Here is a 144,179-nt window from a genome sequence, read left to right as displayed (position 1 = left end):
CGATCCTCGGTTCGAGGACGAAGAGTTCGAATCTTTGGTGTACAGCAATGGACGTCAATCTATTTGGAACCCCATATTTTGGAAATCGTAGCCAATAGATTTCCCATGTCACATTTGCAGATTCTCTTGCTGTTCTGTAAATTAAATAAATATCGACTAATTCAATGAATTGTTCCATTGTGTCAAACGACTTCCCTGCAAGGATATTGGCCTTTAACTGAATTAAAACACTGTTTATTCTGGAACACATCGTCCTCCTCATGCCAAAACCACGACTGTGCATTTACTTATTTTTGAGAAAAAGAGTTTAAAGTTTAAAATGAATTCAGAAAATTTTTATTTTAATCAACTTCCTGTATTACAATTCCAGTAGATTAATAGGAAATGACTTTATTCTTAAAAATGTCGTTAGTATCTTTTAAATACATGAAGTGTTACCATCAGAGTACAGTACCCAGATTTGAACATAATATAGTTAAATATCTTCTAGTACGTAATTAATTACTTAGCAAATTAATTAATTAGTTAATTAATTTGTAACAATGGCACGGAAACCTGTGTACAGGGCAGCTAAGGCTGTAAGCCTTAATATTATGTGAAAGCCAGCCGTTGTGATATCACGTGTGTCGTGATTAGGCTTCGGCCTAGGGACACAGAGTAACCAGTATAAGTTTTAGAGTACACGGAGTATAAATGACGTCATGACCCGTGTGCAGTCACCCGACTGCAACAGCACAGATGGGTCCGTAATGTGCATTACCGTTGTGTGTATTGCTGCTTGGCTGCGGTACGTGTAACAGGCTTCGGCGTAGGGACACCTGATTGAAGGTTACAACTCAGTTAATACTTTAATGGTAGAAATTTATTGTCTACACTAGGAATGTACTGTATATACTGCATCTGTACAGGGTGAAATATATTTTGTGCCGTACTGTTTACATGTTGAGACACCAAGTAACGGCACTCTCCATCTCCCACTCCACTCTACCAACACAACACTATGTCCGTGCGTTCTGAACTTCATGCATTTCTGTACCAAGGACCGAAGCCTGGTCATAATGGTAAAGACCGATACAATACTATCCTAGCTTCGTGACATTATGTCTCGTGCAGGCTGAAAAATTTCACAAAAGTGAAACCTTCTCTCGTGAAGAACAGCATTAAGTCCAAACGAGGTAATCAGCCCACTCGAAATTCGAATCCACGCCTAACGCAGTGTTGTAGCACGAATCCCGCTCGCTACTCCTATACTACACTGTTATCGTCCACGGTGGTCTCTCAGTTAGTCGTTGAACCGAGGTTCTCGGCTTCAAGCGCGGTCGAATGTGCTTGATGTTACAGAGACTGTAAATTCCTTTACAAGACTTCCTCCGGGAGCAAATTAAAGCAGTTTATCCCGTTTCGTAGGCTTATGACACTTAAATCTTTATCCTCAAAGAGTAGAAGAAGGAAACACTGATTTAAAATCACCAGTAGATCAGACTCTGTAAAAGCGGTTAAAGCAACTGGTGAAGGGGAGGGAAACCATGGATAGATCAGAATCTGTAAACTGAGTTAAAACAACTATGGTCCGTTCCAGAATTCTGTAGCAAGACGAAGTAAAACCTCTGCGCAAATGGTATGTGGGAGGGCTAGGACCAATGGTCGCTCTGAGGGGAGGAGTTGGTTGAACGAAGCTAGCAATCGCATGCAGTGATTGGATCATTTCTATCTGAACTATACTCTACCTTCTACCACGAGCATCTTACCCCTTAGCGGCATCGAGCTGATGCTGCCCACATTGCACTCCGGCACAGATAGACTCCGCCCCCATATGCGTGAAATTACTCCACAGATCCCTGGGACGGACCATGGAAACCATAGGTGTAGCTCGCGCAAGGAATGATTACCGGAAAGCAATGGTGGCATTGCTGTCTGTTTTGACGTGTGTATGTAGGTACGCCGAGGGTACGATGGAAGTACTGTCTCTTCCAAGAAGATGAGCAATTGAGAACATCGCTGTGGAAATAAAGAACGTAGCAAGAGAGAAATTCGAAGATAATTAAAAGCGCAACATATGTTTACGAATGAAATAATAATACCGTGCGATACAAGACACGTATTCACATGCAATGGAACAAACTAAAGTCATAATGTAACTATCACAACGAAAGACTGATTCTATCGATGTCATTTCTCCTTCGACTGTACTCTTGAATATCATTCAAGCTATCTTGTGACCTCTCTTCCTTATGGCAGTGTTTCATTCGCATTCCTTCTGTCGGCATTCCCTGTTTACCAGACCTATATAATAGGCTCTGTAAGATGGTTAAAGCAACTGATCTATGGGAGGGAAACCCCAAAAGCAAATGACCTGGTCCTCCAGGTTGTAAATTGATCGTGAAGCTAACGACCTCATTTCGGAAAACAGTCTTGTTACGGAACCTATGAATAATAAAAGCCCAGTACGCAATTTCGATTAAGGATTAAAGTAACAGAAGTATAGGCCAACAGACTGAAGTGGTTTGGTCATGTAGATAGAATGCCTGACCAAAAAGTGGTAAAGAAGGTTTTCATTGAGAAACCAAAAGGACATAAGTTGACAGGCAGACATAGGAAGAGATGGTTGGATGACGAGAAGGAGCACCTAAGGAGGATAGAATCAAAAGATGGACATCTAGAGCAAAGGATAGAGTATAGTGGGCTAGAATTATTCCAGAGACTACGGCCCTAAAGGGGCTGCAACGCCGAGGTGTAAGAAATTTGTACTTGATAAAAGTATCGGGAAAACAATTGTCGGTCACACTTCTTTCTAATGTTGAATTTCGACGCGGAATAAACACAATAAACTCTATACCAGTAGTTGAAAGCGCCTTTAAACTACTACTACTACTACTACTACTACTACTACTACTACTACCACTACTACTACCACTACCACCACTACTACCACTACCACTACCACCACCACCATCATTATCATCACCACGAACACTACTACAACACGCCGACGAATTGGAAAATTGTTGCGTCTGGCATTCATCACCATATCCGTAGGTACATCGCGATGACATTACGATTTTATTGGTCTGTGCCTTCGATAGAAGCACGAATGTTGAGGAAACTGTGAAATATCATGGGGAAACTAGAATCATTTAAAAAATTTACCTAAAAACCTTTTCTATTGATCACAGATTCCACTTGTACTCACCGTGATTTCACCTCAGGAGGAAAGCGACGCCCTCGGCGTTACGCTAACAGTAGTCTAAAATACGAATTAAAAAAACTGTGCAACGTACAACCCAGAGGATTTAATACTCAGGATTTATACCAACAGTTCAGGTAGTCCCAGACCTCGCAAAGCGACAATGAGTACGTAGATGGGGCGGCTTCAGATTTTTAAAAGCTAACAACTTCCCACGAGATTGAGTTATCACTAGGAGGAAAGTTTGTATAATTCAAATAAAACCCTCCCAGTCACAATATTCATGTGCTGAAAGCTGGCAAATCCCAACATTTGGTAATGTTCGGTGTAGTATATTACTGTTGCTAATTAATGAAGTTGGATGTCAGCGTATGAATTCGTGGGACGCATTTCAATCTGCACTACTAGCAGGTCGGGCTATCCCTGTGGGAGCGTTGTCATGTCTCTCGATCCCATAGGACCAGACCCCTTCCCATCCCGTCACGCAGACTACAACAAGATCCATTGTGGAACGAACTGTAGTCATCAGAGATACTGCAAAACACGAGAAAGACAAGCTCCTGCGTTGGCTCCCGAGGTCCGACCCACAGGCAACAACACAAGCCATCGGAATTGTTAAAGTTGATCTCAAAATAGCATTACTAAAATGTTGATATTCGAAGACATATTCGTTTGTACGATCTATAATATGGATCATATCTAATAAAATGGGACAAACATATCAACCATCTTTGTAACAAATTACTTAGGATTGTAAATTATTTTGTTCAGTTGCGAAATTACTTACCAGTAGACGTACCATGCACATCTTATCTTCCCCGATTTCAATCTGTAACCCAATATACAATATTAGGATGGCTTAGTACTTTTAAAACCAATCTTATTCTACTATAATTATTAAAGAGAATAATAATTAATTAAAATATGCCTAAAACGCTATCGATTATTTTACCAAAAATTTTTTAAAGAATTTAAACTCTTGAAAATACAACATAGGCTACTTATTTCTGTGTAGTACTAAAACTTATAGATAAGAGACCCTTTTCACTAACATAACACAATGCCATACATCTTGACTATATTCACAATATTAAAGTTCGCAATCCTAATTGTACAATTTCTGTATACCATTTCACTGTGGCCTTGGTGGTAATGAAAGAGCAGATCATCATCATCATCATCATCATCATCATCCTTCACGAATTAGGCCTCTGTAGACCTGTTTCGGCCCCATCTAGCAGTCTTCTTAACGGTCTTCCTGGTCGACGATGTCCTCTAGGTTTATATTGCATCATAATTTTTGGGATTCTTGAATTTTCCATTCTTCTTACATGATCTAGCCAATTGAATTTGTATCTGGTGATTTTTTCTTCTACTGACTCTACTTCTAATTGTTCTAAAATTTCTTCATTCCTTTTTCGGTCTAAAAGAGTATATCCTGCTGTTCTCCTGAAAAATTTCATTTCCGTTGCTTTGATTCTGTTCATGTCTTTTTTCTTTAATGTCCAAATCTCGCTTCCGTATAGAAGGGTGGGTAATGCTAGTGTATTATATATTTTTATTCTTGTAGATTTTTGTACTAATTTAGCTTTTAATGTATTGTTTATTATTCCTAGAATTTGTGTAAATTTGGTAATTTTCTTGTTCACATCTTTTTCATTGTGATAAGATATTTCACAATCCAGATAATTGAAATTTTGCACTTGTTCGAGGCATTGGTTATTGTGTATTATCTTACTTCTCACTGGGTCTTGTCCTAAAAATGCCATTACTTTTGATTTTTGTGCTGAAATTTCCATCCCAAAATCTTTTAATATTTCATTTAATGTATACAATCCTCTTTGTAAATTATCCTCTGAATTGGAAATTATGACTTGATCATCGGCATAGAGTAAGGTATTTAATGTTAGAGCACTGGTTATTTTGATTCCTGATGTGTAGATTTGGTTCCATTTTAAAATAATTTCATTTATATAAATATTAAATAAAGTTGGTGATAGTGGACAACCTTGTCGAACTCCATTATTAACTAATTTTCTTTCGGATATACAGTTATTTATTTTGACACTTATTTTGCTGTCCGTGTAGATTTCTATTATATTTTGGAATAGCAAATTTGGAATATTTTTTTCTTGTAATATGTCGAATAAAAGGTCTCTTCGGACTTTATCAAAAGCTTTCACAAAATCAATAAAAGCTATATGGGTTTCTAAAGAGCAGATTTACCGCCAAAAAGGAACCAAAATTCAACAATTAGGCTAAGTAAACAAACGATTTCTTATTTTGGAATTAAATTTGTCATTAATAGCAAATTTTAAAGACGGACTGAAAAACCTCAATCAAGCATCTTGCGAGAGAAAAATTTGGAAAAAAATAATAGACGACAACTTATTAGTACCAGATGAAAAGAAGAGAGGCTGTTGCAAGCTTCCCGATGACTATTGGGTACGACTGTTTGGCTGCCCACTTCCATCTTCAGAGTGTCCTCTGTGTCATGAAAGTGGCTTCATCATGAACAAAGAACATTTAACCAAATTTGCAAAATTAAGTCATTGTGGTTTGAACTTAAATACTTTGTATTCGGAAGGAAGACAGCGAATGCCTATATGTCAAGTGCTTGAATATTAAAATAGTAATAATAATAATAATAATAATAATAATAATAATAATAATAATAATAATAATAATAATAATAATAATAATAATAATAATAATGGAAGATTGAATGAATCGTATTTTTGTCCTTTAAATATGCAGAAATGGATCAGAATAAATGTAACATTTAAATATTCTTTTTGAGAACGAAAAATTATATTTGTTCGGATAAAATTTCTGCACATTTAAAGGACAAAACTAAAATTCTTTCAATCATTTATTGTCATAATACAACACTCTCTTAAATTGACTGAGCATATCGTGAATTAAATCAATCCCTTTCCCAAATCACACTATGAAATATTTCATATAAAACAATTTTTATCCCGAAAAGGAAGCAAAACTAGCAAAATTGTATTAAAACGTTTTGTTTCAAATATCTCAAAGAGTAACCCCCTAAAATTAATGACATTATTTACGGTCCACTCTATATAAACAAACAAACAAGCAAGCACGCGCGTGCACGCGCACACACACACACACACACATACATACATACATACATACATACATACATACATACATAACATTACAATACATACATACATACATACATACATACATACATACATACATACATACATACATACATACATACATACATACATACATACATACATACATACATACATAAGTAAATAAATCAATAGATACAAATAAATAAATTCAAGAAGAAAGATCTTAAAATATATCCTTGTAACATTTTTCTTCAGAAATATCACTCCACAATATTCCAACGTCTGAAAATTCTACCTTCAAAATACTCCTCTCCCAAATACTGCTTTTCGAAAATACTCATCTTCACAATACTCCACCTCCGAAAACAATACTGACACACATGATTTACTTTTTTTAAACATGGAATTAATAAATTTAACAAACAAATTGTTGATATTAATGTTCATTTGACCCAAAAATACAAAAAAAAAGCAAACAAAAACAAAACTAACAAAAAAAAAAGAAAAAGAAAATCACTCACTGCAATGTTAAATTAGCAGTTTTAACCCAATATACTGCAGTCCATTTGTTTCATAACAAAAACGACTTTAAGAGAGATTCTCTATCCGATCTCAACTTTTGTCGGTATAATTTAGAGACACCCTATATTTTTATTGACTCGTATTGGTTATTTCACTTGTAATAAAACAATGGTTTTCACACTTCACTTGTTGGGAGTCGACTTAGAAACTTTTACCGTTTTAAATGTCTCGGCCCCATAGATGAAATGCAACGGCCTCGATAGATGAAAAATATCGCGTTTGTGTTAGGGTCATATTTAGAGACGGTAAATATAATTTTAAATAAACAATTACAATTGTAATAAATTCTGAGTAGATAATATCTGGTTGAAAAGGTTTCCATTTTCACATTTCTTTCAAATTATGGAAGGAAACTCTTATCTGAAAATTGACAACGCAGCAATGTTCAGTGAATTAGGGGCCCGCGTTCCTGTGCGTCTGGCGGATTCATCATGTCCAATTCAATCACCAGCTCATTGGTAATAAATAACCGTTGTTTGGAAACTTTTCAATACGCAGGTTTTGCATTAGCGCCGACACAAATGCCAGGCAGGCACATCAATGAAGAATTATCCACATGTTCGGTAATCAAAGTTGACAACGCATGTTGATCATTTTCATAGTTTTAAAATCCCATGTCGTTGTGCGTAGCGAGCCTTACAAAGCCTTCGGCACGTTGAATTCTGTGGAGCTACAGCGTCACGAAAATTTCTAAATTTATTCATGCTTCACTGGCAGAATATTTTAGGAAAGAATAATAGCAACAAAAACAGTTAATTTTAGATAAGCGCCAGCCGAAAACTTAATCACAGGGTAACGAGTGTGACTTGCAATACGAGATTCCGCTCGGTCGTGGGTGCAAATCCCGCTTGAACTTGATACACAGTGTTTGTCAGAGGATTTCCCTATCTGTAAGCCCAATAACAGTACGGAACTGTCCCCGAACACGAGCTTTGCTCTTTCGGGGTACTTTCATGTAGCGTTTTTTATGTATATGTTATTATTAAATAAATCTAAATAAATCTAATAAAATAATAATACAGTACCTAATTCTATGGCGAATTCTCTCCACCGCTGCGAACGTGCATATCCTGATTGTGATAAGTTATCTGGTTAAGGTTCTTTCCGAGGTTTTCCCTCAACCAACTGGACCGCATTCTACAGAAAAGAACCAAACCACAAATAGATGTAACATCTCAATAATTAAATAATTCCAAGTGTCCGTATTTTGATGAAAGATACGTGCTATAACATAATTTTGGTTAAACAATATGCACACAATTATATTGTTTGTGAATTTACTATTTACATTTTACTTGAAATTGGATTTTTCTTAGTTTAGGTATAAAAATGTGTTCTAAATCAACTTTTGTTCCTTTTTCGTTAACAGCTGCCAGTGTTCAAAATTTGAAATTTAGCGATAATAATAGACTAATAATACACAGTGAAAATTGTTTAGATCCCAGAAGTTGTAAATGTCCACCTTTGAAAGAAGCCACGTATGTCAAATATCTGGGTATCATTATTGATCAGAATTTAAAATGGCCTCATCACATTACTTATCTTTGTAGGAAGATTCGTAAAACAATTTATAAATTCGTTAATCTTCGATGCTACTTACCTATTAGAGTTCTACGAAATGTTTATTTGGCCATTATTCAGTCTATCATTCAATATGGTAACGTTATATGATCTTGTTGTTCATGTTATTATGGTATAATTGTTTGGGGTGGAAGTACAAAAATTAATATTAGTCCGTTAAATTTACTACAAAAACGAATAATTAAAATTTGTTTGAAGAAACGTTTCGATTATCCAACTAAATTAATTTATTCTGAATTTAATGTATTGAATATTGAACAAATTTATAAGTATACGCTGTTAAAATTTTGTCATAAAAATCGTAATAAGTTTGTATTACAGACACACAATTATGACACAAGACGAAATATTAATTCAACATTAGTAGAACCTAAATGTCTCACATCTGCTGGTCTAAACCATAGCATAAATTTTGGCCCTCGGTTGTACAATGCTTTAACTAAATTACACCCAGAACTTCTAACATGTAACCCACTAACATATAACAAGAAAATTAGAAACGTGTTAATATCTTCAATTTGATTAAATAAATTCATAGCCTATGTGTATGAATTAATCAACCTATATTATATTTGTATTCTGTAATTTTGAAATATATATTAGTCCTACTTTTCACGTGCGATATTATTTTTCTCTAGCGTTAATATTATATTATATAATTCCATTGCCACTGTAATTATATTTTAGTTCCTATTTTATTTTACTTATTTATTATTATTATTATTATTATTATTATTATTATTATTTATATATTTATTTATTTTAATATTATATCTGAACTGCGACCGAGCACGAGCGCTGCTCATACGGTCTCAAATTTTGTTAATACTACTGTATCTTCTTTTTATATTGCTTGTATTATTTTATTTCTATTTCTCTTGTTTGTTTTGTAATTATATTTCTTTATTCTGTATATTTAAATTTAAATAAATAAATAAAGTTGAAACAGAATTGCTGGGTAACTTTCGGCGTTGGATCTCGAACTCATTTCCCCATCACAATTACATTCCTCCACTTTCATAATCTCAGTTTCTTGTCCATATTTCGGACTTACTCCGCTGTATAGTCGGCTGCAGGCCGTCACAGAACTTGGACCCCGTGGCATGTGGTCATTAGTTGCTGGTGGTAGTGCTATGTACCGTGGGCTGTCCCCTGGTGCTCATAGTGTTCGTGGGATCTGGAGTTGAAAGACCACGGTGATGCCTACGCGGAAAGAAACAAAGGGATTCTGCAGGCTGTAAGGGAGTTGGAAGGCAGCGCGTGCGGCATACGTACAATGACTGTCCCTAGCCCGTGCCCGTCCTCTCAAGTGGGACTAATAGGATAGATAGCGAAGTGTCGGATTCATCTCGCCATATAACATTTTGAAATCACTAATTCTACCTATGTTAGACAACAGCTTAGTAGATAAAGTGTAGTTAAATAGCCGGTTAAAAGAAATAAATACTGCCATCACGTAATCCTGGTAATAGTAATACGAAATAGAAATAGAGTGTGCTTGTGTACTCCAATTCCAATTGATAATGACATAGCGCAATACGGTGTCTCGTGACTAGAACACAGTACAAATGAAAGTATAAAAATTGGAAATTTATCCTTTGAGAAAATGGAAAAATTCAATAACTTGGAGCAACAGTAACTAATATAAATGACACTCGAGAGTAAATTAAAAACAGAATAAATATGAGAACTGCCTTCTATTATTCAGTTTGAAAGCTTTTAGCATCTAGTCTGCTCTAAAAAATGCAAGTTAGAATTAATGAAAAGGTTGTGAAATGTGGACTCTCACGTTGAGAGGGGAACAGAGGTTAAGGGTATTAGAGAATATATTTTTTCTAGTAGGCTATTTTACGACGCTTTATCAACAGCTTAGGTTATTTAGCGTCTGAATGAGATGAAGGTGATAATGCCTGTGAAATGAACCCGGGGTCCAACACCGGAAGTTACCCAGGATTTGCTCATATTGGGTTGAGGGAAAACCCCGGAATAAACCTCAACCAGGTAAATTGCCCCGACCGGGAATCGAACCCGGGCCACCTGGTTTCGCGGCTAGACGTGCTAACTGTTACTATATAGGCATGGACTCTTAGAGAATAAGATGTTTAAGAAAATATGTGGGGCTAAGAGAGATGAAGTTACAGAAGAAAGTAGCTATGGTATGGATAATGATGATGATGGTGATGTGTGAATTAATGACAAAACGAGTGTGTTGATGAATGAACCCGAATTTCAACGCCGAAAGTTGCTCAGAAATCCTGCTTCAGTTCATTGAGGGAAAACACCCAATCAGATAACTTGTCCCAACCAGGATTTGAACCCTGGCCCGCTCGTTTCACGGTCAGACATACTAACTGTGGACAAAGGATACCTACTTCACTTAGTAAAGCCCAGAATAATATATATGAAAACAACAATTCTTGTGAACAAACTACAGGGGAATTATTGATCAATTAGACAGACATAAATGTGCAGGTCGACCTGATTGGCGAGTTGGTATAGCGCTGGCCTTCTATGCCCAAGGTTGCGGGTTCGATCCCGGACCAGGTCGATGGCATTTAAGTGTGCTTAAATGCGACAGGCTCATGTCAGTAGATTTACTGGCATGTAAAAGAACTCCTGCGGGACAAAATTCCGGCACATCCGGCGAAGCGTATATAACCTCTGCAGTTGCGAGCGTCGTTAAATAAAACATAACATTTAAACACTGAATGTGCAGTGCACTTCCACGTCATTTATATAATATTTACAAAGACGTAGAAGCCTATCAATAGCAGAAACGACTGAAAAATATTTTACATAGATTTGTATTTCAAATACATTTTATATTGGAGACAAAGTAGAGGAATAGTAGGTATATTAAAAAACAGCTTAAAAAATTCACAATACTATTACACTATCTTGTATATGAAGAAGGAAAAGTTCGTCCAAAAGGCTGGATTCGGGAAGAGTACTTAAATCGCTCATAGCATTTCCGCGTTGAATATCATGTAATTAGTGCAACGGCGATCACTAGTAATGGAAATAAAAATTTGGCCGATTTGAGATACCAAAACTTTAACGTCATGACTCCAAGGGCCGAAGGTCTCCACAGCAAAGGGGATAAAGATATAATTATCTAAAGGATGTGCATATTTACTGACTTTTTTCTTCAAGGCTAATTCAGCAGCAACAGACGCTGTGCTTCTGAAGGTATTCGGCAAGTGATATGGAGCTAGTGTGTCAACGCAAGTGGAGTCCCATATATTCAGGCATAGAATATGTAATTACAAGAATAAAAGATCTAATTATTAATAAGTATACATTAAAACTGTAAAAAATACACTTTTAACGACTGCCAAGGTATAAATTATGGTGAAATAATTAAACATATTACTGACTGATCAGCTACAGAAATGAGGGGAGTATACCACCAAAGTCAAATAATGTCAGATAATATACCATAAACTAAATTTGAAACGATGAAAGAGTAATGGAACGGAGAAAAATTCTCTCCGGCACCGGGATTTGAACCCGGGTTTTCAGCTCTACGTGCTGATGCTTTATCCACTAAGCCACACCGGATACCCATCCCGGTGTCGGACAGAATCGTCTCAGTTTAAGTTCCAACTCTTGGGTTCCCTCTAGTGGCCGCCCTCTGCACTACGTGGTAGATGTCTATGAACGTAGGACTGAAGTCCACACATGTGCTGAGGTGCACTCGTTATGAGTGACTAGTTGGCCGGGATCCGACGGAATAAGCGCCGTCTTAAATCACGATGTGTTTTACGCATATCATATATATTATTTTAATGTACCGAAGTACATATATTTCCATGCAGATATTCTGCGTTATCATAACGAGTGCACCTCAGCACATGTGTGGACTTCAGTCCTACGTTCATAGACATCTATCACGTAGTGCAGAGGGCGGCCACTAGAGGGAACCCAAGAGTTGGAACTTAAACTGAGACGATTCTGTCCGACACCGGGATGGGTATCCGGTGTGGCTTAGTGGATAAAGCATCAGCACGTAGAGCTGAAAACCCGGGTTCAAATCCCGGTGCCGGAGAGAATTTTTCTCCGTTCCATTACTCTTTCATCGTATGATGACGCAGAATATCTGCATGAAAATATAATATGTACTTCGGTACATTAAAATAATATAAATTTGAAACACAAAATGTCACATTTTTTAAATGGGAGGTACATTAACTCTGCGTTATTCATCCGTGGATTCCCATGTAGGGGTGACTCACCGAAGCTGTAGTTCGTAAATAGCTGTTCACAGTGGATACATTACGTGACAACGCGGATGCATTTCACGTGGGCATAACGTTATTGGCAGCCAATACCTTTGAACTAACATGTACAGTACAACTGATCAAAATAATTTTTGTTATGTGGTTTGCTGTCGGGAATGAGAGCATTCATACTGCAGTGTTTTTAAGCTGTGAATAATTAAATTCATTTTACAAATTCACAAGGATTATGTTAATAATATTGCATAGCGTCATCCGTACTAGAACAGCTGGCTGAAGACCATTCTTCCAGTGTGTAGAGGAAAATAAAAACCTCAACAAGACAGGCTAGAACAGACAACAAGTAGACCAATAAACGATATGAAAATAAAATTTACGATGTTAAAGTTGTTTTGTTTGTACAGTCGGAGTGATCGGGATTGCAGATGCGCGCCTGGTGGTGACATCAGGACGCCTCTAGCCACATCACGTCAAATCCGCAGTGTCACACGCGGTCCGAGGGCAGAGGTCCGAGGTGCCCCCTCCCGCACCTCTCTGATGATGTCGGTCGGATGTAGTAGGCAATGGGACGGGTAATTGTGCAGATAACCCGCTGCTCCTCCTTGGAGCAACAGGAAATCTGTTCTCAGAAACTGAAATCCAAAAGCTGGTCAATTCGGATTCAGTGAACATGTTATTCAGAGCTTAAAATGGCACAAAAATATCACAACTATCTTTCCTAACCACAGCGAAAACTTCGGTGAAGTCCGTCATGACGGTTTTATTCGTCGAGTCTGAGACCCAACGTTAGCGAGCTAGTCAATAATGAAATTTGTTGCAGTCGATTTTTATCTTGATACTCCCTTTCCTATTTCGATTGCAACAATACAATACATCTCCCTCCTATTTCATCTACAATCTGCAATAACGGTAATTAAAACAGGCTAATACGTATAACGCCTTGAATGTAGTAAGGATGTACGAGGCTGACACAGGTTTTAAGGACTTGAGACTTAGGTTAAGTCGTTATCTGCTTTTCTCTTTCAAAATTCCTTAAGTTTCTTCAACAAAACGGTGAAAACGGAGTGAGACAAACGGCCAACAGGCTTGGAGCTCACACAGGTTCTTCCTAACAGCTCCAAATTCTTTTTCAAGGACGCATAATCGAGTATAATTTAACTGTTTCTCCTCCCATATCCTCCTCTTTTATTCAATGATTTACGATCTTGTGATGGGACCTGGCTGCCGGAGCTAAGGCACCTGTCAACATCGGATTCATATGTCTCGTGAATCGTGAATTATTTGGTCAAAGCAATGAATTCCACGTTTTCCAGACAAAATAAATTTTAATATTAGATCATACTAATCATAATTACCAACATATGCGAGACGTCCAGGAGGAAAATATACCAATTCACAAATTATTGAATCATTTCCAATTGTTCTTCTAATAGTTGTAACTGTCCTATTCTAAATGAATCTCCTCAAGTTAAATATCTCGGAATAATAATCGACCAACATTTACGTTGGGATAAACATGTTCTTTTTCTGTGCAATAGATTAAGAAAAATTATTCACTATTTTGTCATCCTACGAAATTACTTGACTGTCCATACTTTACGACTGATTTATCTCGCATTAGTACAAGCTATATTACAATACGGGATTATAGAATTGGGTGGTGCTTATAGTACCTCCCTCATGCCAATAACTCTGCTACAGGAAAGAATAATAAAAATATACCTTAATAAACCTCTTGGTTATCCTTCAGAGCCGCTGTATTTAGAATTTAAAGTATTTGACTTCCATCAAATTTATAACAATGTACTGTATTACTGAATTTCGTACATAAAAACCGAAACATATTTAATTTATATTCACATAAATATAAAATCAAAAGATCAGACAACATATGCTTGACAGTTCCTAAGTGTACTACAACTGTAGCATAAAATCACAGGAGCAGCTTCGGTCCAAGATAATACATAAATTACCAAACATACAAATTGCTAATGCTCCTTATTTCAAAACATCTATTAAAAATTGCTGTTAACAGAGAAAATTTAAAGTTCAATTATTGTGATGTTTTTTTTCTTTTTCTTTTTTTTTTTCTTTTATTACTTTTTACTCTGTTATTCAATAAAATGTCTTAACATTAACTTATGTGGAATGCCCTCTGAGCGCGGGTATGTAACTTACTCTTTCTGGGGGTGCTAGGGAGTTCTTATATAAAAAAAAACAATATGTATCTTTATTCTGGCAACAAAAGTATTATTATTATATTATTTAGAAAAGACCTCGAAACATAAAGAGATGTGGTAAATAAACAACACATTGTTATTGTTAATACTATATCATTATTACTGTTATTGTTAATACTATTAAGTACATAGTACTGAGATTTTACCCTCCTCGGTGATAATTGGTATTAGTTGATGACACTGACTTTTAGGAACTGCACTTACGTGATCTTACCTACCTATCTACCTACATTCACATCAAACTAATGTACTGTACCTATAAAATAATCCGTGGCGCTACAGCCCGTGAAGGGCCTAGACCGACCAGCCGGCTGCTGGCCTCACGCCCACATGCCGAAGCAGAGGTGGACGATCATCCAACCAGAATAGAGGTATCGTGTGGTTAGCACGATGATCCCCCCAGCCGTTATAGCTGGTATTCGCAACCGGATTTCGCTACCTATCGTAGCTCCCCAAGTGCATCACGATGCTGGGACTGTACCTATACATTTATTATATTCAGGTACTACACCATTCTCTAGTCTAGATATTCTGCCTTCATGTTAGCGTACAGTAGACTCTCTTACATAGCGGACCTCCCTAGACGTGATCACCGTAGAGAAATCTGAAACAATCGACACTTTGACCCATGGAATGGAGATAAATCTTCCCTCATGCCGGAAATCGAACCACGGAACGCTTGCGTGGCAAGCATACGCGCTATCTATTGATCCACAGAAGCGGATTCACCAGTTAATTGTCCTATCTAATCTATGTACTTATCTATCAAATCCAATTAATCCAGATACCTGTTATTGTCGCTCATCTTATCTACTTAAATATTGACCCATCCATCCCCACAACAACTACATACCTATCTACTTATAAATCTAACCTACCGACCTATCTCATTAATCGACCTAATGTACCTACCTAAACTACCCGTCTAATCTACCATCTTATGCATTCGTATCTATCGTTCTTCTTCTTATCTATCGAACCTGCTTTCCTACCTACCTCTCCACCCAACTACGTAGCTGCCTGTAATAGTAATATGCGTTACAAGAGCGGTATGTTGAAGTTTTCATTTTCGAGGAAAAGTTTGAAAAAGCGAAACGTAGTTGAGCTTTTTCAATTTCCAAGAATTGAAAGAAAACATACCGCTCGTATATCGTACATTATTTTATGCGAAGATCGTTTATTACATACCTGAAAGAGGAATTTCTAATTAGTTGCAATGAAATCTCCATCTTGGTTTCTGTTCAATGACGGCAAATTTGCAAAACAAAAATATCTATCTTCAACATTGTTACTTCAAAATCTTTCCTGTGTTTACTATACTCCAGCAGGCCGTGATATACGTCTGTCTTTTTTTTTCCCAGTCTATAAATGCGAACTTAAAACAAACGGTAAGGTTATGTAATGATTTATTTTTCATTTTAATATTTTAACAATATTATTTATATAACATATTGCAGTAATAACGTGATGAGTCTTGAATTTTGTTGATTTTTTCACGGCTTCCTTAATGTTACTTGCATCACGAATGCAGTAACTTTAGTGGAGTTGTAGAGTTTACTTAATTTTTGCAAATATTTAAAAACAATAATTAACAGTGCAATTTAGGTGAAATTGCAGAGGTAAGTTTCCAGTTTATAATAATTACTAAATTGAACGTCTCTAAAAATAATATGTTAAAAGCCTAAAGCAGTAAAATCAATATGTCACTTAAGCGGTAAGAAGAGGGAAATTGTTACGTGTGTTCGGTTTTGAATACTGAATGTGGAATTTTGACTTACCGCGGATTGGTTTTGCGCGGAAACCATGCAAATACGCACGATCTCGCACGAAACAAACTACAGTATATAACCTAGGTTGTGCACTTTTAGAAAAAATTTGGCGTACAAATACTTTACAACTCCAAGAAGGGAGACAGTGCGCACGATCAGAGAACGTCAGATCTGGGTCACAAGAAAAGGATTATTGTGGTAATAAAATTAGTTTTGTTTCGTTGTATGTCTGATCATGCGCACTGCCTCCTTCCTGGGACTTGTATTTTAATAAAGTGTCTGTGTGACAAAACGTTTTCTAAGACTGTACATAACTGAAGAAGAATGATTTAAATTACGCACAATTCAGAACTACGTATAAATAAGACTTGAATATAAGACAACGACTAGGAATCAGTTTAGCAGAACATAGAGCGCTGGGAGCATTTAAGATTTCTTTTAACTTATCCAAATGTATTTTAATGAGTAGAAAATGACTAGCATTTCAATGTTTAATACAAATGCACTACCGTACATACGTTTACTATAAATTGCTTTTTTCAATCATTAAATTAGACTAAGACACCTTCATTATTTATATTTTATATTAGACATTTTTTATACAAACCTCTGCCAATTTCAGTTTTTGTTTTGCTGGGATTTGTCTCAACTACTTTTATAAATCCAACTTCGTCCTATAGCGCGTAGTTTTACTTTTGACTGTCACGCATTATTGCTAACACAGATACTAAGTGACCTGCAACTGTTTTAAAATCTTTGGAACATATCCCGTGAGAAGAGAAATAAGCTAGTATTTAAAGAAGAAGCATACGGGCTCTGTTTTTGCCTGGGCTGTGTGAGTTTCCTGTCTTATCGTGGGAGTTCCGTAACCTTGACATCACTGATGTAAAGAGACAGTTATCTTCACTGTCACATGGCTCATATGTTCCCTGTGCACCGCAACTGATATTTGGAATTGTGGAAAATTATTAAAATGTATTCAAAGTCAAGATAAATCATGTTCCGTTGAAATAAAAATACGTATCAAAGCAAATAAAAATACATACACTTCCAATTAGATTTAAAATAAATTACTATTTACAAAATCATATAGCGTACAAATTTAATCAATTATGTAAATTGATAATTGATTTATAGACAATTTTGGTCTTTATAACTGGCTTCATATGGGTGAATGACGAAAATTCAAGTAAACGCCATTATTAAAAAAATATATTACATATAATTAAAATATATTTTTGCCAGGACCTTTTACAGGATTACGTATAAACCAGAATTACTGTACATATAACTGGGTTACAGGTACATACAACCCAGACTCTACTGTATATTTTTATCTATGTTTATACGTGTAATTTCTTCTTTTTCTTCTTCTTCTTCAGACACTACAACTTCATTGAAGTTTTGGCCTTCTCAACGATCTCTTTCCATTTCTCTCTATCTTGGATAATTTTGGGCCAATTCTGAATGCGTAAGAATTTTATATCTTCCAGTACATCATCCCTCCACCTATTTTTTGGTATTCCCGTTCTACTTGTCGTTAGAAGTTGCCACTGATAGATTTTATTAACCAGTGTATCATTTTGCATTCTGTTTACATGTCCAAACCATTCTAGTCTTTGACCTTTGATAAAATTTATTATATTTTTATTTTTAATTGTCTTATTTAATTCCATATTGGTTTGGATCCTTCATGTACCATCTTTTTCTTTGGTTGGTCCCATTATCTACGCAAAATTTTCCTTTAAAAAAATCAAAAGCCTTTGTTTTATTGTTTCTTTCAACACCTAGGTTTCACATGCATAAGTTATGTCAAAATTTTCTTATAATTGTTTTATACAGTTTGAATTTTACTGACTTAGATATTAATTTACTTTTGACCAACATTTTGTTCGCAAAATATGATTTACTCCCTAGAGCAATTCTCTCATTTATTTCTTCTTCTATACTATTATTTGGGTTTATAATTGAACATAAATATTTAAACGAATTTACTCCTTCATAACTAATATTTTCTGTTGTTTGGTATTTTATTATTAGTAGGTATTATTTTCGTTTTGAAGTTTCAAACTGTGCATAGTTATAGCACGAATGGCCGTACGGGCTCGTGCGAAGTATCTTGTGTAGGTACATGAGTTTGTATAATTTATTATGCATCAATAAATGCACTTATCTAATATTTTCTATTTTAAGATCTTGTGCTACTCTATTTTTGTGTTATTGTTTAAATATTTAGTTTTAGCATTATTATCTATCAATCCATATTTGCTTGATTCTTCTTTCAATAATTTGTAAGTTTCAACTAATGCTGGCATTTACGTGTCATAATTATTTCTTCAAAGTTCAGTTTGCTTCACAAACTCTACAGACAAACTCTCAGCGAAATAAAGCAGTAAATAAGGGATGTCCATGCTAGAACAGGACAGGGCACACCCCCGATGTAGTTGTGAACGCAACCTGTACAGCGGAGCTCAACAGTTTCCTGGTGTTGCTGTACAAGCGCGGCGCATTGTACTGGTGGCCGGCCAGACCAAACCGACAGGGAGCCATAACACGCCGGAACTACAGGACCATCATTTAACGTCGCAAATCAGCGGCAATGTTAACGATGAGAGGCCCCCTGCGGCTGCCAGACACGATCGAAGCCGGCGTCCTGCCCGCCCGATCCATCAAAGTGAGCTGCAATATGGCCAACCTATTCAATCGCCTCCCCCCTCCTCATAAGTAGCGATAATGTGTAATGCAGTAAATTCTAAGGCATCTTCAATGTCACAAACAGTACTGCTGAACAATATACGTCAGTACCTATTATATCCAACTGCATGAACGACACATTTCCTTAAATTCTTAATACTACGACGTTGCATTAAATTCTAAGAAATCTTCATTATTAGATACAGTACTTGTAATCAATATAGGGTATGCCATTTAATCGATTATTATCATATAGAACGTTCTTGAAGGTCTGTAGTTATGTTAAAATAATGATTTAGCCTTGACCATAAACAGTTTATCTCATGTAATTTTATTTGCAGATGATACAAGTGTAATTATTTCAAGCAAATAATACGATCATTTTATAAACACTTCTAATACAGTGCTGAATCTAATGAATGAATGGTTCCATGCAAATAAACTAGTACGTAATGTTGATAAAACCAGTGCAGTCAAATTTAGTACACACAATAGTTCTCAGGTTTCCTACAGTATTCGATTAAATGGAACTCATCTCAAAGAATCTATAAGCACAAAGTTTCTTGGTTTAGAATTGGATAATCACTTGAACTGGAAAACGCATATAGAATGTATTACTCGTAAATTGAGCTCTGCCTGTTATGCATTAAGATCCTTATCTACTATTGGTGATATAAACTTACTTAAAAGTCATACTTTGCATATTTTCACTCTGTAATGAAATATGGATTAATATTCTGAGATAACTCGTCTGAAGCTAAACACGTTTTTGTTTTACAAAAGAAAGCTTTAAGAATAATGGCCGGTGTGCATAAAAGGACATCATGTAAAAATATTTTCCGAAACTCAGAAATCTTGACTTTACCTTGTGAATACATTCTTTCCCTAATGATGCCTGTATATTAAGAACCAAGATAAATTCAGTACTAATCAAGACATTCATCATTTTAATACAAGACATAAATCAGATCTTCATCTACCATCTGTTGGTCTAAGCTGCTTTAAAAAAGGAGTTCGCTATTCATGTATAACAGTCTTCAATGCACTGCCTAATTATCATAAAGATTTGAAGAACCACGAGAAAAGGTTTAGAAAAGAATTAACCAATTTTCTACATACTCATACCTTCTACACAACTGATGAATTGTTTATGCTTGTGAATTGAATTATTCTACTTAAATGACATGTACAATTTTTATATAGCTCAACTAAAATATGTTTTTATATTGACTTAATCTGTTTACTATGCATTTTGTTTAGCATAACTGATGAATTGTATGTCCTGTAAATTGAATAGTATACTGTATGATGAATTGTATATAGGCCTACTGTAAATTGAATGGTAGTCTGTATAGCTCAATTGATGAATTGTATATGCTGTAAATTGTATAGTAGTCTGTATAACTCAACTGATGAATTGTTTATGATTATAAATTGAATTAATCTACTTGGTATTAATTGCACAAATTTGTATAGCTTAATGAAAGTATGCTTGTAAATTAAATTATTCTGCTTATTTTGTATTGTATATATTTGTATAGTTTTGGCCGATGAATTGTATATGCTTTAAATTGAATAGTAATCTGTATAGCTCTTTTGATAAATTGTTTGTGTTTGTAATTTGAAGTAGTTTGCATGATATGTATTATCAATTTCTGTGTATCACAACTGGTTGAATTGTTTATGCCTTAAATTTAATTAACTTACTTGTTTTGTATTATACATATAGCTCAACTTATGAATGATCGTTTGCGTTTGTAAATTTAATAATCTGATTGGCTATGTATTGCATACTTTTAGTAGAGCCATCGATGTAGCTCAGTCGGCAAACTCGCTGGGCTGCTGATCCGGATCTGTGTTCGGGTTTGGGTTGGATCCCCCTTTGGTCTTTGGTTTCTTACGAGATTTTCCACAGCCGTGGGACTGAAGCCGGATGGTCTATGGTGACTTCTCGGCATCAACCTCTCTGATTTGATTACCACCCTTTGATTTGATTACCTGGTTGGGTTTTTCCAAGGTTTCCCCAACCAAAAGGCAAATGCCGGGTATTATTTTGGCGAATCTTCGGACCTCACCTCATCTCACTACATCTCGCCAAAATATTGTAAAAAATCGCACAAAATTGTAAAAATTACTAAATTGTAAAACTATAAAAATTTGTAAAAATTGTAATTGTAATATTGTAAAATTTTGACTTATTCCACATCTTAAAGCGTCACTGCTCATGTAAGATCTATGGAATAAAATAAATGAACGAATGAACGAATGAATGAATGAATGAATGAATCACACAACTAATCACAGGGTACTTAAGTACCTCAGTATTATATCCAAATATTTGAAATACATAGGCCTTATTGTATTATTCATTGTTGGATACTCTCTTTTATCACTTGTATAATCACTGATTAACGTTATAACTTCCTTACTGTGTTAATATTATAAAAATTACCTGGCTGGCTATTTCGACGTGGTGTCCGTCATTGTCCGACGCCCAGTGAGGTCCAGCGCTATTTTATGGTTTCCTGTTGTAGTGGGGTGTGTTCATGATTGTGTCGAAAAGGATGTGTGTTTTGATATTCAGTTGAGAGTTGAGAATGTGCTGTGGGTGTTTTTTTTTTTTTTTGTAAATTTCATATTGTTCTAGTGTGTCAGTTTGTTTTTCTGTTTTTTTTTTTGGTAGGAGTTGTAGTATTTTCATGTCACTGTCTTTGTTGCTGTAGTTGTGTACTGCGTAGGTTGAATTGTTGTGAGGTTTGGTTATGGCTGTGACATGTTTCTTGTAATGTGTTTGAAATTATCTTCCAGATAGAAGTCGTGCAACTATTGCATGATAGTTTGTATACACCTGTTAAGTTGTATTTGTTTGTGTATCTTGTCTGTGTGTTAAGATGTTTTTGTAGTGTATTCTGTGTTCTGTATAAAATGTTGTATTTTAGTTTCTTGAGAGGTAATGCAATTTTGTATGTATTTATTTTGTTCTTGTGTCTGTGTTACGTTTTCTTTTGGAAGTGTTTAGTTTTTCTTATGATGTTGTCTATTATGTTGTGGTAGTATCCAATTATTGTATTATATCAGTTTGGTAAATTACATTGGATTTTAAGAAATGTTCCAAATCTAAAAAATAGTGTTGTTTATAATATAATTTCCTCACAACTAATCACACTTCAGTACTATATCCAAATATTTGGAATACGTATTTTATTATTTAAGTTTGCAAAGTTACACTGAATTTATAAATCTTCCAAATGACAAAAAAGTGTTTCTTAACCGCACAATTAATTATACTTCAGTACCTCAGTATTATGAGTATTGTTTAGAATGACCGAAATGGCACTAAATTACAAACGAAGGGAGGATATGAGCACCGAAGGTCAAAAGGTATATGGAGAGGAGAGAAATGTCTGAATTATGGGATTGGAATACATAGTGTGAAGCCTCATAATATGAGTATTATTTCTACTGCGGCTGCTGACGATGATGATTGTAATAGTAGCCTAATAATAAGTAATAATATTAATATGATAATAACAATAATAATAATTACTTTGCCTAGAAAAGTATGATCACTACTTGTCTACACACACTTTATGACAAGTTTTCCATAATTTAATAACTCTTAAATCATTAACAAAACCCTTTAATTAATACAACATGGCAAGCATTTCATTTTGGCCAGTTATCAGTTTAAGTACCCTATATTGTCGAGTGAAGCGCAAGGTATTGTCCATCCAATTCACTAATGTACCCCGTCTATTGTTTGTAACATTTAGGAAAGCTTAACGGGGAAGAAAGATTTAGACCCTACAGCGAGCAACCATTCTTAAGATGTAAACTAGATTGAAAGGTAAGAGAAACCTTGAATCCTCTTTAGCTGCATCCACTAATTCCGTTAATTTATTTGCGTTTGAAAAATTCGTAAGCCTTGCATTGAATACAATATAAATCCAACTGTAGCACTGTGCAGAGAAGTAGAGGATACAAAGAACAATATGAAGATATATAGCGGTCTTTGGAGTACAATGGAAGATATGAAGCTCTTCTAGACAAAAGACTCCATTTGACGCCAATATTCCTCGGTAAATTCCAAGTCCCCACTGTTTCTAAGAGGGAACATAATGATTTCGGTGCTACTCTAAATTGTAATTCTAAAATTAGACACAGATTTCAATAGACAGTAGTACACTGTGACAAACTTCTAAACCATCGCATAATATTTAAAAGAAAAGGATACACTCACAGTAGATGCCCATAAAACAGGTAAAAAAACTTTTAATAAATGCTAAGCTGAAGAATTAATAAAAGGCCTTTGTTATTATTATTTCTGTAGCAAGTGCTGTATGTAGTATTCATTCTCTACTAAACCTTTACCATACAAAAGTATATACTGGTAATCATTCGAGAATATGCTGGTTTCTCACGAATCCGCTGGAAGGCATTTACGATGAAGTTCATGCTGTGGCATCAATTGGCGTCATTAGACCTTAGCATGAGATGTCAAGAATTGAAATGAGGTATTCTGTCCTTCACTTTCGAAGTTTTGTAGCTTATTGATTTGTATACGGAACATTTTCTTTCCGTATTACAGTTTTTCAATTTCATTTCATTTCTCGTATTCCTCACATCTTATAGTAGCAATGAAGCTTCAAGATGTGGAGCAAGTCAAGCTTTTACAAGATTCCGATTTTTGGCGAGATGAAGTGAAAAGTCGGCAGATAAATTTGGGATAGATACATTTCTGAAATAGAAGATGAAGTATATCAAAGACAAAACAAAACATACAAAATAATGAAAGTGCCAAATATAAATGAAAAGGACACAGCTGACACAAACTCAATCACGTTAGTTAAATAGGAAAATTACTACGAAAATTTATGGACAGCCGAAAATGATTTTATTACTATTCCAGAAAATTAAGGAGTAGATCCGATTACACTCGACGAACTTCTCGTAACACTAAATCAGTCGTTAAGACTTTTCTATTCAGGCAACTGTATTTAAAAATATCCCGTCTTTCATTTATAACTTCATCAATGTAAGTACAAGTTAAAATGCATGAGCGAAAGTGGACATTTCTGGCTCACTTCTTGATTTACCATTATTGAATTATAGCCTACTTCTGGACTTTAAGCATTCGAGAGTGATTTAAAAAGTAAGGTAGAGCTCTCACGGGTGACATATTCCCCCTCTTCAAATTTTCCGCCAGGGCCGCGGCAGCAGATCACAGCTTTATCACGCAGCTATTAGATGGCGCATATGTTGCGTCAGACTCTCGCAATATCAGTTGTAAGATGGCTGTGCGCATGAAAACATGGTCAAACATGGAAGTATGTAGTGTTATCAAGTTTTTGCTTCTGAAGGGCGCACCTCAACAGCAGAAAAATATATGTCAACTTCTTGAGGGGTATGGTGAAAAATGACGCTTCCGGTGGGAGGTACTGGACCATCCTCCCTACATCCCCGACCTGGTATCCAGTGATTTTTCATCTCTTGGAACCGTTTAAGAAGCACCTGGGTGGTAAGAGGTTCAAAACCAGTGCCTTACTACTGTGTATCAGCATATCTGTCTGTGAAATAACGCTTGTTCCTGAGGGATCTTGTTAAATTACTTTTTGAAGTACTCTCATATTTGAATCGTGGTGTTTGTATTTGTATAAGCTTCACGTCTCTTACAAATATGCTGTAGGAGTCATTTCTTCATTATTACTCATACGGTACTTTACTTTTAACAATTTTATCAAAGGCCTTTGTAAAGTGCGTGAAAGCAATAAAATTTGGTTTCTTAAATTATTTGTGGTTTTCTAATAACTGGTTAATTCAGGAGAGAAAACCTATGGTGATTATCCATTTCTGAAACCATGTTGTCCTTCTGAAAGAAGTAGGGGCTACATCTGTTATTTTCTGGATTCTGCTAGTTAGTATTTCTGCATATGTTTCGTATAATTAGGAACATTAAATCCAGACGTTTGAGATGGGCAGGGCATGTAGCACGTATGGGCGAATCCAGAAATGCATATAGAGTGTTAGTTGGGAGGCCGGAGGGAAAATGATCTTTGGGGAGGCCGAGACGTAGATGGGAGGATAATATTAAAATGGATTTGAGGGACGTGGGATATGATGATGGAGAGTGGATTAATCTTGCACAGGATAGGGACCGATGGCGGGCTTATGTGAGGGCGGCAATGAACCTGCGGGTTCCTTAAAAGCCATTTGTAAGTAAGTTAGTAAGCATATGTTTTGTAGCATGTATTTAGTAGACTTCTTCCCCTGTAATTTTCACAATTATTTCAGCCGTTCAGAGCAGAAGTGGCGTAAGTCAAAAATGAGTAATCAGTGTTAAAGTAAATATTCTGTAAAAGACAGCGCAAAGTATCAATTAATATTCAATTTAATTTATTTAAACTATTAGTAGTCAGTGGATAGCATTAAGGACATACTAATTGCTACTTTGCGCTCTATTTTATAGAAATTTTATTTTAAGCCTCATTACCCAATTTTGACTTACATCACTTTTGCTCTCAACGGCTCATTTCTTAAGCCCTTTTTTAAAGCATTAATATTAACTTGGCGACATTCAATTCTTCCTCTGTGTGTCCATATTTCCAACATAAATTTGATAAGATCTAAAGGTCTTATAAGAAAGGGCAGACGAACATGTTTTATAAGTTCAATATTTATTCCATCTGTTGCTAGAGTCCTCAAAGTTGCAGAGTTTTTAATGGACCGAAATGAAAATAACCATTATAAATATTTCTTTACTTTAAAAGAAATAAGCCCACAACTGTTAGTTTTTTCGTACTAGGCCTATTTAACAATGCAGCCAGTTTCATTATATTTCATAACGAGAACTTTACGAACATGGGATGACAGTAATAAAACAAGAATAAATTGGTATCAAGTAAAGACGAAATATTCTACATGATGGATTTTTCTTATGAAAAACTCTCAACTTAAATATGGGATCGAAATCTGCTCATTTTGATGGAAATTGCCAACAAATTGACTCAGTTACCGTTGATTACAACTAAAGAAATTAAGTTAGTGTTTGGGTGGAGGAAGATTATCTGCAATAGACACGCCGGAAGGAGTTTTATTGTGCCGTCGGAATTTTTGTAGGGTAGATTAATGATTGGTTTAATCGGTTTCCAGAGGCTACAATGTCCTGTGGCTTGTGTGAACGTATCCCCTTTAATGCACCGTCTCTCTGTAAAATCAAGAGCTTCTTGTGTCTGCCACTTCAAGTCACCGCACTGAGAAATGAGCTTCCACTAGATGTTACTGGCGCCCTCTTCAAATTTGTCTCCGCAACTCCAACAGCTTCATGCTCGCAACGTGTTAAGGACAGTATGTCAGGCTTCCCACTAAAATTAATCACATTCCAACTCAACCGTCAGGTGTGACTAGAAATGTTGAGGTGCTAACTATATGATATTGGTATCTTTACGGTGTTTTAGTTATGGTGTGGCCGGAATACAGAAATGTGATAGTCCACCAGGACTAATATTGAACGGTTACTGATAATTGATATATCATACGACGTTTAGGTATCAATGCGTACTTCAGGTCTGCTCACTTGAGTATTTTTTATGTATGGGAAAAGTATTTATTATTATTGTTTTATTATTTAACTGGTAAGCAAAGTGAATACAAATTCAAAAGTGCAGTGGACTCTTCTAAGTTCGATTGAACAGAATTGAAAGTTCGGTCCAATAAGGGTAGTGGGTGTGGCAGGTGAAATGAACAAAAATTCTTATTGGTTATCCATCAACAAATACAGTACTGTACTTGCATTTCCTGCCCGCCCCGAGACTTGTGTATGCGCTTTCGACAGTTCCGTCTCACAAACGGCACAATTTTCAAATAGAAAAAGAAGAGTTCATTAATTTAAAATCAGTGATTAAATATGGATGTCCAAATCAATAAAATATTCTGTTTCTCTTTAACAAAAGTATCACTACAAAACACAGAATCAATTCCCATTCAAATGGCAAACACATTTCTTAGTGCCCGTATAGGGGCATGTCTAATTCTCCTACGTAAGCAGTCGAACTATAGGATGTCGAACTTGATTTGTCGAACTTAAGAGCTTCCACTCTATACAACAAAAAATGTTTCTAGCAGCTACCGTAAGAGCTAGACTCTTGTACGATGTGGTCTTAGCCAATAATAACAAAATTCACAAAGACAGTTTACTAAATACACTAATTAACTTAATTCCGACTGACAACTAACACAAGAGAAAAAGTAAAGAGAAAAAAACACATTTAATATAATTGACAATCAGACAGAAATCAATGGCAGTCAATGAAAACATGAATATAATGGAGAGAGAGAAAAAAAAAGGTACAAAATACATCATTTGTTAATTTTTAAATTTCTTTTTCAAAAGGTTCAATTTTAAAATATTTCAAATTTGTAAAATTATTTGTAATTTTATTATAAAGTCTTAGGCCGAAACTATCACCATTACTTCATTCCGGTATCTACAGTTTGGTCAGAAACTCTTGTCACTTCCCCTTCTTTGTATGTTGATGTGCATCCATTTTGAACATGTCATAGCAGATGTGTGACAATGGTTGATACTTTACGTTCCAGCTTGTTTAATGATCCAGAACATCAGTATGGGCACTATCATTGTCACAGCACAAAATGATACGACGTTACGTCCTGTGTGAAATTTTCCGCAGCAAAGGCGGAGTGATTTCCCTGTGGAGAATAATTAAGCAGCATGTCTCGAAACAACGATACCAGACAATTGAAGGCTTGAAGCAAGCTGTTAGGGAGGCATTCAGGGAAAATTACACACAGGACATGGCGCTGCATCATTTTGTGCCGTGAAAATGATGGTGGCCATACTGATGTTCTGGATCACTAAACAAGCTGGAACGTAAATTGATTACTAAGGGTTAAAGAAATTTAATCTTTATTTATAGCTTTGAAGGATATTAGTTTAAAGTTAACTTAAAGCCAACCATTGTCACACATCTGCTATGACATATTCGAAATGGATGCACATCAACATACAAATAAGGGGGGAGGACAAGATTTTCGGACCTTACCGTACAGTGAACATTTATTCCTTTAACTGTTTCTTTCTTTTACTTCTCACGATAAAAAGTATAAATCATATAGCGTAGTCACAATACAGTTATCCGTCGTCAAATTCTTCAAAATAGCAGTGAACTATGTTCTACTAATTACAAAAGAACCACAACAGAAGATAAAATTACAAAATTTCCTAACCACTGACAATCCCAGACAGTTAACCGGAATGGAGACAATTTTCCCAAAGTTATACAAGAAAGCACGAACTATCTCACCATTATGGCAAAGCCCGTGCAAGTGGAGCGATTGTTTTCTGAGAAGAGGGCAGTCCTGACATAGGGAGTCTTTGGAAAACGCGTCTCCGTCAGCGAAACTTCGCCTTTCAGCTCAGAAACCTCCGTTGAGAGTGTTCACTTTTATTAACTTCATGAAGTTTCTCACGCTGCAATATACAGCAGCAAACCGCCAACACAGAGGTACTTTAACGTCCTTCAAATTACCTTTTCATCTACTTCATATCTTGATGTAGGCCCTCATATTTCTTTCTCGTTCCCACATATTGCTCAAAAGATTTCAACTAGAAATGAGGGAATATAATCGTTTCTCTGTCTAAAGGCTGGTTTACAATAAATCGGGAACGGAAACGACAACGAGAACGAGAATGGAAATATTGTTAAAATAAATGTATTTAAATGTGAACCTTCACAATTAACGAGAAGTTTGCCGGAACCCGGGAAGAGTAACGTGAACGTGAAAGTTTATTGTGAATGCTAACATTTAAATACATTTATTTTAACAATATTTCCGTTTTTGTTCTCGTTATATTTCCGTTCCCGGGTTATTGCGAACCAGCCTTAATTATATTTCTTCTGGTCGTCTTCTTTTTCCACATCACTCTTTTATTTACTATTTTTAATCATAAATGCAATATAAAAAATGATACTTAATAAAATAAATACAATATAATGCAATACATTAAGTCAAGCCTAATAATATTAAACAACATAGCATGAATATATTCCAGTACAATACAATACAATTTATTCAAGTCTTACTTACTTACAAATAACTTTTAGAGAATCCGGAGATTTATTGCCGCCCTCACATAAGCCCTCATCGGTCCCTATCCTGAGCAAGATTAATCCAGTCCCTAGGATCTTATCCCAACTCCCTTAAATCCATTTTAATATTATCCTCCCATCTACGTCTTGACCTCCCAAAAGGTATTTTTCCCTCAGGTCTTCCAACTAACATTTTATATGCATTTCTAGATTCACCCATAAGTGCTACATGCCTTGCCTATCTCGAACGTCTAGATTTAATAAGACACTGAGTTAATTCCCCCCCCCCTTTCTTACAAAATGTATAAAAAGAATTTAAGGGATAGCTACTAGATTGACTACATTTACATTATTCACTGCTTACACTCAAAATTATACCTTAGGTTGGGTTTCAAATGATCATAAGGTCCTATTAAAAACCTCTGAAGACTGTACAGTGATGGAGTGCTATTTTACATGTAGTATGTAATCCCATTGTTAGCCATGTACAGATACGGAAATAAAATAACTTATTGCAGAAGTTTCACTTAAAAAATACTGCGCATGTGCAGTAAACAAGCTTCGTTGTATATATGCTACTTGTGGATAGTCGTGCGAAATTGTTGTCTACATAGGCCTACAGGTGAACTCCCATCAAGAAGAATTTAACTAATATTGATTTCTGGAAAAATCAATGTTACTGATTATAGCAAAGGCTATTTTTGGAAACAGACTGTAGTAACATTTAAAAAAATTGTTATTTAGTTTGTTCGCTTGATCCTTTACTTGCGGTTTTTTTTTTTTTTTTTTTTTTTTTTTTTTTTTTTTTTTTTTTTTGAGTAGGCATGTCACATTTCTCTACTAGTGTGAGTCTTATTTCTTTACTTTTATGTGAGTTTTATTTCCTTACTAATGTATTTATCTTCTGTCTTTATCTATGTGTGCGCCTAATTTCCTTAATGCGTGCGTGACATTTCTTTATTGCCCTGTGTGTGTGTGTGTGTGTGTGTGTGTGTGTGTGTGCGTGCGTGCGTGCGTGCGTGTGTGTGTGTTTTTGTGTTTGTGTGTGTGTGTGTGTGTGTGTGTGTGCGTGCGTGCGTGCGTGTGTGTGTGTGTGTGTGTTTTTAACTGCATGTTCCATTACTACTATAAGTAATACTAAATGCGTAAGTTGACCTTTGTCACAAAATGATTATCCTTACCCTGCTATTGTTTTTTCTAATATGGCTACTTATTTAGTTTCGTATCCTAAAGTTACTTACTTAGTACCTTTGATTAATTTAAAATATTCAGAATTTTCTAAAGTTAAATCCTTATTGTAGAGAGTCTAAGTCTATACTGTTGGCAAATTTTTCTAAATGTTTTACATAGGTTACTCCCAATTCGTTCTTTTCAACAGGCCACTTCCCTCCACTCATAATTACACAAGCTTTTAATGTTTCCCTTTGTGTTTTTAGTTTCTCACATACATATATTATGTGGTCGACAGATTGTTCCCCACCTTCACACACGCACATTGGACTATCTTTAATTCTGAATCGGTGGAGATAACTATTGATTCTTCCGTGCCCGGTCAGCAGTGTAGTCAGGTTTGGTGACATACGTATTTTTAATTTGAGTCTCTCTTGAATACTAGGGAAGAACGATTTAGTAAGGAGGCCTTTGTTAGTGGATTCCCATTCCTCTTTCCATCTTTCCTCGGAGATGGCTGCTAGCTGATGTTTGACTGCACTTATTGGGATGTTGGCGTAGCAGATCTGTAGGTCGCCGTCGCTTGCTGCCTGCTTCGCTAGACGATCTGCCATCTCATTGCCATAATTCCCAACGTGAGCTTTCAGCCAGCAGAAGTCCACCTTCCATCCGTCCTTCTCCAACAGTCGCAGGTTCCTCCTGATGTCGTCGATGAGGCTGTGGTGATTGCGTCCGTTCCTTAGGGAGTCGAGGGTGGTGTCTGTGTCTGTGTCTGTGTGTGTGTGTGCCTTATTTCTTTATTGATGTGTGTGTTGTATTTCTGTGTATCTTCTTTTTCTATTTATATGTGTTTTATTCCTTGATGATGAAAGAGGGGAATGTACATGAATTGAAGAGTCTTTATGGAATAATAGAAGGAAACAGAGTTCCCCGAGAAAACCCCTCTGCAACGCCTGCCTTGTCCACCACAAATTCCATTATGATCTGGACAGAATGGAAAACCAGCGCGCTAGAGTTGACCAACAGACGCTTTCACGACCTTGGCACTGTATCTGTATTTTATAGAGATAGGACATGATAGTTAAGCGGCTGTACTTGGAACTACGGCGCTACATTGCCAGTTTCGCGACCACGCGATCAGCTGATCCGAGCAGCTGACGTTAGATAGCTGATGTTAAAACAGTCATTGACAATTGAAACGAAGGTATAACAAAAATATAAAAGATAGAATTTAACAGAATCATAACAACCAACCACACACTGCTTATAGTAATTTTAGCTAAATTAAGAAATCATGAAAGGTCATACACAAGTGAACAACCCACAACATAATTAAGAAGCTAGGTCTTCACAACACACAATGACATAGACCCCATATCTGAAGATGACACACACCGAGTGTCGAAAACGTTCATATAAATCCAAATATTAAGATAAGCACAGGTGGAAAACAAAAATTGATATTATAATTATGATATTATAAAAATACAAAAGCCGACAGAGAATGGAACACAAAACGTGTTAGTAGCTGGCATTGTGTGCACAAGAAATGGCTCCAAGAGAGCTATTGAGCATTCACTACTTGGGAACTGTAATTTTGGCAACTCAACCGTTGTTACCACAGCAACAGGTCTCCCACGCTGTGTGATATTCAGTTGTTTTTTCCGATCGGAGCGCTAATGTTATGTCCCATCTTTAGAAAAAAAATAGGTATAGAATGAGGTTGTGTGGTGTCAGCACACTGTCTATTAACCACGAGATAAACCTAATACAGTAGAACCCCGATTCTCCGACACCCTATTAACAGTAGCGGCTGGTGGTCAAAATAATGAGCTACAATCTCTATATAAGCCTACTGTATACACTTATATGTATTTATTTTAATTTGCGACTCGCCTAGTGACGAATTAAAAAATCCATACGACGTTCCTTCCTACTGCAGAACTTGTCAATTACCCAGGTGTTAAATCCTCCATCTTGGACATCATACTCTTTTCTATTGACAGTATTGCAAGAGCAGTGAGACGATCCTGGGACATAGCGTTCCTTAAAAACGTTATTTTGCGTTTCAAGAAAGAAAAACATCCTTCTGGCTCAGCAGTGGTCATTGGTGTTGTAACCGAAATATTTAACAACTTCGTTACTTCACAGAATGAATCGTGTAAATTGTTGGAGACTACCGTACGTATTGCAACAGCCATCCATATTTCGGAAGTCGGATCTTCCGCATAGAACTCCAAGTTCTGTCTTTATTACACTTTTGTTCAGTATAGCATAGCTGTTGACAGCAACTTCAAGTTCGCGTTCAGGAAATTATGCGAAAAATTGTCAAACATTTTACTGTTTATCAATTTCGTTGCGTCTAGGTAGCTTAAAGACTGGAAACGGTGAGTAGCTTCGTGAATTATACGGTCACATACTTCCTTGGCTTCAATTTTCTGGGATACCATTTTCCGTCGCTTGCTGGCTGATGTAGGAGGAACCTCAAACGGGTAGATGGCAGCAGCAGTCGGATATTTGAATTACCAAATAAATAGTTCCGAGTTCTTCCACAAGAATTCTTTTGTTACGCTTTACTTTTGCAATCTCCAAGCTGTGTCGTGGAAGTTGACTACAGCACTTTCCCCTCCTAAAAATAGCCAATCATAGCAGTGATTTCAGCTTTGCACATGCGCATAATTGTCTTCATTCTCATGTAGAGTTCTGAGTAGCAAAACGAATCCCCTGAGGCACCAAGGAGCGAAGACTAAACACTCTATAAAGCGTCATGAACATAACCACGGTAAATTTTCATATGACAGAGCAAATACTATGGTACTAAAAATACATTATTTGAGCAAAAATTATCATTGTGCTGTAGCACTGTAGAACGTAAGGACGGGCCGACCCTGCCTATTAACCGACTGACGCATTATGCGACTGTGTTTCGTTCATTCTTTCCTTTTCTTGCTACAGAAATATCTGAAGTACTACTGTACGTCATATCAGTATGTATTTTTTTTCTAGAGAGTGTTACTACAAGTCTTTATACTTCCAGTTTGGTCTACTGTTCGAGTTGCCGTAATGAATAACTTTTATATAAAATGTATTCCATGAGTGTAAAAAAAACTTCTGATAAGTATCAAAAAATGTATATAATTCAGTGATTTGGGGAAAGAGAAACTGTGCCTCATCTCGCAACAGAATACGAGCCTGATGTTACAACTGTTAGCTATTTAATAAAAATTAAGGATAAAATGAATGAATGAATGAATGAATGAATGAATGAATGAATGAATGAATGAATGAATGAATGAATGAATGAATGAATGAATGAATTTAGTCATTATGTCCCGTGAAGGACAAAGACCTCCTATAAAAAGGGTGGCTCGTTATTACCCGCCTGGTGAGCCATTCCAGGTGAGATTTCACTTTGTCAGTCTGTTTACCTTTAAAACTAGTGTAGGCTGTACTATATAGCAGTAGTCGTCACTGTAACCTATTAACACTATACACTGTAACATTTCTAACTATTTCCAGTTCTTTACACTGAGATCTGTCCCTTGCTTTTCTTGACAACCGTTTGCCCGTCGTCTTCACAAACATATCCGCCCATCTGAGTCGTGGTCTTCCCTGGTTCCTTCTTCCGATGTATGGGTCCCACATGGTGGTCGCGTGCGTCCATCTTGAGTGCTCCATTCTCGTCACGATAAAGTGTATAGAGCAGAGGTCTGCATCGGACATTTTCGCTCGAGCGCCAAGTAGTTCATAGCATAATCCGATAGGTAGCGCACATGCATGATGGGTAAAATTGTCACGAGCGATAAATCCTCGAACGGTATAAGCCGAGCGTTAGACATTCCTTCTTGTTACAGTGCTGAACTATGTAGTAACATCATATATGTTTATCATTCCAAAACTTTGCAGTGTTTAACTAACCTCTCCATAGTACAACTACAAAATTACTTTAAAATGTAATATAAATATTGTAGGTAAATGTTCCCCCCCCCCCCACACACACAGGAGTGATTTTGTTTCTGCCACATCTGATAGATGTTATTGGATGTAAATGTAATTATTATAAACGGAGAACACAATCACGATAATGCAAGAACTGTATCAAGTTTTCTAGTAATAATAATAATAATAATAATAATAATAATAATAATAATAATAATAATAATCTCTAATAATTAGTGTATGAATCTTTACGTCTGTAACAGTTGTGCAGCATGATTATTCGTTTTATTATATTTTCTGTGACGTTATCTCTGTACTAATATTGTTATTAATCTACTGCTATAACAATAATATTTTGTAAAACGTTTCTACATTGTCGCAGTATCTAGGCGGAACACTATGTATGGACCTATCATATTATATACGTGGTATATCAAATATTGAATAATTATTAATTAGCAATAATAACTGTATATCGAAGTTTTTCATGCTATTTTATTTATAACTTCATGTTCCTGTTTTGGTACGTTCCATTGACTGTTCCATTAAACGTTTGTCATAAACGCAGAAAATAAAGCCTTATTTTTACCGTGTGAGCAAAACATATGTGTATCTTATCTGTCGCCTTCCATATAAGATAAGACATGTCGGTGAGATGACCTTGTACTGTGCTTCTATTTATTACGAGCGTATCACGACCGATCGTATCTCACTCGAGGGTGCGACACTCGACCGAGTTCAAGCGAGCGATTTAACTCCAATGCAGCACTCTGGTATAGAGTATGTAAATCTACAACATGAGACCTCTACTTTTCTTATCTTTCCGCTTATAGTCATTACAAGGAGTTTCCTTGCCCCTTAAAAACACGTCCTTGACAACCGAACTTAAATTAGTGAACTTCTGATCCACTACCTAGCGTGTTAAACACAAGACTAAGGAAGAAATTACGAAACTTCAAGTATTATTCACTTCATTTATGAAAATATTTTATGGTACGGATTATCCTATTTTTTCGATTAATCGTTCAGTTCACTCCCTTCATTACCACGGATAACAGAGGTTCTACTGTACTTAACATGATGGAATACTAAGTGGATTTCGAGGCCGGTCTGGATGTTTTGTACCAAAAAAGGAGAGAGAAAGACATTGAATCCGAGACCTTCCACTTCATAACCAGTTGATGTACCAACTGAGCTATCCTGTTCACTTTGTCCAAGTATATGAGAACTAATACGCAATATGAATTCTCTCAGCTTGTCGCAGAATGAAATTAACAGCAATGCTCTGGCTACATGAGAATAGAGACCACGGCATAACTAAGTTTATTAGCATTTGCGGAAACATGTCGTCCGCGTTGGACCCTCCAAAGAGCAATGGGGTTACGAAGTTCTCAGTGTGTCATTGAGGAAGTCTACCAGATAATTCACCGTAAATGAAAGCCAGCCTGTTCTCTGAATGAAATGTTAGTCGAGCATTTTTAAGTATAAACAAAGGGACGAGGTTCGAGTTCTGACATACCCTGTGAGATGTAGCCTATAATTCACATACCTTCTAGGTTTTATCAGAACACTTTTATTGCATCATACCTACATTGGCACTAGAGTTGACTAGCATCAAACTCCATTTTGTCAAAAAATCTGATTTGTCAGAAAAGACGAGAAACTAGAGCAGTTAGATTCCACACGGTGATTTTACTACTAAAGCTAAGACAGACAATTTCCAGTTTGACTCCAAACGAGCAGTTTATTACATTCCCTGCAAAATTCTGCACACGATTATATCTTAATTCCATATTTAATAATTTGAAGAAAGTGCAGTTTGATTCCAGACGACTCACTATTTTTTTATTTTTAGTTAGTTATTTAACGACGCTGTATGAAATACTGGGTTATTTAGCGTCGATAAGATTGGTGATAGCGAGATAAGGCCGAGGATTCACCATAGATTAGCTTGCATTCACATTACGGTCGGGGAAAACCTCGGGGGAAACCTCGGAAAAACCCAACCAGGTAATCAGCCCGCAGGGATCGAACCCGCGCCCGAACGCAAGTTCAGACCGGCAGGCAAACGCCTTAACCGACTGAGCCACGCCGGTGGCTACGACTCACTAAGTCAACTTATATTTTCTCAGTAAAATTTGGTAAAAATTAATTCTAAACTAATAATTGTAATCCAAACATTTTCTGCTGGTAATATGAGATAAATAAAAAAAACCCTTAACTGAACAGATTATTGAAAATGCGTCTACTTAACTGGTAGTGACGATCATGATGACGACAACGACGACGATGACGATTATTATTATTATTATTATTATTATTATTATTATTATTATTATTATTATTATTATTATTATTTATTTATTTTCTGATGTTTTATATTATTTGTCAAAATTAACATGTGTAATTTGAAATTTAAAAATTTTTTATACATTGTTCTGAGAAGTACACGTGTCCACACTAAGAGTATACAGAAATAATAGCTTGTAATTGCATAACCGTATATTATAATTCCTTAAGATAAAGCTCAATCAATAGAAAAACTCTCCAAGATTTCGTTTCATATCTTTTCCGTGGCCATTGTTGTGTGCAATATTTTGTTTCAAGATTATTGTTTCATAGCCATTATTGTGTGAAGTGTTTCGTTTCATGCTTATTGTTATGTGAATGAAAATATGCATTTATCAGTCTAGTTCCTTGTCAATAGAGATGTGGGCGGTACAGCAAAAAGTTCAATGCGTGCTCTGGTTTGTAGAATTGAATTCAGTTACGCGTGTTCAGGGGTGCATACAGAGGGATCGGAATGTGGACCCTCCTACACGCAAATCACTTACGAGTGGGATAGATCTCTACGAAATAATGAAATCTTGATTTCAAGGACAAGAAAACATTCTAAAAAGCATATGGCCGAAATGACTGTGAATCAGATGCGTGAATCATTTGCTAGAAGCCCACGTAAATCATGTACCTTGATATGCTGGAGAAATTTGCTATTCCACAATTTTTGCCAAGTTTAACATTTCAGCAGGATGGTGTTCCACCACACTTCCATCGAAATGTAAAACGTTTTTTGATGTAACCTTCCCAAGAAATTGTATTGGTAGAGGTAGGCCAACTTCCTGGCCGCCTACATCCCCGGATTTAACTCCTTGGGATTTTTGTATTTGGGGATTTATTAAAAATTCTTATACAGCAGGAAAATTCGTAATTCTGATTGATTTGAGACAGCGTACCATTCAATCAGTTGAGCTTACAACACCTGATATGTTGAACACTTGGCGAGAAGTTTAGTATCGTTTTGGTACCTGTCGAGTTATAAATGGTGCTCATATTGAAGTATACTAGTGGAAATAAAAACTCTTTCAGTTACTCTATGCTATGCAGAAGAAATTTATTAATAAACCTTATCCAAGTTACGATATAAGCTGTTATTTCTGTATACTTTTAGTGTGGACACAGTGTATATCTTATCCGATGTTTAGAAATGCTATGGTCAAAATTCTTACAGTGATCACTGATTCAATAAAGGTGATCATTACAACTGTTACATTGATTTTTATTTATTATCATATTGAATCTATGATCACTGGAAGAATTTTTATCATAGAATTTATAAACACTGTAATAATTTCTATTGACTGACCTCAACGTCAACCAGTCGCAAAGATTACAACGTGTTCTTAATTCGTGTTCGCTTCGTCTGCGATGTCCGTCGCGCTGACCACATTGCCCCATCCTTCCAAACTCTAAACTGGCTACGGCTTAACGAACGTATAAATGTTCATTCTCTTGTTCTCCTTTTCCAAGTCCTTCACACCTCTACACCTACCTACCTTGCCTCCCGCTTCAGTTACCTGTCATCATATCCTAATCTCTTCACTCGCACGCAAAATAGCCGCATACTAGCCATACCAACACATAAGGCATCATCGTATTCATCTTCATACACAATCTCGCTCTCGCGCTTGTGTAATACTATACCCAGTGACATCAGAGACTGCCGGAATTTAGTAGCGTTCAAAAAGCAAACTTATTAAGCATTTTCTTACTGCGTAAAATAGGTTTACTTTTTACTTAATTAATAAAAAAAAATTCTCTCTTCTTAACTTTTACAACAAACTGTCTAGCTATTATTAATCAGTTAATCTTTTAGTACTTTGATTTCTATTGTATTTGTAAATTTAATATTAATTGTAATTATAATTGTAATTTTATTCTTAATATTGTGATTTAATCCCTTGGTAGAGGGGAAGAGAAGGCGTGATGGCCTTATCTCTATCAGCTTAAATAAATAAATAAATACATAATGGCTAGTGAAGAAAGATTGGTCAATTCCTATTATGATTATAGATTAAAAATAGAAGTTTTAAACAATAAAATCTGGTTCAATAAGCAAAATGAAGGTCATCATACAACTGTTACATTGATTTTTATTTATTATCATATCTTATCCGAGTTGTGTATTTTTGCTGAGGTGGAGACAGTTATTGTACTACCGTATGAATGGTTTCTGTTTCTGTCAGAACACCGAATTGTGGAGATCACGCTGCCGATTTATCAAAAAAATGATTGAAGTTCCATTTAAAAAGTAGCCAGGAGAAAAACAGCAAACGAGATCTGTCCCAAATAGCTCTCCCCAAAGGAATCAATTTGTTTCAATCAATGGAGTGTCTACCGCTATTGTAGAGAGATTCCGCGATATTCACTGGAACTCGACAATATCTTTCAATCCACTTTTCCAGAGTTTGAGAGAAAAAATTGGACTGTCATATCACCGACGATGAATTTATTTGAAGATAGGAAGATGGAGTGAAAAGGAACGAAATATGGAATGAGAAATTTGGAAGAGATAAAACAGAAAAGTAATGATAATAATAAGATAAGGGAAAATCACAGTATAGTAAAGATAAGAAAAAGAGAAGAGAAAGAGCACGGTAGGAAAAGAAGCCTTGATAGTTGAGTTCACAGAGCACTGACTCACAATGACTGCGGACCCGGCTTCAAACCTCGGCGATAGAGAAGTCGTATTATGTGGTGGACGCAGTCAAGGTTCCTGAGAGAAAGAATGCTTTGTTATTGGTTACAATTCTCATGCCGTCATACATTTCAACAAATTATCGCCTCTATATCAGTCGCAAAGCACGTTAAATAGTTATGCATGCCAGTTCTAACATTTTTACCTGTGTCCGCATATAAGTTCATTGAAAGAGTTTAAAAAAGTAATAAAAAAATTTTGTGGATAAAATTAGTAACATCTCTTGAAATAAATTTAGGCATAAACCTAAAGCACAAACAGAAGTATTAATCCTGTATTATTTCATGACGCCTTTTATAGTGACACAAATAAATATACATTAAATTAAACCTCCAAAAATTCGAATGCGTTTAAACGACACCAAAGCAATAGCATATCATGGATTATTACACAAACCAGCAAGGACATGGTGCAAGGACCTTTTATCTTTAACGAAAGACATATTAAATATTAAAGTCATAATCTTATGAACTTATGAAGATCATAATGAGGAGCAAACTTTCAAAACGTGACATGTCCATTTCCAAAAAGTGCTACAAATTTGTGTCTCTGTAAAATTATTCTGTAGTGAAATTTTAAATGAATTTATATAAAAAAAATATATATCTTTAATGTTTCACCACAGAAAATAATTTGTTCATTGCAAAGATGTAAATTTTTGACATCTGAAAAGTATTTTCTGAAAGTGATATGTTAGGTTTTGAACGTTTGCTTCTCATTTAGTAGAAGTATCGCCTTGGTAGCTAAGTTGGCAGAGCGCTGTTTTACAACGACTGCGGGCCGAAATTAAAATCTCGGCGACAGCGAAGTTTTATTTGTGGTAGACTGAGCCAACGTTGTGACAATTTTCCTCGGAGTTCTACCACCATCTTATCAACACGCTTCATAATTTATCTTTTATCATCATTATCATCACCGTCTAAAAAATTATGGCACTATTTGTGTTTGCGTGACGTCGAATCGATGGACCGCCATGGTGGGTACAGATCGCGATTTATTCCAAGGTTAATAGATGGCAGTGATGGTATGTTCTAGTTGAGAGATTAAATCTGTTTAAGAGACGTCGATGCTCTCCCACCCGGGTGTTTGCTTCGTGTAAGCTTATGAGTTACACCAGATATATATGGAGATATGTATGATTTACGCATTCCATCATGGGTGCACAAGATTCCTATTTGGGCTGTAGTGCTTATGGCTGCTGCTTGGCCCAACTGATAAGCATCTCTATTATATTTTATATTCGTAAGAATGAGTCAAAGCCAAGGAATCGGTATTCCTGCCGTCTCTTAGCATTACAGACCTGCAAGCAGATCACCAGCTTTCGCTGATAACGCACTTGCCGTCTTACGTACTACAGTCTGGCAAATGATCTTTCGCATAACTAGTGATTTATTTATTTAAATGAAATCTTACTTGAATCTTACTTGAATTTTGGAGCAATTGCTCAAAACATCCTCTATTACATTCTATACACAAGCTCGGGAATATTCTGACTGAGAAGTAAGTATTTTTAAATATAGTAGTTGAATACATAATGATAATAATATATACTAAATAATTAAGGCGTTCAGAGCTAAAGTGGATCAAGTCCATGAGATGTAGATTTGAGATAATAGGACTTAATGTTAGCTTGCTCTAGTGGATTATCTAATTTCACTAGCAATAATTTTATCGCTCCATTCTCAAATTCTAGATTTATAAAATATAAACAATTGCGATGTTAATTGATGAAACGCTTTGGTGACTTGATCCACTATGGCTCAGAACATCGTGAACAAATAATCTGAGCCAAAAGTAACTGGTGTCACCTACCGGCGAATACTTGGAATTAAGATTTGACCCATTACTGCTCGGAAAAGATACAACTTCAGATAATCAGAAAATGAATTAAACTCGGTTTATGAAAATTTGTGACTTGATCTACTTTAGCTCTGAACGCCTCAATTATCTGTTAAGAATAAATAGTAGTATTTTAAGCCTGATAGTAAGTATGATTCCTTTTGTCCATCCTGTGAATAAAGTCAAAGAATTTTTCTATTCATGTCGAGAGGATCTAGCATGCACTTGCATACCGTTCGTACTCTCTATAAATTTGATTAATTTTCACTAGAGAAAAAAAGATGCTGTAGTCACATTAATTTATTTCTCCTTCATTTGTTCATTGTTCTTTTTTTGTGAGCGGTTAGCACAGGCCTGCAGAACTCGTAAGAAGGGGAAATATGACGTCAGTCTCACTCCACTTCTATTGGGGATGATCGACTTAGGCTTAGAGATATTTACCTTCTCTTGTCGTCAAAGGTCCATCAGTGGTGGCATGTAATTTTCAAAAAGGATTGTAATAAATTCATTGTTTTTATAATGCGTTATCTCGTTTCAAGTTTTACAATTATGCTAGATTTCCTGTCGGTAGTTTCTTTGAGATTTCTTTGCACCTAACCTGTTTTAGATTTTCGAAAACTTTCCTCCTATCATCACCTACGGGAACATAAATTTATAGCATTTAAGTAATGAACCTTGAAAGTCAATATTAATTTCAATTCAAAATGAACACAACGAGTGACGTCCTTAATTTTATAGTATATAAATAAATAATCAATATACAGTTCGTAATAATGGATTTACCCGAAAGTTTGTGCATTCCATAATTCTTAATATGGACTTTGTTGAAATGTAGTTTAATATTGAAATGACGAGTGAAAATAAATTGGTTGGGACACAGTAAACAAGCAATTCTTTCGTCTTCAACAAGAAAATAATCATATTACTATTTCCTTTGGAAGTAGTATTCCTTCACGGGTTTAGATTTTGCCATGTTCCAGTTCTCTTGAAACTGCAGTACGCGTATTATTTGTTTGTTTACTTATTTACTTACTGCACTTATTTAGTTATTTTCTTATGTACTTATTTACCTATTTATTTATTTATTTATTTATTTATTTATTTATGTATTTATTTATTTATTTACTTATTTATTTGGCTGGAGTTCCTTACAATGTTGAATGACAGCATTGACATCCGGTCATATAGCTATCACTCACTTATCAACGTACAATTTATTTATCGTGCTATTATTAGTAAAACCAATTAAGACCAGTAATAGAAGTTTTGTAAAAACAGGAATTAAAATTTTATTAATGCACGAAAAATCATAATAAATTCTTCAAATAAAGTAATTGGTTTGTTGCCTGCAAGCAACATTTCGGACTTATTTCATTTTAGTGGAATACAGAGCACGGAAAGACATGTCAGGGACTGTACTTAACTTATTTTACACAAAAAGTGGATTTAATCGGCTTTACTAGTAATAGGACGATACACATAGGTAGACCTTCTTACATTATTAGCACACATACATTTTAAAATTTATTTTACATGTCTTTTAATTTATTTATTTCCCTCATTCATTTTTCTCTTACTTTCTAACGGTACGTTTCTAAGGATTTTATTATCTGTTACTCTGTAAATTCTTGATAGCGTATTGTATACCTGCCGCCGCGAATGAATGTTAATGCAGGCGAGCGTAACTAGAACGTCATGACCGCACTGGTAGAAAAGGTGGGTGGGGTAAGAAGGGGGAGTATAGCAGTGGTCTTAGGAGCTACAGTTCTGCAGGCCTGGGTTAGCACTTAGGTTTACGTTCTCCATTGTGAATTACTATTTTTCTTTCTAATTTTACTGTTAGATTATCTTTGCCTGATTTTTATTGCGAGTGCAACTCCGATCTATTTCTGAGTTGATGGCAATGCCGCGTCTCATCGCAAGATACAGCCTGAGTACTCACGTGTTGTCTATAACTGTTAAAGGATAGCATTACAGCCAGTCTCCTACAGCATGACAGTTAGGCTAATAGTTGCCCCTCAGACGGCGGACTCATCTCCTGTGTATATAACAAGTCAATCCATCATCCGCAGCTGAGAGCACTAGTGTGGCCCTCTTGCTAAAACTCTGGGAATTCTATCTTATGGAGTTCACATCAATTTCCTGACCAAAAGGAAGGGTTATCAGAGAGCACAATCACTTTGTTCCTTAAATCCCAGCACAGAATATGTACAGTGAGGAACTGTTCGTTTTATTTTGGAAATATTTTGCGACTTATGCCCGTAATGTAATATTTAGATGAATTGCTTATTTAAGATCTCTTCGAATACACTAAATTATTCTTTGTATGAAATAGATTAGCTCAGTATTTTTTCCATTTGATTTGCGGGCTCAATTGTGTATTTGTACATTTGAATAATGTTGTATTGAAAAAGAAATTTCTTTGGAATATTAACTAAATTTAAATTCAAATTTCAAATTTATTTATTTAATACATTACACTTTAGTTACATTAGCCCGAAAGATCAGAAGCTTGTACTCGGGCGCAGTTCAAATCAGTTATAAAAATATATCACAACATTAAGAGAGTTCATTCAGCACAAAAACATTAATATATGGTAAAATACATAGAGCACGTAATAATATATACAAATAGAAAATACAAAAGTACATGAATATTAGAGTATAAAATTTTTAACTCGATTAGCTTAAATGAAATATAAAAGAATGAAATAATTAATCTAATTTGTTTCCTAAATCTATGTGTGTTAAGTGTAGCTACTTAGTTCAGGGTAAGCTCTAATTAATGCATCATATATTCTGGGTCCAAAATTTCTTCCGTTTTAATCCAGCACTTGTGTGGCATTTGGGGATGTTTAGAAAGACATTGTAGTTTTGTCTCGTACAGTAATCATGAGGATCAAAATTTAAATGTATTGTAATTTTTAAGGAGTAAATCAACAATGTTTGTTTCTAAACTTGTTCTAGATTTGATATACAAAATTCATGAAAAATTAGTTTTGTTGGCTAATCTAAAGGTTTATATAGACAAATTTTTATCATTCTTTTTCTGGAGCAAATTTAATAATAATAATAATAATAATAATAATAATAATAATAATAATAATAATAATGATTTTATTTAACCTGGCAGAGTTAAGGCCGTAAGGCCTTCTCTTACACTCAACCAGGATTAAAACTTGCTTACACAGTTGAACATAAAACTGGATCGGAATTAAGTAATTACATACTGATACAATTTAGGTACATACTGAGCTCAAAAGCGGTAGTTACATAAAATTTACCTCATAAAATAAAAATAAACATAGTGAAATACATATTAATGTTGTTAGAATCAAATATGAACCACATAAAAACAGAAGCCGATAATTAAAAAAAAGTACACAGTAAAAATAAAAATAAACACATTAGTATACATACCTATTAGTATTAGATTACAATTAAGTAGGATTTACATAATTAAACCAGAAACAGATAATTGAATAAAATGTGCACAAAAATAGATTAATAATAAAAAACAACAACACAGTGGAATACATATTCTCGTTAAGTGATAAATAAACACGATTTAGATAATGAAAATAAGAAACAAAAAAAAAAGGAAAAAAAAAAAAGAAAAATAAATACAGTGGAACACATTACATTAAATATTTGCAACGCGTTAGGTCTGGCAACTCATCATAAGATATTTTTCAGGCGGCAGAGAATTCCAGTGACGAGAAGTAGCAACAGTGAAAGATGAAGAATAAAGAGATGATGTGTGCAGTGGTATTTCTAGCGTATTATCATATTGTGAGCGAGTATTTAAGTTATGATACCGAGAAAGACTCTGGATTAAAGGGTGGAGTGTCGATTTTTCCATTCCTCACCAACCTAATATATCATACTGAATTATTGATTGAAACAAAGCTAAGTACAAGGTACGCAGAACATAAATACTCGTAGGTAAATAAGAACGTAGAATGGAAAATTTGTGGACTGTTTTACGCAATCTGTTACACAGTAAGGACATATGTTTATCTCATTTTAAATGTTGGTCAATAATAATAACTAAATATTTAACTTGTGAGGTTGTACTCAAGGCGTGACATGAGCAACTAAAAGTATATTTTGAATATTTTTCTTACATTTAGAAATAATGACAAATGAAATACTAATATAAGGAAGAGCAAAGAACTTGAAGTAGATGATTAGGTCTATGTTAAAAAGAGAAAATGAAGCAGGGAGAAAAATCTAATACTAAAATTATAATGATTGTAAGATGAAAAGAAAATATGAATAACAGAAATAACAAAACTAACAAGATGACAGAAAGAAATTATGGTGAAGAAGAAAAGATGGAGGATGTGGCAAGTGCAAACGTTCATAAGAATGAAAAAAGAAAACAGATTAAAAAAAAAAAAGAAAATTTTTAGGAAGTTGAGATAATGTAAATGAGAGACAGAGAAGAAGGTGATGAAGATCAGAGAGAGAGAAAAAGATGGATATAAGAAACAGAACAAGATAACGGAGATGAGAGACAAACATCAAGATAATGGATATTAGAGATATAAATCAAGATTATGCAGATGAGAGACAGAGGACAAGATGGTGGAAATGAGAGACAAGAGCTCAAGATGGAGATGAGAAACAGAACATATGATGGAGACGACAGAGAACAAGATGATGGGGATGAGAGAGTAGAATATTATGGGACGATAAACAGGGATCAATATAGTGGAAATGGAAGGTAAAGAACAAGATTATGAAGCCAACATACAGAGAAGAATATTGTAGCGCCATGTTGGAAGATTCTGGTCGCGTCAGGGAGTTGCGCACGCATCTAGCGATAAGGAAGGCGCGGGGAATCGGAAACTCGAACTTCGATAGGCGCTGTAGCGCGGTACGGAGCGAGGGGAAAGAACTACGTTGACAGCGCGGAGCGAAGAGGGGAAACATCTAGAAGCGTATTCCTCCCGAAGGTTCAAAAAGCCAAGCGAATCGAAGATTCCAGATGTTATGGTTTAATAAATAAAAGCGAGAAGAAGACTTGAATCAGTCTTCAGTCAGCCTTGAAGTCTTGTCTTGGACAGCGGCGACGTATCCGGAGGATCTGAGTTCGACGTACAGTGAATTTGAGTGAGTCCGTAACTGTGGTAGTGACCAGGCGAGGGAGACGTATCCGGAAGATCTGAGTTCGACGTGTAGTGAACTTCAGTGACTCCGTAACTGTGGCAGTGGCCAGGCGAGGGCGACGCATCCGGAGGATCTGAGTTTGAAGTGCAGTGAACTTGAACAGTGAGCTAGAAGAACTAGTCAAGGCAAGCGAATTGTGAATTGAGAACTGACAGCATTGTTCTGCACTTAGTGCTTTGTGAACATTAATTGAAATTGGGAGTATATTGTTGTTCTTCTCAATAATGCACGTGTATTATCATTGTCGTCGTGTGGAGTGCAATAACGACTATTGTGTTGCTGTGTTGAGTGGAATACCCATTGTTGTAGGGTGAATCATTAAGAAATAAAAATCACATTGTTGACAGGTGTGTGGTGGTAAAAGTAGGTTTAAATGTTATGTTTTATTTAACGAGGCTCGCAACTGCAGAGGTTATATCAGCGTCGCCGGATGTGCCGGAATTTTGTCCCGTAGGAGTTCTTTTACATGCCAGTAAATCTACTGACATGAGCCTGTCGCATTTAAGCACATATCTGGCCCGGTATCGAACCCGCAAACTTGGGGATAGAAGACCAGCGCTATACCAACTCGCCAACCAGGTGGACGTAAAAGTAGGAATAAAAGTTACAATATGATGTGTAAGAGAGATAGAGAACAAGATGATCGACATGATAAACAGAGAACAAGATTATGGAAGTAAAAGAGAGAAGACTATGGAAATGAGAGAGAGAGAGAGAAAAAAAGAAGGTGAAGGAGATGAGACAGAATTAAATGGATTTGAAAGGCAGAGAACAAGATGATGGAGATGAGAGCCATGGGAAAACAGGAGTTCTGAAAGAAGCAGATGGAAGACAATGGAGATGAGAGACAGGGAAGGAAGTGATTCTGATGAAAGGAGAGAAAAAAATCACTATGATGTTCGTTAAAATGGTTACTGACACTGATTTTGTTTTTGACATTGATGACAATGTAAACGACGGTGATAATGCTAGCATGAATTCATTAACTGCGGTGAAAGTTCTTTCCTCTATTGAAGAGCCATATAACAATACATATCATAGAGATAAATTTGTCTATTGCATAAACTGCTTGTTATTACTTTGTTGAGGGTAACAATTTATGTACCATGTTATAAAGAGTAAGACACAATAAGTTTGTAGACCCGCGTCCGTCCATTTATTCGGAAAATGCCTCAAAGATATATTTCCGAGAAGCTTATTGATGAGATACTTTTAATTACTCAAAGCATATTCTACAAATTTCTCTGATGTTTGTGCATCCGTAATTATATTTCTAACAGAAGCTGCTCCTTCTTAAAGCTCATTAGGAAGGAAATGATTTGTCTTTTAAAGAACCGCTTGGCCTTTTTATATAACTATTATGCAAAATGTACAAAATATCTCAAGTTAGATGCCAATTACGAATACAATTCCACATTACAACAAACTAGATAAATGCCTACATAAGTTCCTGAATTATGTCATATAGGAGACAAAACTGACATGACATATTGACTCCCAAATATTTTGGATTTTCTTAGTATTCCCATTTCACTTATTAAATTCTCCACCCTTTCGCCAGCCCAACGGCTCACTCATTTTCTTAATCAAAAGTTCAAACGCTTAAAATCAATCACTGGTTTAATCACTAATAGCTTACTATATCGTTCAATAATTCCTCAATCACTAATCTTTTCTCTTAATCCAATCTTGCAGAACTGAGTACCAATTGTGGCATTGCGTCACTCATCGGAATAAGTCGCTCATCCTTTCTTTCCACCCTCGCGTCATTGACTTGGTAGGGGAGGGGATTTGTATTCAGTGTCTGTGTTATGAGATTGCGTACGCGTCACAGTAACATCATTCAACGCCAGTGGACTGTGGACGGGGAACCAACGCTTTCTCCATGCTTTCCATCCCTCTCTCGCCAGTTCTTTATCCCTGCCTTAATCACTCACATAATTACTCATCATTCATTCGCTCACTAATTCAATCTATCCATTGTCCGTTCATTCTATTATTTACTCGTTGATTCATTATCATAATCATCAATATAATGAATCATCAACATCATCTGCTTAACACTCCTTTAAGACTTCTATTCTTTCGCAGAAGCTTTCCGTAGCCTTCTTCATTTTCAGTCTTAGCAATATAATTAAGTGTACCGATAATCTTAACATATTTGTGACATTATATTCCCATCTGATTCTGTGTCCTCCTCTGCATCTACTGATTAGAAAGAAAGACTTTATTTTATGGTCTTAGTTTCTCCAGTACCCAACCAATTGGAGACTTATAATATCTGATTACTTGAACAAATCATGTAAGTTATTATTATATGTAGCTTTTCTTTCAATATTCACTTGACCTATGATAGGTATTATAGTCCACATATGATTCACGGCACTTTCCTTTAAAGATACTAAGTCTTCTTACAGCGTGTTCTTTCATTACTTATGCTTCTGATGCATATACTAGTAAATATCTAATTAATATCTTGCAAACGCTGATTCTGATTTGGAGAGTTTGTATTATAGATTTCGTACCTATATCTTTAAAGTCCATAATAATATTTCCGCTTGGGCTATTTACCTGCTTTGGTATCTTCGATCTTCCCCAACTATGATGCGAATGTCTGGTAAACACATGGCGGTATCTCGGCCTCAGCTCGTTACATATCATATCGTTATCACCAATTTCATTGAAGAAATATAAATTAGTAGTTGATACAACATCGTTAAGTTTACTTACTTTCTTAATTATGACTTTTAAAGAACCCGCAGGTTCATTGCCGCCCTCACATAAGCCCGCCATCTGTCCCTATCCAGTCTCTATCATTATATCCCACTTTCCTCAAATCCATTTTAATATTATCCTCCCATCTACACTTCGGCTCCCTGAAGGTCTTTTTACAACATCGTTAAATAACGAACTGAATTTCCAATTATTAAATAGTTCAATAGATAATTCATATTAATTCAATCATACAATTATGTACCTATCCATCCATCAATCCACCATCAACCACTCATCCGTTTATTCATTCACCCATCATGTATCATGTCCACACCTGTGGAGTAACGGTCAGCGCGTCTGGCTGCGAAACCAGGTGGCCCGGGTTCGAATCCCGGTCGGGGCAAGTTACCTGGTTGAGGTTTTTTCCGGGGTTTTCCCTCAACCCAACACGAGCAAATTCTGGGTAACTTTCGGTGCTGGACCCCGGACTCATTTCACCGGCATTATCACCTTCATATCATTCAGACGCTAAATAACCTAGATGTTGATACAGCGTCGTAAAATAACGTAATAACATAACAACATCATGTATCATCATCATTACCATCATCGCCATCATCATCTCATCGTTATAATCTTCATGATAAGTCTGTTGACTCATTTTGCTCTCAGTATTCATCCTCACATCTTCTTCAGAGACCCTGGGATTGATACAATAATGCTTCCTTTGTCAATACTGAAGGTTTCATTCTTAAAATATGTTCGTACAAGTTTTATTACTTTGAATATAATCTTTTAAATTAAATATGTCAAATTTATGTCTCATAATATCACTTGGAATGGGATCCTTGAAGTTGTGACCAGCAACATATATTTGAATACCTTCATTTCTACCTATTAATTTTCTGTCCGATCTCTTCATGGTCTAATTTTCTGCTCCATATAAATGCTATCATCGGAATTATCATGACTTTATGAAAATATCATTGTTTCCTTTCCAGTTTTGTTTCGTAACTTTTTTTTTAATTGCTCGACACATGCTTTGAAATCTATTAACTTTTTGCTTCAGATTTTTCCCCAGTAATTAAAATTCTGCATCTGTTCCATAATTTTATTATTTAATACAATATATATTTTTTTTACTTCTGAGATTGTTAATATTAATATTAATACTAATATTAGAAGAGAAAAATTCGCTCCGGCGCCGGGGATCGAACCCGCGTCCGGCTTTGTTCTTCCCTAGATCATATATACCCAGATAGGTCGGCCTTATAGGTTTTGGGTTAACAACTTTTGTCAGGTTTTACTACGCTGCCATCTAGTTATTATATAAGGAATCACGTTGTACAGTAAGTCCCATTTGAATTGCATTAGCGACTGTACTGCCATCTCGTGTTCGTTTACGGCGGACGGGTGGCGATCTTGGCGGTTGTTCTCTTCAAAGTGCTGTCGATTTTAACATAGCGATGAGTTATCTGTTACATATACGATCTAGGGTTCTACGTACCAAGCGTTCTCACCATTGAGCTACACCGAAGTCCAATCCACAGCACCGGATCGAACTCCCCTCCTCCAGTGTTTTTCCCTTTGTGGCCTGACTCCAAGTTGGGCATGTATGTTGACATTTTATATTAAGTCAACTGCTATTATACAAGGAGCGCACTCAGTTGAGTGACTTGGTGGCCGAGATTACACAGTAATACACACAGTAATCTGTACAGAAATATGTACTGTTGCTAGAACAATCTACGTAAAGATTATTATTTTTGGGTTCTACAGAATATAGACTATCTGTTACGGTGACAATATTATAGGAGACAAATTCAAGGAGAATAGCTTTTCTCCTGTAATATTGTTATCATAACAGACATATTCTATAGGATCCAAAAATAATAATCTTTACGTAGATTCTGAGATTGTGGCTGATATGTACATTTAGACGCTAGATAACCACATCAATTGATAAAGCGTTGTAAAATAACCCACTAAAAACCCATTCAATTATTCTTTTATAGCCTACTTTCCTACATTTCCGTATATACATTCATTGATTCATAAGTTATCTCAATTTATTACTTCTATAACGGAAAGTTATTGCACGTCTCGCAGTCCGAAGTAAATTATGTTTAGAACGAATTAATGGCGTATCCCTGATTTCATTTATTATACGAATGAATGCCCAAGAGTTGTAACACTGTTGATCATAAATTGATTTTGTTCTTCTAATCCACTTTCAACTGAAAGTATAAAAGTGATTTTTTGTGCAATGCAATGCGGGAAACAATAAAAGAATATTAAATAACGCGTGATATTTCATGGAATGAATAGAAAGGCTGAAACCATTACGCAGGCGGATGTGACGTAACACAGCTGCTGCAAATGGTTGACTGCACGTGCTCTTTACGCGAGGGATTGGAGAGTTCCCGACCAGTTAGTTCCCCTACAGGAGATTAGTACAAAAGTTGGCTGCTTAGAGAGGATTGGAGGCTATAGGTGACGTGTTTGTTCTTGTCCATTTGACTTAAAAGTTCCAACGTTTGAAAACTTACTGTGAACATTCCACGCAGGAACACAAATTCATTTAGCCTTCTGTTCTCAGTAATCTCCCTGAAAAGGGACCTGAATTCATAATTAATAGTTCGCTGTGACGAAAAATTATGTACTCCAGTAGTGCTATAGTAAAGGCAGAAGAAATAGGCGGGTTTTTGGTCTTGTGCAGAAACTACTCACTCCACACTTTCCCTAGCGGTTTATGACCTGAACAAAGAGACCTTCCTGTCGCTGTGTTCGAATGCTAGTTGTTGACAAGTGATCGTCTGTGATATTACTGTGTTATATCACAGACTAGTATATACAATCACGAAGCTTGAGTTTATGAGGGTACTAGGAACAATAGACTGTGCACGTACTATTTCGCATTGTCTGTAATGAGGCGATAGTAGCGACCCTAGTATGTATGTATTTATTTACACTGCAAGTGGGCAAGTACCCGGTGGCAGTGGTATATACAATATTAACAATACACAGTTAAAATGATAAGCAATACACTATAAAATTTACAATACATAATAAAATTTACAACACATATACAATTTTATACACAATACAATAAAAATACACAATACAATTTAACACAATAATAATAAAACATAAAATAAAACACCTAATTTTACAACACAACCTACATAATTATGTATAGGTCCTACATAATTTTCAATAGTCTTTCACTTTACTCTCATCTCATTCCCTGTAGTGGCACTATGACGCATTTCACTGACACTTTAGCACACATTTCACTGACACTCTGTAACACATTTCACTGACACTATAGAACACATTTCATTGACGCTATAAATTATCACTGATCGGAACTGTTCACTGCACTGTAAAACCATAACTTCACTGACTCACCTCGCTTCACTGATACAACAGTTCAAATAAGTCTAATAATTGCATTCTTATGCATACTTATAAACAGAACTACATTTAAACTAAACATTTCTAGTCTAAGGCCCTCTTACACGCTATTTTTAAATAATTTACAATTCAAACCAAGGAAGTAAACTCGTCAGGCTAGATAAATACATGCCACCTTAAAAAATTAAATGTTGAATGTCACCTTAATTTTAATTTTCACTTTATACACAACTCTTTAAATTATTCTTGAATCTCCTTAAGGAAGGACAGCCCTCAAAGACCGCTGCAGGTAGGTCATTCCAATCATTTATAGTTCTATTTAAAAATGAGAATTTACCTACATCCGTTTTCTGTTTCCTACCGTTTTCTGTTTCCTACCGTTTTCTGTTTCCTACCGTGGTTAGCAACTATCTATGGATGCATATTTACTACGTATTGAGCTTCGTGACTGTATATACTAGACTGTGGTTATAGGCTGTTCGAAAAAAATATATCATAATAACATAGTAAACAGTATTTTTAAATACTGAGGTAATCATCCAAGTAATCTCTATCATGCCTCAGTCAAGTCAATTCATACTAAAGGCGTTCTTTGTCAAGTTTGTTGTTTCTTGAAAGAACTTAAAGTTTGTGACATTAAAAGTGTCCTGTCATCAACGCAGACAGCCACTTCCAAGGCGTGTAGTGTTTCTCTACGATCGGTTAAGAGAACTTGTGCAGAACGATTTTTTTTAGACATACTTATTGTGTTATTTGTTTTGTTAAGCTAAGCCATTCTTAAGTATTTTTATTGCGAAACTCGTTCATGTTACAATAATGTGCACATTTTCTACACACAGTAAAAATATATTAATTTTTTGCACTTCAAATTTTAATTTACTCATGATTCACAAAGTTGTTAACTGTATATACATTATTTAGTAGTTACTATTTCAATACACTATTCTGAAAACACATAAAAACAAACTACTAATTGTGTGTAATGCTAATATTTGATTTCTCGTATTATGTTTACATTGCATGATAATTATTACATTTGTGAAATGGATAACTTCTGAAATATTATAAATGATAACATCTAAAGACTGATTAGTGTAATATGTTACTATTCAGCGATGTATGCAATGGAGAGGGAAAGAGAACTGGCCATCATAACCCATTATGTCCTGGCTTAGTTACCTCATTAGTGTTGCCTTATTGTTGTCACTTATGAATTTAAGATGTGTTCGGGGAGTTGACTAAACAAAACAACAATATTCAGTAAACCGGGTATTTGTAATTACTAGAAATCACGTTGTTATTTTATTTGTTCTTTCAAGTTTTTCTATAGTGCACAACGTGTGAATGGAGGAGTAAGTTATTTGGGACAGGAGCATACACCAATCAGGTTTTGAGGGGTATAGGAGTCGGAGTAGAGAATGATGGGTTCGCCATACCCGCCTATTTCTGCTGACCCTAGTATAGCTGTTACAGTTAAATAAATTTTATGCAGGCATTATTCAAGTCATTAGGCACTTCATACAAGGATTGAAAATAAAGTTCTTTCTTTTGTCCATCCATGTAATCTGATTCGATTATATTGACAACAAATTTAACAGCTTTAAATTTTTATACATAGTTCTAATATTTGTTACGTTTTGCTCAGAAAATTATCAGAATATTTCCTTGTATTTTTATGTTTGTCCTAGAGTCTAAGAAAATTTGCTTTTAATGTTTATTTATTATCTTTTTTCTTGTGAATTGTTGTCTCAAAGGAGGATATTGTTTCAGATTTTGAGGAAGAAATATTCATATAAATATCTTTAAAATTATTGTTCGCAAAAATAATCCATCATCCTCGTATCTGTGCCACGTTTTTTTAGAAACACACAGTGTAAGGCGATATCGCTAGAGACATTTCCCTCAACTACGTCCAATGCTCTGTTGCAATGAGCTTCCAGGCTATAGTTCAGAAATAACAACAACGAGTCATAAAATTTTATGATAGTTAATATTTATAGTCCCAATACACCTTTTATATTTCATGTTACAATTTACTGCCGAGCCGCCAATATGAAGTTATGAAACTAGACGGAAATCACCCACATTCTCACGAAATATAGCTTTTGATTATTACTTCATTTCAGACTTACAAGTTTATAATAAACGAATAATTTATCTTTTTTTTTACGAGTGCAAAGTATTACTTAAAACAGTGACAATTATTTTTATTACACATTTCTTGAAAGAGAAAAAATTGAAAATTTCAACGTGAATTACTGCATAAGTTTCTCTAACATGAGTGTACAGTTTCAGCTTGTAAGTACAAGCATTACATATAGGGTGTGTCATGACAAGAGGGATCAACTTAAGGAACAGACACAAGACATAAATTAAACGTTTAAAAATTATATACAATAAAATTTAATGCCAAAAATCACTTTGTGACAGTTCTTGAGTGTTGATCTTTAAAAGCAATGTTAAAAATTATTTTGTTGCGTTTCAATACAAACCTTTAAACGTCTCATCAATCATCACAGACTAATCACAATTAAAATTTATCGCAGCATTCCAACGTTATCAATTGGTGTTGAACAAAAATTCCATTCAAGATTGGCCCACAAGTGAAGATCAAGTGGATTCACGTCCTTGAAGCTTGAAGGACAGAAAATGGATGGTCTGATTTCACTATAATGATCAAAGCGTCCATTTTACTGGTTCGCAGTTCCACTGGAGATATCACGTATTTTTTTTAAGAAATGTTCTGAATTACTTGCAAGCAATTAGGTCTACTATTTGATGAACTCGTCGCAATGAAACATACCGGATCAGCAGCAGTGTGTGTAGTGTACAATGCGTGACACAACAGTGACATCATAAAGAGTGGCCTTTGATAGAAATACAAACATTTTTACAAGACAATCGAGGGGTGTTTAGCAAAAACGTCTGTTGCCAAAATCATATTTTTGTGGGTATCTGGAAAAACGTCATAGCATCAACAATTATTGACATTTCACGTTGGTAATTTGTATGAACACACTTCTTAGTTATTGGATTATCTGCAGTATATTGTTTCCGCAAAACGCATAATACTTGGATAATTGGAGCAAAACATCCTTTGGTCAAATGACATTTTTACTTGAAAAGTTCCAAATTCACAATACAGAATGAAAAATGCTACAAAACACACTAGCGTCTGCAGCTGCTACTCTGTTGCGATGGTGCTGCCACCACTGTGTAGATCAATGAAACCTGGAAAACTTACATTATTACAAGAAATATTGTGGACTACTGACGTTTTAATAGAAACAAAATTTTTTGGAAGTAATTCGACACTGTACTGTTGACATTTTCATAGATCTGAATACATGTGTTCATGCATGTCCCAGAGGAGCAACAGATGGCCGCTCTAACTAAAATTACCAGATTTTGGACAACTAACGTTTTTGCTAAACACCCCTCAATCTACAAGGGAGTCTATTCGGATGCGAAAATTTGGGAGTCAATCAGGACGACTTATTTTCTTCTGGGAGCCAATTGGGAAACAATGAAGCAGGTAATCTGGCTAATACTATTTCGAACACATTTCCTAGTGCAGTCTCGAATAGTCCATTTCGCTACCGACTGAGATGTGCTGATGGTTCCAATGGTGCTCACTCTGAAGCTTACTAATTTAGGAAAGAAATAATGCAGAGTTTCTAGACATTTTCGATTAGAGAATTTGCAGATGGGCACAATATGAAGACAACTTGGCAATGCATGATAAATATGACAGTGTTATGTCATTTATTTTGGAAAAATACAAAAATATCAAAGAAATATTTCAATGTTTTATTTTTTAGTAGGTTATTTTACGACGCTTTATCAACAGCTTAGGTTATTTAGCGTCTGAATGAGATGAAGGTGATAATGCCGGTGAAATGAGTCCGGGGTCCAACACCGAAAGTTACCTAGCATTTGCTCATATTGGGTTGAGGGAAAACCCCGGAAAAAACCTCAACCAGGTAGCTTGCCCCGACCGGGGATCGAACCCGGGCCACCTGGTTTCGCGGCTAGACGCGCTAACCGTTTCTCCACAGGTGTGGACTATTTCAATGTTAAAAACATGATTTTCAAAATAAAACCTTTAGAGATTAATAGTTTTGTATGTAATTAACCATCACCATTAGCGAAACATGCATTATGAAGGATTAATACTGTTCAATTGAACGTTTTTAGGTCTACCAACAGAGATAATGTCTCTTGATCTGCACGTTAAGATTTTTTGCGGAATAATAGAGTCATTCATTCTACGACTATTCACATGTTCAACGCAACTGCTTCTGTGTTGAATTGTTTTGTTATATATTTGGAATACATTCAGTTCCTGTTGCTCTATTTGTCCAATTTTGTGTAGCCTGTAAAACGTCTTAAGAATCTCATTCCTGCACCTATGATTCTTTATTTCTTGTTAATATCCAAAATTCAGAACAATATAAGAATAACGGAACAGCTATCGCTTCATAAAATTTCAGTTCTGCTCTTTTTCTTGTTTTATTTAAATTGCTTGTAATTGTACCATACATGACTAAATTTACTTTTATTAATATTAAAATCTTTATAAATTTCAAAAGTGTACATATGGTATAAGAATATTAACTTCCTTTAACATTTTTTCCATCAATTGGACGGAGTTTCGCAATAAGACGCCGAGCGCCAAAAACCTGTTTCGAGATATTGGCCATTGAAATGAATCTGTTTTTTGTAAAACATTTTACGGACGAAGTATTATAACATTCATACTATTACAAAAAATATATCACAAATAATACCAAAAAAGGCTAACTGATTTAAATAAGAGACCAGGAGCTGAATTAATATTTCAAAGCAAAATAAATATATGAATTTTATGGAATAAACTAATTTTTGCTTATAAATGGCAGCAAAATTCAAATATCGCATTCTACATATTTTCCGAGTTAAATTAGCCTGCTATCACAGATTTGTGCAAAATCTATTTTTTTTTAAATTGTCGATTGATCTATTATTGCGTAACTCCGTCCAATTATTGCCTTCGTTCTGACTACATCTAGTCCTTCAAAGGCCCAAATTTTTGTTTTATCTAAGGAAATGTTCATATTGTGTTTTTGCTTAATTAATTTAATTAAAATTAACTTTGTATAGTCCTTCAGTTCTCGTTATCTGATCAACAGCGGATAATAAATAGTTCAGGGGAATATTATTCAAAGTAAAATTATATATACGCTACCAAATAAAATACAATAAATCTCTAGAATTAAACTGTCTCTCAGCATCATGAAATTCTTACCGAATGCAGAAACAAAGTAACTCAAAATTTCTACAAAGAAGGAGACCAAAAATAAAGTTCTTAAATTTACTGTTCTCAACACTTGCTACAGCACAATACAAGTAACTTTTCTATATTTTCTGCTATAAGATAATAGCTTCTGTGAATTCATATTGTTCTGTAAAATAAAAAAAAAATTGATGAATCAAAGAAATAGGAATTAAGTATATATAAAACTGACGGTGAAAACCTGTTTAAAACATCAATTTACGCTTATGTAAGCAGACTTGGCAACACTGGAAAAAAAACTCACTGGATTCGAAAGAATGAGCAAAGGTGGAAAGAGACCGCACATTTTATTATGTTTTGCCTTTTCGAATTCGTTAACGCTATTAGTTCAATGACTCTGAAGAGGAATTAGGAGATTTCACTTGCCCTTGGGAATCCCGGAGTATTGGTGTAAAGTCTGGCTTCGGTTTTTAAGTGTTTCCTGGAAAGCATCTCTATTGTTTCCTTACAGCTGGAAAGTCCGGTTCAGTAGTAATTACAGAATTATTAATGGAATGGAAAAGTCGTACAATACATGAAATGTGAAAATGTTATGAAAACGTTAGGAGATATGAAAATTTTTTCCGTTAACATTGCATTGTATACATGAAGCAGCATGACAATTTTTTCCATGTCGTTAGCAAGAATGATTAATTAGAATATCACATTTAATTTTTTCCATCACTAAAAATCACCCATTTAACTCCATTACTTTACAAGTTATTTGAGTATGAAACTCCGGACATCATATTTAATGACATTGTCAGGAATATCAGGTGTTGATAGAAACTATTAAAATATAAGAAGATATTACCTTCACCAAACACTACGTTTAACGCCGTTTGTTTACTACAAATTCCATTTGATCTCGCAACAATTTGAACTCGGATTTGTAAGGTGAAGTCCGATGTTCTAGGCGTTAGACTAGTAGGACGCCATATAAATTATTAGTGAAAAGTTTAGAGGCAAACAGCGTAAGGCGTCTATTCTTTCTTCTTCCTCGTGAGGTAAAATATGCCAATAATTTGATTTAGATGGAAATTTTTAATGGGGAAGAATGGAGTGTAGAACATAGCATGTTGGAGCAGACTCGAGAAGTTTTCGGGTTCAATCCTTGAGGCTACGTGCAAACGGAAGATTCTCTCCTGCTCTCGGAAGCACTTGATTTAAGTCCCGAACGTCTCAAGATTCTGGCCTCCATTAATGCAACACCAGCTTCCAAGTGGCTCATTCTAACCAGCTAGTGATCCAAACCCACTGTTTGTTTTGCTACCGTTACCTACTTGTTAGTATTACTAGACCTATTTTATATCTCTACCTAGGTATGAACTTGGGAGATGTGTGTTCGATCCTTTGATGAGATTAAGGATTTTTCAAGTAACCTCAACAGACATAGATTTTGCTTCAGATTTGTTCCTGTTCCGTATCCAACAAATTTCTTAGCAGAACGAAAAGTTACATTTGTTCGGATCAAATTCCTGAATATTTAAATGACAAAACAAATTTTTTCAAAATTTATTATCATAATGCACTGCTCTCTTAAATTGACTAAGCACATTGGGAATTAAATCAATGGCTTTCCCAAAACATGCTATGAAGTGTTTCGTATAAAACAATTTTTATCTTTAAACGGAAACAAAAATGAGCAAATTGTATTGAAACGTTTTGTTTGAAATATCTCAAAGAATAACCCCGTGAAATTAATTTTTCTGTAATTCAAATGTAAGGCCCAATGGTCTGGTACTGGCTCCGTGCTGAATTTTCAGTCCTTCCCTTCTCTGGGCGATTCAAGGATCTTTCGGTTGGTAATTTAATGCCTAATGTAACTGCATAAAATATGGAAAGCTGTTTAATAACGTTCTGGTTCCATTAAATAATTTTGGGATTATTAAACTGTGATAATGGATGAACAGTGGAATTAGACTAACGCATAAACTCAAAGTAGAATTCCTCGCATCCGGCAAATGTGGGACAAAGCTAGTGCCAGACAACTGATTTTATCTGATAATTGGAAAATACGTTTATAGATTATGTAAAAGCACACTGTACACCAGAAACATTTTTTTTTCCATGTTAAAATTTAGTAATTTTCATATAGATAATTAAAAATAAAGTTTTGAAATACGTACAATGTTTATTTTTAGTGCTGAATATAGTAACGTACATTCATCAGTTCATAATTACTGTAATACAGTAATACACAATAGCGTAAAGAATACTAAAAGTTTTCGTAACCTTATGACAATTTTAAATGGCAGTCATGTGAGTCATGTGACGTGAAGAGCAGTATAGCCAACGTCGCAAATATACTATGAAGTAGCGGTCGATGATTTGAGCGTGAGAACAATTCGCTTGCGTTTCGCGGAATCCATTGTGCAACAGCAGCGCTTAGCGGTAATAGCCATGATACTATCCATCATCCGAATTAAATTTTTACGTGCTGTAGGAACAGAGAATTTCACACTTTCGTATTTAGACTCATCTAATATCCCTTCGAAACGGGCGAGTTCAAGTGTTACATTGAAAGGTATCGTCTCTGCGCATTGTTTGCAAGGTCCAAGTGACAGATTACCGATGCTACCTGATACTCCAGGGACATATTTGTTTTTTCTATGTTTTTACCCGTGAACTATGTAAAGAGTAAACGCAATATGAGGCATGTGTGATCTACGAAAACCACTCACATCTTCGTCAAACTATTCTCTTTCGCTTGATTTTTCATTTTGCATAGCCAGAAGTGCCGTTGTTTTGGTATTGCCGGTTGTTTGGATGCTGGATACGAGGGATTTTACTGTATTCTAAAAAGAAACACTATACCATAGTCCCAGACATTTTACGATACATTTGTATAGAACTTACTAAAGAAGATGAGTTCCAAAAATTACTTTCTCGCAAATCTGAATGCTTGAAATAATGTGAAGTCTTATACAAAAAAAAGACCTGCTGCCATTCGCTAAATCCCCTTCGGAAGACTTCGATTGATTCCGTGACAGCTTAGGAATTTCCTATGTGCGACTTCGCTCTGTTTTTCCTTCTTTATTTGTTTGTTGCTTTTTCTGTCTGTTTATAGGTCAAGTCTAAATGTTATGTATAATCTATAACGAAGATATATTTAAGGAGTAAATTAGGTGCAAAATAAACATCCTTTCCTTAGTCGTATGAACCAAGCGCTGCCCAAAGTGAACGGCGTTGTCCGAAGTGAACGGCACTGCCCGAAGTGAAATTAGAAAAATTCACGTTACAGGAGTGCGGTCTTTTTTGTGTCTAAGGTTGTATATTTATCAATAGAGGATAAAACCGGGATACTTTAGCAATGAATGTACGCAAGCATTGATTATAGCCTTTACACACTCGATACTGGGCACACACTCCGGACATAAACAAAGGTAGTACAGTCTGGTTATGATTGAAAATAAAGTACATGAATACATACCTTATACATGCAAGGTTCCGTCTTCTTCGGTTTCGTTGCCGGCATTACAATCAACAACAAAATACAACCGAAGATTTACGAACTGAAACGTCCTGCGGCGATCACTCAAACAGGTTTTATATTTTGAGAACGATATTCAACATCACAGGAAGTCAATGGTGAACGACTGGTGTTTCGACATTGCACTTGTACACGTTACCAAATACAGTAGAGCGTCTCGTTTAGGCACAGTGAAAACGTAAAGAAAATGCAGGTAATGTGTGGGAGAGGACGAGCCGTACGATGAACACGAGGGATGCACAAGGTTTTAGTTACATTTGTGGCGGAGCATTAATTGAAATTATATTTTCTAAAAACACACAAAACAAAAGAACACAAATTGCATAACTTTATCATACACATTTTAACAAACAAGCAATTGTAATGTTGAAATAATTCAATATAACAAATCAAATTTTGCTACTTATATGATGTTGATTTCAAGCAGCATTTTTTACGGTAATGAATTTCATTCTCTGTATGACTAACATAATATCACCGTCTTTTGTGGCCGAATTAACAAAACTGCAGTATATTGGTCTGAAGTGACAACACTATTTCCTTAACATAATAATTATCTCTTCTCAAAGTTCAATTTATTCAGGTACAGTACAGAAGACGGTGATATTATGTTGGTCATACAAAAAATGAAATTCATGACCGTAAAAATGTTGCTTGAAAACAACATCATATAGACTAAGTAGCAAAATTTGATTTGTTATAGGCCTATTGAATTATTTCAACATTACAGTTCCTTGTTTGTTGAAAAGTGTATATGATAATGTTATGCAATTTGTGTTCTTTTATTTTGAGTGTTTTTGGAAAGTATATCAATTATAATAATTAATTGTAACTAAAACCTTTTGCATCCCTCGTGTTTATCATACTTTGTTTCTCAGAACTTTGTTTACGTTTTCACTGTGCCTAAACGAAACGCTCTACTGTACACGTAAACACTGTGACAAATAACCTCGACACTAACGTCAGACAACTGAACTGTTCACTATGACTGCGCACAGTACTCTGCTGGCCTAGGTTCGGTTCCTACAGCGCGCAACGGAACGGCTGACACGTCATTTTGCGTTCTTAACAAAATGTACCTACGAGAGTAACGTCACATGTTTAAGCTCCGTTGTGCATCAACCTATTGCCGCCGTAAAGGTATCCCAAGCCCGCCGTCAATTTATCAATATGTCAATATTAATTTCATGTGGAACTACAAAATATTTTCTCTGTCTAGTATAGTGAGGAAGTAATACCTAACCTGGGAACCAGTGCCGAGGAGAATGTATTATCCCTTGCCACGTAATTATTCGGCCCGTCCCCGTAAATAAAATTATGCAGGTTGGAAATAGCCATAAATGTGAGCGGGCGAAATACAGTTACAAGCAGATGTGGAGGAAGAAACCTTGCGCACTAAAAGCACATTCCCTGTTTATGGCGATCTGTAATCATGTCTGGTGTATGTGTGTGTGTTTGAGTGTGTATACATGCGGCCAAGTTATAAAAGCTTCTGAAACTAAAGATGGGCTCGCTCTTTCCCTCAAATACCAATAGCAAGTCTATTCATCCACGGCAACACTCAAATATTAACAAAGTTCATGAAACACAAAATTGTTTGAACAGTGGCTTACTGTATTCAGAGTCTGACAAGACTTCAAACAAAAATCGATGTTATGGCATAGACGTCAAATTAAACAATGGCGAAACATTGTAAGCATTTATACATTCTAAAAACTAACATAATTTCGATAAAGTATGTACTTTATGATGCCTATTTAAAAACAATTTACTGTAGCATATTATTACCAAAATGTTCCTAGTTTATAGGTCTATTTAAGCTGTTACTTCAATTACCTGGGAAATGATTAATCGTATACTGGGTGTTCAGTTCAAAGTGTGTCATGGCTCGCTGTATGCTGTCATATGGCTAGTCGATGAGCCTAGAGAATTCAGTCTTCCTACACTTCCGCAGAGGTGTATTACCTATATGTCAGAGAAGTTGCATAGCAAGTACGGCGTTCATTCTGAAGAGTGCTTACTGATATTTATGGTAACGCCGGTAGTGGCAGGAATGTGAACTGTTTGGAAACATGTACTGAGGTGGGTTTTTTCTTACTGTCGGAATATGGGGAGAGGGTTAAGACGATTTCTTACGCATTTGATGACACGACGGTCAACATGGACACAGAGCTTTTGATTTGTATTTTGGAATGTTGCCGTACGTAACCGATGATAACAAATATCCTGCGTACGCTTGGCCGTGAAAAACACAGTTCGAAAGGGGTTATGGTAGCACACAGACAGTACAGACCGCCATCTGTTGCTACGACGTTCAAGTTATACCGTACAAGTTCTCAAGTTCAGATTGAACGCCTCGATTAATAGGCAACTTCTCTGACATAAAAGCTGAAACTCGCTTCAAATCGCTTACTCACAACAGTGACGTCATGACACACTTTGAAATGAACAGCCAGTAGAAAAGAATACGTACAGGAAATACTGCCAAAATTTCCGCTGAAGCGCTGCACTATAAAGAACTTAAAATAAAGCACAAAAAGAAACAAAACACAAACAATACCTTTTATAGAAACAATAACGACCTTCCCACTGATGAATAAAGTGAATGTTGGATTGATTCTTCAAAATGAAGAAGGAATGATATAGCTTGCAGAAATTATGATTTCAAAAGTTCTGTAAGAATACATGCGCCTAGACCACATTAAAAATTATTATACAAAATTCAAATTAGGTTTTAAATGCTACAACAAATCCTAAAAATAGTATATAAGGAAATTGTTTATCATTTGCAGAGAATACAAAATAAAATGCAGATTTGAAGTAAATAAGGTCCAAAGTACCATTTTGCAAACATTCGAGGAAAACCATTTATAATATGTTATACGTCCGAGCTACAGGCAGATACACGTTCCACCTAATAAAATGATAAAGGAACGAGCTAGATACAGAAATTGTTATTCCAGTAAATACACTATTTTCAAGAAAACGGTACTTAAACCAAAAGCACGGAGAGAACCGAGAAAACCTAGGAAAATGTTAACTATTGAACCAGAAGAGCCTACAGGGCCTATATCTATACCGTGAAGAAGAACATGATGTTAATAATAATAATAACACTAATAATAATAATAATTATAATAATGTGGTAGAGTAGGCCTGATGGCCTTAACTCCACAATATTAAATAAATAAATAATAATAATAGCCTAACAATATTATTATTATTATTATTATTATTATTATTATTATTATTATTATTATTATTATTATTATCATTATTATTAATTAATAGGGAAGTCCGTGTCACAGAGACGAAAACTACCGAGAAAGATGACATGGTATTAAAATTTTAGACTCGTACTTCGAAAATGCAATGGTTGAGAACCTGGAGACTGTCAATCTGATCGTAATTTTAGTGACTTCCTCAACTGTAAATAACTAGGAAGCTAGTTATTTGAAAAGGCAAATTTCGGACCGGTTCCACATTTTCTTTACAAACTTAGGTCCCGAAACTGACTTATTCGAAAGTAGCCTCTATACTTGTATACAGTAAGCATGTTTGCAGACTACTCAGGTACTTAGATGGATTTATTGAGTAATTTTATACATACAGACGTGACATTATCATAATTATCTCTTAAAATCAATGCACTGGTCTTCTGACTGTACGTGCTTTGAACATAAAATAAGTCCTACTTTGTAGGTTTCACTATCCTCACCTATATTTAGATCCAACCACTCTCCAAAAGAACACACAGATTAAAATAAAAATGGCACAAGCAAAGCACATTATATAATATATCCTAACTTAAACAGGCATAAAATTGTATAATTAAGTATCCCTTCATCAGTTCGCATCATAAACTTCAACAGCTGGAGTTCTAATCTGTCTCGCCTTCAGGAGGAACAATTCAGTCTTTTGCTCCCATTCTCTATTCCCCATGAGGTCAAGACATGCAAGCGAACTCCTATTCTGACTTAGCATCGAGGATGGTAGATATTTTTTCCGGATATGTTCCAATTCGACACACTGTAATAAAATATGTATCCAGGAGTCCTGTTCTCCGCACAGTGAACAAAGGCTCTCTCCTTCTTCGTTGACAATTTTATTACCCTTCCATGGCCCCAATCTTACACGCTAAACTTGCTCTGCTCTCTTTGTTACAAGGATTTATGTAGTCACACCTCCCCCAGTTAAGCATGAGATCTGATTGTAAATGTAGTGAGGACTTTTCCGAACATTGGAGCTCAATCTCTTACCTCTCGATATCAATTAAACCCATCTTCACATTACACCATACATTCCTCCTGTTATTCTCTCCTTTTTCCCACACCCATCCCATTCCTATATGATGCAGCCCTCTCTGCAGTTTATAATCACACTCTTTTTCCCAACCCTCTCTTTGATTACTCAGGTATGACCACTAAATAGTCGGGCAGAGCGTCTGGCCGCGAAACCAGATGGCCCGGGTTCGAATCCCGGTCGGGGCAAGTTACCTGGTTGAGGTTTTTTCCGGGGTTTTTCCTCAACCCAATACGAGCAAATGCTGGGTAACTTTCGGTGCTGGACCCCGGGCTCATTTCACCGTCATTATCACCTTCATATCATTCAGACGCTAAATAACCTAGATGTTGATACAGCGTCGTAAAATAACCCCATAAAAACCACTAAATAGCAATACAGTATATGGATGAGTTGATGAGCTGAAACGCCGTGTGGTACATGCCGGTAGATGATATACGACGGAAGTACAGCTAAGCGGACTTGCCGAGGATTACAGCAAAATGGAAACCGAATGATTAAAACACGTGTCCATTCCAACAGATCAGCGATTTGATCCTTCAGGAAAAGCGACTAAGTTAACGTACAAAAGTTAAAAATATGACCTGCGTAAGAAAATCCTCATATTACAGACTGAACGATAAAGATATGTGGGGTATCCAATGAAGAGCTTGTGGGACATTAAAGGACCCAACGGGCCACAATAATTTTCATTGGAAAGGTTAAATTTACTAAACCTCTCATTGTGAGGAGAACATAAGCGAAAGTAAAGAATTTAGTGTGACATCTAAATAATACACAGATTTTCGAACTAAAGACGAATTGATAGGCTACATTAAATTTAGTAAAGCTTTGCACGGCTGAGTTCGATGCGTTAGGGAGGCAGTTCTCAGATTGTTCACACGACTTGAATGACAAATCCATTAGGACAGAATTATCTCTCACTTATACTCAAATTCCCTTTAATTGAATTTGTCTGACATCATTACATCACAATCGTATCTGTAGGATCCACACACTCCGGGTTTCCATATCTCACTCAATATGTCAGCTTGAAGCGGGCGATATGAAAATCCTCAAGAGGCACATTTACACTAGGCTATATCACGTCCCGTTCGAGTATATATTCCGAACACAATAGATTCCGTATTAACATACACACATACATACATAGGGTAAAGTTGCCAATTTCCGTGATACCCCTAATTCCGTGATACTTTTTTTTAAATTGAATGTCAAAGCTTTGCCGTTCGACCATAGCGCCAGACATCTTTCTCGGTGCATCTTTCGCCTACTTTTGAGACATCGGTGAACTTCCTAGCAAGATACCCAACTCCGTGACATTCAGTGAAAAAACGTATCACGGAATTAGGAGTATCACGGAATTAGACAACTTTACCATACATACATACATACATACATTACATACATACATTTTAATTACTTTTAAAATTATCCATTTATTATTTACTAGTAATTTTGGGGTTTTAAATTTGATCTCTTATTACCTCAAGAGGTTTTTCAGGAAAATTCGGGGAATGCAACTGAATATGAGGAAAATATTTTCCTTTAAACTTCTTTCGTATCCACCAATTTTATTATGTAATATACCACCTGATTCGTTTGAGAAAATATAAAATAAAATCGCTATACAAATTATTGTGTATCTTCTGCGGACCTCTAGAAAAATGACTAAGGAAGAGACTAGTGAAGTGCTTCATATTGAGTGTGGCATTGCATGGTGCAGAAACAAGGACATAACGACGAAGTGAAGAAAAAAAAACAAGAGGCATTTTAAATGTGAATATGGAGAAGAATGGATCGTGTGAAATGGACAAATTAAGAACATTTAAAGTGTGCTAGAAAGTGGGTAAAGAAAGAATAAAGCTGAAACAGATCAGGAAAAGAAAAATGAACTGTTTGGGTTGCTGTCTAAGAAGTAACTGCCTAGTAAAGGATGTACTGGAAGGAATGGTGAACGGGAGAAGAGCTCGTGGCAGTAGAAGATATCAGATGATGAACGACATTAAGATTTATAGATCATATTTGGAGATAAAGAGGAAAGAGGAAAAGAGGGAAGATTGGAGAATGCTGGTTTGCAGTGAAAGATCTGCCCTCGAGCAGAAAACTATGAATTAATGAATGTAAATTATGTCAGAAATGATACAAACGGAATTTCAGTTTCAATATGTTGAAACACAGGAGTTGTCTATCACTATTTTTACAAACAGAAGATATCAGATTATCTCTTTGCAACGAATGAATAAATAAGCTACCGTTTACTGGAAGCCAACGAGCTTATGCGTGTTGCAGTCTACAGAATTTTATAGAGTAATATCAGTTCGATGACGTTTTCGCAGTTAATATGATGTTCGGAGAGCTCCGAATTACAAATCGATGTTTTTTTTTGCATCGCACATTTAAAGATAGAGGATCTCTTCACATGCCATGCGATGTTATGACAGCAAGTCTCAAGAAGAGTCTTAGACAACTGTCTGCAGAGATGACTACATCACACACAACTTGTGAACATCATGTAAAAGTCTATCCCTACTGCAATAAACGAGTTTGGGCATTTCGCAATCTGCAGAAATGGATAGAATTTTTTCTTCGTAATAGAACTACGACAGGAATACCACATGGACACTCTGTTTCACAAGAATGGCGCACCAGCCACTGAGGAGAAGATAGAATGAAGCCACAGGCCTACAGAGATAATTGGCTATCCCACGTACAAAGAATGCATCCGTCTAGGCTGTCACATCGGTTTATGAATTACAGACCGATTGGGAGGTTATACATTGGACTTGCAAAAAGAACAGTTATAACATAGACTTCTACCGACGAGCTAACTAATGTATGCAGGATGATGATAAAATACTGAGAAACTGAGTAGCCCCCAGGCTGGATTAGATAATGCTCAGTCTGCTGGCGAAGCATGTATTGTAGATGCACAAGATCGTCTAACATGTAACAATTCACAGAAGAAGGCTCCTAGACTAGTGTCTCCGAATACGCGCCGTTGTTTCCTAATTAAACATTACAAGTTTCCATACCGTTACACTTAGTATGAGCAGCAAATATTTCGTATTTGTACTGTGTATTTGCTGTGGAGATCTAACTATGCCCGCAGTTCGAGGAGGGATTCCTAAATGAGCTCATTAACAACTTCCACTTAAGCCCAAAAATACTGAAATTTCAGAAGAGAAAAATAAACGGAGAGGTGGAACAGAAAAGAACGAAAAGTAATATGAGAAATAAGCAGCAAAAAAACGCAGAAATGAAGATATAAATATTAGGAGAAGATAGAAGCCAGGAAAAGGGGGAAAAAAACAAAGAGAACATAATATAAGATTGAGAAATAATAGAAGACGCAGGAAAAGAAAATGTAACAGAGAAAACAAGGAAAGAACAGAATAAAAGAGGAGGCGGATAAGATAAATGAAAACCAGAACAGAGAGAGAGAGCGGAATGGAAAAAAAAACATTATTAAAAGTAAGTAGGAGCAGTAGTGAAAGAAGTAGCAAAATCAACAGAAGTAAAGAGAAAAAAGAAGACTAGAGAGAATAACGAAATAAAAATGAAGGATACTTGAGAAGCATGAGGAAGAAATGAGACAAGAGAAGGGCGTAGAGAGAGAATAAAACTTGAGGAACATGAGAGGAAAAGAAAACTTGAATAGGAGCGTAAAAAGAAGGAAACTTGAGAAGCAGCATGAGAAAGTAGACATGAGGAGGAGATAAAGAGAGAAGGAAACTAGAAGAGAAGCATGAAGAAGAAAGTGAACATGAGGAGAGAGAGCGTAGAAAGAAAATAAAACTTGAGAAGGAGTGTGATAAAGAAAGGAAACATGAGGAGAAGAGGCGTAAGGAAAGAAGGAAACTTGGAAAGGAGGGTAAGAGAGGAAGGAAACAGTAGATGGAGCGTAAACAGGGACGGAAACTTGAGAAGGACCACGAGAAAGAAAATGGACACGAGAAGAAGGGCGTGAAGAGAAAATAATAATGAGAAATAAAGGGATCATGTGAAGAGGAGAGAGAATGTGAGAAGGGATATGAGGAGCGAAGGAAAAGTGAGAAATGTAGGCTAAGCAGGAAGATAACACGAAGAGAAGGAGCATGATGATAAAAGGAAACTGGAGAAGATGGAGCAGGAGGAATGAAAGAAACGTGTACAGTAGAAACTTGAAAGAAGAAAACATTTAAAGAAAAAAGTGTGTGGGAAGGAAACGTAAAGAGAAGCATAAGGGAAGGTGGAACGTGAAGAGGAGATGCGTGATTTGGGAAAGAAACTTAGGAGAAGAAGAGTGAGGAAGGAATCATGAGAATTAGAATGAGGAGAGAAGAAAACTTTAGGAGGAGAAGAACGAGAAAAAGGAGCTTGAGGAGAAAATGTGAAGGGGAAATAAAACGTCAAGAGAAGGAGCGTGAGGAGGAAAGGAATCTTGAGGAGAAGAGCTTGCAGAATAAATTAGACGTGAAGAAAAAAAAAGCATTACAGGCAAGAAATCGTGAGAAGGAGAGTGAAAAGGAAGAAATCGTGAGGAGAAGGGAAGGGAATGTTAGAAAAATGTTAAGGAGGGAAATGACTTCCATAAATAGGAGAGTTAAGAGGACAAAGAGACTGAGAAATAAGATTGTAAGAGGAAGTAACAGGAGGACAACTGAGAGGTTGAAGAGAGAGAGAATACCAATTCCTATCCAAATTTTACGAGAGGATCCATGCGAGGGAAGTATGGTCCTTGCGGTGTAAGAGGAGAGGGTAAGCCAGTAACTCAGCGTTCTTGAAGGAGCAGGTGGATGAAAGTGGTGTCATTGGCCGGCTGGAACAATCAAGGCTCAATCAATGGCCGGCCGGTTCCGTGTCGGGAGTAGGTTATAAGAGTGGGGGAACAACTCGCATTCTTTGCTCGGATCTTCTCGTGAAATGCGGACAGTATGAGCGTTAGGAGCAACGACAGGGAATGAAGAGAATTGATTAAAAATGGAGGGAGATGAGATTGTATAGCATTAAAACAAAAGGAGAAGTGTAGAAAACAGGATTTAAAAAAAGGAAAAAAGAAAGAAAAAAGTAAAATTTAAGTATTGAGAATATTGAGAAAAACGTCGACGAAAACAGGAAAAATCAAAATAAAATAAAATGCATTTTCCGATATACAATCGGATTATATCTGTGGAGGAAACATTGAATTGTTTTGAATCCAAGCTCTATCTGACTGTGAAAGTACCAATAGTGTAAGCGTGCCTCGTCTCTGCCGTTACAAGTCAGGTAATATTACGGGAAGCAGTTTGTGTTCTCTATTTCTCCAGAAGTCAGTCAAGAATGAGTCTCATAGACAGTGGTGCTGTGCGGTTCCTCCGGGACGGGACCGGGGTCGCAAATATCAGCCAGCAATCAATAAACTCGATCACTGGGTACACAAGGCAGCGTGTGCGTCGTAATATTTGCCCAGCATCTCTGGACTAACATCCACACACGCCCGTAATCTGCTTCAAGTGGCTTTGTTGCGCGGGCCTAGTCGTATCTCAGTCAGCTAGCTCAAGGCTTCTCACTAAAAGGAGCGAAGTTCAAATCCTATTCTATTCTGCGTGACTGATCATGAGAAATCGATTTTGTGCTAGGTTCTTTCAGAATACTTAAGGGTTTAGGTACAGCTTACAGCAGTAAAATTTTTGGAAATATTCAACATTTTTTTCCTCCATTACTGTATATTTTACAATAATTAAAATTGGTATGTGTAAAACACTGTCCTTCTGCTATATGAAAAAAAATATTTTTACGATTTGAAATAAATATTTACATATAACTCATAAACTTGTTAACTTTTTTATGTTCTCTCTCTTTTATTTTATTGCTGAAACTCATGTTTACAATATCATGCTCTACATTCCTTATTAAATAATATTTTTTTGTGTTAGAAGAAAATACTGATAATTGACCATTTTGTAAAATGAATTTATTTTTTATTAGATAACCTATCAAAGCTAGAGAAGTGGTCTTGCATCATAGTGTAGATATGACATGCATTAATATACACAAGAAATTTCATCACAGAATGTTAGGTAGTTTTTGAGTTATGTGAGAAATATTTCATCACTGCACAGAGAACTGAATTTTGATTTAAAAAAAATGTAAATAATTTTTTTTAATTGTACAAATGTTTTTTTCGTATAGCAGAAAGACACTGTTTTACACATACCAATTTTCATTATTGTACAAGATACAGTAATGGAGGGAAAAAAGTATTGAATATTTCCAAAATTTTACTGCTGTAAGTTGTACCTAATCCTGCAAGAGTATATTACCGCTTCTGTTTTATGCCGCAATTGTTTAATTAGGTTTTAGTTTTTAGTACCTTGAAATTTATGTACAGCATACAGTAATATTTTTAGACTATTCGTATATTTAGTCGTATTCAGTAAACTTAATTCCTGGTCCTTCAATTTTTTCAAGGGTTTCTGAAATTCTTGTGATAATAATTAGGCCAAATGAAATCCGCATTGAAGAATTACTAAATGCTGATAAAACGTATTTACTGTCATTTATTTCTAGATAATTATGGCTAATTATAATTTTTGACGCTGGGCATTATATGTCCATTAATTAATTATCATTACACTATAAATATATTTAAGATACATTTGAGGAAAAATTAAAAAATTAGATTCCTCACAACAGAAGTTGATTATTTTCAATCCTATATCCTGAGTGAGCGGATTATCTATGAAATGTGAGGCCGATATTGAGTTCACAAGCCCCAAAGCGTATGCCGGCAAAAAGACGGGTAAGTACATAGACAATTACTTCTGTGCTTCGAGTTTAACCACGCAATAAATCATAGATTACATACATTACGCACATATGTTAGCCTCATACGTAGTGCATACATATAGTCCAAGCGTTAAATTAATACCCAGGTGGAAGACTCTGGGTTTGATACATATTTCTTGCACGCATTAATACTTACATTGTCAAGCGGTACTGTCACATTTACGTTACAAATATTATTCCTGGTTACAATTATTTTTATACCGATATCAATGTACACCGTGTCCGAAATGAACCCTACCGATAACAATATTAAATAATTTATTCCCTAATTATGACACACAAAAACAAATTAGGGGAAAATATTAATCAACTCAAGTTTATGTCACCATCAGTAAATCTCAACATGTCTCCCTCTAGTAGCACGACACACATCTAACCTGTAGTGATTTTTATTTTTAGTTTGTTATTTTAACGACGCTGTATCAACTACTAGGTTATTTAGCTTCGATGAGATTGGTGATAGCAAGATTATATTTGGCGAGATGAGGCCGAGGATTCGCCATAGATTACCTTGCATTCACATTACGGTTGGGGAAAACCTCGGAAAAAACCCAACCAGGTAACCAACCCAAGCGGGCATTGAACCCGCGCCCGAGCGCAACTTCAGACCGGCAGGCAAGCGCCTTAACCGACTGAGCCACGTCGGTGGCTTCTAACCTGTATTCAATTATTTCTCTCCTGGCATTGTGTAACATCTGCGGGGTTATAGATCTTACTGTGTAGATAATCCTTTGACGTAACACTTGAAGGTTATCCACTCTGGTGTTGTAGACACGGTCTTTCACGAATTCCCAAAGAAAAAAGTCCAATGATGAAAGATCAGGAGATCGTGGTGGCCATGCAATAGGACCACCACGACCAATCCATCGTCCCGGGAAATGATTGTGTAAAGTTTCAACGACTGGTCCCCAATAATGAGGGGGGGGCTCCGGCTTGCTGGAAGGTGAACCTCTCTGGAATCTGGGCTAGCGCAAAAATTGCAAGCATATAGACATATACCGCACCATTCACTGTGTTCTCTATGAAGAAAAAAGGTCCGATAACTTCTGAACTGGTTAATACACACCAAACATTTAACTTTGGGGAGTTACGTTCATGTAAAAAAATAACACGAGGATTCTCAGAACCCCAGCTCCTGCAATTGTGGCGATTTATATAGCCACACACGTGAAAAGTTGCCGCCACCATGTCGCTGAAAGTCTCCATTTTCTAGCAAATGTTTGTGCCACTGAACAATGGTGTGCCTATCAGGAGCTACACGGCCTTATTTTTCACGAAATCTCCGCTGAACTGTAACCGGAAACTTAATCTCTGCTAACCAGTAACAGCACCGCACTTTTTCTTACGGTGTGAATGGAGCCATTTTGGAAAACAATGTGTATACACAACAATAGGAATAACAGGTTTACCAATTTCATGACATAAAAACTTGAGTTTCTCTACATTTTAGTGCAAACTGACCGTATGTAACTTTTATGGATGTCTAGTTAGTTCATTTCTTTATCGGTAGCTTTCATTTCGGACAGGCTATATTGATTTTTACCACCACCATCGACAGTAAATAAATTTTAAGTTATAAGATGACTTTTAATTAAAATTGAAATTAAAGTTACTTATCTTTCTTGTTGTCATCAATCAACTCCAGACACGACAACATTGGTTCTTACTCAGTGTGGAGTAGATATGACAACGTCAATTGTACAGCTTAATTCAGAGATTTTGGCCTTTGCAAGAAGTAAATAGACCAACAGCAAGTTATTCATTACTACTGGCGGCCTGGGTCGCACAGGTCAGGCTGCACAGTCACAACACCTAACATATCGCGGTACACTCCGTCTTAAAACAATATTCTTCCACACGTCTCGTCACTAACCACTAAGTCTCTTCAGTGATCAATGTCATGATGACTTATACTTTCCTAACATGAGTTTCTCTCAGCTACGAGCATAGATATTCTTTATTCTTTCTCATCCCTCCTTCCCTCCTATACAAGTTTGTGATTAAATTTCTTTCTTCTGACGCAACATACGGTTCGCTCACTAGCCAAGCAAACAAGGATAAGGGCCAGTAACGTTGAATAGAGTTGTAGGCCTAATTGCAAACACATCAATGATAAACATATGTTGCCGCTTCTTGTCAATGGAGCGGCATTTGAGAAGGTCTAAATCAATAAACAACCCCTTATCTTCTCTCTTCAAAAGAAAGCACCCTCTTTGACAGTTCGCAGATATTAAATGAACGCTCGGACTATACATAGATATTCATGACATTCTTATTGCAATATCGATTACGTATATTAATCATGTAAACGGACAGACTTTATAGCCATAATCTTGTTGAACTTTAAAATATTTTCCATACTGGCGTTGTTACCCATTTGTTTGGAGTTTCCAGACAAAACCGCACGTCAAAGTAGGTATATTTCAGGTTTGGATGACATGATCCTGAAGATGGAGCCAAAAAAAATTGTTCCGAAACTGCGAAGGTAACTTACTGAGGCTTAAAACTTGGTGGAAAACCAAGGATTCTTTTTCTGTGATAATCTTGAGTCAGGGATATTAGCAAATTACGTTCTGAGTTGATGTTCTGAAAGATGCTTATTATGTTATTGATTATGCATCAGAAAGAAGACATAGTATTCAAAGTTCATTATTAATTTAAATACTTCAAGGTTTTGGCTGATATATAAATCTATTATCAGGCAGTACATCTCACTTGATATGTGTCAGAGGAAGAACAATTGTTTGTATACATCTGAAGTCTGACTAGTGTAATGTCACTAGTCGGCGATGTATGCAATGGAAGAAGGAAGGAACTGGCCATCCTACCTTATTATCTCCTGACCTAGTTGCCTCATAAGTGGTGCCTTCTTGGTATCATTTGTGAGGTTCAGACCTATCTTCGGACAGTTGACTAAACAACAATAATCTGACTGGCTGAGATACAATCGGATAGTTTGACTGTCTGATATAATCTTCACATAAATTAACTGCCTGGCTGAGATATCGCCATATACATAATCTGAGTGGCTGAGATACAGTTAGATAGATTAACTGACCGGCTGAGATACCGCCAGGTGGATTAACTGGCTGGTTGGAAGGGATACTGTCATGGATTAACTGTTTGGCAAGGAAGTCCTCTGAGAGGGAGATTGATTTACTGACAAGGAAATTGTCAGAGAGATTAAGTGACTCGCTGAGAGACCTCCAGATAGATAGTTAACTGAGTGGAAGATAGAAAGAATGACTGTTAGGCAAGGGGACTCTATCCATATCACGAACTCTCATTGATTTTTGAAGAGCTTCTCTGCTGGTAAACAAAGAAGTGTCTAGGAATTTCGTTGGCGAGTCTGAAAGTTGACTCATTCTCACGCTACGCTAGTTTACTAAAGAGGCGGCTTGCTTCTGGCTGTCCCATTATTGGTTTAGTCGCACACACGTGTTCTTCAAAGCTACCGACCGCCTTAGTTTGTCCTTCACACAAAATGAGCGACATGTAGAGCACATTTTATGTCTTGACCCTGTTAATACCCATGTGAACTACAGCTTTATGTCTGTGTTTAAAACGTCATCTGCGAAGATAATTGTTTGCCTACGGTGTAGAGATCGGATAAATTGTTCTTTTTAAGAAACAGTTTCGACTGTAAGTGTTTAATGAAGGAAGCTGTTACAATATAACAGTTTCAAAGAATATGTTTACAACATCAGTGCCAACTGTTCCAAGTATTCAACTGTTTCAACTTCTCACCTGCTTCAAGAACATGTTTCAAAGCCCTTGAATAGTCTTCAAATTAGCTGTCCAGTGTATTATGACGACAAGTCATTTTTCGTAGGTTACTGTTAGGGGAGAGTTGGGTAGTATCGGACAGTGCGTTTCTTTCATCTACCACCATATGGTAGTATCTGAATGGCATGGTTACGTTTCTTTATGCGACATCACAAAAACGTATCCATGTCAATCAAGTACTATCATCGTGTAGTAGGTGAAAGAAACTCACTGTCTGATATTACCCGATGTCCGATACTACCCTACTCTCTCCTAAAGAGTGTCCCGCGCCGTGGCGTCGCGGTCTAAGGCATCCTGCCTAGGACTCGCGTTACGGAATGCGAGCTGGTTCGAGTCTTCATGTGGGAAGAAATTTTCTCATGATATTTAGGCCAGTGTATGGGACCAGTGCCCACCCAGCATCGTGATAAACTTGGGGAGCTACGATAGGTAGCGAAAATCCGGTTTCGCAAACCAGCTATAACGGCTGGGGGGGATCATCGTGCTAACCACAAGATACCTCCATACTGGTTGGATGATCGTCCACATCTGCTTCTGCATGTGAACTTGAGGCCACCTGGTCAGTCTTGGCGCTTCAGGGCTGTAGCGCCATGGATTTACTTTTACTTTACTGTTAAAGAGTAGCCTACAGTAAATAACTACAATTCGAAATGAATCGATTTTATTAAAAATAACGCATATAAACCTAGGAGAGTTTAATAGCGATAAGACATTAACCGATAATATTTTTCGCGGTATGTTAATAATTAACACCGTGTTAGGGTACTATGAACATATTCTCCATCAATGGACAGGTAATAATTAATATAAAATTTATTAGAGCATTTGATTCGTACAATTAAATTTCGCGATCCTACATAGGCTACTGTTGCACGAAGGCCGTGTGGAACATCGATATTATATCTACTTTCGATTAGAGATCGATGATAGCGCTACATGTGGCCTTAGCAGACAGCAAATAATAGGGAAACTGTTTAGAAACCATGAAACCATGTGGAACGTTGAAATGATAACTGGAGCAGTGTAACGCTTTTTGGAACAATTGGAACAGGTTATTTCGCGAAACTGTTTCGATACGTTGCTAGAGATCTAAGGTATTTGCTTCTTGTATTTAACTCGAATCTTTTCCTTCACTTCAATTACAACGCTTTTGTTTCTTTACAACTTACTTTATGTATCACAATTTTCGACGCATGTAATGAGTAAATTTAATCCGAGGCGGAAGGCTTTGTGTTGGATATAGCCTATCTGTTTTGCGTGCGTCAAGCGGTGTCGTCACATTTTCATTGCAAAGATTATTCCTGGTTACAATTATTTTTATGCTGACATCAATATATTGATTTCTACCACCAGCATCCACAGCGAATAAATTTTAAGCTATAAGATTATTATTAATTAAAACCGAAATTAAAGTCACTTACTTACCTTTGTCATTAGTCAACTCCAGATACTCTGCGTGGAGTAGATATGAGGACATCAATTACAAATGCTAACGCACCATTGGTAGACATGTTACCGCTCCTTGTGAGCAGCATCAGAGAATAAACAAACCTTTATCTTATCTCTTCAAAAGAAAGCGCCTGCGTGTAAAATGGACGCTCGAACTATATATCCTCCTGAGTCCTGAGACATTTGTTGTTTTATTTTAAAAGTTCAATATAATTATATACTTAAAAAATGTCACCGACATGAGGACAAATGCTGAAAAAATTCTGCAGGTTACAGTTAGGTAATAAATGAAGGTATATTATACTATACTTTGTCTCTGCGCATACATCCTATCATGCATGAAGTATAGGCCTACTATACTCTCAGGACTTGGGAGGATATGAGTTACTACATACAGAATGGTTCACGAAGTATGACCCGCGTTTCAGGAATGAATTGTATGGGTTATAATTTGGATCAAAATATATCACATGAATGTGTCCAGTAAATTATCATTATTTTTTTATTTATTTGTAAAAATCAATACGTAGTAAGCCTACTGTGAAGTAAGCTTATAACTTGTTTGCGTCTCGGAGCCTGTATTAGTAGGTATGGGTTTCCGCTTAGACGTGATATGGGGAGAAGGTTTGGGTAGATCATGGTTGCAGATATTTTCTGTCATTTGAGGAACCAGTCCAAAAATTTAGGAGCCAGCAAGGGTACAAATAAGCTCATTCCTATCAATAATCAAGTTACTACTTGGTATTGATCTTGGTACTATTTTTTCTAAACATTTAAACCGTAAAAAAAATGTTAATTTATTAGCTACTGTTCTGTTTAGATAGCTTGGACCGTCACAACACTACGCGCAGTAAACCAAGCAAGTCCATTTGATACTGACAAGGAAAAAAGGGGTTTACGGGTTAGTCGCTGTGCAGTTCCTGTGAAGTGCCTTTCCTCGTGAAAGTACGTAGTATACTAACTATTGCAAAAACACTAGTACACTAATGTAAGTAATAAATACATTGTAGTATATTTCATTGCGAGTGGAAGAGTGAAAAGAGAAGACTACATTATATGTTTTTTTTCCCTTAGTTTTACTTCATTTTATTTAAAAATGTTGTAAATGTAACAGGAATTACTTATTTTATAACATTATGTAACAAAACAACAACAAATTTGGAAATTATTAATTCTTATCTAACTACAGGCATTAATTTTCATGATTTGAGGAACAAAAAAGTAGCACGCACATTTACGCATTACATTCTCAGAATAATGTTACAATTGATGTCAAACCAAGGATTAAAAATTGAGGATCACATCTGTTGAGCTACTTCGAATTGAGGTGTACTTTGATGCACTGACTTCGAGTGCAGTTTCTAGCTGAACATATTCTTGTGCTATATTGTATTATAAATTATAGCATGATAAGCAGCATTGAAGTTCCAAATGAAATTATTGTGAGACACAGCACAATCCGGAAAATTCTTATTTACAGTATGTCTTCCATCTCCATGGTGTATTATTTCCCACAAACTAAAACAATCGTTCCTATTCGCTGTATCCTATCAACTCTGAAAGTTTAGACGTAGAAGTGTTTGATAGCAGTGAGTGGAAAAACTGTGATCGCCCATGGAGTGCAGATATGTGAACAAAGTTTTTCAACATCTATAACTTACGTCAGCATACATGCAGTTCTCCTCCATCCCCCTCCTGTTCCACTGAATGTGTTGAGAAACTGACTCGCCACACATCGCCCCTACTCAAATGTTCGCGCATAATACCGACCAAGCTATCTAAACACAACAGTGTAAGCTTTAAACGGTAAACACTAGTGTCAGTCATATTTTACAAAGTGCAAAAATGTAATATATTCAACACTCACTTATTGCTTTATATAACAATGATCTAATTCTTGCATGCTCGTTTAAGACCTTTCCGTCTTGCTACTAAAAGAAAAAATTGGTCCACAGCCCTTGCAGAAATCAAATTTTTTTACTGTAAGTCCATTCATATTATTATTATTATTATTATTATTATTATTATGGTTTATTTAACGACGCTCGCAACTACCAAGGTTATGTCAGCGTCGCCGGTGTGCCGAAGTTCTTTTACATCCCTGTAAATCTACTGACATGAGTCTGTCGCATTTAAGCACACTTAAAGGCCAGCGCTATACCGACTGAGCTACCCCCGGCCGACTCCATATTAGATATCATCAAATCACATAAAATATTTGTTTCTAATGACGATCTAAATTTGTCTTTTATAAGGTTTATCTGACTGAATTCTCGCTCACATGATGCTAATTATTTTCAAGAAAATACTGGGGTTGTTTAAAGCTTCTTTCAGTGACGTCATGATGGAGGCCACGGGGCTTTTGCAGTGGATTTACAAGTAAGTGAAGATAGAAAAAAAAGAAACAGAGTACTTTTTTTGGGCCGAAACTCAGATGCCAGCAGCAAAAACACTGAGTTATTGCCTTGGCGACCTGGTGCCTGGGATTTCTGCATCCTTGGAGTAGGTCAGGTTAGAGGAAATGTGCGCTCATCTGCTGTGACGAGCTACAAAATGTTACGCGCTATTTTCATCCGCACGGTTAAGTGCTCTGGACTGGGAGGAGGAATGTAAGAATACCACTTGTGTGTGTTAGTTTGGATAGTTTGAGTCCGTGTATAGGCTAGTTGGTATAGTTCATGTATTTAGTTAGTATAATTTTTGTGTGTTTGGTTTATATAGTTTGTGTGTTTAGACTGTGTAATTTTTGTGTGCAATTTACATAGGTTTTTGTGTGTTTAGTTTGTGTGTGAGTTAAGACTGTATATGTGTTCAGTTTGTATAATTTTTTGTGTGTTTAGTGTGGATAGTTGTGTGTTAAGATTATGATTTATGTGTTTAGTTTGCATAGTTTTTTGTGGATGTTTGGTTTGCATAATTTATGTATTTAGTCTGTATAATTTTTCATGTTTAGTTGGTATAGTTTGTTTATGTGTTTAGTTTGTAAGTATAGTGTAAGCTCTCTTGGACTGGCTCCTCAATTGTAGTAGACATTCAGCTGACCCTACACTCCTGTAGGAGGCCGTTGCCCTTATGGGATTTCAGGCTTTTCGTATTTCGTAGTCAAAAATAACCCAAACTATTCACACCTTACACAACAACAGGGACACATTGGTAACATGTAGGTTGCAATTTAACTGGATTAGTGTCTTCTGGGAACTGTGTATTTTACTACCTGCCAGTACTAATCTGATGTAATAGACAAGGCTGAAGAAAAATAAATCTATATTTGGTTTGCTGCTTAGCTGTTGGGAAATGAAGGATTACGAAGGAATGTGTCAACACGTGTGTTCCAACAGCCCGAATAACAGGCCACTGAAATGCAGGCTTGAAACTATTTTGAGAGCTCTCTTTCCTGTCTCGTCTTAACATTTCCTTTTTCAGTAACCATCCATTAACAACTTTTCATGGGGATTTTTTGAAGGCTTTCTGTTTTTGTTAATACTGAGTGTTCATTTCAAAGTGTGTCATGACGTCACTGTTGTGAGTCAGCGATTTGAAGCGAGTTTCAGCTTTTATGTCAGATAAGTTGCCTATTAATCAAGGCGTTCAATCTGAACTTGAGAACGTGTACGGTATAACTTGAATGTCGTAGCAACAGATGGCGGTCTGTAAAGTCTGTGTGCTACCATAACCTCTTTCGAACTGTGTTTTGCGCTGGCAAGTCGTACGCAGGGTATTTGTTATCATCGATTGCGTACGGCAACATTCCACAACACAAATCAAAATGTTCCGTATCCATGTTGACCGTCCAAGTTAATGTCAAGAAATACGTAAGTAATCGTCTTAACCCTCTCCCCATATCCCGACAGTAAGAAAAAAAAACTCACTTCAGTTCGTGTTTCCAAACAGTTCACATTCTTGCCACTACTGGCGTTACCGTACGTATCGATAAGTAGTGTACTCTTCAGAATGAACGCCGCATTTGCTAGGCAACTTCTCTCGCATTTAGGTGATACGCCTCTGCGGAAGTGTAGGAAGATTGAATTCTCTAGGCTCATCGGCTAGCCACATGACGACATACAGCGAGCCATGACACATTTTGAACTGAACACCCAGTAGTATCAATGACAGGAAAATGTAACATAAAAAAGCCTGGAACAACTGGCAATATCGCATAGTTTTATCTTATCATGTTCCTTTTCTACTTCTGCATGTACTCTTCACAGCTATATGACTGATTTTTCTGCTGCCCTGTGACAGTCGAGTATTATTATAATAAGAAATGTAGGCCTACATTGATCACACATTATTTACACTATTAGGTATAGTGTTGTGTACAGGTCATACACTTTGTCAAGCCACTCCCTCCACTCTTCCTACAGAGCTGCGCACGAGATAGGACGAGTCCACTTACGAATTATAGGGGAATGCGTTGACACACGCCCGACCTCCCCTTTTACTTCTATCCCCTCCATAGAAACGTTGTTCCCGAACTGCACATTGTGAGTGTCTTGACAAAATGAATGGGCTGTGTTGTGATGCAAGCTATTTTATTTGACAATACATACTATAGCCTACTCATTTTGTAAATAATGTTTGATCTATGTAAGGCTACATTCTTTATTATAGTGTAAATAGTAAAAAATAACGTATTCTAGTGTACATCGTGTAAAGGAGCCGTCAAATATTGAATACTTTCGAAAGCTTCTTGTTAAAACACTGCTTTTCTTCTCTAAAATATGATCTTTTTTCAAATATTACATTAGAATATGATTTTTATTTCTAATAAATAAATTTTCCTTCATTATGTTTGGTCCAGATGATCTTATTTAACACTAAATTGTAATTGTTTAACTCTTAGAATTACATGTATTTAAATACATCTACATTTTGGTATTATTATTATTATTATTATTATTATTATTATTATATTGTTTTCTGTATTATTGTTGTTTATAATATTTCCTATGCATTTTTGTACTGGTTGAGTGAAAAGAAGGCCTTAAGACCTGCAAAAATAAATCAATTAAAAAATCAATTAACTAAATGAATAAATAATTCAAATTGTAGGAAGGGTCATAGTAGTATAATACTTTGTGGCTAGAATGCATTGTGAATAGTCTGCGGGATCTAATATTGAATCATGAATAGAATGGTAACTGCATCACAAACAAAATGCAAATGTTCCCTAATAGTATCTGTGTCGCGCGCGAAACATGACGTCACGTCAATGTACCATATGGACAGTTAACCTTATCTCCATACGCCTTGGGTCAGAATACTGTCTCTAGTTATTGCATTACTTAGTACAATGTAACTACATACAATGAGAAATTATACGCCATTTAATTACCCTATTTTTACATTTAGTTGATTAGACGATTAGTAAAATGTTATATAAATATAGAGCTATATAGACTATACAGGATGTTTCCGAGGTGGTGTTACAAACTTTCAGGGATGATGACGAAGGGCACATGCATCAATTTGAGATAAGGAACCATGGTCCGGAAATGACTGAGTCGAAAGTTACAAGCAAAAGTATTTGTGTGCTTAACTTTTGGAACAGCCGTGGAAAATTGGTATCGGGCGGATGTCTCCTACTTGGTACTTGGCCCGATGCAATCTGTGAGCTTATCTGCTCTTCCCATTGGCTCATCCGTATTCGAAAATCAGGTCTACATATTCCGCTCTCGTGTACTCCTCCATTTCATTAGGACTGATCGACTGGACCTGCAACTTGTACACATACACTGCTGTCTACAGACGTGCATATCAGGACCGACCATGCCCGTTACACATTACGCTATCTGCATTGCTTTAGTGTAGTTTATTGTCCCCACTCCTCAGACAGCGCACAGAATGGAATACTGTAAGCAGACAACTTAAACAACGTCAGATGAATACAGTATGTGTAAGATGTACAGATAAATACACATAAATAAGGTGTACAGAGGAATAAAATTATTTCACTTCCGGACCAGGGTTCCTTATCTCAAATTGATACATGTGCCCTTCGCCATCATCCCTGAAAGTTTGTAACACTACTTCGGAAACACTCTGTATATGCGTGGGAACTTAGTAAAAAAAATTGTAGTCAACCAATATCTTATTATGGCACTCATTTAAACGTGAAATGTTTATGGTCGAAGGTAAAAATGAGTAATATTTTACGAAATTGAAACATCTGACGTCACTAAGGAACGGCAATAAGTTACGTCACACTAATCACAAGTCACTTCCTTAGCAACGGATCATAATCTTACATCACATTGTTATAGTTATTTCTAGACGGATAGACTTACTTTCTTGCAAGAATTATATTTCTTATTTCTATTACCATAGATCAATACTGTCAACACTTATGGAGTAACGGTTAGCGCGTCTGGCCGCAAAACCAGGTAGCCTGGGTTCGATTCCCGGTCGGGGCAAGTTACCTGGTTGAGATTTTTCCGGGATTTTCCCTCAACCCAATATGAGCAAATGCTGGGTAACTTTCGGTGCTGGACCCCCGACTCATTTCACCGGTATTATCACCTTCATCTCATTCAGACGCTAAATAGCCTAAGATGTTGATAAAGCGTCGTGAAATAACCTACTCAACATAATCAATACTAACGGCTCTTCAGGAAAGCCTATTCAGACTGAACACAGTAATTTTTTGTAAATACTTGTACCGATATATGGTATAATATTCAATAAAGGAAAAATAAACATTAATAATGGAACGTAAAAAAACTTCATTACATTTATTTCACTCTCAGTTATAATAACTATGATCGTAAAAATAAGAGCATTTTCCTGAAGAATGTAAATATACAAAACATCAAACCGAAGGAATAAGCGTTTCATGCAATTACAGGGATTCAATGTATCCACTGTCATATTTTAATGGAGTGTATTTATAATTAGCTCGTATTTTAAAGCAGGAATTGTCGTCTTCAATGCCTTTTATTCATTAAAATTTCCGACTTTTCCAGGTAAATATTGGTACCTACTTCTAGCTGCAGTCTACGCAACCTTTTGATTCTACGTAGTTGCCTATTTGGTAAGTCTTAATACTGCCTATCACAAACAGTACTGAAATTGTTGCTTTGTTTGAGAGATTTTCAGAAACATCCCATGTACTTTATACAGAGTTATTCAGAAATCCGACACATAGATAAAACTCCGTTATTAATCAGATAGCCAAAAGTGGAAAAAGGGGAAAGTTGTCAGAAATATGTAGTTTTGAATCCAACATGCTTGAATTTTTAACGTAGAATGCACCGTTGAGATTGTACACTGGTACAAGTCTCAATTAGAACGGAAAATGCCCTGTCGCCACATGCTTCTTCCTTAAAGGAGACATTACGTTATCGCAATTACCATAGTATACTGGGTAAATTAGGAAATGATGACAATAATTGACAGTATTGTCAATACAATTCAGAGAAAACTGCCAGGTATGATTGAAATTCCTCTGAATTCTTATATTATCAGTGTAAAGAATTTCTTTTCACTGGGAGAAGTTAAATAATCGCTAATCTCTGCACGTCGACTACTTTTCTTCGTCAAATTGTATCTAAAATTCACAACTACTAGCGGAAAAGTCACTAATTTGGCAGCAGTGGGATTGTTGAGTGTGACGTACTATGGTCCGTCCCAGGAATCTGTAGAGTGACTTGACGCATGTGGGTACGGAGTCTATCTGTGCTGGAGTGCATAGCGGGCAGTATCAGCCCGAGGCCGCTAAGGGGTAAGATGCTCGTAGCAGAGAGTTGATCCCCTCTCTGCAAGCGATTGGTAGTTCCGTTCAACAAATGCCTCCCCCCAGAGCGGTCATTGGTCCTAGCCCTCCCACATACCACTTGCGCACAGGTCTTATTTCGTCTTTTTACTTCACAGATTCCTGGGACAGACCGTAGTGTATAGGAAAGAGGAAGTGGGTAAAAGAAAGAGGAAATGGGTGAGAGGAAGAGCAAGAAAAGAGGAAGTGTGTAAATAAAAGAACAAGCAAAGAGGAAGTGTGTAACAGGAAGTAAAAGAAACGAGGAATTCGGTGAGAGGTAGAAGAGGAAGAAAAATTAAATGAGTCTGAGAAGCGCAAGAAAAGAGGAAGTGTGTAAGAGGGAGAAGCCCATGGAAAAGGGAAGTAGGTAAGAGAAAGAAACGCAAATAAAGAAGAAATGGGTAAGGAGGAGCTCAAGAAAAGGAGAAAGAGTAAGAAAGGGAAAGTGGGTAAGAGGAGGAAGTGGGTAAAAAGAGAAAAGCATCAAATGAGGAAGTGGGTAAATTGAGGAACTGCAGGAAATGAGGAAGTGGGTACAGTACGATTATTTAGTCCCGACAGTTTCCGGAGATATGCGCCTGAGTGAGGCGAGTCCATTTAGTTACTACAAGGGGTGTATGGGTTAGTTACTCGTTTGTCTTCGAAGCGATCGCATGTCATGCGTGCGGTAGAGAGGTATGTTTCCAGTACTGCATTCCTTTATTGACCGCTCGCCCTTATATCTACTCCGGAGCTCTCCCCACTACTCCTATTACTTCCCCTCTTTTGCGTCGCTGAGTTGTCAGGACTAAATAATCGGTCTGTACATTGAGAAAGCGCAGGAAATGAGGAAGTGGGTAAAATGAGGAAGGGAAAGGAAAGGGGGAGAGATTAAGAAAAGAGAAGTAAGATAATCTACAAAGAGGAGATGAGGAAAAGACGAAATTTTAATAACGTAGAGAAGGAGAAATGGTAGGAAATATGTCAAATTAGATTTTCAGTATGCACGTTGGTCTGAACTTATTTTTCCGTTACATATACAATACAGCGGTACGTCAGTGATGACTTGTCGCACACGAGATTGAGTTTGTTGCTTGTGACGTATTAGAATGAAGTGGAGCGAGTAATATTCGAAGACTATTGAGGTCTGTATCGCTGTGTGACTTCGAGAGCTGCGATACAAGCAAATATTGGGTTTCGCTTAATGCATCCTGCTCCGTTCTCCGTTAAGTTTGTATTTGTATGTTCTACTTCCACCTCACGTGTGTTTGTGTATTCTTTGGTGGGGATTATCCTTGCTGGAGACGATCTGGGCTCCCACATTACACCTGCAGATGCAACACGCACGACAAGTTTCTGTCCATTCTCCAACGCTCCTATTGTTACGTCTGGCAAAGGGTTTCGGAAAAGCAATTTCCTAAATTACATTGCAGCCATTTGCCAAATATTCTGAATTCGGCGCATTTGTTTGCAATATGCGATGACCGTGGGTTCTTGCTGTGTTTGATCCTTTCTACATTCAAGGTTGCTAACAGTATTGGATTCTCGTGATCTCTTCCAATGTTGAGCTGCCTGGCAACACGATGTGGTTTAAAGCATCGCGTTTCACGTTAAACTGTTCTCTATAAGGCCGTGAGGTGAAACTGTACTGAAGGACTATATTAGTGTATCGCCAGCAAAATATAAGAACAATGCTTTGAATGGAGCTACACGAGTTTATTACAAATTATTCGCCTGTGGACAAAAGTAGGAGGAGGATTAAGAATAGAGGACATCGTTAGGGAGAGCAAGGTGAGAGAAAGTGGATAAGAGGGGAAAGAGCGAGAAGATAGAAAATGATAGAAAGTGATTAAGAAGAGGTGCAAGGAGAAAGAGAGAATGGTTAAAAGTAGAACAAGAAGAAAAATCTACGTTAAGGAAAGAATAAGGAATATAAAAAGTAAATAAGATGAGGAGAAAGATAAGAAAAGGTAAATAAGAGGGGAGAAGCAAGAAACGATAACGTTGTTTAGAGTAAGGGCAAGAAGAGGGACCATGGTTAACAAAAGAAGCAAGAAGAGAGAATGTTGTTTAGAAGAAGAGCAAAAAGATGGACATTAAAATATATGGATCATATGCGGAGACTAAGAGGAACGCAGAAAATATAAAAAATTGGCGAATGCTGGATTTGCAGTGAAAGACCTGCCATTTGGTAGAACACTATGTATACAGGGCGTTTCCGAGGTGGTGTTACAAACTTTCAGGGATGATGGGGAATGGCACATGCATCAATTTGAGATAAGGAACCATGGTCCGGAAATGACTGAGTAGAAAGTTACAAGCAAAAAATTTGGTACCACGTGCCCTCCTTCCCTAAACTTTCGGAAAAATGATATGAGCCGGATGTCTCCTACGTGGATACTTGTACCCGATACAATTTGTGAGCTTGTCTACTGTTCCCATTGGCTCATCCGTATTCGAAAATCAGGTTCCTAATTTCGCTCTCGTGTATCCTCCATTTCACCAGGACTGATCGACACTGCAACTTCTACACATATACTGCTTTCTACAGACATGCCTAACAGGACCGACCATGTCCGTTACACATTACGCTATCTGCATTGCTTTAGTGTAGTTTCCTATCCCCATCCCTCAGACAGCGCATTGAATGGAACTGTAAGTAGACAACGTAAACAACGTCAGATGAATACAGTATGTGTAAGATGTACAGATAAATACACATAAATAACATGTACAGAGGAATAAAATAATTTCATTTCCACAGAACTATTTATGCTTGTAACTTTCGACTCGGTCATTTCCGGACCAGGGTTCCTGATCTCAAATCGATACATGTGCCCTTCGACATCATCCCTGAAAGTTTGTAACACCACCTCGGAAACACCCTGTATATGCTGCTATTATTATTATTATTATTATTATTATTATTATTATTATTATTAGAAAATATACAAAGAAAATTTATATCCTTATGTTCATTCAGATTTCTGCCCATTAATTCCGGGTATAGTTATGAGAGAAAATGTGAATATTTTAATTGTCAAAATCTATATGCTAGACGCCATGAGCTAGATTATCTGTTCTTTTGTAAAGTCCTCAAAGGTGATATATCCTGTGACTTTTTCTTAAACAATATTACCTTACGTATTCCAACAAAAGATATGAGAGCCCACAAACTTTTCTATATTAGAAATTCGAAATTTCTTTCACCAGTTCTCCAGATGCATTAAAAATGCCAACATGCATGGCTGCGAATTCGATCCCTTCAATGTATAGACTTAGTTTGCTCTTGGCAACGATTTATCATTTATGTATTCTTTTAGGCATTAAACTCAATTATCATTGTCTCATAGTATTCTTAGTTATCCATTCATCTTCACTATTGTAATTAATTGTAATTATATTTATATGTAATAATTATTTTTGTTATATTTGTGCTGAACTGTAATTGGCCACTGGCTGTTTTATAGCACATTAAATAAATAAATAAATAAATAAATAAATAAATAAATAAATAAATAAAATTATTACTTCTGAATAATTTATGGTGTTGGATAATGACAAAAAAATTAAAAATTATACGCAATAGAACGAATCCTAGTTTCTCCGTCGGTATTTTATAACATATGCATTCTTCAATGCTCATAGAACAGGTATCGGTACATTGCTATGTGACACTGTAAATTCCCAGTTACATATTGTAGATTGTAAATATTTTGAAAATGTGCATTAAAACCATACATGTTGGCAAATGATTCTAGATTTAAATTATAAGAGCTTAACATTTCTGTGACGCAGTATTTCTCTCTTAAAAACTCAAACGCGTAGGAGTCTTACAAAGAAATATTCATTAACGAGTAAAATAAAAGAAGATTTTACCTCGCTCTCTGTCCGTGCAAACAAAAGAAAGCGTAGTTTGTAAATAAAGCTACTATTTCAGTAAACGCTACATTGAAGATAATTACATCTGGCAATGATTTTTGTGATGTACACATGCAAGAGCAGTAACGCGCAATTCTGCTTTGTAAACTTAACTGAGTTCTTGAGAGAAAATTATTATAAAGCGAAACTGTGATTAGAGGAAAATGTATGCAATATTGTATGAACTCGCGGAAATTGACATCTGCTCCTGCTTTGAGTATCAGCACTTCATCATTAAGTGAGATTTGATTTCCATAAATTAAATTTAACGAATCTTAATTACTAAAATCAAGATTGTTTTTTTTTTTTTACGAAGATACACACTTTGTCATCATACGTTCTACATGTTCGCAACGATGCAGTTTATTTTTGTAACGTTGGAAATGATAGTACCATACTGTTTACATTTTATTTCACGTAGAGGAAGTGTTACAAAGTGTTTAATTGTTTTTTCGTTTCAGAACCTTCATGTTTTGAATACTGGACATAAAATGTCGTCCTGTTTATTGCTGAATGTCTCTGTAATGTACATCGGACTTAGAAATTCGTAAGATGTTATAAAATGTTTTAAAAAAATAATTTCCTCAAAATCTAACATACTTCCTTCATAAAAATGGAGGTACAAGTATGAAATACTTGTAACAAGTTACAAGATTAACAAATTCTCCTCTACTAAGAAAAGCACAGAAAGTGCATTAAGCATCTTCATTAGAAGATGATTTCCCAACCGTAATACTGAATCCAGATGAATCGTATCTCACGTCTCTTATCCAAATTGCTTTATGGCTTCTTGCATTGCATTTTCATTTCGCTGTTTTCTAAGTTTATTGGAAGGTGAGGTTTTCACTCCTCTTACAAGTGCAACACTAGTAACGTAACAGAAAATCAGGGTATAAAAATGAATTACTAATAATAGTAACATTTCATATTTGTGATACACTGATGTTGTAAGTCATAACCTCAAAACATATCAAGGAAAAAAGACGGGAAAAAGGGAAGATTGGAGAATGCTGGGTTTACACTGAAATATCTGTCCTTGGGCAGAAAGCTATGAATGTATGACCAAGATGTGGAAATCGAGATTGGCTCTTGATAAAGAATACAATAAATATAATGATTTGAATGAATATGAATGAATCAAATTGGAATGAATGAATGAATGAATGAATGAATGAATGAATGAATGAATGAATGCATTTATTGAATGATTGAATGAATGAATTTTTGGCGGTATAGGCCTAATCTTGAGCAATAGTTGGATTGGAAGTGGTTGGTATCTACAGCGCATGGAACAGACTGAACTCTACACTGTAGAAACAACTCACCAGTTGTACCATGTGAGGTAGGTATATGATCAATGTCCATAGCTTACAGTATACGAACGCCCTTTCTTTCTTTAATTTCAAGGCCAACTGATACGATATGCGTTACCTTCTTTTCTTTCTCTGATGATGGAACAGATACACAGCTTTAGTAAGTTGGCTTTATCTAATACAGGGTGTTAAAAAAGTATTCAATATTTTAGGAGGTGCTAGTATGCATCAGAACAAGAAAATAATGTCTAATAAACATGGGTCATACAACACATACTTTGAGATTTGAATACTTGTTCATAGGAGGTGCTCATTGTGACGTCCATTCATAGTAATGCATTCCTCTGCCCTTCGGCGTAAAGAATCAAGAATTCTTTGAAACTTATCTGGTTCCTTCATGTGTCCCCTAACCAAACGTCTAGGAGATTTAGGTTTGGGGTACGAGCAGTCCAAGGTATGGGGTTTCCCCGATCAATCCAGTGGTCCTGAAATGTCAGCGTCAGATGTTCACGCACATTGCGGAGAAAATGTGTTGGTGCGCCATCGTAGCACATTCTCCAGCAAGGCAGGCAAAAACGTTAATAAGAAAGTCCTGGAAGTCTCTGTTGTAGCACGTATGGCCCTATTAATCTATCACCAAGAACACCTGCCCATACGTTGATTGAGAATCGGTGCTGATGCCTTGTTTCTTCAACTGTATGGGGATTTTCATCAGCCCACACATGTTGATTACGAAAATTCACAACATCATCTCTACTGAACCTCGCTGACATCCGCAACCAGACTTTTGTTTTCAGTATTCATTACGACGTATCATTATTCCATGCCAGGGGTGTCAACTACGGTAAGATTATCTCGTAGTCTTCTGTATTGTAGAACAGAGAAATGCACTGCCATGAATGGACGTCACATTGAGCACCTCCTATGAATTAGTGTTCATATCTCAGAAAGTTTGTGTTGTAGGACCCATATTTATTAGACATTTTTTTTTCGTGTTTTGATGCATACTGTCACCTCCTAAAATTTTACAATTCATTTTGGTTTTCAGATAAATCTACTCAATATGATAAATTTGTTTTAATTTGCAATAGACAAATCATATTGCTTGAGCATTTAAAATAAATTTGTGCGAGATCGTGCGTATTTGCTTGGTTTCCGCACAAAACCAATACGCAGAAAGTCTAAAATTCCACATTCAGTATTCTCAACCTAACACACATAACAATTTCCCTCTTCTTACCGCTTAAGTGACGTATTGATTTTACTGCTTTAGGCTTTTAACATATTATTTTTAGAGACGTTCAATATAGTAATAATTATAAATTGGAAACTTACCACTGCAATTTCACCTAAATTGCACTGTTAATTATTGTTTTTAAATATTTGCAAAAATTAAGTAAACTCTACAACTCCACTAAAGTTACTACATTCGAGATGCAAATAACATTAAGGAAGCCGTGAAAAAATCAACAAGATTCCAGACTCATCATAGACTGGGGGGGGGGAAAAAGACAGACGTATATCACGGCCTGCTGGAGTATAGTAAACACAGAAAACATTTTAAAGAAACAATGTTGAAGATAGATATTTTTGTTTTGCAAATTTACCGTCATTGAACAGAAACCAAGATGGAGATTTCATTGCAAATAATTAGAAATTCCTCTTGCAGGTATGTAATGAACGATCTTCGCACAAAATAATGTACGATACACGAGCGGTATGTTTTCTTTCATTTCTCAGAAATTAAAAAAACTCAACTACGTTTCGCTTTTTCAAACTTTTCCTCGAACATGAAAACTTCAACATACCGCTCTTGTAACGCATATTACTATTATCACACCTACCAAAATATTGGATGCTTTTTTTTACATCCCGTATGTGGCACGGTGTAAAATAATTGAATACCCCCACGGAATAAGGATATAAGGTGCATGGTTTCCCTAAGTAGGCCTACTTATACCCTTATTGAATTTTTCACACTACATTCAACATACTGAAGTCTGGAATTATTTTTACCTGAAGCCCTTTCAATATAAGTATCCTCGTTGTTTTTATGTGACAATACAGAAAATAATTTTTCAGGAGGAAGAAAATATTAATTAAATATTAATAGGCCTACACTGATCCTCAATGATGTCATTTATGTTCATCATATTCACGAACGTTTTTACCGAATATTTCATATTATTATGTACGTCCATTGATTTTAATTAATTTTCTCTTCCTCCTGAAAAATTATTTTCTGTACCGTCACATAGGTTTCATAAAGACAACGACGATATTAGCCTGGCAAGCTACTAGTAAGTAAAATTAAGTGGATGTGACATAGAAATTACAGCATATTTTAAAATTATAAGCTTAAAGGCAGGTGGAAGATGCAACTTCCAAAAAAACAATTAAATTGTAAACTTAAAATAACCCGAACTCTACGTGATCAATAACGCTTTTGTTGTTGTTGTTGTTGATGATGACGATGACGATGATGATGATGCAATTCAGATCTGCGTAAATACTAACAAGAGAAATATTCACCCACTCGGTATACATTGTGATATACAGGGACATCATTTTATTGTTACTAATATGTTTAATATTAACCTGGCTATACCTTTGGTTCAATGATTAACAACCGGAAACAACGTTTGCTACCCCCTTCCCCGACTGGAGTTCGATGATACTGGCGTAATATAAAAACAATCACTTTACTAGGTATAGGAGGGAAGAAAAGTACTTCATCCATTTACTTAAACTAAGAAATATCGCGATTTTAAGTTTGATGATTTTCATTAGGTTTTTGTTTAATCAAAATACAGTACAGTATTAACAATGAGTGTTATTACTAACGAACTGACTTTCCATGCGGACGTATTCATTATGCAGTGTCTACAACAGATCAGCCTACACTATAGATAATGAAGTTAAATTGAAAAATGATCATAATATGTAAATTTAAACACATTTTTGAAAATAGTGGCCGTTCATTTCGATACAGGCTTCAGTTCTAATGTGCATGTTATCGCACTATAGACTATTGTACGTAATTCCAATTACCAGGTTCGTCCTTCGTATCAGTAACTCATGTTGAAATAATTCCGTACCTACTCTATAAAAGAGTATCTTACGTACTGTAAATTCAGTCTTCACTTCTGCCCGATCCGAAAAGATAAAATTACTCAGACATGCTATCTACTGTCCGTCCAAGTGATTACTTCGCAGCGTCGTAGAAAGGGAGAAAATCACATGACAGTTAATTACGGGTATAATATTCCGTAGACGTCCAATTCCTAAAAGAAATTAATGTTCTCAGAAAAGAGCTAAGACAGCCCAGCCGCTAGCATTTACAGAGAGGCGAATAGAAGCAGGTGGGGGAAACCGGGATGCGACGTAGGCAAATGGAAAATGATGCAATATTGAAAGCTCTTTCGTCACTGGAAAACATGAACATATTTTTGGAACGCACTGTTTACTATGACCGTAAAGCTACTTTGACTGTATATACGGTTTTGGATCTGTATGGAGGACGGTTGAACTTCATTAGTAGAAGGGGTGGGAGTGAAGTACATTCAAAAATTCAGGTACAATAAAAATTGAAGTAAAAATAAAATGATGTCCCTGTAGTATTTGTTTCCGACATCCATTAGGTGTTTCCTAACTGGAAATCGGGCTAAGCCGAACAGGTAGTCTAGAGATGGTTCCGATGTAACCCAATATTTCACTTAGGCGTATCCTTAATTGCGCTTGTTTGAATAAATTAAATCTTAGCTGCCACCGCCACTCCGCTTTAATTTCGCCCTGCATCTGCCTGTTATCGCCGACGCATTTCATCTCGTCTCTTTTATTCAGACAGCGGGGCCGTGAGCTGTACACTAATTCCACACCACTGCGCATCATTTGGCAAGAAGACGTTTGTGCCTCTACTAATTGTTTTCTATGTCACATTACGTTTCTCCCTTAATTAAATCCGTGAAGGTGTCGGTAGATGCCTACAGCGAAGAATATTCGACGAACACTGTTACCAAAATTACTCTGTTATTAAATGTCTGCCATCGGGAATTTAGTAATAAGGCCTAATGTTACGTAAATATTGTCCACGGTGTTGATTTCTTTGATTGTATTATTATTTTACCTCTTTGATGTGTTTGAAAACCACGTTGGGTCCGATAAGCTGTGCAGTAATATTCAAAATTTATTGTTACAACCGTCAAGCTTATCAGTATACAAATGTGATTGAACACATAGATGCTATTTATACATATTAAAAGATAAATGATAAACGTTTTCGGTTTGAAGGAATCAACTTCACATCAAATAAATTAACCTACAGAATGAACCTATAATGCAAACAGACAGTGAAGTAGGGCCTATGTATAAAGTGGAAAAAACATAATGGATATCAGTAGTGCATATAATATAGTTGATTAAAATAGGTTAAAATGGAATAAAAACATGGAACATTAACAATTGAAGGTTTCAGAACCATAGTCGGCCAAGCGCCATTTAGCCTACTAAAACCGTAGAAAACAAGGGTTAAAATGAAGTTATTACCATAATTCAAATGCAACGTATAGCAAGTAACAAAGTATAAAAATTAAAACTAAATGATATGTCAATCTTTATTAAACTATGGTATTCACTCAACTTAAATCCTTGCTTTCTCCGTTTTTAATAAATGGCGCTTAGCCCACTATGGCTCTGAACCCTTCAATAATAATAAAGGAAACTATCTATATGAGGTAGTACAATAAGTATTGATAGGACGTAGAGTAATTAAACATTGAGAACTGTTTAGAGGGAAGAGTTGTGAGCAGAGCAAGAGCATAATATGGCAAAGTTATAAGACATACGTTAGTCAAATTACAAGTGTCAGATACAAATATGTTTGCAGGTAAATGTAACAGGATTGTGGCATGGCGACAGCATGAAGATGGTTCCTTCGAACCGAAAACGTTTGTCATTTATCTTTTAATATTTATACATAGCATCTGTGTGTTCAATCTCATTTGTACACTGAAAAGTTTGACGGTTGTATTACTCGACCAAGGCCAGTGGAGTCCTGCAGCCCTGAGCCGTGGCGTTACTGCTCCTGTTTTCGTAACACCGCATCGCAATAGTTCACATTACGCCCGCGGCTTCACTCGCCTTGGTCGAGTAATAACAATAAATTTTGAATATTACTCTTTGATGTAGTTTTTTAATCCGTATTTCTTTCGATTTGCGTAGTTTTGTTCTTCTTCTTTTTTTTATTGGCACTTGTGTTTGGTTTTATGTGCTGATTTTATTACATTTGTTTCGGTTGGATTTTATTTTAACATATTAGTTTTGTATGACTTTGTTTGATTATATGCTGTGAACATAGATTGGTTGAGTTATGTTTGATGAGATTTCATATCGATTTTTTTTTCGGTTGATCAGAATAGTTTTTTTTTGGCTGTATTCCATTTTGTCTTATTACTTCCGTTTTCTTGGCTTGGTTCATTCTTTTTAATTCTGTTCTTTATATATTATTGGGTTCACGAAATATGATTCTGTTAATTCGGTTTAAATGGATTTGATTTGGCCGGTTGGTTAATTTGATCTTCGCAGTTAAGTTTGGTTTTTATTGAGCTCGTTTGGTTTCATTGTATTTGTTTCCTTTTGTTTTGGTTCACTTCGATTTAGCTCTTCTGGTTAGTGATTGGGTTTTTGTTGAACATATGATGGATTAGTTTGTTTGGATGCTTGATTTGATTTATTTATATTTTATTTGGTTGGTTATGCTTTATTTGTTTTGGTTTGACTAATATGTTTGTTTTGGTTAATATCGTTTTGCTTCAGTAAATAGTAAGTTCTCTTTGACCCCTGCTATGGCTGAGCGGTCAGACCTCCGGCTTATCACGCAGAAAAATCCACAGTGACAATTCTGGTGGACAAGGTCGCAGTTGCGGTTTTCCCCCGTATTAGACATCTACTGTAGAGCAGCTGGCTACGGACTGGAAGGTCCGGGGTTTGATCCCAGGTGGTGGCAGGATTTTTTTCTCGTCGCCAAACTTTCAGAACGGCCCCGAGGTTCACTCAGCCTCCTATAAAATTGAGTACCGGGTCTTTCCCGGGGGTAAAAGGCGGCCAGAGCGTGGTGCCGACCATACCACCTCATTCTAGCGCCGAGGTCATGGAAAGCATGGGGCTCTACCTCCATGCCCCCCAAGTGCCTTCATGGCATGTTACGGGGATACCTTTACCTTTTTTACCTTTTTATTAGACATCTACTGTCGGTGACTCAGGAGAACACGAGCGCGGAGTGAGGAAAAAGTGTAGTTAATAGAGAATGTTACGACAATAGTGAAACACTTGTTTCCGCTTACTAGTAACACAAGTATTGCACGTGTTGTCGTAACGTTATCTATTAATCACTCTTTTTTCTCACTTCGCGCTCTTCTCCTGAGTCACCGAAAGTACATCATTCCGTCACCATTTCTCCATTTCGTTATCATTCCATAGCATTCCCTGACCGCCGGCTGGCGACGCACGGGTAGTGGCTGGCCTAGGGACGAGGGGGTTGCCTTTTCGGAACCTCGGTACGCAGCGAAATTAGTGTAGTCAGTCGGTGCGGGTTTGGGAATGCGCCTAACTTGAGGGTTGGCGCAATAGATCGTAACAGGTCGCAGTGCTGGGCCATAATGCTCCCCTCCCATAAAGTCCATTCAACTCCAAGTTCTATTTAATTTTAATCTTGATTTGTGTAAAGATTAATTTTTTGGTCCTACATAATTGTCTGTTAATGTTAATCTTTGTTGGTTAATATGTTCCATTTTGGTCAAATGTTATGTTTTATTTAACGACGCTCGCAACTTTAGAGGTTATATCAGCGTCACCGGATGTGCCGGAATTTTGTCCCGCAGGAGTTCTTTCACATGCTAGTAAATCTACTGACATGAGCCTGTCGTATTTAAGCACACTTAAATGCCACCGACCTGGCCCGGGATCGAACCCGCAACCTTGGGCATAGAAGGCCAGCGCTATACCAACTCACCAACCAGGTCGACATTTTGGTCAATAAGCTTGCACTTGCCGTCATTCATTCGATTGTGTCTTCAATTTTAGTTGGTAGCATCGAACCCAGGTTTCATCTAAGGTTATGATACGTCGAAGGAAACGCTCGCCTTCATGTCCATAGCGTTCTAAGTGCAATCTCGCTGTTTCCATTGTCTGCCATGTGTTTTCCTCTTTAAGATTGTGTGGAACCCACCGAGCGCAGATTTTCCTTATCTTTAACTTCTTCTTGTGTATGTAAAGAATCGTACCAGGAGCAATTTTAACTTCCCTTGCTAGTTTAATACAACTCCAACAACAGTATTCTTCCAGTGTGCTCTTACAGCGTTCACATACACATAATCACTTGCCGATTGCGACCTGCCAGCTCCACGTTTTTGAAGAACATCTTCCCTCTCGTTACGAAATGCATGTCCCCACCTAGCCACGGTACCATATCGATCGTTTAGTTCACAAGTGCGACAACTCAAAAAAACAAGTTTTGAGACACGAGACGCATCCAGAAAGTAAGTTTCCCGTTTTTTTCCCCTTGAAAGTAAACGTAATTAGCCGTGTCAATTGCGCATGCGTAACAGATCTATGACGTATCAATCATATGCCAGCCGGACAGGTCCCGCCTGGTGCCAGTAGCGTGGCAGCAGTGGTCCGAAATGGAAGCTCTTATTCCTTCTCCCGCCGCCTGCGAGGATCGGTCGGTGATAAAGTTCTTTAATGCACAAAGCATTGCGCCAATTGAAATTCATCGGCAGCTCTGTCAGGTCTATGGACCGAACATTATGAGTAAGCAGATGGTGCGTCGCTGGTGTAGGCAGTTTTCCGAAGGTCGTCAAAGTGTCCATGATGAAGAGCGCAGTGGGCGACCGTCCCTCATCAATGATGATCGTGTTGAGCTGGTGCGGCAGTGCATCATGGAGAACCGTCGCTTCACGATTACGGAGCTGAGCAGCCATTTTCCGCAGATATCGCGATCCTTGTTGCATGAGATTGTACTAAGCACCTGCTGTTCAAAAAAGTGAGTGCCGAAAAACCTGACACCCGAACACAAAATGCAACGTTTAGGAGCAGCACTGACATTTCTGCAACGGTATCACGATGACGGCGACGAGTTCCTCGACAGGATCGTCACGGACGATGAAACTTGGATTTCGCACTTCACCCCGGAAACCAAGCAACAGTCAATGCATTGGCGGCATAGTTGATCTCCGGTCAGGACGAAATTCAAACAGACGCTGTCGGTACGAAAAGTGATGTGCACGGTGTTCTGGGACAGGAAGGGCATTCTGTAGTGATGGGCGAAGTTGTTCTTTTCCCGGAACAGTTCCGACTGTTCCTGTTCCGAAAAAATACTATGTTCTAAATAACAGTTCCGAAATAACAGTCACCAGTGGTGATGAGTCGGAGTCGTTGAGTCGTTCAAACGAACGGTACAGTACCTTCCCTCTTCACCATGCTGCTCACACTGGAGCACTCATAGGCATGACATAGTACACATTCTTATCTATAGATGGCACTGCAATGCACATTCGAATCGATTTTGGAAAATTGCTGTGCATGCGGACAGAACTCAAAAGCTTAATATTAGTAATTACACAGCTGTTGACTACAAGGACAGAATACAACACTTTGTTTTCGTACATAAAGTTATAAAGACATGGTAGCCGACTAAAAAAAAAAATAACATAACATTTAAAACATATGGTATGTAATTTCTGTTCTCTCTATTACATAATAAAAAAAACAAATCATTAATTTTTATTTTTACTTTTCTTAATGCACAGTTATAATAATAATAATAATAATAATAATAATAATAATAATAATAATAATAATAATAATATATATTACAATTTCATAAATAAAAAAGATATATATTGGCAGTACTGAAACCTGGAAACCCCGCAGTGGGTTAGTAAAATGTTGGAATAGCATCTTTACCAAAGTGTAATTTAAACTTCGCATTAAACCTCGCTCTCCAAATCAGTACTTATATGGGTAGTTTCCAACAAATAATGCTACAACATTTTTGTCGTTCTTTGATAACAGAGAAGATAGCACAAAAACTTGTGCTTGTCAGACTTAACCTCAACAAACGACATACAGACATTGTAACTAAACCACTCATTACCATTTACGACTTTAACCTTTGTATAAAATCAGCTGATCAATGAATTAATAATAGTATGCGTACTTTATGACTTTGTAGAATGTTTATAAAACAGAATTAGTCAACTAATGGTGAAATAAACCATAAAGCGGGAATGAATATTACAGATTATTAAATACTTACTATAACATTACAGATGATTGGCCAGTCTTACAAATGTTGATATTAAAGTTCGCGCCACCGCAAGGATTTCAATTTCCATGCGCCCCCCTCCAACCACGTGAGAGTTTCAAGTACCAACTTCATCCAACGAAGTTCCAAGTATAACATAAAGAACAACGAGAACAGTGTAACTGCAGCTGTCGTTGGTTCATCGGAACAAGCTCCGACGTTCCGACTGTTATCTCGGAGTCGGAACATACCTTGTGCAACGCGGTACTGCGAGCCCGCAACAGCTGGGCAAGTGAGCAGCTCGGAGTCGGAACACTGTTATTTCGGAACAGGAGGTTCCGACCTACTGTTCATTTTTGCAACAGTTCCGAGGGAGTCGGAACATACCTTGTGCAACGCGTTACTGCGAGCCCGCAACAGCTGGGCAAGTGAGCAGCTCGGAGTCGGAACACTGTTATTTCGGAACAGGAGGTTCCGACCTACTGTTCATTTTTGCAACAGTTCCGAGGGAGTCGGAACATACCTTGTGCAACGCGGTACTGCGAGCCCGCAACAGCTGGGCAAGTGAGCAGCTCGGAGTCGGAACACTGTTATTTCGGAACAGGAGGTTCCGACCTACTGTTCATTTTTGCAACAGTTCCCAGACCGGAACAGTTCCAAAATAACTGTTGTGTTATTTTTTACCCATCTCTAGCATTCTGCTCATTGACTTCCTTCCAAGAGGTGAAACAGTGAACGCTGACCGTTACTGTGAAGCACTGCGAAAATTGCGACGTGCCATTCAAAACAAGAGGCGTGGAATGCTTACTGCAGGTGTTGTGCTCCTCCATGACAATGCTCGTCCACATACGGCTCGGCGCACAGCAGCTGTTTTGACGGAATTTGGCTGGGAGTTGTTTGATTAACCTCCCTACAGTCCTGATCTTTCTCCCAACGATTTTCACGTTTTCTTGCGTTTTCTTCAAGAAATTCCTGTCCTCCGGTGAGCGTTTTGGCAACGACGAAGAGCTGACGACGTCTGTCACACGCTGGTTCCATTCACAGGCGGCAGAGTTCTACGACATACAAAAGTTTATCCCACGATACAAGTGTCTCAATTCTGACGGTGGCTATGTTGAAAAATAGCTGAAACATTGCTGTACCTGAAAGTATGTGTTCTTTAAAAAAAAAGAATAGGGAAACTTACTTTCTGGATGCGCCTCGTATCTTCAGTTGAAAGTTTCAAATAAATCACTTAGAAAGGAACAGAGTTCTGGTTCATAACCACGACAATTAGAAATGAGTCAGTATTCAGGACGAGTTTATCACAATCTTCAAGTTCATTATTAATACATTTCGAAATGTACTAATAATGAATTAGTAAAGTACATAGTTATAATTATTTCTAAAGCAGTTTATTTAGTTGCTTCTTCCTTATGGTTGTAAATATGACTTATCTCAATACTGAATCGGAAAGAGCTCCGAAAGGGGCTTTCAGTAGTATAAATAACTAAAAAATGGCAATTTTTGAGTTGTCGTACTTTTGAACTGGACGATCGATATGGTGAAGTCTATCTACCACAAGCTTCCAGTAATGTGTTATGACATTGTCGAGCATTCGTGCCTCTTGCAATCTGTATTTTAATGAATAATCTTTGTTCGTATTTGCTAAACATTTTAGAGCACTACAGATTAGTATACGAATTAAACTCAATACAAATATCTTATAAATGAGATTATTGTCTTCAAACTCACAGATAACACACATCAAATGGTCTTCTTTCCCATTGTTATGAGCTTGCATCATTTACCGCTGATAGCGCCACATACAAACATTGTTGCCACTAATTATTTAATGGCCCATGTAAAATAGTAGGTGTGTAAAATTAAAATATATAATTATAATTTATTATTCAAAATTCTCAAAGTACAATTAAAATCGTCAACAAATGTGAAATTTTGTATAAACATAGTTTTCCATTACCGAAGAGAAACATAGTGACCGTTACTAAACAACCATGACCCAACTCTTCAGAACTATAAAAACTAATGTGAATAGAAATTGAATTGTGTGCTAAATATTGATCTGTAATGAAACAAGTAAATTTAATTTAACCGTTGAGTACGCAATTTGTAATTACATGAACGACGGGACGGCTGTTAATTTTAAACAGTGCTGGGGGACACATTCACAAAACTGCTTGAGGCTGCCATAGAATGATCTCTGTTTCGGGGTCCATGCGAAATAAATAGTCTGCAAGACCAAAAGAGAAATAAAATAAATTAGGAAACAAAAATATCTATGTTTTATCATGTTCAATTTTGCTTTGAGGGATGTAATTATTTTATAGCCAATTTAATTTCATTGACTTACAAACCGAAATAAAATATTCTGGGAAATTGCAAAATCGTACCATACCGTTTCTGAATAGAAGAGCGGTGATTTCCCATCATTCCTCTCTGTGTATATGTGATACCCTTACTACTGTATCAGATTTTACACTCTATAATATTGTTTGGAAGTTTGAACCTGAACAACAATGCATTCATATTAGAATGCTAAGTAATAGCAGTAATTATGGTGAAAATAACATAACATTAACAAACTTACGGTTCAGTATATATATTAAAATTTAGAATATACCGTACCCAGTGTTTGTTTCGTATTTCTTTCATTCTGAGTTTACAAAATACGAGTAACTTAACTTAAGAAAGTTATTTGTTGTCAATATTTTAAAATTTAACGTTTTTCATTACTGTTATGCACATAGGTCTTAACATACCGTTTTCTAGACCAGGCCTGGGGTAATAACTCGACTGAGTCACTGCAGATCATCCTTTAACTCTCCACTCCACCTTACCCAGCTCAGAAAATAATGTTTTGATACGGTAAAAGCAGGCAGGGAGGTCAGTGACGGTTTGCATCAGGCGGGCATCATAGCTTTATGAACTTTCGGCTCTCGCTGGTCGCCTAAAATCCACCACAGATGTTTACTTGAAATTAATATTTTAATCAGAGAAAGCCAGTCAAACTATCCGACGGTATTTCAGCCAGTCAAATCATCCGACTGTACCTATATCTCTGCCAGTTAAACTATTCTATGGTACCGGTATCTCAGCCAGTCAATTTATTCTAATGGTACTGGTATCTCTGCCAGTCAAACTATCCGACGGTACCGGCATCTCTGCCAGTCAAATTATCCAACGGTATCAGTATCTCAGCCAGTCAAACTCCTCATACTCATCCTCTTTCACAATAGCCCTGCCAAGACTCTGGAATTCGTTACCTGCTAGCATCAGGGACTGTCGAAATAAAATTTAATTCAAACACAGACTTACTAGGCACTTGGCCAGTAATTGAGACTCGTTCAGACATGGTTTCTTGTAAATAGTTATCTTAATCTACCACAAAATATTTCAATATCCGGTAATTTCATCACTATATAATTTTGTTATTCTAGGTTCAATTTGTAATTTAGTAAGTACAAAAATATTCTTTGTTCTTAACTTCTATGATAAAATGTCTACATTTCATTAATCAGATAATCTTGTCGTACATTAATTTTTATTGTAATTGTAATTGTAAATTTAATATTAATTGTAATTTTATTCTTCATATTATAGTTGTAATTCCCTGGTAGAGGGACAGAGAAGCCTTGACGGCCTTATCTCTACCAGGTTAAATTAATTACTACCACTACCACTATCCGACGGTACCGTTATCTCAGCCAGTCAAACTATCCGACGGTACCGGTATCTCTGCCAGTCACACTATCCGACGGTACCGGTATCTTAGCCAGTCAAACTATCCGATGGTACCGGTATCTCTGCCAGTCAAACTATTCGACGGTACCGGTATCTCAGCCAGTCGAACTATCCGACGATATCTCATCCAGTCAAACTATCAGACTGTACCCATATCTCTGCCAGTGAAACTATCCTATGGTACCGGTATCTCAGCCTTTCTAACTATCCTATGGTACTGGTATCTCAGCCAGTCAAACTAACCGACGGTATTCCATCTAATTAGTTAATATATGACAGCTTCGAAGTCAATCAATATCTCCGTCCGTATAAATTAAAAATGATACATCATCTCAATAAATAGGTCAATCAACCTGAAAATCTATGATAATCAACTAATCAATCTGTGTCTCGACACAGCCAGAACATTTTTCGTCTGTGCAAAGACAATATAGATATAAGGCATCAATAATACTGAGATATTGAATTCTATAGACTATAATTATCTTATCTTTACATTCACAGTGGCACAACTTCTATTGTGCACTCCCTTCGCCCGTGTTCTCAGTTGTTCTTCCTGTTTCGTCCGCTGTTTCTGTTCCCCTCTCGTCATCTATTTCACTATCGTCACTATCACCATCATCCAGTCCACACCTGCGCAGTAATGGTTAGCGCATCTGACCGCGAAACCAGGTAGCCTGAGTTCGAATCCCGGTCGGGACAAGTTACCTGATAGAGGTTTTTCCGGGGTTTTCCCTCAACCCAATATGAGCAAATGCTGGGTAACAATCGGTGCTGGACTCCGGGCCCATTTCACCAGCACTATCACATTCATTTCATTCAGACACTAAATAAACTGAGATGTTGATATAGCGTCGTATAATAACCCACTAAAAAAACTATTATCCATACCAACATTTCTGTACCGTGCCCGTTTCGTCCAAATAAACTACTGGTCTTTTTTCTTAAGATTCATTAAATTTTAAGGTACGCAGATAACGTGCCCGCTTTGTCATATCAGAGCTGTACTTGTCCTTGTACCTTTTTAACCTAAATCTCATCGATATAACGTCTCTTTGCATCAACGAAACCTAAGTTCTTTTTCACAAAAATTAAGATTTATTAATGTTGAGATTCCTTCTATCTCGTCATATTCTTGAAATTTGCGTCTTATTATGATATCGTATAACCTCTTATAATCGAGAACAATTTCATTGGTAGGTAATCCTTCACGTTGAAATATTACCTACTGCTCCTTCGGCCGCCTTATATTACTTTCATATACTGCAGGTACAGTAAAAACTGTGTAAGTTGACCGTGTCTGGTTCCGACCACACCTGGTCAATATACATAGGTGCTCAACTAACTAAAGTTATTGTTATGTTATCTATGATGGTTATCTACGTAATTAACGTAGATTTGCTACATTAAGAGGAATTTTTGTACAGCATCACACAAAATTTTGTGCGTTATACAGCATGACACAAATCTTCATGGTCATGTTACACAGGGGGAAAAGAGCTCCAAGCACATGAAATTGAGGTCAAGATTCAAGTTAGACAGGTGGTCAACTTACGGAGTCTATTTATTGTACAGTACAAATAGAAACCTACCGGTTGCTTTAAACGCTGGTCATTTAAGGCAGGTGGTCACGTTACAGAGGTGGTCAACTTCCCAGGTTTTACTGTAGTGTTATTTCTTTTAACAGTTGTTGCAGCAAGCAATATTGCATTCTTTACGGGTATTATAATTTTTTCCAAGGCACAAAATTGAATCACATTGTAGGCCTATATATTGTATATTGACCACGCAGTTTTCTTCCTTTCGACATTATGCACATACTGGCAGCGGCCGCGACTATACGTGGTGAGTAAACACTGTTATTACGAAAGTTCCCCGCGACAACATAACGCTTGGTTGGATTATACCCGACTGTCTCCATGTGAATATTTCTGGTCAATGAACCTGTTTGTGTCGCTATCAACATGAGTAAATTTCCTTCTATTAATTTTAGGACTATTTCAGAATCAGTTCATAAATCTGATTATTATTCAGTCAATTAATCCAGCTGCCTATTTCTCATGTATCAATAAATGTGACCAAACAACTGTAAATTCTATGTTAAATATGCTACACTACTTGCAAGTTAGGATATATTATATAGCCTAATGTGTTTTGTTGTGTCATTTTCATTTTAATATGCGTGTTCTTTTAGAGAGTAGTTGGATATAATCATAGGTGAGGGGGGTGAAATCTACAAAGTAGGACTTGTTTTCGGTACAAAGCACGTACGGTCAGAAGATCCGTGCATTGGATTTTAGAGAAAATTATGATAATATAAAATCTGTGTGTATAAAATTACACAATAAATCCATCCATCCATCCATCCATCCATCCATCCATCCATCCATCCATCCATCCCTCTATCTATCTATCTAAAAAACTAACTCTATCTCTGCCTATTTACTCTTCATTCATTAACCATCATTAAGTCCTTTCAAAAAAGAGATTCAATTACTTACTAACTTACTTACTTACTGGCTTTTAAGGAACTCCGAGGTTCATTGCCGCCCTCACATAAGCCCGCCATTGATCCCTATCCTGAGCAAGATTAATCCAGTTTCTATCATTATATCTCACCTCCCTCAAATCCATTTTAATATTATCTTTCCATCTACGTCTCGGCCTCCCTAAAGGTCTTTTTCCCTCGGGCCTCCCAACTAAAATTCTATATGCATTTCTGGATTCGCCCATACGTGCTACATGCCCTGCCCATCTCAAACGTATGGATTTAATGTTCCTAATTATGTCAGGTGAAGAATACAATGCGTGCAGTTCTGTGTTGTGTAATTTTCTCCATTATCCTGTAACTTCATCCCTCTTAGCCCCAAATATTTTCCTAAGCACCTTATTCTCAAACACCCTTAACCTATGTTCCTCTCTCAAAGTGAGAGTCCAAGTTTCACAACCATACAGAAGAACCGGTAATATAACTGTTTTATAAATTCTAACTTTCAGATTTTTTGACAGCAGACTGGATGATAAAAGCTTCTCAACCGAATAATAACAGGCATTTCCCATATTTATTCTGTGTTTAATTTCTTCCCGAGTATCATTTATATTTGTTACTGTTGCTCCCAGATATTTGAATTTCTCCACTTCTTCAAAAGATAAATTTCCAATTTTTATATTTCCATTTCGTACAATAATCTCGTCACGAGACATAATCATGTACTTTGTCTTTTCGGTATTTACTTCCAAACCTATCGGTTTACTTGCTTCAAGTAAAATTTCCGTGTTTTCCCTAATCGTTTGTGGATTTTCTCCTAACATATTCACGTCATCCGCATAGACAAGCAGCTGATGTAACCCGTTCAATTCCAAACCCTCTCTGTTATCTTGGACTTTCCTAATGGCATACTCTAAAGCAAAGTTAAAAAGTAAAGGTGATAGTGCATCTCCTTGCTTCAGCCCACGGTGAATTGGAAACGCATCTGACAGAAACTGACCTATACGAACTCTGCTGTACGTTTCACTGAGACACATTTTAATTAATCGAACTAGTTTCTTGGGAATACCAAATTCAATAAGAATATCATATAAAACTTCTCTCTTAACCGAGTCATATTCCTTTTTGAAATCTATGAAAAAACTGATGCACTGTACCCTTATACTCCCATTTTTCCTCCATTATCTGTCGAATACAAAATATCTGGTCAATAGTTGATCTATTACACCTAAAACCACACTGATGATCCCCGATAATTTCATCTACATACGGAGTTAACCTTCTCAAAAGAATATTGGACAAAATTTTGTACGACGTCAACAAAAGTGATATCCCTCGAAAGTTACTACAGTTAGTCTTGTTCCCCTTCTTAAAGATAGGTACAATTATGGACTCCTTCCATTGATCTGGTACAATTTCCTTTTCCCAAATAGCAAGTACAAGCTTATAAACTTCGTTAGATAATGCGCTTCCACGCTCTTTTATTAATTCTGCTGGAATTTGATCGATACCTGGAGACATAATTTTTAAGATTTTCTATCGCAATTTCGACTTCAGAAAGTGTGGGTTCGGATATAAATGGCTCAGCAGGAGATTCAATTACTACCTACATAAAAACATAGATGTGACAGAGTAAGTGTGTGAGAGAGTGTTCATGTATGTGAAATAGTGTGTGTGTGTGTGTGTGTGTGAGTGAGAGAGTGCGTGAAAGTGTGTGTGTCAAAGTGTCAGTGTGTACAAGAGTGCGACAGTGTATGTGTGTCCGCGTGCGTGCGTGCGCGTGATCCGATGGGTGGGTATTCTTACTTGCGATCCACCCTCGTACGAAGCTGCACAGTTTGAGATGCTTCCTGTAAAAATCAGTGGAACGGGCCTTGTTCAATGCACTCATAACTAGAGATAGGAGGGACATTTGAAGCTCGGCCATCGAGTTGGAACACGATCGCCGCACACGGATAAGAACTGCAAACCATTATTTTAGTGACCGCGAGCGAGACAGAGTGATTATTTAGTTTTAAGGTATGCGAGGGTGAAGCTACTTCAAACACCAGAGAATCGAAATGCAATAAAACACGCGAGTCTACGCAACACTTATGTTTCTTTATGGACTGATACAGACCATAAACCGTCCAGCTGGAAATACAGGCATACCGCAGTGCGCTACTTTATGGGGGCAGGCCAAGCTAAACACGTGAGTTTATATCAGTAGCTTCCTATTCTATTCCGCAGACAGCACAGCAATATACTGATACAAGTAGCTTCTGCTGTCTTAGCACGAAAGAATAATAATAATAATAATAATAATAATAATAATAATAATAATAATAATAATAATAATAATAAATATTCTTTGCAATATAACTAGGTACAATTATAGAGTCCCAAGCCGTAGCGTCGTGGTCCGAGATATCATGCCTTGGACTACCGACTAACGATATGAAATAACCGCTGGTTCGAGTCTTCAAAATGGAAGGGATTTTCTCATGAAATTTCGGCCAGTGCACGAAATCGATGCACATCTTGCGTCGTGAGGAATTTGGAGAGCTACATTAAGTAGCGAAATCTGTTTTTTTTAATTCAAATTTATTTATAATGTGCATTTGAAATGGTACAGTTGAATAGATACCCGAAATGAGCATGTGCTCGTGCTCGGGTACAGTCCAGTAGAGTCTACATAAATTTTACAGACATCAATAATAATGTTGATAATAGATATAATAATAATAATAATAATAATAATAATAATAATAATAATGAATATTCTTTGCAATATAAGTAGGTACATTTATAGAGTCCCAAGCCGTAGCGTCGTGGTCCGAGATATCATGCCTTGGACTACCGACTAACGATATGAAATAACCGCTGGTTCGAGTCTTCAAAATGGAAGGGATTTTCTCATGAAATTTCGGCCAGTGCACGAAATCGATGCACATCTTGCGTCGTGAGGAATTTGGAGAGCTACATTAAGTAGCGAAATCTGTTTTTTTTAATTCAAATTTATTTATAATGTGCATTTGAAATGGTACAGTTGAATAGATACCCGAAATGAGCATGTGCTCGTGCTCGGGTACAGTCCAGTAGAGTCTACATAATTTTACAGACATCAATAATAATGTTGATAATAGATATAATAATAATAATAATAATAATAATAATAATAATAATAATAATAATGAATATTCTTTGCAATATAAGTAGGTACATTTATAGAGTACCAAGCCGTAGCGTCGTGGTCCGAGATATCATGCCTTGGACTACCGACTAACGATATGAAATGACCGCTGGTTCGAGTCTTCAAAATGGAAGGCATTTTCTCATGAAATTTCGGCCAGTGCACGAAACCAATGCACATCTTGCGTCGTGAGGAATTTGGGAGCTACATTAAGTAGCGAAATCTGTTTTTTTTTTTCAAATTCGAATTTATTTATAATTTACATTTGAAATGTTACATTTAAATAGATACCCGAAATGAGCATGTGCTCGTGCAGGAGTACAGTCCAGTAGAGTCTACATAAATTTTACAGACGTCAATAATAATGTTGATGATAGAAATAATAGTAACAAAATAATAATAATAATAATAATAATAATAATAATAATAATAATAATAATAATAATAATAATAGAATAACAGTGACGGAGATAATACAAATTTAATCATGCAAATTAATTAATTAATAATAATAAAACAAAAATATTAACAATAATAAAGTAATAAGTAAGACTGATAAAATAAAATATAAAACCACTTAGCGAGAGTTAACACAACTTATAAGCAAATAATAACCAGAAAAAAATAACGAAATCTAAAATCAACAAAAAAAGTTCGTTTTATCGTAGACGACAGCAACCGCCGTATTGATATTGTGTTATGGCATTATTGGTAGGAGGGGACAACCGAAGGTCAACATCCTAACGATCTCTTCGAATCTTCTATCATACAATCATAGGAAGTTAATGCTGAAAAACAAAGTGTCTACGAGTCAAACTGTTCGTTATTACCAGGATAAATATAAATAATACTGAAATTTATTAATCAAGTTTCAGTTATAGATCTCCCCTTTGGTTTTGTTATAACGGATTGGGAGGGGGATCATTTTGCTGACAACACGGTACAACCGTATTTGTCGGATGGCAGTTTACATCTACTGAGGCATGTGGGCTAGTTGTTCATGTGGTGGGCTTGGACGCTCCTTGGGTTGTCGCGTAACGGATTTCATTCTAATTTTAATGTTTCATAGAGGGAAAGAAAAATGAGGGACACGTAGTCAACCATATCATTTTGTTTGCGACAATTACACGTTTACTTCGTCATACTACTTTTGATCAATTAAATGGTACGGAACGACATGTTTAAACCAATCATGGCTGCTTATCGTACAATTTTTATCACCTCCCTAGCATTTGTTTTTTATCATCTCCCTAGCTTGTGTTTGTTTTTATCATCTCCCTAGTATTTGTTTCTTTGTTTGCCAACATTGTACTTTCAATAATTGTGCCTTTTAAAATGACTCATGTTTATTTAATCGTCCTTAATTAAAATTTCTGTATCATTTATCTTGTTTATATTATTTAGGTTATGTTATAGATTATGGATAGTCACGTAACAGAGATTCTTTAATATTTATTGATAATTGAAGTGGAATGCAACTCTTTTAATAAAAATGAAACTGAATCAACAAAGCCTTCTCGACTAGTAATCGTCCATTGAGTTCAATAACGATTATATAGTTGGCACAACTGGTAACAAGAGAACAGCTCATCATAACACACTACTGCCATCTAGCGAAATATGTGTAATGATGAGATGGTACAATAATACATTTTCAAGACAGTTCAGTATTTAGTAAGTCAATATGTTATTGTATTAGAGTACAGTACTTTATTTCTTCTAATCGTTATTTACATTCTTCTAATCGTGTAATAGTCAATTAAATGCCACCCGAGTTTTGATTTTCTCTAGATAAATCAAAACGTCTTGTGAGATCACTGTAGAAAATCAAATCACGTTTCTATTTCGTATCCTGTAGATCCCTCACTGAAGAAAAAAAACATATGCAAATGTTGGAAAGCTAGATCGCTAATGACTTCATTGCTAGACGCGACTCCACATTAAAAACCAAACAACCAACGCTACTATTTAAATACGAGTACATTTCCATACTTATACATTTCTCTCAGGATTACTGACCGTAAATTTTGTCTGAAGTTCTCTCAATAAGGGACAGAATTCTTCTACGTCTAGCAAGCCTACTTCTTTTCACAATGAAATATCTCCACAGCGGAATTTGAACTCATGAATTGTAGGACCGAGTATGACAATTGCTATGCTAATTTTCAAAAACAATTTTTCTAGAGGCGATTATTTTATCTCTTCACTTGTTATTTTGGGATTATAATTACTAGCAACTTGACCCTGTTTGTACCTTTGAGGAAGGTGGATAACAAATGAATCCTTTGAAATTGTTACGTCTACTCAACACCACTGCTTCAAACTGGAAACATAAATTCGTTGTTTGAATTCACGTATCATTGTATAATATATGACCCTCACAAACATCCAATTACCCAACTGTCAGACTCCCATAAATGCGCATGCGCTTCCGTCTAGTACATTAACGCCAGAGTTATAAAAGCAGCTTTTAAAATCTGTGTTGAAGGACGAACAAGGCTTTAAGGATTCTCAGAAGTGGCACCGAGGACCATAAAACAAGCAAATGGTTTGGACCACACATGCAATCTTATTAGGATCTCAAACATTCTCAAAGTGCTGTTAAGTGAACATAACATCTTCATGTATGACAATTTTATGTTGATGGCATCTCTATAGAAGCTATTTGCTACCTTTGAGACTAAAATGCATTGTCATTACTAATAGATCCGTTTGCAGAACAACGTGTTTTTCTGAAGGGACATGTATGCTTTCATCCGACAAGAACAAAGACACCAAAATGCAGAAGTAAAATTTTAATAGCAGGACTTTTTAAACTGCTTTGTGTTTTGAATTTACAGTGTGACACAAACTATTTACCTTCGTGGAACTTAAATAGTCATAGGTAGGTTAAATAAACTCAATGGAATTTTCCATGTCTCTGCCATGTCCTAATTACACATAATTCATTAAAATATATTTTTACTCCGTTATTTTAAAGACACGACAGTGTTGTCAAGTGTCGATTCAATCAGCTTTACTACGATGATATTGTGGCTAAATGAGTCCGAGGTTTCGCCATGAGATTACCTGACATTTGCCTTACAGCTTGAAGAAAATTTCAGGTCCACAGGCGCAGCTCAGGTGGTATAGTGAGTGCCTGCTGATCCGAGCTGCGCTCGTGCGTGGGTTCGATTCCCGCTTGGGCTAATTGCCTGGTTTGGGATTTTTTCCAACTGTAAGGCGAATGTAAGGTAAGAGTCGCTTCCTGCGCTTTTACTACGTCGGTAATAATAAAATACAGGATGTACTAAAAGTTAAGATCAGTCGTTAAATATTGTAAATGCAATTTTTCCGAATTCGTACCTATTTTCGAGTTGCACGATGTTAATTTTCCCATAAATGCCACACTCAATGGACCAAATCGGAATTTTATTTCGGTAATTAATTATGGTAAGTACATGACTAGCATAGCCTACTGTAGTATTTCATTATAGTCTATCGGAGCATGTGTTCAAAATGTGTCCCTCTCACATACAAATTTCAGCGCGCAGTCTAATCTTTTGTTTCTCTCTTTTTCTCTTTCTTATTATTTTATTTTTGGTCTTGTGTGTTATTTATCGGTTTGAATTATATTAATTACTGCATTTAGTAAACTGTCTTTGTAAATTTTATGTTATATTAATGGATAAGACCACACCGTACACGAGTCTGGCTCTTACGGTAGTGGTTAGAAACATTTTTGTTTTATGATTTTAATTTCTACTCACTAGTTAAAATAAAAAAAAATAAAAATAAAAAAGAAAGTTCCCCACTTCGAGTTTTCTAACCTCCGCTGCAGCCAAGTAATCTCTGGGACTACATCCTCTTTATTTGCTATTTCAAAATGTAGACACGTTCCTTCATTAAGCCCCATAGAAAGAAATCCAGTAGTGTCAAATCTGGAGACTGCCAGGAAAAGAAACTGGAGCATTCCTAATCACTACAATATGAAGAAACCGAATATAGGCTATAAAAATATAGTGTACTCAAGACAACAGTATATACTTAGCGAAATAATACGATAGGTGGATTCATAGATGATGAAAACCAAAGGGATATTTATCATAATGCAAATGAAAAATGGGGAATAATTCGGAAAAATATTAACATTTTTTTTTCAGCAAATCAGGCTTTGTATAACCTCCCTAATGACTGACCTTACCTTCTAATACATTCAGTAACAATTAAAGAGTTGCATATGGGGATTATCGGGGCCATACGAAACATTTTGAAGAGGAGACAAAATATCAAATACTAAAATTAGTGAATATTTTTCATATTTTTGTAGACAACATATTTGGAGCAGACTTAGCCCACGAATCTCCTTGAGGGCAAGAGCCTCTTGTCTAAACAAGGTAGCTATTTTAACAATGCTAGTCATTTCGGGTAAGATCCTTATACTTGTCTTACTTGCTATTTTAGTTAACTTATCCAGTCCTCTGGATCCTATGCTTTTGAAGACCAGTTATTATCAAAGTGGACATTCAAGTCGCCTGTCCATCGTCTCCTCTGTCGTCCTAGTCTCCTGTAGCCGGTTCATGGTTCCCGAACTGATGTTCTGTTTGTCCATCTTTTGTAGTACATTTTCACAACATAGCCTGCTCACCTTCAGCTACTTAACTGTCTCCGCGACATTTTTGACACCAGTCATAATCTTAAGCTCTTCGTTTCGAATTTTCAAACTGGCATTTACAATCTTTCTCTGAATTTTCCTCTGGTAAGTCTCTAACATTTTTCTTTCCCTGTTTATTACACACCAAGTGTGGGCTCTACAACACTACTCCGCCGATTTAGTCGACTGTCTTTGGGACTAAAGAAAGCAGCAAAACAGTACAACGTGGTCTGTTGTGACGAGACTCCAACTCTGACCTGTCTCTCATTCTTTAACACACAATTAATTACCGCACAACTTAATAATAATTTATTTATATTTCATGTAATGAACTTAATTTTCTAGTTAATTCAATTTAAACAAGAAATTTACATGAAAATAAATAGTGAAAGATACAATTTAACTTTACCCAACATATAATCAAAATACCTAGCAAAATAAGTAAGAAATTTGAATTAACTAAACGGTCAACCAAACTTTTATCTGGAAATAATACAACTTAGATTTTCAACTGACATAATCTACACAACTAACCTAAAATTAAAAAAAAATATAAATAAAACCAACAGGAATGAGGATCGAAGAATCTCGCTGATAGGCCTACTGATATAATGTGGAGGGATAACTGCGCGTAACTATTTTGTATACGTACGTACCTGTACCTGCGCTGTGACGTCACATATACTTCGAATCCGACAACTTCATTCCAGTTTATAGGTAGCTGGAATACGGAGCCTACTGATAATGATGATGATGATGATGATGATGATGATGATGATGATGAATCCAAACCATGTCAGGAATTCGAACCCGGATAGTCAGCGTGAGAGAATAATAATCTAGAGTAGAGCACTTGGCCATCGCAGAAGAGTTTCAGGCCGAAAACTTCAAGAGAAGTGGATGTTAACAAAGTCAAGAATGGAGTTGAATTTTCAAAGCAAACCTGGTAAGCGGAAAGTAAGATAAAGTGGAGAAAGGAGAGCTCCGTACGCAGTGGAATAGTAGAAGGGAAGAAAGGGGCTTGCACAGGAACAAGTCAGAAAAGCCCACAGCAGCAGCAGCAACAGCAGTAGTAATAGTAGAGTAGCGTCGGAAGTAGCAGTGCCAGTAGAGTTAGCAGTGATAGCAAGTGCAGTAGCAATAAAATGAAGCAGTTGTAAAAGTAATTGTAATAATAGCAATAGAAGCAGCAGTAATGGTTGTCTCCAATTTCATTTTTATACTTGTTTTCAATAGATACTTTCATGTTCATTAATTTTATTTTTTCTGATTTTATGAAGTCAACTTTCGCGCATGGTTCTTTTCACTGGGTCAGCTTTAAAAATTCCTTCTAACCTCTTTAACTTTGGACCTTTTAGCACTGATATTTCTCATACAGACAGGAAGCTGACCTCATGTCTGTAATCTATAATACGAAAACACCACATAATTATTGTTCGAGTTTTCTATCTTTCGATTTTGATGGACTAACGTCGGCCTAAAAATAGCAGAGTGTCATACACAGGAGTCCTTATAGAGTGTTAACAGTACAACAAATGGTTTCATGAGCTTTGGGTAAAGGAAAATATATCATCACGAAAATAATTATTTAATAAAGAAATAAGTCATCGACATAGCGAGTTAGAATCGAGATCTGATGTGGGCTCGAATCCTGTTAGGAACGATTACCTGGATAGTTTTTTTTTCAGAGGTTATTTGAAACTATAAGACAATATCAGGTAATCCCATGTCAAATCCTATGGTTAAACTCGTCAGTCATCATCTCGGTACAACCTAGGGTTACCATCCGTCCGGCAAAAGGAGGACATGTCCTCTTCTTTAATCATTTTATCCTGTCCGGCAGGCATTTAAAAAAATTTCAAATGTCCAGCATTTCGCATTTCAACTAGCATTAATGTGAATATTGAATAATGTGCGATATTACGCATAGAATATCTAAATAAATTGTAAAAACCTATGAAAGAATTTAACTGCTTTCAATGGTTGAAGCTGAAGCACATAAAAAAATGTAAAATATGATGACCTATTGACATACATTGAATTCTTACTCTCTAAAAATGTCACTATTTACACTATTTATGATTCTAAGCTATTTTATCAATTTTATTCTGCAATGTACAAAGATATGCCAATCAAGTTAATTTTGACAAAGATTTAAGTTTAGATAAACAATGGTGCAAATTCTTCAATTCCAATAGTTCTGCGAGCACTGAAACTTTCTCAGAATTCTTAAAAATATGTCAATTCTATTTATTTATCCCAAGTAATAATAATAATAATAATAATAATAATAATAATAATAATAATAATAATAATAATTATAAATAATGATTTATTTTAGCTGGCAGAGTTAAGGCCGTAAGGCCTTCTCTTCCACTCAACCAGCAAAAAGTGTATATACATATGCATGAACTTACAAAGAATCCAACAATTTGATTAAGTGAGAGTTACATGTATACAAAAGTTATTTACAAATTAAACAACAAAATACTATGAACTATTAATTAAACACTGAAATAAACTGTGTAGCAGAATTAAACTAAAATACATAGAATGTTAATATATTTCAAATAATATTAGATAATAGAAAGAGATTATTACGAGACAATTAAAATACAGCACAATCAGGATGATGTCTAAAGAAAAAAGTAACAATGTAGTCAGTGATAGTTTAAATCAGTATGATTGGAGTGAAATGCTAATAAGGTTATCTTTTAAGCTGTTCTTAAAGGTGTTTATTGTCTTGCAGCCCCTAATACTTTGTGACAAGGAATTCCATTGACGCGAGGTAGATATTGTAAAAGATGATGAATAACAAGATGTTCTATGAAGAGGTATACTTAGCGTGCCACAGATAAGTGATCTGGTATTTACGTCGTGGTTAGAGTATAGATAAGAGAAACGAGACGAAAGGTAATTTGGTGTTGAGGTGTGCAGAATTCGAAAGAGTAAAGACAAAGAGTGTAAAGTTCTACGTTCTTTAAGTCGGAGCCACGAGAGACTTGCGAAGGACGGTGATATGTGATCATACCGTCGGATGTTGCACACGTATCTGACGCACATATTCTGAGCTCGCTGTAACTTGACTGACAATTCAGAACTTAGGTCACTTAACAAAACGTCACAATAATCGAAGTGCGGCGTTACTAGGGTTTGCACTAGGGTAAGTTTTAGTTGCTGGGGCAAGAAGTTTCTCAAGCGACTCAAACAGTGAATGGAGGAACAGATTTTTTTATCGTTTCTTTAACTTGAAAATTCCAACCTAGATTATTATCAAAAAAGAAGCCAAGATTTTTTACGACAGATGAATAAGGGATTAGCGTGTTGTTAAGGGTAACAACTGAAAGATTACTGTTATTAAGGGAGCTAACTAAACGCTTATGTCCAATGATTATGGCTTGAGTCTTACTTGGGTTAAGTGCGAGTCCGTAATTGGCCGCCCAAGTGGAGACAGTGGCTAGGTCAGAATTTAACTTGTCAATCGATTCATTGATCGTATTGGGTCTGGAATGTATGTAAAGTTGTAGGTCGTCGGCATAGAGGTGATATCGGCAATACTGTAAGTTCTTTGATACGTCATTAATGTAGATAGAGAAAAGTAGTGGTCCTAATACGGAGCCCTGCGGCACTCCCGCCTTTGTGCATCTCCATTGGGAGAATTGATTATCAAGTGAAACACACTGTTGGCGGTCACGTAGGTAGGAGTCCATCCAGCTCAAGGTATTGTCTGACAGGTGCAAAGCCTTCATCTTTGCAAGAAGCAAGTCGATATCAACAGAACCAAAGGCATTGCTGAAATCGAGAAGAGTTAGTGCCGTTACTTCACCCCTATCCATAGCTTCACGGATGTCCTCAGTCACTTTAAGTAGGGCTGTAGAAGTGCTGTGTCCATGTCTAAAACCCGATTGATAGTCAAGACCCGATTGATAATGGAAATGCTGAGATAATATTTTCCCTAATATCTGCTCAATGAACAAAAGAACGAAATAGCATGCTAATGGAGAGTCAGAGATATCATCATAGTGAAATATAATTTCAAGGACATGTCCTGTGAACAGTTCCATAGTTATTTGTTACAAGATATGTTTCTCTCTTCAGGCACTTGTGCATAAAGTGGGCTCCACCGATAAGTAGGGTACAAATGTAACACTGATCCTGCAACTAGTGAGAAAACTGACTAAGATGAGCCATTGTTTTTATCTTTAATTTTGTTCACACCAATTTTTAAAAAGTCCTCCTTTTTTTTTTAGCAATGTTCTCTTATTTTAGATTCCATGTCCTCCTATAGAATATCTGCTCATGGTAATCCTAGTCAGCTTTAAACATTATTCTAACCTCTTCAACTTTGGCTTTTTCAGCACTGATATTTCATATACAGACAGGAAGCTGACCCCATGTCTGTAATCTGTAATACGAAAACACCACATAATTATTGTTCGAGTTTTCTATCTTTCGATTTTGATGGACTAACGTCGGCCTAAAAATAGCAGAGTGTCATACACAGGAGTCTTTATAGCGTACTAATCATACAACGAATGATTTAAATTAGCTTTAGGTAAAGTAAAATATATCATCACGAAAATAATTATTTTATAAAGAAATAAGCCATCGACATAGCGAGTTAGAATCGAGATCTGATGTGGGTTGGAATCATGTTAGGGACGATTGTCTGGCTAGTTTTTTCAGAGGTTATCCGCAACTATAAGGCAATATCAGGTAATACCATGTCAAATCCTATGGTTAATCTCGTCAGTCATCATCTCGGTATCACCTAGAGTTACCATCCGTCCGGCAAAAGGAGGATATGTCCTCTTTTTTTTTTTAATCATTTTATCCTGTCCGACAGGCATTTTAAAAAACCTTGAAATGTCCGGCATTGCGCATTTAAACTAACATTAATATGAATATTGAATAATGTGCGATATTATGCCTAGATTATCTAAACAAATAGTGAAAACCTATGAAAGAATTTAACTACGCTCAATGGTTGAAGCTGAAGCACATAAAAAAATGTAAAATATGATGACCTATTGACATGCATTGAATTCTTACACTCTAAAAATGTCACTATGTATGATTCTAAGCTATTTTATCAATTTTATTCTGCAATATATAAAAATATGCCAATCAAGTTAATTTTGGCAAAGATTTAAGTTTAGATAAGCAATGGTGCAAATTCTTCAATTCCAATAATTCTGCGAGCACTGAAACTTTCTGAGAATTCTTAAAAATATGTCAATTCTATTTATTTATCCCAAGTCACAATGGAAGTGCTGAGGGAGTACTTTTCCTAATATCTGCTCAATGGACAAAAGAACGAAATCGCATGCTAACGGAGACAGTCAGAGATATCATCATAGTGAAATATAATTTCAAGGACATGTCCTGTGAACAGTTCCATAGTTATTTGTTACAAGATATGTTTGTCTCTTCAGACTCTTGTGCACAACGTGTGCTCCACCGATAAGTAGGGTACAGATGTAACACTGATCCTGCAACTAGTGAGAAAACTGACTAGGATGAGCCATTGCTTTTATCTTTAATTTTGTTCACACCAATTTTTAAAAAGTCCTCCTTTTTTTTTTAGCAATGTTCTCTTATTTTAGATTCCATGTCCTCCTATAGAATATCTGCTCATGGTAATCCTAATCAGCTTTAAACATTCTTCTAACCTCTTCAACTTTGGCCTTTTCAGCACTGATGTTTCTTATACAGACAGGGAGCTGACCCCATGTCTGTAATCTGTAATGCGAGAACACCACATAATTATTGTTCGAGATTCTGATGGACGAACGTCGGACTAAAAACAGCAGTGTGTTATACACAGGAGTCTTTATAGGGTACTAACCGTACAACGAATGATTTAATGAGCTTCAGGTAAAGGAAAATATAACCTCACGAAAATAATTATTTAATAAAGAAATAAGCTATCGAAATAGCGAGTTAGAATAGAGATCTGATGTGGGTTAGAATCCTGTTAGGGACGATTACCTGACTAGCTTTTTCAGAGGTTATCCGCAACTATAAGGCAATATCAGGTAATACCATGTCAAATCCTCAGATTAATCTCGTCAGGCATCATCTCGATATCACTAATTTCACCTCGAAGCCACAATAAGCCTTCAGGCATAGACAAAAATAATAAATAAATAAATATAATTTCATTTTTAGTGCTTATTTTTTCATCATTCCATTTGTTCAGTCTTTAGTAGTCATACTTTTAGTATTTTCACCTTATAAAGTTCCTTGTGTGTTGCATTGACTATCGCATACCAATAAACTTATACCACAGACATATTTGGGAGTCACGACCTGGCGAAATATGCCAGCATTCCTCTGGACGGCGTAGGGAGAAAGCCACTCCGGCTGGAATCGATCCAGACACCTCCTGTGTCCGAGCTGATCGGTATGTGGAGTCCGCCAGCCGTCCAGGTTATTCCCTTGGAGCATTACGACCGTTATAAAAAATCTTTTTTGACGCCCGCTCCCGCGCACACATGCGAAACCGAGCAGATTGTATGCCGTTACAGCTTTACTGCCGTGTAGCGAAAACGCATTTCTGAGTAACTTTCTATTTTTGTTTTAGAATACAAAAACAAACCTTGCCGTTTGCAGGCGACCGTGTCATTATAAAATTCAATGAATAACTATGGCTATACACTACGAAAGGCAGTTCATGACTTATTTAATTCGAGTATTTAGATATTTCCAAGTGTACCTGCAGGAGGAATAATGAAATTCCATGAAATCTTTCTAAAAAAAACATGAAAAATTATAAAACATAACGTATTTTTTATCATATGCAGCTAAAAATGGTTTTTCAGACCAATAACAGAAACCAATGTTTAATAAAATTATCGGCAGCTGGGTAACCCACAAGCAAACATTCTCATGAGGACAGATAAAGTTAATTTTTTATCCTTCCACTATGTTAACAATGTCCAAACAAGTGCTTATATAAATTTTGGCCACTCGAGCGCAATTACGAGGGCCGTCCAGAAATTAAGCTTCCCTGGGGCCGTTTACAGAAAGAAAACACAATTTCATGGACAGATTTTTGGAATAGATACAGCAGTTGTTGAGCTATTTTTCAACATATTCCCCACCGGAAATGAGATAATTGTCATATCGTAGATCAACAGAGAGGTGCAGACGGCCGTCACACATTGGTTCCGATCCCATAGTATAATAAATGTCTCGATTTCGGTGGGGAATATCTTGAAAAATAGCTCAACAATTGGTGTATCTGTTCCAATAAATTTTACCTTGAAATTGTAGGAGAGTTTACTTTCTGGATGGCCTTCGTAATTACGCGTATAAACACTTATATGCAATGAAGTGGGGAAAGGAACTGACCATCTTACCCCATTTTCTCCTAGCCTAGTTGCCTCATAAGTGGAGCCTTGTTGGTGTCACTTGTGGGGTTCAGAGCTGTCTTCGAACAGTTGACTAAACAACAACATAGGCATTGCCGCGTCTGTGACAACAGTGCTAGAGCTCTAGCCTTCCGTCTAGGCGGCCCGGGTTCGATCTCCAGTCAGGTCGTGATGGAATTTGTAGAGGACAAAATAGACTTGCAGAAGGTTCTTCTAGGGGTTCTCCCGTTTCCCTCTATCATTTCACAAACACTCTCCACTTTCCCTCTTATTTCATATATCATCCGAAATAACAATAATAATAATAATAATAATAATAATAATAATAATAATAATAATAATAATAATAATAATAATGCAACTAAAGCGATAGGTTTGGAAGTGAACCCCGAAAAGACAAAGTATATGATTATGTCTCGTGATCAGAATGTTGTACTAGGTAAAAATATAAAAATAGGGGATTTATCCTTCGAAGAGGTGGAAAAATTCAAATATATTAGAATAACAGTCACAAATATGAATGACACTCGGGAGGAAATTAAACGGAGAATAAATATAGAAAATCCCAGTTATTATTCGGTTGAGAAGCTTTTGTCATCTAGTCTGCTGTCAAAAAATCTGAAAGTTAGAATTGATAAAACAGTTATATTACCGGTTGTTCTGTATAGTTGTGAAACTTGGACTCTCACTTTGAGAGAGGAACATAGGTTAAGGGTGTTTGAGAATAAGGTTCTTAGGAAAATATTTGGGGCTAAGAGGGATGAAGTTACAGGAGAATGGAGAAAGTTACACAACGCAGAATTGCACGCATTGTATTCTTCACCTGACATAATTAGGAACATTAAATCCAGACGTTTGAGATGGGCAGGGCATGTAGCACGTATGGGCGAATCCAGAAATGCATACAGAGTCTTAGTTGGGAAGCCGGAGGGAAAAAATACCTTTGAGGAGGCCGAGACGTAGATGGGAGGATAATATTAAAATGGATTTGAGGGAGGTGGGATATGATGATAGAGAATGGATTAATCATGCTCAGGATAGGGACCGAATGCGGGCTTATGTGAGGGCGACAATGAACCTTCGGGTTCCTTAAAAGCCATTTGTAAGTTATTATTATTATTATTATTATTATTATTATTATTATTATTATTATTATTATTATTATTATCATTATTATTATTTGGCCTATGGGCCATTCCACGACAAAGTGAGCCTAACCCCAATATTTTCAAACATCTTATTCCACATCAAATTTTGAAGATTATGCAAGAGAAAACAGTGAACAGATTTTATCCTCTTTTCACACATAGGTGAAACATCAGCTGGCATGATGCAGAATTTTCTCAAAGAAGATAAAATAAATTAAGGAAATCATAAAGAATGGAAAAATGAACATTGCATGATTGACCTAACTGCAGTAGAAACATTATTTCAAGGGCTATGTTTTTCGCAACTTAATTATTCGTTTTACATACCTATCAGAATTCAGAACTAGTGAAATACAGGGTATTTATGCCCTATCCTGACTCTGATAGACACAGTGAATGTGAAAATAATGGTTGCAGAACACTGCAAGAACATAGTAAAGAACACTAGCATCAGCAACTCATGAAATTAACCCAGAATCATTTGTGTTAGTGGAATTTATTAGTAAAACTAGAAAAACTGTATATAAATCATAAGTATGCAGCCATCTGCCAAAGTAAGGAGATGAGGATGGTGATGTTAAGATAATGTGCCTGCGAACAGTTGGTGAATCAAGGAAAGTTTTCAGAATAATTGATCCATCTGATATGTCACATACAGGGTGATTCACGAGGTTTTACTGCCACTTACGGAGCTCATTTCCGAAGACATTCTGAACAAAAAGTGTCATATAAATATGTATCCTGATCTCAGTATTTTCAGACTTACACTAATTTGAAGTTGTTTGCAAAATATCATTATTCTTTAGTTTTAAGGGTAAAACAATATTACAAATAGAGATTTAACTATTCATGAGTATAATTTCTTTAATTAGTTATTATTCTGAAGCTAAAAATTTGTTGTGAATCCCATAGATGCTTCGTACAGAATTTTTTTTTCCGATTTTTAACTACAAAACTACATTTTTCTTATGCACTTATCGTAACCATTGTTACAAATTAGCCACTCTTGTAAATTCTTCAAGACTGTACATTAGAATGCATAATTAAACTGTAAAGAATCAAGTTCTTAAAGTAGTATGATTTGTAACAATTTTTGTGATAAGTGCGTAAGAATAATGTAATTTTTAGTTAAAAATTGAAAAAGAAAATCTGTACAAAGCAATTAACAACACATTTTTAGCTTCAGAACACTAGCCAATTAAAGAAATGATACTTCTGAATAGTTCATTCTCTATTTGTAATATTCGCTTATCCTTAAAACTAAAGAAATAAGGTATTTTACCAACAATTTCAAATAAGTGTAACTCTGAAAACATGACATTAGGACATATGTTTATACGACATTTTTGCTCAGAATGTCTTCGGAAATAAGCTCCGTAAGTGACAGTAAATCATCGTGAATCACTCTGTATAGATATTGTGTCCTTCCCCAAACAGCAATGAAATAGCTGTGAGAGAAATTGGATTTTCCATGAATTCAGTGAGCCTATGGACATATACGAGAGAAGATAAATTGAATAATTCACACCATGCCTCACCTCCCACCTGTGACAACAATTAATAATTTATACTTTGCATGTAAATGCAATTATTCTTATTTTATCTAGATCGTGGTGAAGTATGTACACCTCCTTTTCTATCAGTCTGAAAGTGTTTTGTATTTCGTTTACCAAGCACTTCACAGAACTTTAATAAAACTTAATAGAATGTCATGCTTGATGTCCATTTTTGGTCCCACCTGCGACAATATTTCAAAAGTGAATACTATTAAAACTGAGGCAAAGATTTCTTACACAGGGACATCATTTTATTTTTACTTCAATTTTTATTTTACCTCAGTTTTTAAATGTACTTCACTCCCACCCCCTCTACTAGTAAACTTCCAATCGTCTTCTACACAGAACCAAGGCCGCGTATACTGAGTTAGTGAGTATAGTACGTTCCAGAAATATGTTCGCGTTTTCCAGTGACGAAAGAGCTTTCAATATTGAATTATATTTTCGCACAGATACTGTCGTCCGTTTGCCTACGTCGCATTCCGGTTCCCTCCCCCGCTTCTGCTCGCCCCTCTGTAAAGGCTAGTGGCTTGGCTGTCTTGGCTCTTTTCTGGAAACATTAATTTCTCTTAGGAATTGGACGTCTACGTAATATTATACAACTGCTTAAAATGATTTAAATAAAAAAGCCTCGTTAAATAACTGTCACACGATTTCTTCCTATCTACGACCCTGCGACATGACCACTTTGACGGATAGTGGATAGAATGTCTGAGTAATTTTATATTTTCGGATCGGGCAGAAGTGAATATTGAATTTACAGTATGTAAGGTAATCTTTTATAGAGTAGGTACAGAATTATTTCAACTTGAGTTACTAGTTCGAAGGACGAAACTGGTAGGCCTAATTGGAATTAGATACAATAGTCTATAGTGCGATAATATGCACAAAAGAACTGAAGCCTGTATCGAAATGAACGGCCATCATTTTCAAAAATGTGCTTAAGTATCCACATTTTGATTATTTTTCAATTTAACTTTATTCTCTAAATAGTAAGCTAATGTGCTGTAGACAGTATAATATACACTACATAATGAATACGTCCGAATGGATAGCTCAGTTCGTGAGTAAAAACACTTATTTTCAAAACAGTACTGTATTTTGATTAAACATAAATCTAATGAAAATTATCGAACTCAAAATCGTGACATTTCCTAGTTTACGTAAATGGATGAAGTACTGTTCCCCAAACACGAGCTCTGCTCTTTTGGGGTATTTTTAATGTAACGTTTTTATGTATATGTTATTATTAAATAAAATCTAATCTAAAAAAAAAAAAAACAAAAAAAAAAACTTGTCTTCCCTCCTATACCTAGTAAAGTGATTTGTTTGTATTTTACGCCAGTATCATCCAACTCCAGTCGTGGAAGGGAGTAACAAACGTTGTTTCCGGTTCTCAACCAAAGGTATAGCCAGGTTAATATTAGAAATTTCAGTAAAAATAAAACGATGTCCCTGTACTTCGCATTACGAGGAAGTAAAAACGTAACGAGTAGCAAGTTTAAAGTGGATGGTGAGAACACGAGCTCTCCCTTTAAAACAAAATTAAAATACTGTAACTCGTCGCAAAATCTTGAAGTTCTCCCATCCCTCGCGGGACTGTATCACTTCTCATCAGTATTCCTGTAAGAAGCTCCAATAATTCGCTTTCGGGTCTGGTCTATGGGCCAAGAGACTTTGACTGATGACAAAGTTGGTGCCACAAGCATTCCGTCCCATATAATGTCGACGGTCGGGTCAACTACTTAGCTCGGGGAATCACGTGATAATGCTCGGAGTCAGGTAGTTGCGAGTCTGGGGCAAACTTCGGGAGCAGAAGTTGTGAGAGGAGAAGTGAGGCAGGCTATGGTCAAGTTTCCATGGAATGTCTTGTAGCGGAATTCCACCCAGGGATGCAATACCATTACGCCCTCTCTTGTGACTTGCCACATTTATTGTCAGGTATTCATTTATCAACGGCGAGAGCTGTAAAGTTAATGTCCCATTCCAGCAAGTTCTTGCTCGTAATATCACGAGCAACTGATGCACAGTGTTCTCTCCATGTTAAACACAAACAAGGTCACTCTGCGAATTGGATGAAAGGAATTTCTTAAATTAATACTTAGAATACCGTCGAGACTACTATACAGAGAATGCGAGTGGTCACTTCCTCTGGTTCAATCAAATATCGCTAGCCCAAATCCATAAAAAAAATAGGGGTTTCCAAACTTTTGAACTTAATTTAAGAAGCATTATTGGTCTGACAAGTTAAATATATTATATAAAAGTAATTGATAAAATACTTCAATAACTGTCGAAGTTTATTAGCCTAATGAATGATACAAATAAAAAACATTACTTCATAGTTACAATTGAAGGGTTCAGAGCCATAGTGGGCCGAACGCCATGGAGAAAGCAAGAGTTAAAGTTAAATGAATACCACAATTTAATTAAGATTGACATGTCATTTAGTTTTAATGTACATACTTTATATTACTTGCTATATGTTTAATTAAATTATGGTATTCACTTAATTTTAACCCTCGTTTTCTCCGTTTTTAATATATGGCGCTTGGCCCACCAGGACTCTGAACCCTTCAATTGTAATGTGACTAGAGCTTTCGCCGTGTGTGACATCATCAGGTCTAAAAGAGTAGCATATATCAATATTATGAACATAGAAACATGAACAGTGTACAAATATAGTATGACCTTGCAAAATACATGACGAATATATAAATTAAAAACAATGTCATATGGCTGAATACACAAATACAGAATTGCGAGCAAAAACCAATTATTTGGATGTGCAATTATTTACACAAGTAGGTTTGAATATTATGAATGTAAGTAATAAATATTCGTATAAAGTCAATATATTAAAATCGCCAGATAACATACATTATAAGGAAGTCTTCAAAAAATTACAGTGTTTGGTGTTGATGCATAAAATAACGCGGTTGATTATGATAATGCTTTGTAGCGCAGTCATCACGAACACAAAGTTATGAGTACGTATTGAGGAATCTGAAAAGGTCAGTAAAAAAGCTTTAAATGAATGAAAAAGATTCAAAAAATTTTTAGAAAAGGATAGAAATATTATTTAATAAATAAATATGACTTACAGAAAGTGATCAGGTAGAGTTATATGGTACTTCATAGACGATTGCGTGATGTTGACTGAATACATCGGCATTTGAAAAGACAACGTAGCCTATGATATCTGGCAATTTTAACACATTTACAAGAATATTTATTACTTACATTCATAACAATGAAACCCACTTGTATAAATAATTGCACATCCAAATAATTATTGTTTTTAACCCATGTTTTTATATCTCCGTCATCTATTTTGCAAGGTCATACTATACAGGGTGATTAAAAATCTCTACGACAAACTCTGAGGGGTGATCTGTCTAACAATAAGGTACCCTTTTTGTTAAACAACTTATGTCTTTAGACTCGTTGTTTCGAAGTTATCGTAGAAAATGTTTTTGCATGGGCGTACGTCAATGTATGCGAATGTGTGCACTCCTGTTTGCTTGTCGAGATGTTTGTAAGAGACGAGAAGGGTTGTTATTGTATGTTTACGTTTACTGTTAAGTACATTTTCCTTTCAGTTCAGTGTAATCATCAATTGAGAATGGATATCTACGCGGTCTTCCACCAATGCGCCGGGGACGAAGAGACCCATCGTCTCGAAGGCGCTGATAAAATCGAGCAAACATTATGTGGTGAGGGTGATTTCTGTTTTGAAACTGTTATTGGTACATGTGGAGACCTCTTCTTCTGTTTCCGCGAGACTCCCCATAACACATTACCATGTCGACACATTACCATGTCCAATTCTCAATTGATGATTAGACTGAACTGAAAGGAAAAGGTAATGAACATTAAACGTAAATAAATAACAACCCTACGTACTTACGTTAACAGAAAGCCACAATTCAAGTCACACAGTATTTGTGTACACTCATAGTTGAGTTCTGGCTTCTTGCCAGCTCATTTGAGTTGTGTGGATACAAAAGAAAAATTGTGACTGTTTCGTGTATAGTTCCTGCGGTAGCTCAGTCGGTAGAGCGTTCACACGCTAAGCGAAGGGTCCCGGGATCGATACCCGGCCCCGGAACAATTTTTCCTTGAAATTATTCAAACCTGCTTTACAGGGAGCTATTACCTGAAAGCCAGATTTGCATAAAACCTAAGTTCGTTTTCTATAGTTATAATGTAGATGATGGTCTCACATTTCTGAGTCGTGTATTGTATTAATTATATTTATACTGTGAAATTAGATGTAGAAAGTCATGTCCACGGGCATCAACATAGGCCTGAGCCCGTTTTATTTTATTTTCGAACACACTCAACAATTCTTGTGAAATTATCCCTATACTCTATTATTATTATTATTATTATTATTATTATTATTATTATTTGCCTCTGGCTGTTGTACAGCACATTAAATATTATTAAATAAATAAAATGAATATCATTTATTATTATTAAAATAGACATTCTCTATTAAACTCTCATCTCCTATACTTCATTTCTCATACGTTGGCAGATCTGATGTTACACGTGCTCTGCGATTGTTAAGAATTACGTAAGACGATTGGTTCAGCATTTCGCAGACACAGCCGAAAGCTTGGTCAGACAGTAGGTCCTATATTTATTCTAATGCACTTGATACCTCAGCGTCCCTTAATCAAAATAAAATGCTAAGATTACTGTATGAGATAAATTGTTCAGTCTTCCAGAAATATATATAAAACACTAGAAGCTTTCGTTGGATCATCAGTTCATTTAAACGATACATTCTGATATTTTACCTCGCTTACAATGAGATATACAACGAAAAACAGTGTTCTCTTCTTTTTTGGGGTTGATCAAATTAGAAAGGAGACATGTTTGGTTTGGAGGTCAGTGTGTTCGTTTTATGCATTAAACTTCTGCAGAGAGTAACAAGGTCGGAGGACGATGACGGTCCGTTCTATATTGTGTAGTCACTCAGGTAAGCAAGATATATCGTTCCTGTATATCACCGCACCGCGCCGCTAATAGTAAGCAAACCAGGAGAGGAAAGAGTGCACACTCTCACACACACATGTACATACAGAAAAGCCCTTGTGCTCCTCAGCTGCCTTTTCTCCTCCAATTTGATTAATGAGCTACGTGAAATATTGTTGCAGATATACCCCTATATGTCAGAGAGTCAACCTTCACGCCTGCCCTACACACTGCATTGTGCCAGAAAATATCGACGTCTTTTATTTTTTATTCGCTCACACTCGTTTCACTCGCAATCTATCTTCCTCTCCTTTTCTGCTTTTTACGTTTATTACTCACCCATTATCATAGCACTTTCTGGGGGATAAATAAAAATTGTTATGTTAGCAATGCGATATGAAGAGTCTCTTTAGTAGAACTCAGACAACAGGATGATACAAATTTTGACTACAACAGACTTATCTTTTGCCATTTTAAAAACACTTCTTACTTACTTACTTACTTACTGGCTTTTAAGGAACCCGGAGGTTCATTGCCGCCCTCACACAAGCCCGCCATTGGTCCCTATCCTGAGCAAGATTAATCCATTCTCTATCATCATATCCCACCTCCCTCAAATCCATTTTAATATTATCTTCCCATCTACGTCTCAGCCTCCCTAAAGGTCTTTTTCCCTACGGCCTCCCAACTAACACTCTATATGCATTTCTGGATTCGCCCATACGTGCTACATGCCCTGCCCATCTAAAATGTCTGAATTTAATGTCCCTAATTATGTCAGGTGAAGAATACAATGCGTGCAGCTTGGGGGTTGTGCGAAGGGCTAACAACCCATCACCGTAAAAAAAAGCTTGTTACGAATCCTTCAAATAAGCCTCAGAATGGGACTGATTCTCAGGCACGACCACAGTAAAGTAATAAGGTTTAAAAACACTTCTGATTAATGTAATTGTACGAGACATAGCCTATGTTATTTATCAGGTTAGAAGTTTTATCTGGATGTATTGTATTGTATTGTAGCCTAATTATTTACATTACATGCTATTCGTAGGCCTACATAATTAGGAACATTAAATTCAGACGTTTGGGATGGGCAGGGATGTAGCACCTATGGGTGAATCCAGAAATGCATAAATGTCACTCGGGAGGCCGGAGTTAAAAAGACCTTTGGGGAGGCCGGGACGTAGATGGGAGGATAATATTAAAATGGTTTTGAAGTAGGTGGGATATGATGATAGAGAGTGGATTAATGTTGCACAGGATAGGGAACAATGGCGGGCTTATGTGAGAGCGGCAATGAACCTCCGAGTTTCTTAAAAGCCATTTGTAAGTAATAATAATAATCTTTATTTTTCATTCAGTGGTTTTGAGTTAATTTTTTATTAAATATTCATGAGATTACACAATAGATGTTGGTGCTTTTTTATTCAATAGACTCATTAAAATTTGAAGTCGAGAAAACTGTATAAAAAACATTTTCCTCAACTCATTCACGCACCAGATGTTAGGCCACAGCAAAGATAGAGATTATTGTAGGAGGTGGTCTCATTTTGACAAAATTAAAGAGATAAGGAGTTCGTATTTCGCCTTTGAAATTGAATACAAAATATAAGACGTACAATTTGATATAGAACTGCTAATATAAGTTACTTCTTTCAACACGCAAGAAAATATTGAATGAAGAAATCGGGGATTCTTAATGACATTGATAAAATATAGATTGATTGTATTTAATTATAGATTTATTGCTATTAAAACAACAATCATAAACAGAAAGCATCTCTGAAGGAATAAAACTGACTTACTGGCTTTTAAGGAACACGGAGGTTCATTGCCGCCCTCACATAAGCCTGCCATTGGTTACTATCCTGAGCAAGATTAATCCAGTCTCTATCATCATATCCCACTTCCCTCAAATTCATTTTAATATTATCTTCCCATCTACGTCTCGGCCTCCCTAAAGGTCTGTCTCCCTCCGGCATCCCAAGTAACACTTTATATGCATTTCTGGATTCGCCCATACGTGCTACATGTCCAGCCCATCTCAAACGTATGGATTTAAATGTTCCTAATTATGTCAGGTGAAGAATACAATGCGTGCAGTTCTGTGTTGTGTAGCTTTCTCCATTCTCCTGTAACTTCATCCCTCTTATCCCAAAATATTTTCCTAAGCACCTTATTCTCAAACACTCTTAACCTATATTCCTCTCTCAAAGTGAGAGTCCAAGTTTCACAACCATACAGAACAACCGGTAATATAACTGTTTTATACATTCTAACTTTCAGAATTTTTGACAGCAGACTGGATGATAAAAGCTTCTCAACCGAATAATAACACGCATTTCCCATATTTATTCTGTGTTCGATTTCCTCCCGAGTATCATTTATATTTGTTACTGTTGCTCCCAGGTATTTTAATTTTTCCACCTCTTCAAAAGATAAATTTCCAATTTTTATATTTCCATTTCATACAATAATGTTGTCACGAGACATAATCATATACTTTGTCTTTTCGGGATTTACTTTCAAACCTATCTCTTTACCTGCTTCAAGTAAAATTCCCGTGTTTTCCCTAATAGTTTGTGGATTTTCTCCTAACATATTCACGTCATCCGCATAGACAAGCAGCTAGTGTAACCCGTTCAATTCCTAACCCTCTCTGTTATCCTGGACTTTCCTAATGGCATACTCTAGAAGCGAAGTTAAGAAGTAAAGGTGATAGTGCATCTCCTTGCTTTAGTCCACAGTGAATTGGAAACGCATCTGACAGAAATTGACCTATACGGACTCCGCTGTATGTTTCACCGAGACATATTTTAATTAATCGAACTAGTTTCTTGGGAATACCAAATTCAATAAGAATATCATATAAAACTTCTGTCTTAACCGAATCATATGCCTTTTTGAAATCTATGAATAACTGATGCACTGTACCCTTATACTCCCATTTGTTTCTCCATTATCTGTCGAATACAAAATATCTGATCAATAGCTGATCTATTACGCCTAAAACCACACTGACCCCCAATAATTTCATCTACATATGGAGTTAATCTTCTCAAAAGAATATTGGACAAAATTTTGTACGATGTCAACAAAAGTGATATTCCTCGAACGTTACTACAGTTAGTCTTGTCCCCCTTCTTAAAGATAGGTACGATTATGAACTCCTATTTTTCTGGTTCCAATTCCTTTTCCCAAATAGCAAGTACAAGCTTATAAATTTCGTACAAAACTAGTACATTATTATTATTATTATTATTATTATTATTATTATTATTATTATTATTATTATTATTATTACTATTGTTATATAAATTTACTTTGTAGGAACAATTTTTCAGAACAATGTTCGTTCCGTTTGACGGTCTCATTTCCAGGAATGCTACACCCTTTGTTTACACAAGTCAACGGGATTTAGTTTTGTAGGAATATCTGCTCTTAAGAGTGTATGTAATTAATCCAAGTGCTTCAGGTAATCACGTAAAAAAGGTTCAATTGTTAAATTACAGAGTAAAATTTAATCAAACCACTGTCTCTTCAGTTTGCTCAATGCTCGACTATATTACACGCTGTACTGAATATCACCGCAATTCCGTTCCGTAACCAGCCTGCTCTTGAATCAACACCAAATTACTCCTAGTGTGAATACGTAATTAAAAGGATTAGTTTTCTCCGTTACTTCAATATTTTAACCCAGAGACGGTGGATATATGATGGCGTATACCCATCCATAAAGTAAATGAATGAACACATGCTGTGTTGAGTCAATAAGCCAGTCATATTATCGTCCGGCATATTCGGAAAGGATTAAATCGCCCCTTACTATGGTTACAAACCCTCCAGAGATCGAAAGTCCACATTTCGGAGAGATATTTCCTGGAAATGTTTATTATTAATCTACTCATAAATCCAACGTATAAAATAGAGTCTATAATTAATACATTAAAGCCTCTACTTTCGGACTCCTCTAATTACGAATATTTTCAGAATTATCGGACCTACAGACTAGAGAATTCCTCAAATTACCAACTCCCTTAAATAAACACACACCAGTACGGACATGGGCAACGGTTTTTACTTTTCTTTGGCAGGCTGTAATTTACGTCTGTAAAGGGAATAAGTCAACAAATTTCATAGAAGTAAAACTTTAAACTGGTCCACCGCTGTGGTATCGTAGTAGCGTGTTCGCTCCCGAACCCAGCGCGCCGGGGTTCGATTCCCCGCTTGGGACGAGTTACCTGGGTGAGATTTTTTTCCCCTCACTCCTATGGATGAATATCGGGTAACTTTATCAGGCGTATAGAACCCCACTCATTCTCGCCACTTTCTTCCCCCCCCCTCATCACCACTCATTCTCGCCTATTACTTCCCCCCCCGTCATCCTTCCTTATCATTCCGGTTGTCTTCTAGGTTTTCAGATCACGCCTGCGGCGACCCTCCGTAGCTACTGACTCTCTCAGCCGGCCTCCATGGATATGTGGCAGTTGGCAGTTGGTAACCCGGCAGCGAGCGCACTCCCCTACATTTCAGACCGTTGGCCAGACGGGAGGAGTGGCGTACACTCCACACCGTTTGAGGGGGAAATGTGGGGGGGGACTGTTCAGTGGAATGGTACACGGATGATGGGACTGGTCGTTAGGATGTTGGGAGTTAGGTCGGTGGGCTCGCAACTCATCCCAGGGGCGCACAATAGACTTCAGGTCGCGGTGCACAGGGATGTTCCCCTCCCGGCCTCATAGAGAGAGTAAAAAAAGAAACAAACTTTGAATTCCCTTGTTATTTTATTTTGAAACTCAAGTCTGGTAGGGATAGATGGATAGATGGATGGACGGACGGACGGATGATGACAAATCAACAATACTTTAAGTCACTCACACGGACGTATTGTTAACCTCAGAAATTTAATTTTGGCGTGAGCGAAAGATGCCTGAAAAATTTTTCTACAGTCCCTTCATTCAGGGACAGGGATATTTTTACTCAACGTAAATCTACGATATAGCTCTTCTACATTTACTTTCCGTTCATAGGAAACTATTTGAAGTCCTTTAAAACCCATCTCCCTTGTCTAGGTTAGAAGGTATGAATTTCGGATCAAGTGGAAAGCATAATAAACACTACACCACCAATGGCAACGATCTGATTGAAAGATTTGTACAAGGCTAGCTATCTAGTGTTCACAAAAATGTTTCTGTCATAAACCTGCATTCTGCCTACGAGTCATTCAGTTATAAAAAAAAGTACGGAGAAGTTCAACGATTTTTTTTCTGAGAAAATCTTCCTTATACCTTCCAGCTACTACTTCAACTTAGACTCCACCTCGATGTTATCTTTAACGCATAATGCTTTACCCAATTCTCTAATTGTGAAATTTTCTCTACTCTTTCTACTCTTTTATCTTATACTGTGAAATTCGTTACATTTTGTCAGTTTAATAAACAGAATTTGTGTTATATTGATTCTCTAATGTTATATCTTCATTAATTACATTGCTACGCCATGTAAGACTCTACAATTAAAAAAACCCTCAGAATTGGTTTTTTCTCACCTTAAAACAGGAAGCATGATAAATGCCCATTCACATTGTTTCTTTTTTCTGAATATACCACTATTATCTACATAGTTTACCAATTTTGGCTACTCGTAAATCATTGGAAATCAAATATTTCAAACATTACAACATATTTCACAAAATTATGAATAGTTTAGAATTGAAATTGTAGTAAAATCATTATAGTATATTGCGATAATAGGTTGGTAAGTGCTCTACAACAGATGCGATGGAAAGTTTGAAAAAAAAAGAGATAGGCCTATCTATGAAAGGAAAGAGACAGGTAAGAAAATTAACATTACGAGAAAGGGGTAAAAACATCACTCTGTTGTTTTCCACGAGTGCGAATGGAAACTGTATCCCTCCAGTCTTTATATTCCCCCGTATGCGCATGAACGATCGACTCATCATCGATTCACCAAAAGAAAACATTGCTGTTGCTCATCTAACTGATTGGATAAATGCAGATATACTTTTGCAATACCTACAGCACTTTGCTCGTTTCGTCCAACCATCAAAAGACATCCCAGTGTCGCTCATAGACGATGAGTACAGTAGCCACAAAGAACTTGAAGTGATCAAATTTGCTCGTGAAAACAACATTCATATGCTGAGCATATCGTCCCATACGTTTCATAATCTGCAACCTCTAGATCGGACGTTCATGAAACCCTTCAAGAATGCATATGCGGAAGCTTGTGCTGTCTGGATGTGAAGGAATCTTCGTTCAAGAATTACCGAATATGATGTTGCTGACCTCGTGAATAGTGCTCATACTAAGGTTTGTCGTTTAGAACTGGCAGTGACTGGCTTCTCCAGTACATGAATTTACCCCATCAACTCAAATGTATTCAGTGACCTTGATTTCTCAGCAAACTACATGGCAGGCAATCCAGACTACACAGTACAAGATAGGTCTGTTAATCCTTCAGAAAATTCATCCGCATCTCTCCTAGTCCCAGGTCCAAATTCTCAGAACCAGTCACACTTAGTAAGGCCACTTGGGAGTCGCGTGAACGACCATCCTCAGCCTTCATCAAGTAGGCTAGACTTGCTACGCAAGATCCTCAATAATCAACCAGCCATGGAAATGGGAGTCAGTGTCTTGAGAGCAATGTTCAAAACTCAGGAACTCAAAGTGATGAACACGATTCTCACATGGAATTCAATTTAATAAGACTAGTCCTAGTTTTCAAATTTCATTGAAGAAATTGTCATCTCTATCAGAAACAGCGGGGATGAAAATAAGCACGAAAAAAAGGAGGACCTAAAGAATTGAAATCTTAACATCTATTCTGTATAAAGAAGACCTCGAAAAGAAAAAAGAAACCAAATCCACGAACTCAGGGCCTGATCCTAAACGAAGTAGGCCTAAGTGTATGAGGAACCTTTATGGAGGCAAGTCAATGGTGTTGAAAAAAATAGACGTTAGAGAAGGTGAAGGTGTGAGCACCGTTTTAACCGTTGCTTACGAGATTAAACAAGCTGGCGCATAGCGCTTGAAAAACGAGTCTGAAGTGGTTCCGTCGTAATGCCAATTCCGCCGCTCGGAGCGCTGTTCTGCCCTAAATATTCATAGCAGAACACTTAAATGACATTGACATTTGGGACATTTAAAGGACTCACCATTGCTTATTAAATGCTTCATACAATATGTTATGGACAATAGACGTAATTTCCAAACTTCTACTCCTCAATTATATTACAATAAATGGCTGTCATTCTTGATATTAAAACATATTACATATAAACTGAGGGACTGTCTGCTCTGTACTTCAGTTCATACACCAAACATTTCCGGAAATAAATTAACTTGACATCTTATATATACGCACTATAGCCTACCCTTTTCACCTAATATTATTAATATTGTTACTAAATAAGATATTGCAACTAATTAAGATACTGCATTATCTTTAATTTCCTTGAATTCATAATTAAGCATTTGCAAGAAGCCCTAACTTTTCCCTCTCTTTTAAAAAAAATACGAACGTCACAATAACTGAGAAGTATAATTATTGCGCGATTTTTTCTTGCAGTGGTGAAAACATTTCTATAGGCCTACTGATTAATCTATTGAGCATAGTAATAGTAAACGCTGTAGTATTTTAGTGCGTGTAAATATATTTTGAATTAGCATTTATTAAATTAGGAAGTTAGCCTGTAATTTGTGTGATTGAAATGGTTTACTGCTGTGTGCCATTGTGCAAATCGAACCAGAATAAAGAATGTGATTTTTCGTTTCATTGTTTTCCACAAGATGAAGGACTAAGAAAGAAGTGGTGTGTAGCCATTTCTCGCGAAGGGGACAAACCAAGGACTCTTTGGACGCCAAACAAGAAATCGCGTGTCTGCAGGAGACATTTCAAAGAAGCTAATTTTAGCATTAGGACAACATTAAAACGTTTGCTTCCTAATGTGGTACCATCCGTCTTTGATGATTTTCAAAAACATAAACAAAATGTTTCAAACATAAGTAGACGCAACAAAAGAAGGATAACAGAAGTGGTGAATAACATCCATTCTGCTAAGAAAAATAAACCCAATGTTGAACATAGTACATCAGCTTTCAATGAAGCAAATGTTTCAATTGAAGAAATCTATGAAGCACATAAAAAAACTATAGCCACACAGTGCTCAATTGAAAGTAAAAAAAATCCCAAGGCCATTACATTACAACGTAAAAAAATTACTAGGACAATTCGGAAACAAAATCAGCTTATTGGAAAACTAAGACAAACAATATGTAATTTAAAAAGCAAGCTATAAAGATAGCTGAACAAACTTCAAATAACACTGTAATATGCTTGGCATATTTATAATATTCGGACTCAATCAGTAATGCACAATTAATCGAACTATTTTCACGATACACAATGCTTTGTAATGGTACTATTCATCATTTCTTAGGGCAGCGAGGCGAACCTAGCGGCAGAAATTGTCAGACTCACAGAGACCTACTCTCGATCGTGCTATGCGCCAGCTTGTGTAATCTCGTAAGCAACGGTTTTAACTTACCGAAAACCCGCAGATGAAGAAACCACAACATGTATTCTGTGCAACGATGATTTTGATGAGGACTGGATTCAATGCAAGGACTGCAGTGGTTGGGCTCATGAAGCGTATGCTAATATTGAACTAGCTTATCTTTTCTGTCACTGTGATATTTATAAAGCCTGATTTAAGTGCCTTTTGTGTGTTTTTATAATTTATGTGATAAAATAACTTGTCCGGTGCTACCCGATATCTATAAACACTGATGGTAAGCATGAAAAAAAAAGAGCCTCAGGAGCTGTTAAACTTTTCGACTCTATGAAAAGAAATAAATTGTTCCTTCTCGTAGTTCCAGTATAATTATGCCGATATGTGTTGAAATGTTTCTTTTTTATGAATGAAGTTACTGTGCATTTGTACAGGGACATCATTTTATTTTTACTAACATTTTTAATATTAACCTGGCTATATCTTCGGATTAAAGATCTAGAACCGGAAACACCGCTTCCTCCCCCTTCCAAGACAGGAGTTCGATGATACTGGCGTAAAATATAAATCACTTTGCTAGGCATAGGAGGGAAGAAAAGTAATTCATCCATTTATGTAAACTAGGAAATATCGCAATTTTGAGTTTGATAATTTTCATTAGGTTTTTGTTTAATCAATATACAGTACAGTATTAACAATAACTGTTTTTACTCACGAACCGAGCTGTCCATGCGGACGTATTCATTATGCAGTGTATATTATACTGTCTACAGCACATTAGCGTACACTATAGAGAATGAAGTTAAATTGAAAAATAATCATAATATGGATATTTAAACACATTTTTGAAAATGGTGGCCGCTCATTTCCATGCAGGCTTCAGTTCTTTTGTGCATATTATCGCACTATAGACTATTGTACCTAATTACCAGTCACCAATTACCAATTACCAGTTTCGTCCTTCGTAAGAGTAACTCATGTTGAAATAATTCTGTACTTACTCTATAAAAGAGTACCCTAAGAACTGTAAATTTAATCTTTACTTCTGCCCGATCCGAAAAGATAAAATTACTCAGAAATGCTATCTACTGTCCGTTCAAGGGGTTTTGTCGCAAGGTCGTAGAAAGGGGGGGAATCACGTGACAGTTAATTACTTAACGAGGCCCTTTTATTTAAGTTATTTTAAACAGTTGTATAATATTACGTAGACGTCCAATAGAAATTAATGTTTTCAGAAAGGAGCTAAGACAGCCCAGCTACTAGACTTTACAGAGGGGCGAACAGAAGCAGGTGGGGGAAACCGGAATGCGACGTAGGCAAACGGACGACAGTACCTGTGCGAAAATATCATTCAATATTGAAAGCTCTTTCGTCACTGGAAAACGCGAACATATTTCTGGAACGTACTATACTCACTAACTCAGTACTGCATACGCGGCCTTGGTTCTGTGTGAAGAACGGTTGGAAGTTTACTAGTAGAGGGGGTGGGAGTGAAGTACATTCAAAAACTCAGGTACAATAAAAATGTAAGTAAAAATAAAATGATGTCCCTGTATATCTAACTTAATGACAAACTACAAATAAATTTGGCTTGGTAATTAATAGATTTTTGGAAATATATTGATTGTTCTTTTTTGTAGTAATTCCAGTGGTTTCTTATGGGCTTAGAAACATTGCCCCAACCGACAATACCGTAACGTAGTATCGACTCCACCGAGGATAAATAAATTAATCTTAAAATATTGCTAGGGAGGTACGAATGCAGTAAAACATCTACAGATAATAATTTTGCGTAATTCATTAACCAATTATGCAATATATTTGTGTTGGTGTTGGTCTCTTAGTTTTCCTAGATATTTGACTACAGTAGAATTAAGCCCTCAATTGCGACCCTAGTTTCATCTCTCTCTCTCTTGTTCTCCTATCCCTACATCGTACCCTCCGAGCAAGTCTAAGACTCTCCTACTCAGATACTCTCATTACCCCTGTCTCCCTTACACAATTTCTACCTCATTATAGTAACTCTTCACACATCGACGTCTCAGGACGAATTTTTAAATTATCAATTTCTACTTTCTACTACGACACTCCTGTTTCTCCTATACCAGAACCAGAGAAAAACATGTTTTTCCTGTTGTTTTCAATAAACAAATATTGTTAAAACAGTTTTTCTTTTCTTTACTATAATAACACATCATCCCTCTTTAAGCTTCGACCTTGTCCCGTCACTCCCGTTTCCCCCTCTACACCTAGACGACACGCCAGGGGACGTCAACGGAGACCGGCGCACGATATACTCTTGTCATAATGCAACTTAATTGTTGTAAAACACTTAAACCGTCTACTAAAAAAAATGTATCGTCTTTTTTACACTCATTTCATCTAAATACACTTATATGGTAGATTCTTACTCTTCAAAACTATCATAAGTGAAGGGTTCAGAACTATAATGGGCCAAGCGCCATTTACTAAAACCATAGAAAACAATGGTTAAAATGAAGTTATTATCATAATGCAATGGAAATATACAGGAAGTAATATAAAGTATACACATTAAAACTAAATGATATGTCAATCTTCATTAAACTATGGTATTCACTTAACTTTAACTCTTGCTTTCTCCGTTTTTAATAAATGGCGCTTGGCCCACTATGGCTCTGAACCCTTCAATTGCTCCTTGATGTAAATGCTACTGGCTGTACTATAGTCAACCTTTCACAGACTACACACTGTCATGCTTTAGGTCTCTACTAGGACGTGTGTTTCAATCCTGCTTAATCTAATTACCTGGTTGTATAGTTTCTGAGATTTTCCCCAACAATAAGGAGATTCTTCGGACACATTTCGCTAAAATATTGTCTCTTCAACATATGATCTAGATACCACTAATTCCATTGACGATCGAAGTAGTTGATGCACCATTGTTAAATAACCGATTGAAAAGTTTCTATTATTCTATTAACTGGTAAAGTTATGCATATTTTCTAGTGGTAAACATGTTCAATAGAATATCAATTTTAATGGTATGAGAATCGTTTCAATTCACGGCACTTCCCTTTGAAATGTGTTCAAGGTATTTGAACCAGACGTCGTCGCGTCGGTCTCAGTGGATGTGTGGAGTGTAAACACACAAGTGAAGCAAAGGTGAAAGATGGCAGAGCAGAGATTGTGTACAATAGCAAATGGATAGGCTACTATATATTCATACAGCATTTCGTCTTGGGAATTCTCGTCTTGAAAAAGAAGAATATGCAATATTTTAAAAGACATGAATAAAAGTCCAACATTCTTCATATTTCATACGCTTACGTACAGTGTGGCTATCCGGGTAACGTATCTTGAAAGCCCCGCTACTACAAGAGGGAGTGGTTTCCTATGAAACACATTACACTGATGGAAATAAATTTTAAAATGGCTATTATTGAATGGAGAAAGTAAGTGTATATCTGCTTAGAAAGCAATTATATTTCTGTAACTGACTTTTAACAACTACGAAATCGAGAAGCTATAACATGTCTATAATGAATATTACAGTTTCAATATAAATTGAATTTTTAATTTTCTACAGAATATGGGTAGAGGTTATCTAATACAGTCGAATACTTATGACGAAAATTACAATATATGCGTTTCCTTCCTTAAAAGCAATGCATAGACCTGTAGTTTGTTTATAATTTGTAGTTTGAAAGTCTGGATCGAAACTACACAGAATGAAGGGTTATTGTGAAGTTTTGTCAATATTTAATTAATTTATTTATTTAATAAATAAATTTAGTTAATTACGACAATAATAACAATAACAATAACAATAATAATAACAATAACAATAATAATAACAATAACAATAACAACAATAATAATAATAATAATAATAATAATAATAATAATAATAATAATAATAATAATAATAATGGGAAGGGAAAGCACAGATAAAAATACCTCTGCATCTGTTTTCTTCACGACAAATTGTACCAGGCCCAGATGGAGATCGAAACCCTGGTCGCCACGATGAAAGAGACTCTCCTACAAGCGATATTGTAATCAGAATTTGTAAGTATTTACTATTATGGTATGGTCTATTTTTGTGTTTGTTCTGAGTATAGTTAAAAAAAAAAACTAGTCAAAATGTTATTACTGTTTTTTTTTCCTACAATGTACTATCATCATTAATAGTCTGAAAGAAGTGAAAATAAACACGGGGCAGCAAATGTAAAAAAAAAATGGTGACAAAATATAGTATATCATACGCGTTACATATTTCTCTACAATTAAATTCCTTTTTAACTGTTAAAAATATTACAGTCAACAGTTCATATTGTTTGTTATTTAAAATAATAATTTGACTTCATCAATGTCTTTTTAATTTTTAAGCCTATATATACCGGGTGAATCGCCTAAAATTTGCACTGCAAATATTTCTGAGATGGAAGGTGCTATTGATGTGTTGGTTTCACAAAAATGAAGCGCAACCAAGGGCTCATAATTGTAGCCCATACGCACGCAAGCTTAATAATTATTAGATTGTGTGTGTGTGTTTTTTTTTTTTTTTTTTTTTTGGAAAATTACAATTTTCAAACGGAATAAAGTCTATTGACATGAACAAAATAAAACTAGGGTAAATTGGAATGTCAATGGTGTTAAAAATTTAAATTATGGTGTATTTAACGACGCTCACAACTGCAGAGGTTATATCATTGTGCCGGAATTTTGTTCCGTAGGAGTTCTTTTACATGCCAGTAAATCTACTGACATGAGCCTGTCGCATTTAAACACACTTAAATGCCATCGACCTGGGCCGGGATCGAACCTGCAACTTCGAGCATAGAAGGTCAGCGCTATACCAAGTACGCTACCAGGCAGACTCAATAGTGTTTTTTTGCAGGTGTCTCGTGCAAGTAGTTTTCGAGATATCGTATTTTGAAAATTGTATTTCCGGGTATTCTTAATCTTGGTTTAAGCATCAGATTGCTAAAAAATAATTGAATAAGCTTTCATTATGTGCAAAAAGCTGAAATATGCATTAATCTGTTAAATATGCATGCACTATAAAATCTTGACCTTCGGTTACAAATAACTTGAAATGTGTTTATATAATGATGGCATATGATTTGCAAGTAAGAAATGAAACATGCAAATATGCTAAATCCGTTCCCTAAATATAACAATGATATGACGAGAGTGACGATGATGTTACGGCGAAGATGATGTTACGACTTAACGATGGGCTGTGGCGATGGCAATGTTGAATAATGTTGTATATATCGCAACACTGTTGGGTGTGTTGCGACATTGTTTGATGGGTCGCGGTAATGTTTCTTGGGTCACAGCAATGTTCATTTCGCAATATTACTGATGATGTCAAAATAATTTTGAAGATTTGATGATAATGTTTGTGATCCAGGGATGAGACGATATTAGCTCCCAATCATGGCAGAAGAGCTCGACCTTAATCACGAGCGCATAGCGCATCTACTACATATAGTCGTAATGTAGATAACAGGGATGTACATGCACATGCAGCGAATAAAGGCAGCAATTATTATAATAACTTGCGTTACTAAATTTCTGGCTATGTAATAGGACTAATTATTCAGTTATTTAATATACATGTACATAAAACCAAATCGCAAACGGAAGAGTTTTTTAGGAAAAAAAAAGATAAATAGGAAAAGTTAATTGTGTGTAAACCATTTTCTTGTTAAAAGCAATTTTTTTATTATGTAAATACTTCACTTCATTGGTTAGGAGAAACTAATAGGGTCTACCTGCTAGACGTGTGTGAGATCTCTAAGTACTTTTGAGTATTTGTTGAAAAAGTAATAATGACAATATTGATTGAAATGGAGTATATTGATTGTGTGATTGTAAATTGTATTCCTTACTCTCCAGTCGTGATTATCTAATGAGTTTTCTTAGAGTGACTTGTGAGATGCACGTAACACGAAAAAACAAATTGATTAAATTAAGATATTGAGAGCCATCGTAATGTTTGGGGTCAATCATTTAAGGGTGCAATTAGGTCTAATAGTTTTGAAATTATATTTTTAAGTATATTTTATATTGACGTTACTAAAAAAGCTCCTCGCATCAAAGTTTTCAAAATGTTTAGTTCATATTTGCTCAAAATCCTGAAAATAGTTATTGGAATATAAGTGAATTAGCTTTTTGAGCTTAGTAATAGTACAAGTTAAAGTGCAATCAAAGATAAAATATTATTTCTAAATTAAAGAAACACGTAGTCTAATAAAAGTAAATATCCAGAAACAAGCAATAAATAAAACATCAACAATACATTTAAAATAAAGAAATAAAAGGACTCTAG

This window comes from Periplaneta americana, chromosome 17, assembly GCF_040183065.1.
Source record: "Periplaneta americana isolate PAMFEO1 chromosome 17, P.americana_PAMFEO1_priV1, whole genome shotgun sequence".
NCBI classification, from domain to species: Eukaryota; Metazoa; Arthropoda; class Insecta; order Blattodea; family Blattidae; genus Periplaneta; species Periplaneta americana.
Note: the sequence above shows the minus strand (reverse complement) of the source record.